At 39.1% G+C, this 144179-nt stretch overlaps 2 protein-coding genes across 3 annotated transcripts in view; one reads left to right on the top strand and one right to left on the bottom strand.

Moving 5' to 3' along the window:
- Positions 1-22914, top strand: part of LOC113119500 (dysbindin) — a 47106-nt gene extending 24192 nt beyond the window's left edge. The window contains exons 2-4 of one of the 2 annotated variants that reach the window (XM_026289031.1): positions 17880-18032; positions 21247-21381; positions 22145-22914. In XM_026289031.1, the coding sequence (XP_026144816.1) occupies positions 17880-18032; positions 21247-21381; positions 22145-22434 (578 nt within the window). In that variant the 3' untranslated portion in view covers positions 22435-22914. Of the gene's footprint in view, positions 1-17879; positions 18033-21237; positions 21382-22144 lie in introns of both variants that reach the window. The other variant, XM_026289030.1, reaches the window with a different exon arrangement.
- A 2948-nt stretch (positions 22915-25862) lies between these two features.
- Positions 25863-132280, bottom strand: LOC113119499 (protein Jumonji). Its single transcript, XM_026289029.1, has 18 exons — positions 131860-132280; positions 73793-73928; positions 68512-68635; positions 51880-52049; positions 42694-42861; positions 39981-40180; positions 34950-36198; positions 33312-33826; positions 31125-31217; positions 30725-30843; positions 30564-30634; positions 30353-30467; positions 29258-29363; positions 28999-29181; positions 28785-28915; positions 28444-28627; positions 27034-27141; positions 25863-26548 (listed from the first exon to the last, which is right to left on the bottom strand). The coding sequence occupies exons 1-18, from the start codon at positions 131902-131904 to the stop codon at positions 26357-26359; spliced, it is 3909 nt and encodes a 1302-aa protein (XP_026144814.1). The 5' UTR covers positions 131905-132280; the 3' UTR covers positions 25863-26356.
- Positions 132281-144179: the final 11899 nt, after the last annotated feature.

Below are 144179 nucleotides of genomic sequence, written 5' to 3'. Positions count from 1 at the left end.
GAGTGCGTATTTTTGAAAAAAGCCTAAAGGATGCAGCCCTGGGCCGCAATCCAGCATTACCGAGACACTTGCTACCAACTTGCCCATTTACCCCTACATGCCAAGACATATCCCCCTCCTGCCCCTAGTGAGGAAAGACATTGCCTGAACAAACATCACACATCGTCTACCACGCCAAATGTATCAGGTCCAGCAGAGATACTAATGGACTCATATTTCACAAAGCAGCAAATATAAGTGAATTAAGCAAAAAACTAAAACAATACAAAGACACACTTAGAGCAAAAAAGCAGCACCATCTGACCAAAAGTTCCCAAGAAACGGAGCATTCAATAAATCATAATCAGTTCCGGGATATGTGGAATAATCTGAGCACATCAAAACCACAATACCTACCAATACAAGATGAAAACATTTGGACAAAACATTTTTAAATCGTATATAAAGAAATCCCACCAAATCAAAATCCACTTGACTTCCCAATTGCATATAAAGAATTGACAAACACACTCAAAAGCCAAAAATGTAAGAAATCTTGTGGTCCTGAGCTTCAGACAGCTGTGCGCAAATGATTCAACACTTTACTTAGTTCAGGCTGCTTTCCTGACATCTGGAGCCGTGGACTCATTACCCCCATTCACAAGAGTGGAGACAAATTCGACCCTATTCTTTTCAGAGGCATTTGTGTGAGCAGTACTCTAGGGAAGTTATTTAGCAGTATTTTAAACCATAGAATGGGAAAAAAGTATTCGATTATATTTGGCACAATGGACTATATTATAAGCTTTTCCAAAGTGGTTTATGGGGTAACATTTTTGACATTATAAAATCATGTATTCAAACAACATGTGCAATCCGAACTGGCAACAAACATACAGAATTCTTCACCCCCCCAAAAAGTGAAGTGCAGCGTCCAGAGGTCAACTCTCTGAATTAGCGGTCCAGCAGCACCTGGACCTGCAGGACTGGGCCCTGGCAGTAAACCTTGAAAAGACCAACATTATGTTCTTTCAGAAAAAGCCCAGATGTCAGGAACACAGATACCAGTTCAGTCTAAGCAGCACTGCCCTAGAACATGCTATTCAGTACAATAAGTTTTGAGACATACTAACCTAACCTAAATTACAATTGTATTGAACTCTGAAATCAAATCATGAATTGGAAGATTATCTTCAGAGTGTCAGAGACACAAAGCAGAGACTGTTCCTGACCGAGTACAGGATAAACCAATAAATTTGGTTTGATATTTTGTCTAGAAGCAATGGTTTTAGTTTTAAAACACCCTGATGGATTTGTTTCTTACAAACATGCTGCTTTTCAGTTCACAAGATGTTGATTGGTGGACTGAAGTGGTGTTGATTACTTGTGGATTATTGTGGGGGGTTTGATTCTGACGGCACCCATACACTACAGAGGATCCATTGGTGAGTAAGTGGCATAATGCTGTATTTCTCAAAATCTGTTTTAATTCAATTTTAATTAAATTTTCAGCAAATTTTCATTTTTGGGTGAACTATTCCTTATATACTGTAATGTTTACTACTCAAAATTGATATTAAGCCCAAAAGTACTACCAAATAATTTGATATGTTTTCATAAATGAAAGAGATTTCCTGAAAAGCGTTGATCGGATGTGTGGTATGAGTCACACCGACACCCACTGCTGCTCAGTGAAAACCCAATGGCATCAAAAGTGTAATATTCTGATAATGACATTAAGCTGTCAATCAATCACGTGCATTAGAGTCAGCCAGCAGAGCTCATAATCCTCCTCCCACCGCCAAATGGGAAAAATCAGAGGTGTCAGCTCTGGGCAGACCTATACGATTAGAACGTACCAACTGAACGACGGGGTGGTTTTCTTAATACACGCCAGTGAGGTATGTGTGCAGTAGAATTCTATGTGTAGTGCACTAACCAAATGTATTCCCATACATAATGTTGGACAAAAACTTCACTCTATTGTGCTTATAGGTGTGACAAAATAGTTTCTTAGAAATATTATGAATTTAATGATATTTTGAGAATAAGTGAACGAATAAGATAAACAAAATGATGTTGGTTTATTATTTACAAACACCTGAGACTTTCATTAGAAGTGTGAATTATTTCTTTAATATGGTCTGTTCCTTTCTCTGAATTTATTTCCCCAGTGTTGACAATTTCAGCACAACACTGCTGTGAAAAGTGGAGACATATAGTTTTAATAATTCTCTTTTTGTCTTGCAGTTTTAGTGAATCTGTTCATTAAAGTCATCTCTCTCTGGTACAGCGTGTTTCAGTCAGCTTCTGGAAGTAAAATACCATTAAAGTTCTTCATATTGAAAAGAAAAAGTTTAAAGTAGGCAAACTTCATTACCCATAATACTTGAAATATCTTGTGGGTTTTCTCCAATAAAAGAAAAAACAACCACTGTTGACCTCTCATATCATAATCACACCGACATATTTGTTTAGAACTGTTTTTTGACTGTTATCTCTTGTAAACGGTCTTTGATCTCTGCATATTTCTCTCCTGATTCAGACTAAATGACTTTCCACTAGAGAAAGCAATATTATAATATTGAGAATATTGTATCTTAAAGATCGATTTCTTATAAACACACAACTTTTCACTTTACAAGATGTTAACTGATGGACTGGAGTGATGTGGATTACTTGTGGATTATTGTGATGTTTTTAACAGCTGTTTGGACTCACTCTGACCCATTCGGCACCCATCCACTGCCAAGAATCCATTAGCGAGCAAGTGACATAATGCTAAATTTTTCTAAATCTGTTACTACGAAGAAACAAACTCATATATATCTTGGATGGCCTGAGGGTGAGTACATTTTCAGCAAATTCCCCACATGCTTTCCAAGATAACTGCACCCTTTCCAAGCTTCCAACATTAAATACCTACTACATCATGTTACTCTGCTGAAGAGAAGCCAGCTAAAGCGGTTCAAAGCTCAAGCCAGAGATCTTCATGTGAGCGTCCAGTGTGCAGCAGAGATGCTGTGCTGTTGTAATGAGCTCATGAGGATATGATGAAGTGGGCGAGCGCAGGGGCAGCTCATGGCTGCTGTGTTTTGTTGTTTGCTCGTTGCTTGGCTACCTGTTGAACATCACGCCGTTTCATTGCCTGTGCCTCCCTCCCACTCAAACTTACAGAATACTCTTCAACAGCCTTGAAAGCAGGTGAATGAAAAACATCATCTAAAGTCATGGCAACAGATGCACCTGCAGGAGCTGCTGCAGCATAATGCTGTTACAAGTCAATTAGTATTTCTGGAGATTTCAACTCAATTTGTGGTGAACAATGTGTCCTTTTACTTACAGGAGCAGTCTTACACTTTTTATTTTCACTGGTGTTATATACTTGATACATCATTTGATTTGTCTTGTACTCACAGGCTGTGCTTCTAAAGGTCCACAGTAAATGGGGTCAGAGTTGAAACTGCTTGAATACTGAGTGCTGCTGTAGCTCAGAACATCAGGGAATCACGGGAAAGGACCTTTAATCAGTATTCCAAGTATGAAACAAGTAAAGCTCAATTAGGGAGCACTTGGGATAATGTTGATCATCGAAAAAAAAAATTGTGTTTAGGCTTTTCCTTTTCTTCAAAAATGCAAAAGGCTGGGTTACAGTGAGTAACTTAAAAAAATGGAAGTGAACGGGGCAGATAGAAAACAGAAGTGAATGTTAAATAGACAGTTTAGCCACAGGACATAAACAATATGCATGTTAACATTAATTGAGCATGGGGAAAATTGTAATCATGACAATGTCACAGGTTACTATCTAGAATATCAGTTAATTCTCAAGCACTTGTTCGTTAAACTGAACATCCAGTCAGAGATCTCACTCAAACGCCCTGATGCACATTCAACATGCTGGATCAGGCAAACTGCCACCGATGTGTGGAACACCCCCAAAAAGAACTAGCCTGAAAGAAACTCTGTGACACCCCAACATACTATATATACACTCACCTAAAGGATTATTAGGAACACCATACTAATACTGTGTTTGACCCCCTTTCGCCTTCGGAACTGCCTTAATTCTATGTGGCATTGATTCAACAAGGTGCTGAAAGAATTCTTTAGAAATGTTGGCCCGTATTGATAGGATAGCATCTTGCAGTTGATGGAGATTTGTGGGATGCACATCCAGGGCACGAAGCTCCCGTTCCACCACATCCCAAAGATGCTCAATTGGGTTGAGATCTGGTGACTGTGGGGGCCATTTTAGTACAGTGAACTCATTGTCATGTTCCTGTGCATTATCCTGCTGGAAGTAGCCATCAGAGGATGGGTTCATGGTGGTCATAAAGGGATGGACAAGGTCAGAAACGATGCTCAGGTAGGTCGTGGCATTTAAACGATGCCCAATTAGCACTAAGGGACCTAATGTGTGTGAAGAAAACACCCCCCACAACATTACACCACCACCAGCCTGCACAGTGGTAACAAGGCATGATGGATCCGTGTTCTCATTCTGTTTACGCCAAATTCTGACTCTACCATCTGAATGTCTCAACAAAAATCAAGACTCATCAGACCAGGCAACATTTTTCCAGTCTTCAACTGTCCAATTTTGGTGAGCTCGTGCAAATTGTAGTCTCTTTTTCCTATTGTAGTGGAGATGAGTGGTACCCGGTGGGGTCTTCTGCTGTTGTAGCCCATCCTCCTCAAGGTTGTGCGTGTTGTGGCTGCACAAATGCTTTGCTGCATACCTCGGTTGTAACGAGTGGTTATTTCAGTCAAAGTTGCTCTTCTATCAGCTTAAATCAGTCGGCCAATTCTCCTCTGACCTCTAGCATCAACAAGGCATTTTCGCCCACAGAACTGCCACATACTGGATGTTTTAACCTTTTCACACCATTCTTTGTAAACCCTAGAAATGGTTGTGTGTGAAAAGCCCAGCAACTGTGCAGATTGTGAAATACTCAGACCGGCCCGTCTGGCACCAACAACCATGCCACGCTCAAAATTGTTTAAATCACCTTTCTTTCCCATTCTGACGTTCAGTTTGGAGTTCAGGAGATTGTCTTGACCAGGACCACAACCCTAAATGCATTGAAGCAACTGCCATGTGATTGGTTGATTAGATAATTGTATTAATGAGAAATTGAACAGGTGTGAGTGTATATAATTTTTTTTTTTTTTTCACAAGGGTCACATTTCTGCTTTAAATCCTCCAAAATCAACCCCATTTACATCTATTGTACTGTAAGCACTTTACAATAATCTCAAAGCTTTATTTCAAAGAAAAGGATGGAAATTTAAAGTGTACTTTTTTTTTGTGGCACAAATGCTCTCGATTGAGCTTAAGTTGTATTGAACCCTGAATATTCCTCTAATGGTTGTGTTCTTATCACTTGGTAGTTTGAAAGCAGTGCTTACAGTAGGAGGCCTGCTGATGAGAAGTGTAACAGCCCGTAATTCTGAGGGTAGGAAAGCTGTCATCCTAAATGCAAGTAAAGGATTTTTGTTCTCTTCCTTTTCCTCCCAAGCAGCCTGATACCCACTGGCTTTGGGGCGGGCATCATGGACCCATTACACATTAAGACATAACATGCTCACAGCTCGTATCTCTTTGACAGAAAAGTGAGGTAATAGTCTTAGGCAGTCCTTTGATCCTGGGCGGAGGCGTTTGCAGCTGTTCAGCATGGATAATGCATTCTCTCAGAATGGCACATTAAATAACACTGATTGAAGCTCTGGGCTGTTACATTTTTATACCCCTGACTGGGGTGGGATGTGAATTTTTTTTCTTTTTTTCTGTTAGTTAAGATGTCATATGATGATTTCATCATGCAGTTTTTTATGCCTACTAAAGCATAAAAGATGACAAGTGCACTTGGTTGAGTAATATAATCGATCAGATTCATACTGATTAATGGTTTGATTGATTGCCTGATGAGAATTTACTGATTGACAGGCCACATGAATTATATATTATGACTGAACTAGCAACTGACACTACTATATTTATTAATTGATATTAACCTGAATTCATAAATGCAGTAAATATTGTTTTATTTTTAGTTGAGATATTTAATACATGCATTTATTGTTAAGAAACTGAACGTCATTAAAAATAGAATGATTGAAAAAATTATAGATAGAAGGATAAATAAATATATAGAATGACAAAGTGATAAAACAATTGAACTACTGAACAATAGATAGATAGATAGATAGATAGATAGACTGTCCCATCCCCCCCCCCCCCCAGTGGCAGCTGCACAGAATGTTACCTCTAAAAATAATAATTTTCATTAATATAATTAATCCGACAGTCCGATATAATAATGCAGTTGAAGAAAACGGTTCACCGGTTCTTTTGCGCTCGACATGATGGCGTCATTGGCGATGATTGCCCTTGATTCAAGCCTTCGGTTTACCTGGGTTCATAAAATTAGCATAGAATCACTTCAGAATCAATCACCAAAAGAATCAGTTCAGACGCTCTGTGTGTCGGTCTGCTTCACGCTGAATCACACATGCGCAGTATCATCAGCTCCTCGGTTCACGAATCGGACGCGTCTGACAGAAACGGTTCTTGATTCGTGAACGAGTCATTATCTGGCTCGTCTCGGTGTTCATCTTCAGTTCTCTCTTCACAGCAGTTCAGTCAGTGTACTGTTTGAGTAAATGAATTACTCCGGGATATTTGTTTGTTTGAACTCCGACGGAGTGTCAGCCACATTAAAACGTCATGAGTCACGTGGTGTCGTAATTCCGGTACAAGCATCGTCACAGTGTGTGATACAATAGTGATTTGAAAACTGTGTCGGAGCATCTGAGCTGCGGTATCAATTTTCTGATAACTATCATTCACGCAGAGGTGGGTAGAGTACCCAAAAACTTTACTCAAGTAAAAGTAATTCTAGAAATATTTACTCAAGTAAAAGTAAAAGTACTAGTCTTGAATAGTTACTTGAGTAAGAGTAAAAGAGTATCGGATAAAAAATCTACTCAAGTAGTTAGTTACTAGTTACTTTGGGTCATATATACGGAGTCTTTTTTTATATAGATATATAGACAAAAAATGTATGTAATGTATGTGTGTGTGTATAAATGTATATATTTCATCAGCCTTTAATCCAATTTATGTAATTTATTATAAAACCCTGTCTGTTTATTTAAGTAACAAATATAGGTATCATGCCATAACATATTTTTAATACGACTGACTTTATTTTAAATGTGAATTTAACATTGAAAGTTAATGTGATATAAATATTGCTACTAATCTTTCATTGTTCAGAAAGAGAGTAAATAACATTTACATTATTAAACATAATTTTCACTGACAGTCTAGATTTCATTCACTCTCAGAAACTACCATTAAAATCACTGAAACTGTTAACACTGTGAAATCAATATCTTAATTATAGATTCGTACACACATCTGCACTTTGTTGTTTCTGACGAGAGAATTCGGCAGAAAGAGTTATTCAGTAAGTGAGCGAGTGAAGGAAGCACCGGCATTTCAGCGATGACTCATCGAAACACCTCTGATTGGCCATTGCATTCAAAAGCTCAACAGAACCGTGTGTGATTGGTTAATGCGCAGCGCTGTAAAAACGCGTCTGTCTCTGGCTCAGCGCCAGCAAGCGATCACAGATCTGAATTTAGCAGCTGATGATATGACTTGCTGAACGTACTCGCACTGGTGTGATTGTATTAAAATTAATAAAATCTTAATCGGCTATTCTTTGTCTTTTGGAAGCTGACTACAGCGTATTGTGCGCATAGCAGGGGCGTCGCTAGGCCCTTTTTAGGGGGGCTTCAGCCCCCCTAAACTTATGCCCAGCCCCCCTAAAAAATTATTTGATTAATTAATTAGTGATCGCTTCAGTCCCCTTTAAAAACTCATTTGAAACGGTGGCAAGCTGCATCAAGTTCCGGCTCCTCCCCTTATCTGAGTCTGCATGGATTCAGCGCGTTTTTCAATCCACAGGGGCGCCGAGCAGAGCGAACATCAGAGAGTACAAGGTGTGTGTGTGTGTGTGCGTGTGCGCGTGTGTGTGTGCGTGCGTGTGGTGTGTGTGTTCTCGCATCCAATACCAGTACGTCTTCGCTGCTTTCACTTTCAGCCTTTATCACAGTGTGACAGATGTTTTTTCTTCCAACAAAAATGAAGCGATTAACACCCATGAAAACATACTTTAGAAAACGATCATGATTTATTTTAATTTACTTTTTGAAATTGAAAACATATTATTGTGTATTTCGGCATTATTACATTATGCAGCCATGCAAAATAAATTATTAACGACACACATCATTGTCTGAAAGTACTAAATGGCACAGAGAGAGAAACATCATGTGGAGTTATTTTGTTTTCTATTATTAAACATAATTTTGTATTAAGTAATAATTAATCATTAGTGTATCATGATACATATATTAGAGTAAGAGTAAAGGGATCTGTGATTTTTTTTTTTTTTTTTAAGTAATTGATTTATAGAAGTGGCAAATTGATAATGATGTTATTTTTAATAAATATAAATAAATATAGAACAGATTAAACATATTGCCAATAGACAATTACATTAATACATGTTTTGTCTATATTCTTAATGAATATTAGCTGGTTAGTTAAATGATTTGAAATGAAATAAATGTTCAGGGGCTGACTTGATGTATAACCAACCGTATTGTTGATTATAAAGGCTAAAAAGCTAAAAATTAATAATAATAATAATAATAAAAATAAAATATAATAATTTATATTTCATTGTAGATGGATATACAACATTTTTTTTTTGTTGTGCGGGAGTAGGTCTGCAAATGAGCAACAGTCAGGTGAGAATAGAACAGACAGCCTCACACACACACACACACAATACCACTGTGTTCCCAAGATTCATTGCAGTCATTGAACCCTTATGTTGTTTTAATTTTCTGCCAATTTCCACGTACATTTCATAAGAAAAAGCAGTGGTATCATCAAAGGATAAACATGAATGTCCTAATACTGAATCAGGAAGTCTTTATTGTAAAAAAAATTAAAATAAAAAAAAAATATCTACATTCCCAATTCAAACTTTTCCAGTGACTGGTCACATCTAAAAAACTGTATTAGTTTTTTTTACAGTGTTATATATGGCTCAGTCAGTACTCCTACTCCCATATATGAAATACAGGGAATACAATGGAATAGTGGATTGCAATAAGGTTAGTAGTATACAACCCTACCCTAATAGTAAAATAATATTTTTGAATCATACCCTTATTGGGGGCTGAGCCCCCCTAAAATCAAAATCTTAGAATCGCCCCTGGCGCATAGCAGAGAGGCTGACTGGACAAAGGCAGCTGTCTCTTAAAGACCTTTATGAGGCCAGAGTCAGGAAGAGGGCGGCTAAAATTGCTGCTGATCAGTCCCATCCAGCAAGTGACATTTTTAGGTTGCTTCCTTCAGGAAGAAGGTACAGAGCAGTGAGGACAAGGACCTCACGCCATCTTAATAGTTTTTTTCCAAGAGCCATTTCCCTTATGAATAGCTGATCTTGCACTATTTTTGGACTATTTTATTATTTGATGGATTGTTTTAGGCATGCTTTTGCAGCTATACGCATATATGTTTGTGTGTTGAGTTTGTGTGTTACTGATGGCCATATCAAATTCCTGTGTATCTGCTGATGCATTTGGCGAATAAAGTGCTTCTTATCTTATCTTATCTTATCTTATCTTAGACAGCACACGCGTTCATCTAATAAGGATCTCCATCGCAAGCAAATAATAGCCTTTGCAGATTAGCTTTCAATTCAGTGCAGTTCCATAGCCCCGTTTTTCAACGCTGCTAATATTCTTAAACGTTACAACTCTGAGTGAACCGCTTCAGAGCTCAGCGCGTGCAGCATGGAACTGAACGACTCAATCAAACTGATTCATGAACCAATTCACTCGTTTGCCAATTGGTTTGATCAAGCCTTTGAACAGAGTTGACTCAAAAGAATGAATCATTCGCGAATGGGCATCGCTCGTTGTCCAGAGAAAAGTGGACGGCGCGTTTGGAATAAACTGAAGCATTTATTGCATTAAGATAAAGTAACGAGAGGGGCGTCGCCCACAGTAACGAAGTAAAAGTACAGATTTTTCCCAAAAAATGTACTCAAGTAAGAGTATAAAGTACCCATCTTTAAATATACTCCGAAAAGTATTCGTTACCCCGAAAAATTACTCAAGTAAATGTAACGAAGTAAATGTAACTCGTTACTACCCACCTCTGCATTCACGTCGTTATAGTTGCGCTGCCTCTACTGCCGCGACTACTGAAAAACTTCCGCTCCTCTGCTATCAACAAGAGCAACGTCTGTACTTCTTCAACAGACAACTTTTTGGTTGTTAAAAAAGCTCATTCAAAACAGTTGCGTTCGATCCATGGCTGGCTGTGCTGATTTAAATCTAGCGGTTCTGTTGTGTTTATGTCTCAAGTTCAGTGATGCAGGTCGTGACGATTCTCTCAGGCCAATCCGTGATCAGCAGAGTTTAGACGTTACATTTTGGTAATGGTACGGTTCACTTGGAACCTCAACTGAGGTGGTACTACCAAAAAAAAAAAAAAAAAAACCTTCCGGGTACAGTTCCCATTGGAAAACCCCCCAAAAGTAAACCTTACCGAGCCGTAACGTTCCATAACATGCAGTGGAAAAGCACCATTAGTGTACAGTTATTGTGTTTTTGTGTTCTTTACGGGAGGTCAAGCTCTTTCTCCAAACACATGCTGAGGATTCTTGAAGTGAATTAAAACGACCGGTTTATCATCACTAGTTAGTAGAAGAGAGAATGCAGCCTGTGGACTTCCTTCCATGTGTGTCTGTGTCCAATAAACCATGTATTTTTGTAGGCCTCTCATTGGTGAAGATCTCCCTCTCTTGCTGTGAGAAAGGGAAAAAAATTAGGCTACTAAGACTCACTGCTGACTCCAAATGAAATGTGCTTTATTGATGTTTGAAAGAATCCAATCACGATACTTGTGCAAACTGGGCAGACGCAGACAGGAAATCAGTACCATGCTGCAACTCTTCAATCAAACTCTCTCTGCATAGCCTTCATTTATTAAACATCTTCTATCTGTGTCTGGAACCATTAGGAATGACAAGACTAACACTGACAGTGAACTCCAGTTTAACACGCTGAACACCTTTACACAAGCAAATAAATTCAGCTTTTGTCTTATTATTTTTAATCATTTACTCTGACACCCATTTACAATCAATTAGTGTCATTCACACCATTAACCATGAAAGGTCACTATAGGACAAAAACATACAAATACTCCAAAACATTTGGTCCCAATGTACAGTATTGTTCAAAATAATAGCAGTACAATGTGACTAACCAGAATAATCAAGGTTTTTAGTATTTTTTTATTGCTACGTGGCAAACAAGTTACCAGTAGGTTCAGTAGATTGTCAGAAAACAAACAAGACCCAGCATTCATGATATGCACGCTCTTAAGGCTGTGCAATTGGGCAATTAGTTGAAAGGGGTGTGTTCAAAAAAATAGCAGTGTCTACCTTTGACTGTACAAACTCAAAACTATTTTGTACAAAAAAAATTTTTTTCTGGAATTTAGCAATCCTGTGAATCACTAAACTAATATTTAGTATGACCACAGTTTTTTAAAACTGCTTGACATCTGTGTGGCATGGAGTCAACCAACTTGTGGCACCTCTCAGCTGTTATTCCACTCCATGATTCTTTAACAACATTCCACAATTCATTCACATGTCTTGGTTTTGCTTCAGAAACAGCATTTTTGATATCACCCCACAAGTTCTCAATTGGATTAAGGTCTGGAGATTGGGCTGGCCACTCCATAACATTAATTTTGTTGGTTTGGAACCAAGACTTTGCCCGTTTACTAGTGTGTTTTGGGTCATTGTCTTGTTGAAACAACCATTTCAAGGGCATGTCCTCTTCAGCATAGGGCAACATGACCTCTTCAAGTATTTTAACATATGCAAACTGATCCATGATCCCTGGTATGCGATAAATAGGCCCAACACCATAGTAGGAGAAACATGCCCATATCATGATGCTTGCACCTCCATGCTTCACTGTCTTCACTGTGTACTGTGGCTTGAATTCAGAGTTTGGGGGTCGTCTCACAAACTGCCTGTGGCCCTTGGACCCAAAAAGAACAATTTTACTCTCATCAGTCCACAAAATGTTCCTCCATTTCTCTTTAGGCCAGTTGATGTGTTCTTTGGCAAATTGTAACCTCTTCTGCACATGCCTTTTTTTTAACAGAGGGACTTTGCGGGGGATTCTTGAAAGTAGATTAGCTTCACACAGACGTCTTCTAACTGTCACAGTACTTACAGGTAACTCCAGACTGTCTTTGATCATCCTGGAGGTGATCATTGGCTGAGCCTTTGCCATTCTGGTTATTCTTCTATCCATTTTGATGGTTGTCTTCCATTTTCTTCCACGTCTCTCTGGTTTTGCTCTCCATTTTAAGGTATTGGAGATCATTTTAGCTGAACAGCCTATCATTTTTTGCACCTCTTTATAGGTTTTCCCCTCTCTAATCAACTTTTTAATCAAAGTACGCTGTTCTTCTGAACAATGTCTTGAACGACCCATTTTCCTCAGCTTTCAAATGCATGTTCAACAAGTTTTGGCTTCATCCTTAAATAGGGGCCACCTGATTCACACCTGTTTCTTCACAAAATTGATGACCTCAGTGATTGAATGCCACACTGCTATTTTTTTGAACACACCCCTTTCAACTAATTCAACTAATTGCCCAATTGCACAGCCTTAAGAGCGTGCATATCATGAATGCTGGGTCTCATTTGTTTTCTGAGAATCTACTGAACCTACTGGTAACTTGTTTGCCACGTAGCAATAAAAAAATATACGAAAAACCTTGATTATTCTGGTTAGTCACATTGTACTGCTATTATTTTGAACAATACTGTACATAATCTTAACACATTACTGTGATGGCGACAAACATAACGTTTTGTTGTAATGTGAAATTTATTATTAAGAGAGTGTTTAAATATTATTATTTTTTAAATATTATTATTATAACCAACATATTTATAGATACATGTGTATTATGTATATTTATTTAATATATAATAATGTAAAAACTTATTTAATTACATTTATTAATTTCTCAATTATATAAGTAAATATCACTTAGTCTTGAAAATAAAGAAAACTCTTTGAATGAGAAGGTGTGTCATATATATATATATATATATATATATATATATATATATATATATATATATATATATATATATTTAAAGCAAAAATTACATACCGAGATATCATTACCTTGAAAATTACTCATATCATGATAAGATTTTGGTCTTATCACTCAATGCTAAGCTGAACTAACCTTGCTTTGTCATAAAGTCAAATTATTAGATATTTTAAGAGACATGTTGACTTAAGAGACATAATGAGGGTCACATTGCTTTGATTTCAAATATCAGTATGCAGTGACGCTTTGTTTTTATGAAACTTTATATTATGCCAAACAACTTAAGGTTTTCTTGATTATGATATCAGGACAATTATATTACCAGGCCATTATTGACTTAATGGAATAAAATAAATAAATAATTATAATAATTTTAATGTATTTACTATGCAATTACATTTGTCACTTTTAAATAGTAGCCATTAAACCCTATAATCATCCCTGGTTTTGCATTGTGTTATGAATTACATTACATTCTGCAGTATCAGGCCTAAAGCTAAACCCTCGTATAATTGTATTCATTTGCAATTAAAATGTCATTATCATAGTTAGCAGTCTGATCCTTCATAGTAGGTGTGCTGCTTTAATCTCTCTCGTGAACAGACACGCTTTCCCTCTCGTCCTGCCTTAGTGTCAATCCTAACCACTTCACACTTAAAACCCCTCACGTAGCATACAAAATAGCTTGCAATCTCATGACAAGATGTTACGGAGCTCTGAATGAGGCCAAATTAGATGGAGCACGGCACAGTATGAGATGCAGGTGTCTCCACACAAAGACCGAGACGTGAACTACTGCTGGTGTGTATGAGTCTTTACAACAGCCCATATGGCAAACCAAGCACATCGTCTTCCACTCAATAGTGCTCACTCCACTCGCAGCACGCGTCTCTGTTGTTTCTACGGCCCTACAATCTGTCATTGCAATTACTCACAAATGAAGCCATTACAAGAACACAAACCAAGATAGATGGAGTGTGTAGTGGTATTCTGTGGGCAATCATTCATGCGCTCATTCAGGAATGACGCAGTCAATAAGTAGATCCAATTAATCGGCATTAAATCACACAGCCAGATGACTGCCATCCGAATGATGACTATTAAGCTCTCCATCTCTGGGGATCATCTCATTATGTTCTTCAGGTCACCACCTGCTCTCATGACTGCATCTCAACTCTAGGACTTTTAGCAAAATTCATATATATATATATATATACATATATATATAAAGTTAAAGAGAGTACATGTGCATGACTGCTTCTTAATTCACTTAAAGTCTTTTACAAAGAGCACTTTGTAATCATTACAAAGAAGTAAATGTATAAATTACGTTAATAAATAGTTTTAATAGTCTTGTCATGCTTTAATGTAGACTTATGTAAAGTCGTTCGTTATCATTTTAAATGTAGTGTGTTATTTGATATTGAATTTAATTTATTATGTACTTAATTGCAACTAAATTATAAATGTAGTTATAAAAGTACATTTTAAAAGTTGCTGAATTTGAGTTTATGTTCCACAGAAACTGAAAGCCATGGGTTTGGTACAACATGAGGTTGATTCAATCATGAGAGCATTTTCATTTTTTGGATGAACGAACCCGTTGTGTTGACTTCATCTGTTTGCACGATTCGTTCTTCCAAAGTGGAAGTTAGAACTGGAACAACAAAAATATCCTGTGTATTCAAAGTTGGGAACACTGTGGATGTGAGCAGATGGGAGTTTTTAAACAGGATCCAAAAGCTCTTGAATTCTGCAGACTCTTCAGTGGAAAATGAAAGGCCAGTTCACACCAAGAATGATAACTATAACAATAACCATAACCATAATGTTTTAAAAATCACTGTAGAGTGCAACCATAAAGATAATGACAGGGAAATTATATCATGGGGATCGCTTTCATAGTGGTTATGTTGTTACATCTTACTATACACAGAGCTCTAATGTGCGTTGTGTGGATATTATGCAGCTAATGTAGTTAAAGTTATTGGTGTGAATGGGCTTTAGGACAATAATTCAATGAGATGTCTCTGTCCAATACTGAAACTGTCCATGTGCTACAGTTTAAGAATTGGAAGCAAGTTTTTGCTAACATTTCTTTAACTGATCCTTGAGTCCACTAGAAAAGCTGTTCTTGAACAATAGGCCGGGGCCCACCAGGGAGCCTCAGCAAACTTCTAAGGGGTCACACAAAACTTAAAATAATAAATAATAAAACACAATAAATATTGTATATTTTTTTCGGAAGTAATGGAAACATAAATGTGTTATTACTTGTTAATACTTGCACTATTGTCAGCTACCTTTGTTGCAATGTAATGGTGACAGTTCAAAAAATGAAAAAAAAAATGGAAAATGCAACTTCAAGGTTATTTTTTATTTTATTTTTTATAGTTTCCATGACATTAACTCAATAAGTATCAAATATATCTTAATGTCCTATTTTGGATTTAGGTTCTTAACAAACATTGTGAAGGCATACATGTTCTTTTTCCAGAGATATGGATTTTTCAAACGTCAAATTTAAAAAGCAAAAACCAAAATGTGGGTGACTTTGCATTCAGCTGATACTTTTTTCTTTTAAAGATGACTAACTGAAAAACAAATTATGTTGAAACTAGAACAGTATCTTGTATAAAAGTTGCAGTATTCTCTAGGCCTCTAGAGCAGGGTGACCATATGAGCCGTTTTCCCAAGACGCGTCCTTGCTAGGATTTCTATATTGCCTAAAACATCCAAAGTAGTTTGACCAATAACATGCAGGTGTTACATAATCAACCAATCATGGCGTGTGAGAAGGTGAGATCTACAGAGAACGATCAAAGCAATGCAAATACACGTACATGTTAGGTGTTTGTTCGTTCATTCAACTCGAAGCATCGCTTATGAATTTCATACAATGATCGATCTGCACAGCACAAACAGCCAAAATCTGGATATTTTAGGCAATATATAGAAATCCTGGCAAGGACGCGTCCTGGGAAAATGGCTCATATGGTCACCCTGCTCTAGAAGACTTTATTTCTTAACTCAAAATTCTCTAGTTCTCTTAAAGACTCAGTGTTCTTTGAGAAAGTGAGGAGGTTCAGTCTCAGATCAGTGAATCTGGACGACAGCAGCAAAGACAGAAGCTCCTATCATGAGAAATAACAGTCTGAAGGAGAACTGGACTTCTTACACAAGCTGAACTGTGTTTCTGAGCAGTGATTTCTTAGAGGAAATTCTCTAAGAGCATAATCAATCTTGCAGGCTAAGAACAGAATATTACATGTCTCTATTCCTCGCTGTCATGCAGAGACCCTTCTATTGCTCTTAGTCATAACCACATTACAACATCCACACAAACACACATGCTTATGCACAGAGCATCATTAAATTAACTGTAATAAGCCATTATATAATAATAACTTGCATTAGAGTGACAGAATGAATATATATATATAATTATTACGAAATGGAAAGAAAAGGAACATTATTCATTTTGTAGACATGCTAAACAGTTAATTTAGTATGAAGTACAGTATATAGATGTTATAGATTAAGAAAAATAGAGGAAAGTTAGATTCAAGTCTATTCAAAAGTTTATTGGAGTGTGTGTGTGTGTGTGTGTTGTGAGCAGGCCTTTGGTCAAAGAGTGAAATGAAAGGCAAATGAATAGAAGACATGCGTGCACTGGAGCACAACTCTTTGATGAAAGACCAGAGACCAGAGCTGCTTCCCTCAGGACAACCACAGCCATTAATTAATCCACACACACACACACACACAGAGAGAGAGAGACACAGACACACATACACACACAAAAATGAATATGAGCATACTTGCTTTTATCTACAATCAAGTTACTGATGCAACACACACTCACACTCAGGTCTCTGTAGCACAATAAAGGAGCTGTACTTTTCCACATTCACTTCAGCCCACAGAAGGGGAAAAACAGACAGAAAACAACGGGACATGAGAAATGTAGACAGGATAAGAGAGATACAGTATGCAGACACCTGGAATGCCTGGAATCTGGAAAATAAGGGATAGACAGAGCCCTCACCTTCCCACAAACACTAAACAAGCACGGTCATTTGTTATTACTGGATATGTGGTTGATTCTTAGAGGATGTGTGCAGGACTAAAGGTAGCCTACCACATCTACAACAATTATCAAGCTAAAAGTCAAAAAATAATATTTAAATAAACACTTTACACAATGACCACTAAATTGCCATATTTAATTATTTTTTTAAATCAAGTTAAAAGCAATTAAATATAGCAAAACACACACACGTTACTTTTTAAGGTCAATTAGCTTTCTACTGCATGCTAAATTGACAAACATCTTTTAGCATGGCAATTTACAATCTCTCTTATTGATGACTTTTTTTATTTACATTTATTACCGTTTTTTTGCTATTAAATGTGTATTCAGCAGTTCTTTAGCTAGCATTAGCATCTCTGTTCAGCATGACACAGATATTAGTGCATTTTAGAGAGCTGTCTATACAGTTAATTCATACTCTTACCTGTCCAACACAAATAAAGCATCTTGTCATCACAACAGATTTTCTAGATATAAACTAGCATTTCAAAAGACTTGCATACAACATACAACCATAAAAAGTTTCTTATCACCAATTTCTTTGTCCTCCAATCACAGCGGAGCTGGAGCATGGTCAGAGAGTACCGGAGGCAGATCCTGTCCCGCCGCAGGTAAAGCTAAAGGACAGGCAAAAGTTTTTTGAGGAGGCTTTTCAGCAGGACATGGAGCACTACCTGTCCACGGGATACCTACAGATCGCAGAGAGAAGAGGTGAGCTATGCCCATTCCCTCGGCTCAAAGCTGGATCAGATCAAAATATGCCAGACACAGTAACACACACAGAAACTATTTTTCCAAAAAGTAAATATGCTGTAACAAGTGTGAATAATTTAACAAACCTTTTTAAATACTTGAGTATGTCTGTTAAGATGGACTGGTACAAAAACACTCCGTAGTCTTTATTAAAAATAAGAGTGTCGGGTCCGCAGCACTCAAGATATTGCACTGGGGATGCTATTCCCAGTCCTGAAGCAGATAAACTGATTTTTGCTTTCATCTTCCAACTGGTCAATTTTGTACAATAGCTCAGGGGACACATAGTGCATGGGAATGTACGAAAGGGCAGCTGAAGAGAGTTGTGGTCCTGCAAGTCCAATGGGCAATGCTGATCCAGTGGTAGATAAACTACACTAAAACAGCAAATGGAAGAGTAGTGAGGGAGAGCAAATGCTGCCTTCACATGCTATCTGAATTCTAGACAAAAATTGGACATAAACGGCTTTAGAGATACCTTATATGTCCAATTTCTGACTAATAAACTCATATTTAAGACAATTTTAAGTAGAACATGAAGGCAGCATTAGATCAGCCAGTGTGTCATTACGAGGGCGGGGCTACCAGTAAAAACTCTTTTCAAGTAACCTTAATGTTACACTATGTCAAAATTAAAACTGACAGCATTGGAGCATTGGAGTATCTCCAACTGTACACGGCAAATCTCAATAATCAGTAAAATGACACGCATTTGATGTCAAACACACCTTTTAAGAAGGCAGGGCTAAGATTTACCATTGAATTATAAAGAAACCAAAGGTTAACAATTTGGTCAATAAGTAAGAGGGGCCATTAACAGCCATTGGGTCATAAAGAAAGCGGGGTTAAGATCAGTCAATGGGTCATTAAGAAAAGAGAGGGTTTAAGATCAGCCAATGGCTCACAGGACACAAGGCTAAAATCAGCCAGTTGACCATAAAGAAGGTGGGACCAAGATCAGCCATAGGGTCATTGGGAGGGTGGGGTTAGGATCACCGAGTGGGTCATAAAGAAAGAATGGTTATGATCAACTATTGGATCATTAAAAATGTGGGGTTAGGATCAGACAGTGGATTATAAAGTAGTGGGGCTAAAATCAGCCAATTGGTTATCAGGAAACCACTATTAAGATCAGCCAGTGTGTCCTTAAGAAGATATGGAATTAGACCAGCCACTGGGTCATAAATAAAGCAGGGTTAAGATCAGTCAATGTGTCATAAAGAAGGTAGGCTTATGGTTAGGATCAGCTAGTGGGTCATTAAAGGAATCATCAGATGTCCATTTTTTTCCGCAAGTTGAAGTGATTCTTTAGGGTCTTATTGAAAAGTTCATAACATATTTTTGCTAAAATTTCTCAATGGTAGTGTAAATCAACACCATTACTTCCGTGTCAAAAACAGCTCTGTTCACATAGGCCTGTTTTGGTCCATGTCCCTTTAAATGCTAATGAGCTCCTCTCTTCAGTGGGCTGATGAGCCCATCTCTGAGAGACTGTAAACTTCAGCTGTATTTAGCTGAGGAACTTGCTAACTAGCGTGTTATTAGGAAAGGCAAAAAAAAAGAAAAAATGAATGAATCCCTAGGTGAAGCTGGATCACAAATGATGTGCGCACACATAGAGGCATTAAGGTAGATTGGGGGGTGCATTCCCTTCAAAAACAAATGTAATCCACTGCATCTTCAGCGCTTCAGATGTTGTAAGTAAATGACAACTGCTATGTTCACTATTACATCCAACAACATAAGACATTCTTGTTTACACCTGCTCCAGCATCGAAACATCGAACTGATGACAGTTCAACTCAGGGCGGGTCTGTGATAAAACGCCAGTGTCAATCAATAGCCGTGGGAAGGGCTTTGTCACTCTGCAAAGAATTTTAGAACAGCCTGCTCTGAGAAAGTTATCATTATTATAAAAAGAAAAGAAAAAAGCACTGGGTACATTTTTATCATTAAAAAGTCACCTTTAAAGAGTTCACCCAAAATGAAAGTTGTGTCATTAATTACTCACCCTCATGTCGTTCCAAACCCATAAGACCTTTGATTATCTTCGGAACACAATTGAGATATTTTTTGAGAAATCTGAGGGCTCTCAGACCCTGCATAGACAGCAATAAAACTGAAATGTTCCCAGGTCCAGAAACGTAGCAAGGATACTTTTTGTGCGCAAAGAAAACAGAACTAACTTAATTTAACAATTCTTCTCGCCGAGTTACCATCTTGCACCATTTTTGAGAGTACCACAGTGCATGCTCATGCGTTCTCTGCTGATCAGTGTTGTTTAGGTTCAGGAGATAGCGTGCGCTTGCATGGTCATTATTTTTGGTTTCTTTGCACACAAAAAGTATTTTTATAACTTAACAAAATTAAAGTCAAGCCACTGATGTCACATAGATTGTTTTATCTATGTCCTTGCTATGTTTCTGGACCTGGGAACATTTCAGTCACGTTGCTGTCTATGGGAGGGTCAGAAAGCTCTCAGATTTAATAAAAAAGATAAGTGAAGATAAGTGAAGGTCTAATGGGTTTTGAACAACATGAAGGTGAGTAATTAATGACAATTTTCATTTTGGGGTGAACTATCCATAAAAGAAAGCAAGGTTAGGATCAGCTAGTGGGTCATTACTGTTACGTACAATCAAATTTTGTTGTAAGTGTGTTTTGTGTCTTTTCTATTAAAGCATACACACAGACTCTGAGTGTATGAGTGTGCAGTTGTGTTTTTGTCTCAATACTGTAAAGGGGAGCTAACATGTCTCTCTCTTTGCTGTCCACCTCCCTGTGCCGCTGGGCTCTTACACGACCTTGAGGTACGCAGTTCACCGCTCTGCTTACTGATGTCACGCTCACACACGCACATGTGACGGGCATGCCTCACGCCGCAATCTGTGTTTGTGAAGCATGCGCTAATGACATCACAGAGTCAACGCAACTGCAAGGTGACGAATCCAGGACATACTGTAGCTCAGTACATCAAATGAGATCTGACGCAACCAAATGTGCTCTTCTATTTGGCAAGAGCTGACTCAAGAACTCGCACAAAGGGCGAGATGCTAACTCCATGCATTAAACGTTCATCCTGGACTCAAATCCTTGACACATCTTAGCGATTGAAGTGCGAGGTTGCAGGAAGTGATGCGATCGTTCTTCCTTTGGTTCACAGAGACAATAGGAAGCATGTCGTCAATGGAGGTGAACGTGGACATGCTGGAGCAAATGGACCTGATGGACATGTCTGACCATGAGGCACTGGACGTCTTTCTCAACTCTGGGGGCGAGGACAACAGTGTGGCTTCCCCGATGCTGGGTATACATACAGACAGTGACATTTCCCAACCATCAATCAATATTTGTACTGTTACTGCTCTATCGTTATGTCATTTTTAAGTGGAGCCTGACTGATTTCCTTAGATCTAAACCACTCTTAGCTAATGACGAAAGTGGCTCCCTGGTACTGCGTCCCTTCTTATGTTTAAAGAACACTTGAGCTTCAGTAATGCTGCCATTAAATTAGTGCTGACATTTACTGCCACCGTCAGCAGAACACGCTGAGATGATGTCTGATAGCATCCAGAGAAGAACAAACAGGTTTTACAATTATCCCTAATTACATTGAGCTGCACTGAAAGCCAAGTTCTCTGGATTATACAGGCAACATCAGGACACTGGACGTACTTTTGTAAAATCAAGAGCACTGTCTCACTGTCTACAGTATACATAATCAGCTACCGTACTAACAAAAACAGCATAACCTCATTTAAAATGCAATCTGATAGTGATATTCATTACATTTCACAATTACGAGTTCGACAATGAATGCATAGACTATAGAACTCTTTTTGCAGAAAAATGCAAAGATATGCAGTGTATTTCCATAAAAGTACAGATTTAAAACATACCGTCTGCCATCTTGGATACATTTCTCTGAAGTTTTAAAGTTGCAGTGAACAAAAGTAGCTTCCATGTTGTGATGCACAGATCTCCAGTAACCCAAATGTTGTCTGAGCAGTACCTTACTTTTGAAGATAAATTGCCGTTCTCAATCCCTTTTCTGCACGGTTCTCTCTCAGGTCCTGACGTGGAGTCGTTCACCTCTGAGATCTCTCTTCAGGTGCCCACACAGGCCGACTTGAGACACAAGCTGGCGTCGCTGTCCTCCACCTGCACGGACTCAGCCAGCCAGGACACGGAGGCGGGGGAAGAAGAGGAGGAAGATGATCATGATGAGAGGGGACCAGCAGCCATCCCCGACTCTCCGCTTGTCCAGCCGGATCAGGAAGAGCTGGAGGAGAGTGCCACGTTAACCGAAAGAGAACGAAACCAGGCGATCAAGAACTGTGGGAGCAGCAGCTCATCCTAAAAAAAAAAAAAAAAACAGAGGATGAACGACAGACTGTTAAAAGAAAAGTGATGCAGATAGAAGTGTGCTATGCACTCGCGTCCAAAGGAAGAGTGTGTGCACTGGTGTTCAATGAAACCCTTTTGGTTTTATAAAGAAATTCTGTGTGGTGTGCTGTGTAATGTGAAGCCCGATCCTGTGCCTGCCCTCCAGATCAATAAATATCTTTTCTTCTGTTGGACGTTCACTGCATACAGCTGATCGGCTGTTTGCCCCTCTGTGCCACTGATCTCAGTTACAGTGTTATAAAATATGTCATTATCTATATTATATTCTTTCCACTCTACAACTAGTTTGATCGGTTTCACATCTTTTGGAGTATTTCCAGCTTTAGATTACAAATGTACAAAAATGTATTCAAAAGGGATGTTGATGTCGTGAGCTACACGTCTGTCTCTGTATGTATAAAGTCAATACTGCTTTAGAGGCTTTTTGGTTCAACAGAGTGACTTTGATTATTATGATGAAAACACCACAATTTAGGCTCTGGGCCAAGCTTCGATACGTTTCATTTCCAGCCTGTTTCTACACCAGGGAAAAGCACGTGGAGATGCAGGAGCTGAATTAAAATGCTAAATTCACCATTCAAACAGTCAGACGTAGCAGATCACTGGTAAAATACGATTAAAAATATATCATTCACATCTGCAAAGTGGTCTAACTGGTCTAGCACAAGGATTTTACACCAAGGGGTCCACAGGGAGTCTGTAGATTGACTGTTGTGGTTATTGTAATAACTATTACTACTACAGTACTACTAATAGTTGAATAAAAACGGATTAATAATGTTTTTTTAGAACAAAAATTACTATTATTAAATGCTAATAAAATTACAGTTTTAAAGACGTTTTTACATTTAAATATTTTTATTTTTATTATTTTGATTACTATAGTATTACTACAAGCACTATTATAATAATTATAATAAAAATAGTAAATCAAGATTGATTATAGGTACTATTTTTTAGAGCAAAATCTATTGTTACTATAAACTTATACAATTAGACAGTTAACAAGATTAAAGACAGTTTAAAGTATTTTGTTTAATGTAGCATTATTTCAACAATCACTATTAAATAATAATAATAAATGTAATAATTATTGTTATTACACTGCTAGTAGTTTTAAATGCTAACTAAATAACTGAATGAAGTTTAGTTAAAAAGTATCATTTTTATAACATTATTATGTATGAAATTAAATTTATGATTTCAAGAATTTTAATTATATCAGATTATTAACATTATTACTACAACCACTGTTAATCCTATTACAAATAAGAGTGTAAAACTAGAACAAAAATATAAAAAGACAATTCTTAAGGACATAAGTATTTTTCTATTATTACATTATTAAGTGTTATTTCAAATGTATATTTAACTGTGAGTATCCTGTAACTCATTAATAACATTAATAAAATTAAGTTACATGCATTTTATACTATTAAATGCATTTTATTAAGTTATACCAAAGCCATCTGAGAGTGTGGGGATCCATGTGTGAGAAAAGATTCGCTTGTTCAACACATTCCTCTTTAAACCAATATAAAGTTCAGTGACAAAGAGCACAGACTGACAGGGAACCGTCCATGAGTTTTTATTAAACCTTAAGTACAAATTGAAAAAGTAAAAAACAAAACCAAAATAAAACAATATAACCAACATGAAACCTTTCCTCGTGAGAGGAAGAGCTGAGATGCAGTGCTAATAAATTAACTCGCCTGACCTTGAGCAAATCTCTCATCTTGTAGAAAAAGGAACAAAAACAACAACATTTCTGAATAAAATACATCGTAAGGCCATAAAAACTTGACAAAAGCTGTTTTTTGTTGAAAACACCCGACTTGGTTTTCATTAAATACTCCTAAAACAGTTCAGTCTTCTGTTAAGGACAACCAAAAAACTGGATTATAGTTTTTTTTTTTTCCTTGACAGTCTCCACTGGCAAGCTCAGTGCAACATGAGTAGCTACTACAATGTTGAATTTTCAGTAATGAAAATGTAAAAACCTTTTTTTTTTCTTTTTTTTGAAAGTATTTTCCCTTTTCTTTAAAAAAGTAAACCTAAAAAACAAAACTAGGGGGAAACCGCGACTCCATATCTTAGTCCTCAGTGATGTAAGCAGCACTTAAAATGTTATACACATTACCAGAGCAACCCTTTACGCATCAAACTCCCACAGCTGAAGAAACTGAAATGTAAGGCTTTTCTTCATCTGGCATCATCCATCAATCTATCTGTCCTTTACTTCTGTCACTCCAACAAAGGCTCAAGTATTAAAGACATTTACAGGATTATGTACAAAAAGGTGATTTTCTTACGTTTCTTTAAATCAATGATACTTCTGCAAAAAGGAAAAGACAGAACAAAAAGAAACAATAAAGAAAAAAAATAATAAAGAAACTGTATTTCACATTTTACACCCTTTGAATAGTGGCTCTAAATTGAGAAAGAACAAAAGAGAAAATGAAAAGTCAAAAACACAAAATATAATAATTACAATAATATTATAGATTAATTAATGTTAACTGTTACAGATGAAGCTAAGTCTGGAAGAATGGAATGTTGACACGATTGCACATCTAGAAGCGGAAGAAGTCTCCGGGCTCTTCCGTCCTGTGGGATAAGAAGCTAGCGAACAGCACTTCTTTCTTATTACCTTTTTTGTATTGATATACAGTAAAAAAACAAAAAACAAAAAAACAAAAATGAAAACAAAAACAACAGCACCAAAATAAAGATCTCCCCGCTAAACATCAGGCACAGGTATCGCTCGTAAGCATCAGCGTGGGAGGAACCCCTCTCACTGACGGGACAGGACCCGCTCATTCAATCCTTAACACCCACTTCCTCAAGTACAGCCCGACCTGCTGCCAAGGAAACCAGCGTTCCCCGAATCCACAGAGGAAAGTGTGAGATAAAAACCAGTCGAAATAAAAACACACAGTATTTCCTCTTTAAAAAAAAACAAAAACAGATATTAAAACAAGCTAAATTTCAAGTGTTTACTGTCTTTAGAGCTGCGTCTTCCGCAGAGGAGCTGGCTGCATGTCGACTAAATGAATTCAATTCAAAACAAATGTGATGTCACCAAACGAAACAAAACAAAAATTAAACATCCAAGCAAAACTAAAAGGATAAAAAAAAAAAAAAAAGATCAAAACAAAACTAAAAGGATAAAAAAAAAAAAAAAAACATCCAAAGAAAAATAAAAGGATAAAAAAAAACATCAAAACAAAACTAAAAAGATTAAAAAAAAAAAAAATCTAAACAAAACTAAAAGTATAAAAAAAACAAAAACAAAAACAAACATCAAAACAAAACTAAAAGGGAAAAAAAGAAACAAAAAACACAACAAACTAAAAGCAAAAACAAAACAAAAAGCAACGCAAACACCAAGATGAATAAAAAAACAAACACCAAATAAAACACCAAAACAAAAAAACTAAAACAAAGTATACACCAAAAACAATGAAACAATGAAAAAATAATGAAAAAACATTCTCGGGCAGCTCCATCAAGCACCAACATTCAAAGGAAAGGGGTTTGGAAAAATGAGGAGAGAAGCACCCATTTGTCCCAAGGTTCACAGTTCAGGAGGAGCGTGTGTGTGTGTGTGTGTGCAGTCAATGGGGCCGAAGACGAGGAGGAAGAGGGTCCAGGCAGAAAGGATGACATCATACTCCCACCTGTCAGTGAAATGCACACCTGGGACCATGTCTCTTAATGCTATCAAACATCTGGTGAATACAAACTAGAGCGCTAGTGCAAAAAAGGCAGCCTGCTTTCAACACAGGAAACTCTGCCCTGCTATGTGGGTGATAAGACACAAACGATATAAAAAGAGGGAGAAGAAATCGATTGGGTGACGTAGGCGTCGCTCCTCATGAGACGGCGGCGGCGGCACTTTTGGACAGGTGGGTCGGCAGGTGGGTCAGGGACAGCTCCACAGCAGATCTCTTGCGGGGGCCGCGCTTGGTGGGAGGTTTGGTGGGACTGGAGCCATTACAGCCGTCTGCTGCGCCTCTCACCAGGGCTTTACCACACACCTGATTCACCAAACTGTTGATCTGCTCCTGAGGGACCAGACCGAGACAAAGACAGGGAGAGACCGTCGTCAAAAAGAATTCAGCTTTACAATCACAGGAATAAATTACATTTTAAAATATATTTAAATGAGTCATTTTAAATATGTTACAGAGAATCAACTTCATCTTTGTTTTTTTTTTGCACATGTCCCAAAAAAACATGCAATTTGCTTAAATTAATAACAAATTAATATCTGGTGAGACACAAACTGTTCAGATGTGAACTTATGGTTTTGAGGAAGAAAAGAAAAACAAAAAAACTCTCACTTGAGAATTGAGCGAACACAAATTTGTCAAAAACTGCAGTACAACACTGAATCCACAGAAACTCATTTGTATGTGGAAATGTTTATCCCTCTGCCAAAACACAATACTTTCTGAAGGAACAGAAACAGTCCATTTAGGAGGGTTGCTGAAGCTGATAGCGTCTCAACAGCTCCCCCTGCAGGCATGTTCCCGGTCACATGTCTTACCTCATCATAGCGGTACATCATCTTGAGGCCGCGGCAGCTTTTGTGTTTCTCCACGTAGTGCAGCGCACACTCCAGACAGAAGACCACATTTTCATTCTCCTGCACCACCTGCAGCATTAACAACAGCCATCAGCTCAATCAAGATCAGAACTCAGTTTCAACCCTTTCCTTTTTACAGTGATGACTGAATGTGGATTATCAGCACTGGAGGTAAAATCACATCTGTGAGTCAACTGTAGAACTGTTCAGTTATATTGAGATGGCAACAAAAGATTATACAACACACACCGACAAAACTACAATGAAAACCAGTGTTGTACAGTACAGAACAAAGCGCATTACAGAGCACTGCAATATAGATTAAACTAGTCAATCCAGTAAATACTGTAGACTTTATTGTGATTTGTAGTATAGTGCAGTAGTGTATACATCAGTGATTTTTAACCTTGTCGACTGAGATAACACTCAAAGGGGCATTCAAGACATTTCTAATACTTCTATTATAAATCACAAAGCTACACATTTTAGTTTAGGGAACACTATTCACTATTAACTAGTTTCTTATTAGCATGCATATTCCTAGCATAAGGGCCGTCTTTTTCAGTGCCTACAAAGCACATATTAATGCTGCATGACTATATTAGACCCTTTACATAAACTACTACAAACAACTACCTTACATGCTTAATGTTGCTTATTATGAGCAGTAATTAGGAGTTTATTGAGGGAAAACTCTTGGTTAATCATCAATGTGTTCCCTAATCCAAAGTGTTACCAAACTGTTCTATTTATAGAAAGCAGGAGTAGAAACATTGAAATATTCATATAAATTTGCAATATTAAATAAATATTTAAATATTATAAAAAAAATTATCATTTGTTTAATTAATTAATTTTAATTATTTGAAATATGATTAAAGATATTAAATATTAACATAATAAACCTCCTTAATTCCAAAAGTCTTAATTCTCCTCTTTAGGGTTAAAACAAAAACTTTTGTACTCATTTGAGATTATGCTTTCATTTTATTTCCTTGACTTTTCTTGGTCTTTAAAATCCCCTCATTCCCTGGATAATGTGATTCTTAAATAAAAATTACAAAATAAAATAAAATAATAATAATAATAAATAGTTTCACCTTTATATTGGTAGAGAACAGCTATTACAGACTATACACAGTACTTTAATATTAATATTAGTACAGTATATACTGTACTGCCCACTAAAGTGTAGTCTAGTTTTTACACTGTGCCCCAATAATCATACTATCTATCCTAAATAATGAAATGAATAAGTGCTTCCCATAATAACAGCATGGTTTCGATGCCTAACATGGGCTAATTTGGGAGTTTTTATTATGTATACTATATTGAGATCTACAGTAGAGTGTAACCTGAGCTGAATCTCACCATAGATAAGTAGCAGAGGTGCTGGCACGTTTGGCAGCGTCTCTCGGACGACTCCAGCGCCAGCCACTTGCGGGGTTTCTTCCTGGTGTCTGCGGGTGACTGGTTGTTGTCGTGCGTGCAGTAGCGTGCGGAGGAGAGCAGCCCGGCTTCATACAGATCCTGCCTTTGCTTCATCTCTATGTTCCTGTAGGACAGGGATATTCAATTCCAGTTAGAGGACCAAGAGGTCCGGTTTTTAGATTTCCAGACCGACCTCAACCCCAGAACAGTTCTATAAAAAAATAGAATTAAAAACACTTGATCAGTTAGGCCAAACCTCAGCGTGGCTTTCCAGCGCTCACCTGAGATCTTTGAGAAGATTAGAGATTGTACTGAGCACAAGTCTGTTTTCTCGTTTGGCCTCGGCTGTGGCGATCTGGTAGAGCAGCTTCTCCATAGAGAAGGGTTTTGCTATGTGCCTGTATTTCAGGTCCTGGAAGAGAAGAGCAAAGATGTAGAGCGTCTTCTAAACGTCTTTAGTTCAAACGGGCGGATGTGGAAATGGGAGAGCCTCACTTTAGCAGCCTCGTAGCCCAGGTTCATCCACTGTGGTGTGGCGAAGTGCACGGTTTCAGACACACTGTAGCCGCAGCACACCCTGGACACGAACGCACCGGGGAAGATCACCACAAACTGCCCGCTCTGCTGGACCGTACGGTGGACCTTGATCCCCTCACGACAAAGCACCTCTGGAGAAATCTGGAGAAATGCGGAGACATGCAATGTGAAACGAGTGCACAGAGAGGAGATGCGAGTTTTGTTTACAATATCTCACCATAACGTTCTTCTCCAGCATTTCCAGTCCCGGCGTGCCGTTGGCTTGTAGCAGTGTGTGCACCACTTTATCAAGCTTTGCCTTTTCCTCAGCAGGAATAGAATACCTGTAATGGGACGGGCACAGTTTCCTGTCAGTGTCAGTGTTTGGTTGACAAAAGACTACAGCGCTGTCTGCCAGCTAAACCAGCTTTGTTGCCATGGAAACAGGCCTTGGCTTTATTATGATGAGTCATGCACACAAAAACACAAACAAACAAACAAACAGCTGATTCTGGCGTGAGTGGAATACACACTGTAAGTGTCTGCGTGTTTTACAGAGTAATGCGCCCTCTAGAGGAGCTGATCTGCACAACACAGCTGAGTTACCAAGATATACAATTTTAGAACGAAATGAAAATTAGCAAACACAATAAAAATAATTTTTGGTAAAAAAAATTAAAAAATACAATTAAATAAATAATAAATAAATACATAAATAAATTTGCTTTGGCAACTAATTGAAATGTTCAAGTTGAATTACTAAATTTACTAAAACTGATAAAAATGTCAAAATCACCAGAAAATGACAAACTTTGTTCAAATGAAAACATAAAATAGAAAAATAAAAACTATATATTTTTTATAATATTAAAATTAGACAATGTATCTAAAACTAAATAATAAAGATTCACTGAAGAAGACAAATATTGTAGTGCTTTGTTAAAGAAAACAATCGTTGTTTGTTAAATGTTTGGACCTGATAATTACAACAAATATTTTATTATGTAAAACAGCAACTTCAATAACACACTGTATCAGCAATATTTATATTTTTATGAAATAATATATACACAATTATATATATACACATAAAACTTTATAATGCAAATGATCAATAGTTTAATTAAACGTGTCTAATAAACATTTAATTATTATTTGAAGGTTTTTTTTTATTAGTATTTTTTAGTCTCGGCCAAACAAATTATAAATAAATACTTTGAATTAATTTAATGTTGTTACATACATCATTTAACACCCCACCGCTGGTTTATGGGGCAAATGTTCAATTCAATTATTTTTATTCATTTCTAGACAGTACCTCAGAATAACTTACCAAATGCAATCAGCACCAGTGTGTAAGTAGTCAATGTATGGAAGGCGGTTTTGGTCTTGTGACCAGCATGAGGTAGAAAAGACCATGCCGATGTTCAGCCAGGGAACAGTCACCCCTGTGAGAGAGAACGAGAGAAAGCCGGTGATGACTTATTCAACAAAGGAGCTTTACATGATGTCCTTCCTGCTACTGACAACAATAGTAGACTCACCAGGCACAGCACCAAGATGGCGCAGAATGGATCCAGAGTTATTGGGAAGGACAGTGAGGTTCCATCCATGCCTGCAGCGACAGAGAGAAATACATTTTTATAAGCGGTTGTACATCTTCCCACAATGCCTTTAATTCAACTCAAATGAAAGCAGCTCTTACTTGGAAAAGGGTTCGGACTTGCCCACAGGGAAGCCGCTTCCATGTGTGTTTGTGTCCACTTTCCCATAATGCACTGCTACGTGGCAGTCCCTCTGCTCCACTATCCGCCAATAATCTTGCTATATAAAGAAGAGCAGGACAGATGGAGATGAAGAGAAATGGCAGGAAATATGACAGGATGCAAGGATACAACTGTCATGGGATACGCTTATAAAATATGCAACATGGAAAGTACATGCTATTTAAAGAGAATTTGTCATGGAGCAGATGTGATTATACTTTTTTTTTTTTTTTTTTAGCAGCAGTGACCAGGGTTGACATTTCACACCAGTAATATAGTAGTATACTGCACTGTACATAATTACATCTGTCTAAAATACAGGAAGTGGTTTGTGTGTACCTCGACTTCAGCAGCCCCAGGCTCTTTATTGAAGCACATCATCATTGTATTTCTTGCTATTCTGTAAAAGGTGGTCAAAGATACCGATCTCCCCTGGAAAAAAAACAACAACAAAACAATAAACAGTAAGAAAAATAGCAAAATAATCTGTGGAATAATCTGTTTGTTTGTTTGTTTGGCGGCCATCTAGGAATTGGCTCCAGGCAGCTTTCAAAAACAAGAATTTTATAACATCGGTCAAATTACAATGAAGTTCTGTTAAATGGGGCTTCTTCTGCTTATATTAAAGCTGCGGTAGGGAACTTTTGACGCTCTAGCGGTTAATAAACAGAACTGCTTGCGCCTTGCGGAAGAACATCGTAGCCGGAACTACTTCTCTCTGTTTATGTCTATGAAGAATCACAAAGGTACTGGGTTACTCCGCCGCGGTACCCCCGAAGCAATCTAAAATAGTCCGAATATAAACACTTATTATAGGTGCACCCTAGTGATTTAGGACAAGCCAAAAGCACTGTTTGGAAAATGGATTCATGGTGTACTTGCTTATTATATAAATTTTTCTACATTTTGAACACAAACATAGTTACCGCAGCTCTGATTGGTTATTTTTACCGGGAGCGGATGACTTTCTGCAAATGGCAATAGGACCACTGGGAGGAGCCAGAGGAGCTTGATTTTTTTTTACAGATTATCTGTCTCATATTCTACTGTCAGGACATAATGACAGGTTTAACAAATATGTAAAAAATATTTTTTTACAAAAGTTACCTACTGCAGCTTTAAGGTTAAAACTTGAGGTCATAGACATGCTTTTCTTTTTTTTTAAAGACTAGTTACTTCCTTTCCGTTCCATGGACAACTATCAAGTTAAGTGTTTTGGTTTTTCCCTTTCATTGTTCCACACACAGTCTCTTCTGAAGCACCACAGCACAACCGTGGAAAAGCACTCACACTCTTAACCGCAGGACAGCACTGATAACTATAGACAGAGACAATTGCCAGGTACCGCACCGGAGATGAGCAAAGTGCAGTGTGTGTGAGAGCTGAGCTGTGACCTATATTCAGAAACCATTCTGTGAAGAGGCCCACTCTCACCGTCCCGCCCAGCGGAGAGTGTTACCTCTGACAACAACACACACACAGACAGACGGGGTGCTATAAGAGTCAGCGGGGTAGTTTTATAGGGCTCGTGGGGCAGACGGAGTCACCTTACATAGACTAAAGCTAAGACCTCAGACTCACGTACACAAGGAGCTGAGGGCCTGGGAACAAGCCCTCTCACGCAACAGCCACCATCACCGATACCCACTCACCCACAGTCACAGTTCTCTCTTTCCTTTAACAAACACAAGAACCACACAAACTCTGCCCTATATCTCTTTTTACATTGGTAATCTACTTTCTACTACAGCATGCTAACCAAAACGAAACCTTCCCATGTCTGAATTCAAACACTGTTTATGGGCAGCAGACAGGATGTGTGAAAAGTGCTCTTCACTTGAACCACACACACACACACACACACAAAAGTATTTTAATTTCTAAATCAGCCTCATGCTAGCATGACAAGCTAATAACGCTAATAAACATAGCATGAAAAGTCTCTGTGCACGAGAAAAATCACAACTTTGGCCAAAACGCGATATCAAAGCACCATAATTTAGCTTCAGGTCGGGAGCACGCTTATGATGTCTTACTGTGTTTGAGTTATAGAGTTCGTAACAGATCTATGGCATTTTGTACCTTTAAATCTGTCTGAGGAACAAAATAAGACTCATACTGGCAGCTTAGCAAGTCGTAGCTCTGAAACGAAGCTCAAATCTGTGATGCAGAGCACGGCATAGAGACGCATCCATCAACCGCTGTAGAGCCAACCGCAGCAGCATTAAAACCCAAAATGCATCACATATTAAGCTTTCTTCCTTTCTTCCCCAGCACCGTACAGATGAACACAGTCATCACGCTTGATATTCTGGCAACTCCTCTGGCAGCTCAGCGGCGAGCCCTCTATGCTCGCTCTAAACACTTCATTACCTAAGAAATGGCACATCTGCCAGTCTGACTGGGTGAATACAGTGAATGAAACAAGTTTGACACATAATACTGCCAATTCAGAAAGTAAACACAATAGCGTTAGCATGCTGAATAGATTTAGGATTGCCGTTCTCAAAGCAGGAGGTGCTTTACCTTGTATATACATTTGTGCTGGTCACTGAGAACACCTTCATCTTCTGCCTCCTCATGTGCCTCATCACTGTCCACTTTTTCCCCTTTCTTTTCCCGAGCAAACAGTCTGCGGCGGCCGGCCTGCCGCTGGGTGTCTTGCTCTTTGTTGTGATTGCGGAAGCCATTGCGGTGGTTGAGGCCGGTGAGCCCATTCTTGGGTTCGTAACGGGGAAGAACCAGAGACCGCTGGCCGTTATCCAAGTGGCCCTCCAGGGGTCCCCGCTTGCGTTCCAGAGCTTCCTTTTCTGCCAGCACCTCCTGCTCCAGTCGCCGGTGCTCCTCTGGAGACAGCAGGTCATAAGAGAGCAGGTACTGGAGGTAGGCCTCCTGGAGCTTGGCCAGACGGTCCTGTGCTGATTTGGGAATGCGAAGCAGGTCGGCCAACCGGCTCCATTTTTTCAGGTCCATCACCTGCTGCATTCCACCCATGTCGCAGACCAGCTCGGAAAAACGAGCCAGATCTACTTCACAGCCACCTGAAGGGGCAACAATGAGAGGGAAGAGATGATTGTGAATGTTAAATGCACCGCACATTAGGAAAGTAAATTAACAGTTTTTGAACAAGTCAACTAAAGCACTGCAACTATGACACACTGCACCATCTGCTGCTAAATGAGTACTGACAGCTCCAGTATTCAAATTCATTACATTTCACAGCTCATTCATTCTCTAAATATGTTAGCGGAGAAAAGGCGTGGCATCTTTATTTGCCTTTTGAAAAATAACGAAACATAAAGACTGGAGAAATTAAGATACTTTAAGGAACCGAGAGAGAGAGAGAGAGAGCGCCAACAAAGGTCATTGAGCAGGAGTTTAAAAGTCTCGAAGGAATTATTGAAGCATTTCGGCAGCATTCTAACAGGCTCAATAAACATTTATTTCAACCGTATAGTCTGACCGGGCCCTCAAAGAGCACACAGGATTCTGAAGTGAAGCAATGGTGCAGGACTGCTTTAAAACCTTGTAAACATGTAACTCTGCTGGACAAGCTCTGGGGCAATGGGCGATTGTTTTAACATATGGTTTCCCAACTCCTGGCAGACAAGAGACTTGACAACATATGTTGAGAATGGACCATGAGGCTGCTCACTGGTCAGTTTACATGAAAATGGTTAAGAATAATGTTGACAGGATGATATGTAATTACAGTTTACTTACACATGCACAGGGCAACACAACTACAGTTATTGCTTGATAAGTGGGTTACACAAGACCAGAAATGGGCAACGGTGCTCCTGCAGGGCCATTGTTTTAGTGTCAACCATATGAAGCCCACACCAGCCTAAAATGTATTCTTAGAATTATCTTGATTCGATTTTTCAGGTAGGTTTGATTGAGTTGGAGCTAAAATCTCTAGCGTATTGACCACTCCAGAAACAAAGTTTCTTATCACTGCACTAGCCCCATAACAGGGCTTCTCAAATCCAACCCTGAAGGGTCAAAGCCCTGCAGAGTTTAGCACCAATCCTAATGAAAAATACTTGAGCAAGCCAATCAAAGTCTTAAGAGTTATTAGAAAATTACAGGTAGTGGACCTCAAGGCACTCTGCCATATACCAACAAAAGCTTTTGTAATCATAAAGTTTTAAGTGGTCTCACCTATAAGCGGTGGCTCGTCCATTGAGATGCCCTGAGATTTGAGGTGCTTCTTAATGCAGGCCAGTTTCTGAACATTGGGGCCCCAGCGCCGACCCAGCTTGTGGATGCGCTGAACCTGTGTCACAAAACGCATATCGTCGTTGAGTTTGCATTCTGGCCTCCAGTCAGGAGGAGGCAACACTCTGCACAGTCCAGAGGACTCGGCCCGTTCCCGAACTGAGTCGAGGTACACCAAAGGGTCCTGAAACTCCCTGGTGGTGGGCTTGAAAACGGGCACCTCCCCCAAGGCTGCACACCCGGCCCTTCTCCTCTCCCGTTCCCTGTCTCTCTCCAGCCGTGGTGGAGGCGTGTGTGTGGGTTCTGCTGGTTTAAAGGATTTGCTGGCTGAGGTAGTGGATGTGGTCCGGTTGAGGGCGGGGTTAGTTTGGGCCCTCTGCTGTGCTTGTCTGATGAACATCATTTTGCCAGCAGAGGCACGTTTGGGCCGCAGACGTGCTGGCTCAGGGGTAGCGGGGTTCTGGGGCATGGCTGGGGAGGCGGGAGCAGCAGGGGGCGACGGAGGAGGGGCAGGACCCATTTTCTGAGCAGGGGAGGCGGCCATTTCAGTGATACTGTGTGCAATAGTGATGGTGTTGGGGGGCTTGAACTGACCCAGGGCCTTCTTGCTGCGAGTTTCCAGTGGGCTAGTCTGCAGTTTAGCTTTCTTAACCTCAGTGACAGGTGGCTTAGTTTTAACCTCGTCACTCTCAGTTCCAGCTCCGATGATCGTAATGGCATCACTTCTGCGTTTAGAGTTACGCAGTCCCTGCCGGACTTGCCGGACATCTTCCTTCTCTTCCCTGGCACTGTGGCGTCCATTAAGCCTGCCATTAGGCCGGCCCCCGTTAGTCATCTTATGCACCCCGTTCGATAATAGCACCTGTTTGCGGGTTTTTGCATTGATACTTTGGGATTTTCCTGAGTGAGAGAGCTGTGGCCGGCCACGGCCGCTGCTGGCTGGATGATGAGAATGATGGTGGTGGTTGTTGCTGTAAGCATGGAGGCCAGCAGAAGCAGCATGCTTGCCATGGTTGAGTTTGGCTTTCTTAACCAGTTCTCGTTTTGCTTTGGTGTAGGTGATGTGGCCCTTGGTCTCGGTGGCTGTGTACTTCACAGTTTTGGATGGCAGATGGAAGTCTTTTGACTTTTTGGCACTGGACGTATGCCTGCCGACTGATGATGCTCGTGTGAGTCCATTTACTTTCGTGACCTAAAGTGAACAGAAGATATCATCATGTTACATAAAGTGGATCAAATGCAACTTACTAAGGAACTGGGAGAATTCTCAAATAGTCCCTTCAATCTCGACTCCAAAAAAAACCAAATCTTTCTTGTGTGTATTTGCATACAGAGTCAGTCACAGTGCATGTTTCGGCTCACACAATAACACAGACCACAACAGAGCTCCAAAAACCCCAAACCAGAAAAAACTGCAGGGAAGAAAGAGAGAGTGGAAGTGTACCAGATAGAGAGAAAAAAAAAATAATTTATTCAGTGCCAACAGCTGCGAAACTATCCTTAGAAGTAAAGTTTAATCATAAAACCCCATTCAAGTACCAATTCATAGTTGGCACAGTATATGAAAGTTCTTCAAATTTGTCTTTAATGCACCAAATAAAAGGAGCTGTGCTTTCAGCTGATCTGAGGCCCCCAATATTCTTCACAACAGAGCAGATGCAGCTTGGGTTACGCCCGGCCTCTCATTGTTTTACAGCCGCCATGGGAATTAGACTATGCCAGGCTACAAACATAGTCAGCCTCGACTTCTCTCTTCACATTGTTTTCTTTGGCTCTGTTTTTCTGGCAAGGCAGAAAGGATTTGATTTCCTATGTGTGTGTTCTCACAGCGCCAAGAAAAGAAGAGGGTTTTAGTGGGCCAAAACTCCAGGTGAAATAAACACGATGTGCTTCCTGACATCAGAGGACTCTTATTGGACTCACTTTTGGCCTAAAGTCCTTGATAAGCTTTTAATCAAAACAATGCAATAGCACATGAATGGTGTACTCAAGGTACGCAAAATTTTCTTTTTGGTGAATAGTATATAATGGTATAAATGGCCTCCAACAATGACAGTAGCCCTATTCAGCCCTATATGGTGCAACTCATTTCAGCTAAAGAAAAAGTTAAGAGCTAAGAAAAACTGATGATAAAAGTTGATGGTCTGATACAAATTAAATTTGTATCTCTTCCATAACATGGAAACATGTACTGCAGGAATGATGTTTTAGTTCCTAGTAAAGTTACTGCTATCTAATTACATTTTTACTCACATTTAAATCACACATTTAAAAATGCAGCTTTTGTCAAAATGTGGAATTTCCTACCTGATAGAAATGAATGCTGAATGTTCTGATGAATTCATGCTCTGTGAATAGGCCTTTTGCACATGTTGTGCCACACCCTCTCACATCCTTCCCACTTTATTTCTCTCTTTAAAGTCTCTGAACGCATTTATATAACAGTGTCCAGACTGTGGTGATCTTTGGGCCAGAGGTTCGCTGACAGACAAACGAGGAGATTGCTGAGGGTTTTTGAAGTAAGACATCGGCTGTATTGTATTCCTATCAGGTGCAGCCAAACAACAAAGAGAGGCTATTAAAAGATAAGGGGGACTGAAATGTGACCTCCTTCATCAATCGCTTCCCCTTGTCGGTGCTTAAAAAAAAAAGGGAGGGAGAGGGGGAGAATATAAAAGAAAGCGACAGACTCCAGCCCCAGAGGCATGCATGATGAATGCTCTCTGCAGGTAGAGTAAGTAAATGTAGCATGATGTCAGCCATGTCTATGTAGCCCCCCGTCATCACACCCGCCCCATTTTGAAATAACACGTCAGTGGTCTACGGCACGCCCCATCCCATCTGCCGGGCTCTGAGAGCACGGAATGCAATTGTAATGATAATACCACTCAGCATTACGTGCCGGATGCTGAGTAGAGCTCGCGCGGCGACTGCGCTGCAGAAATCCCATGTCTGGCTCGGTGTAATGAGCGCCGTGACCACTAGAGGGCTCACTGATCCCAGAACACTGCCTGAGGGTGCAGACGAGCCCTGCCGCACGATGCCAGCTATTATTTAGACTGCCTGAAAAGGTGGAAGCGATAGAGAGAAACCGCGTAGGCGAGAGAACACAGGTCACTGGACCGTCCCCAGTGGGCAACCTCTTGAAACCAGAGCAGGCTGGAGGAAACGAGGAAGGAAGCAAGGAAAGAGAATGGAAGGAAGGATGGAATAGTTAAAGGCCGGTTGGCCAAAGCCGTGCGATTAAATTGGCTTAACAGCCAGGAACAAAAACAAGAGAACACACACAGACAGAGGCCAGGCCAGCTCTCTGAAGTGGATCTTGGTCACACGTGAGCATGAGGGAGGACAGATGACATCATGTGTTGCTATAGGCCAGCTGCAGCATAGCAAAAGATTTAACGGAGAACATCTGCAGAGCTGCAGCCCACACCACACACACACACACACACAGGCACACAGGCACGCACACACACACACACACACACACACACACACACACACACACTTCTACCTATGTGTTAAAAAAATGCTCTATAACTGTCTCTCTCAATTTGAATGTCAATTTAACTCATATTAACAGTGTAAATAATAATAGCTATAAAGAAAAAACAAAGGAATTAAAAAAACATTTAAATATGTAAGTTTGCTTCCTTTTTATGCTTACTGTATATATATATTTTATATGAATTTTTGGTTGGGAGAATGGGGGTTCAATCTACTTCTCTTTGGAAACAAACACAGCCAAGTACCCACCCATTAAAAGAACAAAAACACTTTAAGACAAAGCCAAAATATCAAAAAGACTCATTAATAACTGCCATGGATACAATGAAACAAATAAATAGACCTTAACTCGGGAGAACAATTAACATCGAGTCCAATAATAATGCTGCTGAAACTGATCCTGCACCTGCTGTGAGCAGCATGAGATCGCTCTTCTTCCCAGATCAAGTTATTCTACGCAGACGCTCATAAAAAATTAATTAAATGAAAGTCCAATTAAACAATGAAGTATAAACCCTTTTTCAGCTCGTGTGCCATGGGTCGTGCTCATGCCAGAGCTCTTGAACACATGAACACCCTTCAGAAAATTAGCTTTTATAGAGAGAGAGAGAGAGAGAGAGAGAGAGAGAGGGAGAGAGGGAGAGAGGGAGAGAGAGAGAGGGAGGGAGGGAGAGACAGAGAGAGAGAGAGAGAGAGAGTCAACAAAGGGTCAACAGCTGTCTAATAGATTCTCAGTGTTTTGTGGATTATGCTGCATCTATCTGTGCTGTTTATTGTTTTAAGTATAGCAGATGAGTGGTAATGTGTTTACATGTGTCAGCATAATAACAGGCTTTATCTGACTCGAGGGTTTAATGTTAGGTCAGTCATTGTGGTTAAACTGTCGAACCGCCACTTACAGGTGCCACTGCTTCATGCTGATTCATCAGCAGTTCTCAAGCTAAGGACACACTTCTCATTTTGTATTAAAAAAAAGTCTTGTACAAGAAGATTTTTATAATTTCTACAAGAACACTCAAAAAATCTTCTTTTTTTATTTCACACAAAGAAGAAACTTATAGAGGCTTGGAATGGGGGTGAATAATTAGATATTCATTTCTGAGAGAACTACACACACACACACACACACACACACCCTCTACAATCTACATCCTGAAGGCTGAGAATCTCAAGATATGTGTCAATGGCATAAAAAAGACAGAAGAGAGAAACTGAGAGGCTGATGAGTTGAGGTGATCCGTCTCTCCCTGCTCTGAGGTTCATTGTTCACTTAATGAATCAGTTTTGTGGCACTCAAAGACGACAGGCTCGTTAGTACCGGAGATGGTGGTGGTCTGATTGTCTGGAAGCCGCATCGGGATGGATGTCCCCTCCTAACTATCAGATCCAGTATAATTCTCAGTGTGCAAACTGACTCCTAAATGATCCCATCCCTGCTCATACGGACACAGAGATGAAGACTTGTACCTGCTTGCGGAGTTCCTCTGCGGCTCGTCTGTAGTTGTGGCCGTTGGTGTTGTGGCTCTTGGCCGTGGCTGCAGTGTGCTTGTGGGAGATCTCACCAGACGCGTCACACTCCTCATTACAATCTTTCCCCACAGACGACTCTCTGCCTCTGGATCTGGGAGCGAGCTCTTTGTCCTTGTGTACCTTCAGGCCATTCAGCACTGAAGAAAGATCAAAACAAAACAAAAAACAGTTATTAAATCAAAAAAAAAAAAAAAAAAGTATTAATTGTAAAGACAAATCAAAATACTGCATTGCATTTTCTTGTCAATTACATTTTGCATTAAAATCTTGCATCCTATATATATATAGTATGTTTCAAAACATATTTTTTATAATCCTATTTGCAATGGATTTTTAGTGTGGAAACATAGCGTGCTTCGGTATGATATTGTGCACGATCCACAGTACCAAACAAGTTTATGACTGTTTTTGAAAGCAGTGTCAAAACAGTTTTGACAAGACTGCTCTGCCTTACTTCATACTTACAGTACATACCTCACTGTAGCCAGTACACTGTTTCCTCGTATCTAGAGTCATGCAAACTTGGCATAGCCTTTGGCTCAAGTTGGTTCTAGCTACCACTCTAAATGTGCATAATGAGATGCATCATGAGCTTTAGTTTACTGGTCCATCATAACAAAATGACATATGAGAGAGGTGCTGTGTTTATGATATGCTTACTACTGCTGCACTATATAGTACAGTATGTATGCTGCACACTGTTTGTACTGCAGTATCCCATGATGCAATGCACGTTCTATTTCTAGTTTAAGGGATGAACCAGATGGATGGCAAAAATATGGGCATGATAAAGCAAAATAACCAGTTAGCTCATGTGTTGATAAAGTAGCATACTACTGTCGTTCACATTTATCACCGATGCAATGCTTCCCTTTTGTTTCACGTAACATCAAATAGTATAAAACACCAAAAAATGAGAGCTCAGACAGACTATATATTATAGAAGTATAAAAACAACAAAACAAAATGCAGAAAAAAACAAACTAAATTAAAACAAACACTCCCTTTCATCTGTGAGTTTGCTTTTAGCTTTCTCTACAGATAGCGCATTTTTGGACAGGGTAGTCTTTCTGTTATCAGGCCCTCTGGACGGCTCTAATTAACACACATTTAAACTGCTCTCTGTATTTATGACTGCTCACTTTCATTTTACAGTGTTTAAATATCAACAGGCAGCAGAGCGTGTCAGCAAGGGGGAAACAGACGGGCTTTCGCGCTGTAAGGCTTGCGCTTTGGAACTGCTACCGACAGCTGAACTCAATAAAAGGTGTTTAATTTAGAAATGTAAACACGCCTCTGGGTTACTGAGGTTCAGCGAATGAAAGCCGAGCACTGTGGTTTCTCTGGCTCTGAGAGACACTCGGAGAGTGAAAGACTGGAGCGTTGCCTGTGCTCCATATTAAAGTGTCACATCTGACATGGGCCAGCTCAGACAACGGGCTGCGTCCAGGCACGGGATAGGCTGAGGATAGACACGAGAGAGAGAGAGAGAGAGAGAGAGAGAGAGAAGTGTGCCAGGGCTTTCCTGAGACTGGGACTGTGTGCATTTCACAAATCCAACCAGCTGAGGTAGTTGGTAGTCTACATAGATAAACCTCAAGTAAGGAACAAGAAGCAAATTCCTGAACCTGGGCCAATCTGGAGCCATCAAGATCAATTTAAGGTGACTTATTGCCGGCTGAGAAATTAAACTGAGCTTATTTATTCAAAGCTGAGCGAACAAGAACAGGCAAGTAGACAAGACAATCCAGGTGCACCAATGACATACTACTGTCCATGTAAGATGATTTAATGCATGCTGATCTTGATTTCTCATACTATGTGTAAGAATGTAGTATACATAACTATACTTCTGGATGCTTCAAAAAAACAAACAAAGAAAAAAACTACACTAATGTGTGTATTTGTAAGTTTAAATAGTTCCCCGCTTGTCGTTCTGATTGCTGCTGAAGACACTTTAACACACTCTATTAAACAGGCGCTTGGCTTTCTATTATCTGCTGACAGACTATGTTTGTTTGAAACTATCACGTTTCATTAACACACACTTTCCTGCAATACCTTCCTGGCCCTCTTTAAACTCACACGGCATCTACTGAGAGTCTCAACCAAGAGCTCAAACTGTCATATAAGGCTGTTCCCTTCCTTTGTTAGGGGGGTGTGTGTAGCGTACAGCGACGTGTTGCCTGCCGTTACTCGGCACAGCTGGGAGCTGAATGCATAAACACCTTGTTACCGCCTTTCCTACTAAAGTGATAATTGGATTGGAAAGATGGAAGCGTCACGTCCCACTCCAACACAACATTCCCATCTCCACACAGGAGTCCTCTCTCTCTCTACACATGTACAGCTCGCAGAAGATATTTAGACTATATTTCAAAATTCTGGGGTCGGTAGGATTTTTTTTTTTTTTTTGATGTTTCTAAAAAAATCTTGCATGAACACAAAGGCAGTATTTACTTTATCAAAACGTTTTGCTTAGAGGTCTCTAAAATTAAGATAACAATAATGGGACTATAAATGTAACTTGTGATAATATTGCATGCTTTTACAAGAAAAAATACTAATGCAATTATAAACTATAATATAAAAACAACTGCACAAACTCTAAATGTGGCTTCATTTTTTCTTTTTTGCTCTTTGTTCTTACCGAAGCCGTTAATCTTGCTGGACAGTTTGCCCTTCTTGGGTGTAGACTGGCATGACGTAGATGCCACACTGGGTGGTTTCTCTTCCTCAATTTCATCTTCATCCTCCAGATCCTCCTCATCCTGAGAGCAGCCGAAGTAGGCCATGTTACTGGGTAAGGCCGGCGAGCCTGAGAGGGGACAGAGAGAGAGACAGAATGTGTTTAAGGAAGCTACAGGCCCAGTGCATTTACTGAGAAGTGGCCAGAGAAAATGGGATAAACCGGCTCGACTCTGTAATCTCAGTTTCTATTGCAACCGTAATCCTCTCAAAATCAGCTGCTGCTCTGGATGAGATTAGAGACTGTGGCAGCCGTGGGAAGCCTGAGTACATTACACTCCTCTGTTTCTGTGTGTGCTGAGTGGAGATTTGGAGCCGCCAGTGACTGTGTCTAACTGATGTTTCTCTTTAAGAGAAACTATGTTTTAAAGCACACCAGCTGATAACCAGCACCATACTGTGAGATTACAGACCCAAGTGAGGAGGACCATAATAAAGCACTGCTCCTGGATCAGGCAAAGCTCGAAAGCTGAAAAGTTTGGTGTAATGCACATGGTGGATGAACAAATATTGATATGAAACGTTTTACCAACGGACTTGTGAAACAAAACCAAACCAAACCAATATATATATATATATATATTCAAACGAAAGCAAACCAAAAAAAAACAAAAACAAACTAAAACCAAAGAAAAAAACTGTAAAGTTCTGTGCGACTTGCAAAACAAATGCAACTGATCTTGTCTAACTGAAGTATATTTGTGACCTTGGACCACAAAACCTGTCATAAGGGTCATTTTTCTTCAAAACTGAGATTTCATCACATGAAATAAATAAGCTTTCCATTGATCTATGGTTTGTTGGGATATGACAATATCTGGTCGAGGGTGCAAAACAAAAAAATAAGCTGAAAAATTCAGTGCAATACACATGGTGGATGAGCAAATACTACTACTGCTGCTAATAATAATCCCATAAACATGTTTGACGAACAACGAAAAAAAAAAAAACACAAACAAACCCAAAACCAAATTAAACATACAACAAAACAAATTAAACAAAAAACAAAAACAACAAAAAGTGCAATAAACATGGTAGATAAACAAATAACCCAAAACCAAATCAAATTAAATCCCCCCCCAAAAACAAACAACCAAACAAACCAAAACCAAATCTAACTATCCATGATCTAAACACAATTTTAATTCATTAAATATATTTATTTGTTTTTATAATTAATTATAGAATTATTAATAATGTATTAACCATGATACCAGTGTGTTTTGTTATTTTATTGTACCACATTTTCAGCCTTCCCCTCTTCCTGAGTGTCTTCCTCAGTCACACATCACATTACCTGGTCTTATCAATATTCAATATTAATATATCAACATCAGTATTTCTCTTCCGAACAGCACAGGTGATGTATGTCAAATGCCTGTTGTCCATTAGCTGGCCCTCCAGCTCTATCAGCGCTTAAACCTGCACTACTGCACGTCTGCGACTCGGCCGCACCACACCGGGCAACAATTATGATTATTATCTAGAGCTGTTCTCCAGCCTCATGAATGAAACATGAGTGTGTCGGCCACGGCCCTGCGAATGTGCTCTCATTAGCTCTCTATTAACGTGAAGCTGCACTGGTGATGTCACCGCATACATGCAGCATCTGACACGCCACATTAATGCTTATGGTCTGTGTGACCACGGTTATAATAGCAATGGAGACAGGTTGACTGTTTGGAGAACAAATGAAATGACTGAATGAAGTAGAAACATCACGAGGTGCTGTTAAATGGATTGCAGTAAAAGGGACAAGAGAAAGCTGCGTCACTGGTGAAGCGGTCTTGTTATTGTTCACTAAAATTGTAACCCTTTATTATATGGTTTCATTGGTTAACAATTAACTACATTAGTCAACACGAACAAACAATGAAAAATACATCTAAATCATTTATAATTATTGTTAATATTTTAGCATTTACATCAGATAATACATTACTGAGATAAAGAATTGTATATGTTAAATAGTTAATTTACTATTATTTATATTGCCATTTAATTATTTGGTACAGTTTATTTTAAGGTGTCCTTGTTACACGTTACATGTACTTACTATTATAATAACAATAAATGATGCATAATTACATGAAAGTAAGTACATTTAGTTAATTAATATTAATCAGTACTTAAATGTATAATTACACTGTAACAAGAACACCCTAACTAACAAGAACAAGAACACCTTAATTAACATGAATTAACAGCGGACAGTTGTATTTTTTATTAACTGACATTAACAAAGATGAATAATCACCGTAAAAATGCATTGGGCATTGTTTATTAATATCAATTAATGCACCAACTAAGGTTAACTAATGGGACTTTACAGTAAAATTGTAACCACATTAAAATAAAATTATTAAAATTGCTTTTATTATTTGAAATGAAATAAACATTTGATGAAAAGCTTAAACTTAAAAAAAAAAAAGAAAGAAAAAAAGGGGAAAAATAAATAAATTTTGCCTGGAAAACTAACTGAAATAAATATGTTACCCAAAATACCAAATCTAAAGTACAAATAAAAATAAATATTACATCAAATTCAACTAATGCAAATGTAATATATATATATATATATATATATATATATATAAAAGAAAAAAGAAAACTAATATAAAAAATTAAAAGTAAAATATAAAAATAAAAGTTAATACAGAATACTATTCCAATACAGAGTATATCAGACCTAATACATTATTAATAACTATATAAAGATAACACTAATATAACATTCCTTCAAACTGGTGAGACTTGCCACATTTTTTTATGTATTATACTAATTATGAACACACTGGTACGTAGTGCAAACCGTTTTACCGTTTACTGCACTTTGTTATTCTCATTATTTGCCTATAGCAGCTAATGAACCAGAAGTATCGCACACTGACAGAAAATGGCTCACATTCCACGTCAAAAAATAAGGTGGATAAATCAGCCTACAGGACTATAGTTTTGAAACAAAGCCACATTGATGGTTACTTAATGTGGCAGAAGACAAACAAATACGACAGGGTCAACTTTCAGGCTTCGCTAGTTCGGTCACAAACAAGTCCAAACAAACAAAACAGGCACCTGAAGTTATTAAGAAAATGGCTGCAATTATCATTATCTCACACACCCATAATGTGGGAGTAAAAGGTCAAAAGGCCAATAGCTCACAGACTGAAGGGTCATCCAGGGTCATATATGGGGGTGGGAACCACTGGGGTTCCACCATTTTTTTCCTACCTTTATATGCTCTGCAAAACAGGAAACTAGTGACGGTATAATCTTTTTCTATAAGAGTTTCATGTTCCCCCGAATGAGTCCCTGCTTCAGGCTTTCCCCACAATGAGACTTACTGAGTGCCCCAGGGAATTCTGGGTAGGGAGTAGCCCAACTACAGCTCCCTCACTGGCGTCAGGGGTGCACAAACCAGATTTTTGATAGCAATCATGCATCGTCTGTCATGCCTTCTCCCCTCAGCTTCATTCTCCAGAGCCAAATCTAAATCTGTCATCTCCCAGAGAGAAAGAAAATAAAAAACAGACCTTTCCCAATCCCCAATTATGTGTGCTCTCATATTCACAGGCTGACACAGATCATAATTAAAGATGAAGGCATCCATTACAATAGTCCTTTTTAATTCAAGCACAGACGTAATGACAACTGAAGTGTTCTACTCTTGATGCTCTTCTTTTGTCCTGTTTCATAAAGCCAAAGAGATTCAAACTGAAGCTCAAGAAGAACCAATCAAAATCTATCTGAGAAGCAGCCCTTGCTCTGATTGGACGTCTGGTTGCCGTGCGGAATGTTTTGATCAGACACATGGTTGAAGGGAGCGAGGAAGCTTCCCTAAAGAGATAGTTCACCCACAAATAAAAACTCAGCCTCATGTCATTCCTGTATGACTTTTTCTTCCTTGGAACAAAAGTTGAGAGCTTTGAAAAACTTTCCCGCTCTTTTCCACAGGCTACAATTAAAACATAATAAAGTGAGAAATAAGTGTGCTTAACTGTACTGTGTACTTGTAATGTACTTAAAACATATAAATAAAAAAGAACTTGCATATAATACAGATGAAACAAAAGGCCACTTAAAGAGACACATTAACATTTAAGCACACTTTTAAAAGTGTGATTAAAATAATAATAATACATTTTAATTAATTAATTGTTTTTAAGCTTTAAAGTACACTTAAACTGATGTTTACTAACATAGTATAGCACATGCAAATTACTTGATTCAAATTGTGTTATAAAATTTTTCTTTCAATATGTGTGCATACACACACATACACACACACCCATATATACAGGTTTGAAACGGCATAAGGTTGAGTCAATTATGAGAAAAACTTGTATTTTTAGGTGATTCACATTCCCCTAATTAATATAAGTATGTGTCTCCCAGGTTGAGATCTTGACCCAGGGGTGTCAGGGCTCCTGTCAGGTTAACAGGTTTTCCAGCAGGTCAAGGTATGTGGCAGTTGAGAGAAGGGATGTTAGACAGTTAACAGCCCCCATGCTTCACACTACAATATATCCTCTATGTGATGGCATATGGCAGTATGGAGTGCACTAGAGAGCGGCGAGTGAGAAGAATAAGAGGGGACATTAAAAACATTGTCTCTGGGCTGCGGCGGCAGCAAGAATGCGTGGGGATTATGGATTATATCTCCTCTAATTTACATTCCTGAATGTCTGCAAATCCATTAACCCAGTTTGCCCTATGCTTGAGGAGTCGCCGGGAGAATTTAATCAGCCTGCTGCCCCACCACCAAGCCGCACACGTCAGCGCGCTTAATTGAATTTAAATCAGCTATCTTTGTTCTTTCATAGCGCACGGCACCGCTACAACAGCTTCACGCCGACACACGTGGCTGTGGTTTGAATGCGGCTGCTGTGGCCTGAGAGACGTAAATAAGTCTTTAGGACAGTCAATGATATCCAAGAGACAATGGAATTGAACTAAATGCTCATGAGGACATTCAAAGGCACATAAAAATACAGTTACAACTGCCTGTTATGCAACATGGGCAATAGAGAATGTTATTCATTTACCCATATCGCCTCACCTACTCGAGTTCACATCATGAGGAGTGCATGTGCCAGGGTTTCAGCATGTTTAAGGAAACAATTTAATAATACTTTATAATAGGGATGGGCGATATATCGCATGCGATTGTCACGTGCATTTCATCAGGAAAGCCAGTTTCTGCTAAATCATCATCACCTGCTTTCAATTGGAGCGCCGTTTAATAGACAGAACCATATATCACTCACAAGCTAACATAATATCGCATTCATTATTGAAGACGATTAATCTGCGATAATGAACATGATATTGCGTAGCTTGTTAGTGATCTACTGTTCTGTCTATTAAATGGCGCTCCAATTATAAGCAGGTGATGGCGATTTAGCGGTAATCAGGGAACCGGCTTTACTGATGAAATGCGCCTGCGATATATCGCCCATCCCTACTTTATAATAGTAGTTATACATACATTTTAAATAAAAATAAAAGAAATAATGGAATATGGAATAAAAATATATTTAATAAATATGTATGTGTGCCAGTATACAAATCCATATTGATGGGAAGTAATCAGTGGAGGAGAATTACATTAAGAAATGTCTTCTTATTTTATTAAGACCTAAAAAGTAATTTTTAAGGCCATTAAGGCTACTAATGTTAAGACGTTATATACTATTAAAGATACTGAGATAAAGATGTCTAGATTGTTTTAAATCTTTTTGTTTTTGTAGTATAACTCACAAAGACTGCACGAACACACACACACACACACACACACACACGGAACTGCTTTGTCCATGCTTTAAACACTCATCGGGATTTAAAGTGGCATGTAGCATAAATACAGAAACGGCTTACGTCAGGGTATAATTCCTGCATTGTGTCTGCAGTGCATTACTTTACATTGCATCAGAAGACACAATCTGGGTGTAAAAAACAACAACAACAACAAAAACATTTTAAAAACACTCCTAATTATGCTATTGATATCTCAAAAGACAGAACCCCAAAGATTACGTCTGTTGAAGACAATAAAAACTTTTCTTTTGAAGAAACCGTCAGAGATTTTACAACCTCGCATGAATCACAGCCTGCACTCTATTCCGCAGTCGCACACGGCTGTCCGGTTAAATACTTTCTCTGTGTCAGATAAGAGCTGCGTTTTGCTGGCAGTCAGCCATAACTGAGCTATTGTAGGACTGCCCATTTGACCCTGGCTATATTTACCCAGAATCCATTGATCTGTATTCACCCATCCTCTCTACCTCCACCCCTGTGAAAGATCAACACTGTCTGCTCGTGACCGCCTCTCCTGATGCCTCGAACAGACATGCCAAAGTAAAGAGCCCTCTGGAAGATATTGAATGTCAGGGATTCTTTGAAGGATAAACCGACACATGGCACGATGACAACTCTCTACTTCTCATAATACCAGTGTGTTGTAATGCCATTTGGTCAACTTTACGCTCCACACACACGACGGCTACATCCACACGAAGCCAGAGCTCTCTTTTGTCCCCTCTCGTCTCAAGAAATATCTGCGTCAAGACGAAAACACAAAACGATGTAGTATACATGCCAGACCGGTGTGTGGCGCTGTAATTCTGCCACAGAAAAACACTAAAAATGGAGAAGAAGACTTGGACTATGTGCATAAATCTTGCGCGTTATACAAACGAACATGTAACAATACATTTATTAATCAGTGTTAATGTTAGTTAATAAAAGACAATCGTTCAGTGTTTGTTCATGTTTTTGTTGCTGTTATGCGACGTAATATGTGTCTGATTAGGGGCGAGATGTGAGCTGATGACATCATCGTTTCAGAAAATGTACGCATTCGCTGTACATATGAAAACGCAAGACCGGTGGTTTCAGATTTATCCACTCTGGGACCCGGTTTTAAAAAATATCGGATTCACTCTCCCAAAACACAGGATCCGTGTGGACGAAACAACTATACGATACAAAATTTATGTGTATACAGCTAAACGCGTCTCTATGTGGATAGTGCCTTATATGCACACTGGCCTCAGAAGGGAGTAACATCTATAAATAATACCGCTATGAGGGTGGTGTATGGTTAGTGAGGTGCAGCCCATCGTCTAATTGCCGCTGTGGAAAAAACAGCTAGGAGAGTTATTGAGAGTTGAAGCTGATACGTAATACCCTCGACGTGTGGCTTTGGCCTCTCCCTGACCTCACACACCAGGCCAAGTCAAGTTAAGGCCAAGTCAGAGAAGCCCTGAGCTGACCCGATCACGTACACGCATCTGATACAACCAGTTAATGTTTCATACGGTACCGTCACTCACACAGTCAACATGATAAAGACTACTTTTATAGAAAGCAGTGGCTATAAATTGTGGCTAATGGACATCTTGTTTTTGGAAAGCATGTTACAGGAGATTTCTGGGCTGCTATTCTGAAATCCTGTGGAGGAAGGAAAGTTTATACTGAAATGAGTCAGTCTAAACTGTCTCCCGCAAGGTTTAAGTATTATGTTGTAAAAACTCCGGCCAACGAATAAATTCAAGGTCCAGCAAGCTTTCGTTTTCAGGTTTTTGAACGGTACTAACGGAACACTCTGCTTCCACTTTTCCGACCTTTTACACATCTCAGGACGTGCATGAAATGGGATAGAAAGCTTTCTGTTTTGACCATTAAGTTGAAAAACTGCAAGCTACACTTATGATCCTAGTAAATGAATTTAAAGAGTCAAATAAAGCTTAATGTACAATAAAAAAGGGCCTCACATTAACTTTACAGAGAGCTAACTAAAAGCACACAACTGAAATATATTGAAAATCTTGCTTTTTTTGTCCTTCTTTGGGAGGTAAATCCACAGAATGCGATTGTGGTAAATGTCTAGAACCAATTTGCATTCATTACTCAATTTAAAGGGACACAGGTAAAAGTGTTTTCACTTCATAAAATCTCAATATACTGTCAAGAGCCACTTTGTATTGCCTGATATGCTTTGATATTTTTTTCTACTCTCAAAGTGACAGTAGCCATTGAGGACCATTGTTTTGGCTTAAATTTTTCCTCACAGCTCTACTGAAGAAAAACGTCCACTACATTTGGATGACCTAAGAGTGAGTAAAATACACAAATTTTATCTCAGTTAAATTCTTGTGGTTTCCTATCATTAGCTGGCAATATGGCTCCATTCTACCCTGAAGATTATAGTTTTACCTGTTCTGTGGTTAAATATTTGAGCTTCACTCTATAGAAACACTGTGTACTGACCTTGGAACTACGAGGCACCCATAAATCCCCTGTGAAAGCCATACCCTGGTTCACGAGAGGTGGGTGTGTTTGTTGAAGTGTGTGTCCGTGACACTTCAGGCAGATAACACCTCCATTATTCAACATGAAACGGCTGGTGTGATACCTCATAACTTTGAAAGTCAATGTTTGTGCAGCAAGTGCACTGGTGTTCAGGTGCCATGAAGGCCTCCTACACCTCTGCCATGACGCCGGACACGGGTGCTACGGTTCAGATCACTTACCTGGACACCAGGTGAGCAGGACAGAGGTGTCGGGCCAAGGCTGTATGACATGTTATTACAAAGATAAAAATGAGATTTGTTGAAAAAAAAACAAAAGCTGAAGCTCACAAAGTGACAAAAAATGAAATAAAATACAAATGTGCACAACAAAATGACAGCCTAAAAAATAATTCCTGAATATTTTCCAATTAGTTGTGCAGTAAACTTGCCAAATTAATTGGCATGTTGCTGGACACCCTATAATGATGGTAGTATTTACAATTTACTGCTAAATGTAGTGGCAATCACACCTTTATAGCACACTTAGATGCCCACAATGACTGCGGTGTGCCGTGTGAATCTCCAACTTTGTATTATTTTGTAAAACTGTGCAATTTCTAAGGAAGCATCGTAGTCGGTACATATCGAGTTGCTATGTTAGGAGAGATGGCTAAAATTGTCTTGAAAAAAGAGCAAAAAATGAATACACCATTCAAACCAAGTAAATTTAAAAACCAAAATAAAACCGTGGTAAAAAAATATGGATGGCAAGATGCTGAAAAATGAAGCAATACCTCGAAGGCATATGAATGTGAGGAAGTCTTCTGTCTTGGGCTTGCGTCTGGAGAGGAACGTGATATGTGTGAGCGGCGTGGGCAGAGAGGGGTCGGCCAGCTTCACCGGCGTGGTGCTGGGAGAGTTAGGTTGAGACTGAGCAAACTTCCTCTGTGCATGCAGTCTGGGCCTAAGAGAGAAAGAAACAGAATGGAAACGATAGATTTTAAATACACTTGCGTTCTATCATACAATGGAGAGTTTATGGACACATTAGAAAAACTTTTCTTCTGAAAATCCCCACTTGGCACTAGGACTCGGATAACGCTGCCCAGAGCAATAACTTCATCTTAACGCATTTGCTCTTGTGATGGTAAAACTCCACTCGGGGCTTTGCTGCTGCCATGACTAATTCAGTCGATCTGGAACCCATTCAAACACGTTTTTAGTCTGATTAGCACACAAAAGCTGCTACTTTAGATAGTTATCCAAATGTTGATAACTGGGTTAAGGACTGGAACAATATAGGATACAAATTCAAAGGTATCCACACATGTTTAGGCTTCCTGAACTTCAGAAATATGGTGAAAATGGGTGAAATATGGAAAAATGTTAAGATTTTACGGTTGGCTTTTTTTTTTAATCTTTCATTAAAAACTAACAGTTTACAAGTAGGGACACAGCTATAAAACCGGAATATTTTTGTAATTAACCCCTTCTTGTCTGTCAGCCTGTTACCACCATGGAATAAACGAATAAAGGTAATTTCTGACATTTTATCTCACAATTCTAAAATTCTCTCACAATTCAGAGAAAATAAGAGAATTATGAGATCTCAAGTAAGAATATTATGATTTCTGAGTCAGAATTGTGAGATGTCCCAATAGAATTGTTATATCTCACAATTCTATGTATAATACATTTCACAATTCTAACTTTATGATAATTAGCATCTTATAATCTCATAATTTTGACACTTTTTTCCGTCACAATTGTGATATTAGGAGGAAATGGGTGCCCATATTCAGAATGTAGTAGTAACATTAAAGTAAATAATTTAACAGTTTTTTAAGTTCAGTTAGTGATCATGTTATAATTCTAATAAAATAGTGAAAATCGACTGAAGTTTGTGTTACGGACACTGTAGTGATCACCTCTGTGCTATTTTTGTCACAGATCTCAAGAATCAGTTCAGTCAGTCTTCGTTGAGTAAGTGACTTGGCAAAACGACACTAACGGACACTTGCGAGATTGTCGTCTAACTCTTCCTCTGAATGCTGATTCACGTCCAGGCTGTGAAATGTAATTAAGTTCTCCATTACGCTCTGTGAAGACTTCAGCAGAAGCTGATGACTGATAAATAGTACTAAGGATAAATCAAACTGCCAACTTTCAAGGCCTCTCGCACTCACTCATCCAGCTTCTCTAACTCACTGACTCCACATTTCAGTTCAGCTCTCCCTGTGAAACAGCACAGAACACTAAAAACAGTGGAAAGTCGTACGTCTCAATTCCTCCTCCACCCTCCACATGCTGCCAGAGGAGGCACGCGTGCATGCACTTTCCATTTCAGCTGCATTTCATCATTTTACCCACATGCACTCCCCTCAGTCCACGTCTGATGTTTGCTGCCAAATTTGTTCTCCCCACACAGAATTAAAGAAAATACGGGGGACGGCTAAAAGACAAACATCATTCACTCCTGTACAAATTAATCTCATTCAATCAGAGGACCGTGCCTGAGATAGCTTGCCAAGCCCCGGCAGCTTTGACGAATCCACAACGGCATCGCTAATCAATTCTCACCAGCGCTGTGTTCGGCAGACAGATTGTTTCTCTCTTTTTTCTTTTCTAGTCTCTCATGGCTGTGACTGATGGCACTGTCACTATGCCACAAAACAGAAGAAACTCTGCAACTTCTGTTTATGTCTATTTGGCATCAGTTGAAAATAGATATCCTGATTAACCTGAAATCTTACTGAAGCATTTCTGAAAAATACAAGTCTATATGTACTTTTTAAGACAGCCCTTTTGAAAATCAAAAGTCCCAAAGGCAAGGAAATCAAGCAATGAATAAAACAAAATCAAATTGTGATGGTGAAACTGAGGGTCTGCCAATTAAATTTGCTGAAGTCTGGAAGTGGACAGAAAGGAGGAGAAAAGTCAGACTGAAAGCCTCATAGAGTTGGATATAAACAAGAAAATACAATGAACTCTAGTTTATTTACAGGGAGAGAAAAAATTTAAGTGTACACAAGATTAAAACACACCATGTGTTGTGTTTCAAAAAGATGCATAACCCCTCTCTAAACCGGCTTCATCTGTTCAAATGGGGTCTGCAGCTCCACACCCAAACACTGACTTTAATTAATGGAGATTACACAGGCAAAAATCATAACATTGGAGATCGCTGGAGGACTAGATGACAGCTGAGTGAGATTTCAGCCAACAAAGCATAAAAAAACTAGACTAAAAAAATGTTGCTGCTAGATATTCAACAAAGCACTTACACAAGTTGGCCAACTGCCCCATTACTTATTGATTCCTAAAGTGATCCAGGCAGAGGTGTAACCTCATTTAGATTGGTCCAGAAGAGAATTTGTACTCTGCAGGAGAAATAAAGAAAACAATCTTCTTCTTTTTTTTATTCTCGCAATGGTTGTCATAAGAAACCTAAATATGTTTAGGAGCTGAAAGCTGCAGCTTTAGAAGTATTAATGTGAGTAAACACCAGAGTAATTCTGATGCAGCTTTGCAAAACAAAAACACAAAAAGAAAAATGAAGGATGTCATGGTTCATCGAGTCAGTCTAGACTGCTCTGAATCTCAGAAAAGGCCTGCTTTTATTGGACAATTTATCCTATCTGTTCCTCATTACAGGGTATTAATGGCCAACTGTTTAGCATGCAAGTATCTAGTGACAGAGATAGAGATGCATGCTGGGATAGCTGACATGAGCATAATACCTACACACTATACAGAGGGCATATTGCAATGTCTATTAACAAATCTACACAGTTTAAAAACAGACCTAACATGAAAAGCTCAAACAGATGAGGGAGAAACACAATACAGTTAGTCTATGCAGGAATTCCTGGAAATTTTCCTGGGATATTGTTTGGATCATGCAAATATGCAAGTTCTTTGAAAAGAGAACGGTAATGATAACATCTGATGACTCTGATACTCTTAAAACGATACACATTGATAGATTACTTAAATGATCGCTCTGCTCCAAAATCTAGTGAGTTCCCTAGACAGCTTTTAAAGGCATTGTGAGCATTCAACATAAAAAAGGTTGTTCCAAAATGCTTGTTCCATTGTTCCAAGCAATGCTATTCTGCTTTCCAAGATATGAAATTTTGCCAAATTTGTAAGACAGAATCACATGCATCTTTTGAAAGACAATCACAGAATGAATTGCACTGAGCTCAATAAAAACAAAATTAGATATTTCTTTAAATACTGAAAACTCTTGACAAAAATAGAGGCATCCCATTAAATTTGACTATTGTAGATTGTTCAAATTTTGCACCTTATGAAGGTACGTGATGTTTATGATTTTGCCTTAGAAGGTAGCTGCCTAAGTAGACAGTAGACAGCACATGAACTTGTTGGTTTTAGAGAGTTTCAGTGTTTTCAAGCTCTACATATTTTCCCAGGAATATCTGCAGGAGTTGTGGCTGTCCCCAATTATAACGTGTCTGTGCAAATTCATGATGCGCTTCAAATAAAGCCAGCCTCCAAATGAACAGTTTCAATTTCAAGACTCTCCTGTCAACCAGGAAACAATGATATATTGAGCCTTCTGTATTTCTCAGAGAGAGGCAGTCTGTAAATTGCAACATGAGTGATGGAGGGTGGAGATGGGATCTAACCACATCCTCCAGACAGGATGGGTAAAGAGAGCCATGAGAAAGACTGATCTGGGCATTCCGGTTCCTCTGGTCTTACCCTTCCTCAGCGGGCGAGAGACACTGCAACACAATAGCCCCATGGAGCTTCCCAGCCTGTGCGGTCCTTAATGGGACAGATATGGGTTCTCTTACAATGCTAGTCTTTTAACAAGAGGCTCATGCATAATTTACAGCTGATAAAAACCACAACGGGGTAAGGTCACTCCAGGAACTAGGGCTCTGATCCTATTACCATTTAGCTCATGGTGAAAACCCATGATGAAGAGTTGTGACCGAGGTCTAAAGGGTAATGGAAGGGTAAGGAAGTTTAAAGGGTAATGGAAGGGTAAGGAAGTTTAAAGGGTAATGGGTGCATTTCTGTTAATCCCTCTTACTATTTAAACAGAAATGACTAGAAGACATCCAGGAATTTCAATATATCCGCCTCCAGTGTCAAAGTGCCATCCACCAGTGCCAATCCAGTTCTAGCTTCAATGCATCTTTCCCTCTAAATTCTTCCAGTGTGAACCAGTGCTTTAAACGGGCAGGCTAATAGACTTGAACATGTAACACCGAGATCAAAATCATGCTGCATTTCCAACCTCGGGCCAGAAGCTCTGCTGCGATTCACTAAAACCTGCCCTTTACCTTTGCCCCAACAGCACACAGCACACCAAAGCACTGCGAAAGCAATCCAAAAGAGTAAAGAGGGGTCCAGTTTCCAGTTGCTCCCGCAGCACCCCGAGGCCACACATTAAGCAGTCCACGCAGTGCCAAATCATCCTGAACAAGCCTAAACACACTATCAACTATGGCGGACATTGCATTGCCCTTGATGTTCATGGCTTTATGAAACTACATTGGCATTCAAAAACGGAGAATCCAACGTGTTCGTGTTTATCTGCTATTTCTAATATGGTGGTCAAAAGCTTCCCCCCCAACCCTGCCCCCAGCCCCTGACTCAACTGGTTCTTCCTTCTAGCCTAGCAATGTTTTGGTGCTACAAACCACTTATCCTGGTTCGAAGCTGGTGCTTTGGGAGTCGAAAGACAAAGAACGGGGTTGAAACTAGGCTCTGGCTCTGAAACAGCACTTGAAGTGCCTTGGTGGAAAAGGGGTACTGGAGACTCGCTATCCTAGAGAGTTGACCTCCAATCCTAATCAAACACACCTGAATCAGCTAACCAATGTCTCGTGGAAGTCTTGAAGTAGGCTGGAATTAAACTTTGCAGGACAGTGGGTCTCCAGGAGCAGGGTTGAAGACCTAAGGTCTACGGTTTTGGTCCTCAAGTTTTTATTGCATCTGCATTCAAATGATGCCTCCAGCATCAAAGTACAGTATCTGCCTCCAGCTTCTCTCCTCCCCCTGTGTGTAAGGGTGTGCTTAAAATACAGGTACAACGATGAGGTCAGAGTAAAGCAGACCTCCTGTAGATCAGCCCCTCTGTGGAAAAGAGCCAGACAGAAGTGAAGTGAAAAAGTGAATGGGCAGTCAAGTGTAACAATAAAAAGGGTGAAAAAAGGTGAGGGGCAAGCACCTGCTGGAAGGCACGGAGGGAAGGATTAAGGCAGGATGGTCTAAAGGTCTTATATCGTGGTGACATGCACAAACACACATGGTTACTGGTTTACATTGCATGCAATTACATAAAGCATCTTAATGCTTAATTATTTGCATGTTGAGAAGATGTGCCAAGTGTCCTCCACTTGATCTGCCTCCAATCACAGGAGGCAGTCCCAAATTCCAACATGAAGCTGTCCCATCTGCATCAACAGGAGAACATTAAACACAAGCCTCATTCTGAGTGGCCAGTTGAGTTCTCTGATCTCCGTTGGTGTAATGTGATCTCTCTCCACAGTCCTGAATGCACAGCATGATGATAAAGTAAAACAGGTACTGCATGCACTCTGTGATTCCGGTATGTTCAACCGTTTTTAAGTCTGAAGCATATCTAGAAGAATACCAAATCGTGACGAACAGGAGGAGTTGGAAGGCTTCCACAAACAAAAGCACATTGGCGGCACCAGGGGTAGAAAGGACAACCCCTCCGGTGTCAGCACCTTCCCCCTAGATCCCGGAGCATCAAAGCATTCCACAGCGGCTGGAGTCACTCCTTATCTCAACAGCAGGCTCTGGCTCTCTCCGGATCAGATGAGTGGAGCAGGGGAGAAGCTCACAGGGAGGGAGAAAGAGATGAATGATTGCAGGAGGGAGATGGAAGGAGCCATGAAGAGAGGGCAGGCACTGATAGACCCCGGGGGCAGAGATGTTTGAGTTTTGATGGGGAAGAGAGGGGAGGAGTGGTTTATAAAGCTCTTTGTGTGCAACACTGATTCATTGGGCCTGTTTCGGTCATGTGCATGTATTAACATGGAGGCAACTTTAAGATAACAGAATGACAGCACAGCCCTCATGGATCTAACAAGGTGATCTAAAGAAAAAAGAATGAACTGGATAACACAGTAAATAAAGGTGTACTTTGATGCGTTGGAATGATAATTCAGACTTCCAATACATAGAAAGGCATTTTAACCAAAACTTGGGCCTCATTTTAAGCCTAACTCAATTGACAAACGCTATAATCTTTAGATATTCTGAAAGCAACCAGACCATGATGTGACCAGATTGTGATGTCGATTAGGCATTCATAATGCTCAGCATATGCCATACTGCTTTGTGCTGTTTTTGTTATATGCCATCTATTTGACTTGCATTTTTTAGAGCGAAACAAGCTCTGTGGATTGACTGTGATTGCAAGCATAGTTAACTTAGAATCTAATCATTCAAATCTGCCCAGTACACATCCCATCATCATTAAACCCTTCTTCCGTCATGTCCAGCTGCTCTGTGGTATATATGTTTCAAAAATATATATTTGGAGACACACACAAACATACAAAAAAAGCCCATAAAAAAAAAATCTAACCACACAGAAAGTGTAAATACTTGCAAGCCTCTTATGCACAGAGCGCTGGATCTGAATGTGGTAATTCAATCAATCTGCTTGGTGAAAATCTATATAAAAAGGAATGGCCCTTTTTCAGTCAAACATCTTTCATTCTCTCGCTGACTTGCTGTTTTTTAGTACAAATGCTAACTCCCTTTCTCTTTTTCGCTCTCTGCTAAAGCTAAACAGCTCCAGATGGGCCACATGGTCCTGATAAACTCTCCCAGCAGCCTCTGCCAGTGCGGAGCAGCTGGCTCTGAGAGCACGGTGAGGAGCCAACGGCACATGTGCCGAGCAGCCCACGGCAGCCAAGAGAGCGCGGGGGGATCCCTGATTCTGGGTCATCCATGAGTCCGCGTTAATAAACAGTGCTGAAATGATAATCGCTACAAAACGATGACAACACAGAACCGCAAAGCATGGGTTGGGTTAGACGGTCAATAAAAACAGGGTAAATATTTGTGAATGAATTGTTATTTTCCATTATCTCTTTGTAATGATTGAGTAGAGTCAATTTGCAAAGCATTTCTAAATCACTCATCTGCAACAGTTTTATCTGAAAGCGGAAAACACTTGTGTTATATTGCATTGATAAAAACGTATTTCTTAATTACTTAAAGGAGAATATGCAATGCTATTCACTAGATTTTTATATGAGTGATGATTTTTTATCTGTTTAGTAAAATAAGCCATCTAAATTAACTGATTCACTGAAATTAAACCAGTTATGGTAAATATTATAATAAAAGTTCTGCATTTATTTATTTTTATTTAAAAAAAAATATTTTTTAAAGGTTTCTTTTACTCACCAAGGCTGCATTCATTTGATCAAATATACTGTAAAACACTAATATTGTAAAATATTACCATCCAAATATCATCCAGTTTTCTATTTAAATATATTTTAAAATGCAATGTATTCTTGTGATGGTAAAGCTGAATTTTCTGCATCATTACTCCGATCTTCAGTGTCACATCAGTGATCCTTCAGAAATCATTCAAATATGAAACATTTAGAAACATTTAGGCCTACACTAAATGTAATTTCAAAGTCTTTCCAGTCATTTTTGATCAATTAAACACATCCTTGCTGAAAAAGTATTAATTTAGTCTTTGAAATATCATGCTGACCCCAACTTTTGAAGGGTAGTGTAAATTTTTATTAGGTCTAAAATATTTCCACTGTTATTCCTCTGAATGAAAACAGAGATCCGAGACACTGAGGCTAGTGAAAGATACTCTATGACCCTGAGTTTGAGAATATGAGTGTGATTCTGACATCCTTCCCAGAGGAGCGCTCTATATCAGACCTGCAGAATAAACTTTGGACCTGCAAACACACTCCAGCTAAATTCTTATTGCTTTTCTGCCTCAAGTTCTCCAAGTAATACCATGAATGATGGTTTGGTATTGGATCGAACTTTAACCTTGTACCCAACCACTCCGTCTTCAAATATCAGCTCATTAGTCAGGTGAGCCTGAAGACGTGGGATCACAGAGGTCACGAGGAGAAAAATACAAACCTGACCCCTCAGCACTCACCTACAAATGCCACCGTTCATCAAAAAAATTCATTGCATTAACATGCACCTCAGGAGAATAACAATATGGATTTTTGCAACACAAAACTCTTAGCATCTAAACACACTAGAGATTCAATAATAAAGGTAGACATCTTTAAGCCATCATGTTTTAGCTTAAGTGCACTGCATCACCACTAAACATCCAACCACTAAAAGCCTGATATCAGCTCTTCTCTCAGCACCACAATCACTTTACATTCATTTCTAAGATCACAGGGCTGGCAGTAAGAAACTTAAAGCAGCAATAAGCTGTGCTAAATTCTTCCCATTACTGCTCTCAGAAACTCCCAGACATGAGACAAACAAATGCTTTCTGATTGCCTGTTTTTAATTTTTTTTTAATTTTTTTTTTTTAGCTTTAGTCCAAAAAAAAAAAAAAAAAAAGAAAAGAAAAAAATTTATATATTAAATATATAAACACAGAATTTCTTAAAACATGTTCCAGGTGCTAGATTATTATAGTTAACCAAAACCATAAAGAATAACATACATATAGAATACATAAAGAATAACATACATACATATCTATCTATCTCTATATCTATATCTATATCTATATATATCTATATCTATCTATATATATATATATATAGTTAACCAAAACCATAAAGAATAACATATATATATAGATAGTATTTCATATTTTATAGTATATATATATATATATATATATATATATATATATATATATATATATATATATATATATATATATATATATATATAGTATTTCAGCTAGCTGCCAAAGCAACATTTGTAATTTTAATTTACTTTAACTTGTACCAAATGTACTAAATGTACTTAAATACTAAAACTGAAAAAAAAGGATGAAAAAAAAAACTATATAAGCATATAAATAAATAGGCTAAATAATGACAAAAATAACAACACTGCTAAAATTGAAATGAAAACACAGTGCAATGAATTCCCTAGGCCCACAGTATATATGTTATGAACAATTACTGTGCACACTTCAATCAGAAATTAAATATATAATTTTATATTCATACAATCATAATTTCTTCTGTTCTACCTTAAATGTGTATTTTTTGGTTTCAGGAGTATCTGTTCCGCTCTAAACGTCACAGCACAGAAATGAAACTGAATGGAAACAATGTTTCACACTGATTTGTCTGGACGCATGCAGAGGCCAAATCAAATTTGAGTCAACATCATATTTCAGACTCTGAATAAAAGAGAGCAGAACTAGACCAATAACAGTAATGCATTCTGTCATTTAAACCTAGCTAAGTGTAATAACAGAAACTAAGCAATAAACTGTTTTCTATTTACAAGCCTGTTTTAGAGCTCCTGAGCTTTAAATGTGATCGTGAGTGTGTTTTCATGACTTACGGGGCTTTGGGAGGTATTTATAACTGAAGCAGTGCTCGCATTCACACTGGGAGGTGTTACTATAAAGTTCCTGCACGATGACGGCTTTCCAGAACTGCTGCTGGAAAGGACACAAGTCTGCATACTTAATGCAGTCGCTAATGATTTTATTAAAGGCAACTGAAAGCGTTCTGTTACGTAATGGAAAGCGTGAGCTGCTGAGACTGTGGAAGGGGGAGAGAACAAGAGAGACAGAGATACCAGCACTCCTATAAAATCCCTGCCTAAATCCCATGTACCCACTTAAGATGTCTGTCACTCTTTATACAGGGCTGCAACTTAACCCAGCTGGTGTGGTTTAACAATAGAGCAGACGTGCTGCGCTCAGACAGGTGGTCTAGACTGGCACCGAGCCAGACGCTGAGGGCCCACGTCACCCTCCCCTCGGTTTTAACACATCCGTCTGCTGCTCATGCGTGATGTAACACTGATGCCCCCCAACGCTGTCAGTCACTGCTGGGCTTCATCATTGAGCACTGCTAAAACTCCTTACGTCAACAAGACGGAGAGAATATGGGGAGCTTTTCATACAGAATCAGATTTCTGCTGGATCATCTCTAGTGTTGATCATGACTACTGGTGTGAAGGCTGATCCTGCTTTTTTCTCGCCTCGAGTCAACCGCAGTGCTTTTGGTGCTATTTAAAGTGATAGTTGGAGTGAAAATCCACTCATCCTCATGACTTTTCAAACCTGTATGACTTTCATTCTTGTTAGGATTATAAAGAAGAGATTTTGACACAGAAGTGGGGTTGGGTTGTTCATACAATGGAAATCAATGGTTTGCGCCAAAACTGTTTGGTTTCCAGCATTCTTCAAAATATATTCGTTTTTATTTCTACAGAAAGACCAATTTGGAACGACATGAGGGTGAATAAATAATCACAGTTGTCATTTTTGAGTGGACTGATCCTTTAACTGATTTGACCCCACAACTCTCACAAACTGGGTAGACTAGTTCTTCATAGCTCATCATAGCAGCCTGGCACCTTGTTATCATGACTTTGTTTTACAGTACACTGACAAGAACCTGTGCAACATGAATCCTGGAAACTGCATGAAGCCAGCCAATCAGATTGAGCCTTTCAGTTTCAAAAAGCCCTTGCTGTGTTTGTTGTCAATACTCATCATATGGTCCGTGAAGAGTGAGACCGTCATCTCTAACCTGCTGCCAGACCACTGAGAGGAATCACAAATGTTTTTTTTTTTGTGTGGAATTCTGGATTATGCTGATAACTAAGTTTTGTACGATACCAAGGACTCAAACACTACTTCCTCTGAGGTAATGCTGCAGAAACACACACTCACATAACCTACACAACCATTAAACATGTCAGGAACATTTCTTATTTTCTGAAAGAAATGAGAACTTTAATTCAGCAAGGATGCATTCAATTGATCAAAAGTGAGAGTAAAGACATGTATGATGTCACAAAGATTTCTATTTCAAATAAATACAGTTCTTTCAAACCTCTAATAAAATAATCCTGAAGAAAAAGTATCAGCAAAGGTTTTTAATACTGATCAGATATGTTCATTGAGCAGCAAATCAGCAAATTAGATTGATTTATGATGGATCATGTGACACTGAAGACTGGAAAAGAGCAACACAGATATTCTGTTAACATTTCTTTTTAAACATATTTTTGTGTTCCAATTTTTTTTTGTAATAACATGAGGGTGAGTAAATTACTAAATTAGAATTTTTGAATAAACTATCCCTTTAAAAGCAGTGTTCAAAACTCAGAGGTATTGCCAAAATAAACCCCAAGCACAGCTAATAGAGCATGGCTTCCATTCAACACTGCTTCTCTCAACAGGCAAAACGGTTTTAGAGCCAATCAAAAGACAGGAATCTGAGCAACCGCAAAAGCATATAAAGAAACACATACATGCCAAGGTGAATTCATCTCACTTAAACCATCAGTGACATTAAAATGACAAGCCCTAACACAATTGGGAACAACAGCTGAGATTATGGCCCGCTGCTCCTACTTATCCAGCCTCAGCCAATCGGCAGCCACCACTGTCTCCTGTGCAAATACCTCAGCCCGAGTCCTCAAACACAGGACATTCCTGCCCTGTGAATCAGCTGGAGTTTGGAGCCAAACGGCCTACCTGAGAGCCGTCTTCTCACGCTATACCTCTCGATTCATCTCGGTGTAAGCTCTGAAAACACGAGTCACACTCCAATCACGTTTAATCCCCTCGCCTGACGCAGATATCGATCTGTCGTACCATTAGAGTGGATTGTGTAGTATGTAGCGCAACCAGCGGGTTTAGAGGAAAATCAATATGGCTATTATAGAGCCATATGTAGTGAAGGCATGATCGGTCATATCTGCATGAACAGGGTGCATTTTAAAGAGGATGGGAGAGAAAAAAAGAGACAAAGTAGCATGCAGTGTGTATCCTCACTACCAATCACCAAAGTACAGTATACAACCCAAATCACTGCTCATTAAATTAAATACGACTTTCATCAATACGGTTTGAACGTTGAGTGTTGTGTTATGACACTGGATCTGGGTGCAATGTGCTGCCATGGGTATGGCTGTAGTTTAATGTCTATAGAGTTGCACTGGTGAGCACTGACATGAATAGTGTGAAAAGGCCTTAAGAAACACACTAGAAATTATTCCCAACACACCGAGACCATAGAAATGGTGTAAAGGCAGCACTGGCCCGACACAAAAGAGTAATTTGGCAGCGTCTGCACAGCCACTAGACATACAATTGGAACGATCTTCTCTTTAAGAAGGGTTCTCAAACAAGTAAACACAAATACACGCTAAAAAGACGAGCCTCTTCAGCGCCTGCCACGTTTGGTGCCCGCTTGTCTCCTCTAACCGATGTCTAGGCGACTGCGATTTTAATCGAGGGATGGGAAGTTGCCACTCTGACACTTGGCAGAACTTGGAGGCCTCTCAATCGCTCAATCCTGGGAATGCAAACAGCAGTGGTCTCCCAAACGGCTTTCAACATCCCTCCCCCTGCAACCTGGCCAGCCCCTGCACCTGTGCCTCTGTCTGTGTCTCCTCCCTTTCGTTCGTTCTCTCTCTCTTGCTTTTTTGGTGGGGGTGGTTATTGTAGGCCAGGTGTGAGAGACATTGGCACTGCCTCAATCAGACTCCTTGTTGTCGTCTTATGTGGGCAGCAGATGCCTAAAAAGTTGCCCAGCTTGTACACACACGCAAGCACACAAACTCCCAACACATGCAAGAGTCCAACCCAGCGCCAAATGTCGGGTAGTTCACTCAAAAAGTACATTCTTTCATCATTTAGTCACCCTCATGTTGTTAAAAAAACAACAACAACAAAAAAAAACATATGACAAGACCTTCCTCTGTGGAACTCAAAAGACGGCACTGGAGCATTTAAGAAAAATAAATAAATAAATAAATTTTATATATATATATATATATATAGTCAATTAAAATAAAATTTACAAAAAAAATGAAAGCTCCACAAAACCATCAGTCATAATGGTTTATAAAATGCTGGAACTACATTATACATTATTATAATAATATTATACAAGTATATTATTCCATGCATTCCGGAGTCATACATTAAATTTGTATAAGAAACATTTATTCAATTAAAATGTGTCCTAGCTCTTCTCAGTTCATGGGTGAAATAATGATGTATGTGTGTTAACAAATCAGTATTTTGAGTTAGAATTATTCATTCATTCATTATTTTTTTTATTCAACTCACCGATTCAATGATCTAACAAACAATACCTTGATTAATGTCTCACAGGAAGAGAGGAGTACACTGTAAAAAAAAAAAGGTAAATGGCCAACAAACCTTTGTCTGTAAAACCTTTAGTGAAAATTTGTGTAAAATTGTTCACCAGTCATTTACCCTTTTTTTTCTTTTTCTTTTACGGTGTATGAGTGAACAACAATTTTAACTTCTTTGATCCCCACAGAAATCTGTCATTAGACTTCAGATGATTTTGAATTATATAGACCAACCTCAGTGCGTCCTTTTTGAAGCTTCAAAGTCAAATTAGATTAGATTTAAAAAAAAGTACCACAAAATGATTCTTATGTTTCTTAAAAGACATAAGTCAAACAGGTTCAGAAAAACATGAGGGTGAGCACATGACAGAACCGTTATTTTTGAGTAAACTATTCCTTTAAGAGGCTGCTCCTGCGTGCAGGCAGAGCAAAGCCCTCAATGGCCCACAATGCTTTACCGTTTACACTGCATCTGCTTCTCTCTACGCTTTGTGCTTGCTTAACTCTCTGCACTGTCTGTCTCGCCTCTTTTTAGCCTCCCACTCGCTCCACGTAAAGCTGTTTTAATAATGATGTCTCCAGGACAGCGCTCTGATTAACCATTATAACAGGGTATTAAGTGACAGGTAAACCAGCAGCAGGTGCTTTCTGCCCACACACAGTCCGTCTCTCTCGATCTCCCATAGGTGCTTGCAGCTTGACAGACAGAACCGCAGACAGAAGGTCTCTGTGAAGGTTTCTTTCAGGAGGGGGTTGAAACGGACATCTGCTGGGGTCTGGCCGCTGTGGTGTGGAAGCGGTGCGTTGTGTGGCGTCCGGTGGGCGCTGGGCAGCGTCGTCTTTGAAGTGGCGTCTGCACTCAGAGCTGTTTTGTTCCCTTGAAGCCGGTGGTGGGATTAATTCAGACTCTCCAGAGGAAGAAAAGCATCTTCAGTGGGCCTACGCAACTGTTTGTCAAGGGGTTTATGGCACGCCATGAAAGTTGTGCCATTAAACACTGGGCTTGATGAATAGATCTTCCATAATGCTAATGCCACCCATCTATGTGAATGTGTGATTGAGCCTTGAATGTGGCCATACACTCAGATCAAAGTCAAATCCTGTCTGAAAGGAGATGGGCGACTTAAAAATGAGTAACACGACAAAGAGCTCCGAATCATAATGCCAAGTGCAACATAAAAGGGAGTTAGAATGAGGTAAACACTTAGACAGCTGCTGTGTGGGACAAATACATCATTTTTTATATCTTTTATCAATATTTTTCAGCACTGAATTAATTGCTTTTACTGCTGAAAATCTGACATATTTGCCATATTTTATTTCACTGCGCTCTCTGCAATGCATTCTGGGACTGAATTGGCTTCAAACTATAGCTCTGATATTGTGCCAAACTCTGGCCAAATTAACGCATAATATTCTCAAAAGACTTTAATAAATTCACAAATTGGACATGGCTGCATCTCTTGAGTTCAAGTTCTTAAAGGGGTCATATGATGAGATTTCAAATGTTCCTTTCTCTTTGGAGTGTTACAAGTTCTTGGTGCATGAAGAAGATCTGTAAAGTTACAAAGACTGAAGTCTCCAATCCAAAGAGATATTCTCTATCAAAGTTAAAACTGCCACGCCCCCCTAAAACAGCTCATTCAAACACGCCCCCACGTCTACGTCACTATGTGGAAATATTTGCATAATGCTGCCCAAATGTACACACAAAGAAAGACGACGAGGTTTCAGTAACCACAGTTAGTGTTGAAACAGTTGTGTCAGAGAGATGCTGTGTGTATCTAGACGAAAGCAAAAGCGCTTTATTTGGTCTTCTGGAAGTAGATTAGCAATTAGAAATCTTTAGATTACTTACAAGATTACTTACAACAGAACAGCAACGCATTTTATAGATGACCGTTTCGTGAACCTAGGAGAGGAGGTCATTCTGACTTTGCTACAACAATCTGGTGCTTTTGAAACATCTACTGTATGTTTTGTTATTACTGTAAATTCTATAGAATTTTCAAATGCAGAGTTTTGCACGTTGTGTGTGTGTGTGAAAGAGAGAGAGAGAGAGAGAGAGAGAGAGAGAGAGAGAGAGACGGTCACACAGTGGAGTCAGCTCTTAACCGTCTGTGGTTTGTCTACTGCAAAAACATATGAGCCTAATCACTGTCTGTCACATGACTCTGTTACCCTTTCGGGCTTGAACTGATGGTAAAACTAAGGACATTATTATGTCTTTACATTTATTTTGAAAGATGAAGCTCACGATTACGGAAAGGGGCCAATGACAATGCACTGGGTCAGCTGACCAATCAGAGCAGACTTTTATGATGTTTTTTTTATAATTTTTGAAGCTTGAAATCTTCAATTCTCATTCACTGTAAATTTAGGGAAAAGAACGACCAGTATATTATCGTCAATTTCTCCTTTTGTGTTCCACAGAAGATATAGGCCAAAGGATGATCTAGTGACGACAACGATTTCATTTTGGCTGATGAAAAATATGAATCAACAGAGAGAACCAAAAGTGTATTAAAAGCTCTGTGTGGCCGAGGAAATTAGCAGCTTATGATTTTTCTACTGAAAAAGACCCGTCACTTGTTTTTCTCACCATTTTCCGGGCAGCTTCTGTCTTAAAAACATTTCAAATAAAAAAAGCTTGTCAATTATGTTTCTTCTCCAAGCAGCTTGCATCCTCTCTCTCTCTCTCTCTCTCTCTCTCTCTTCAGAGCTTTTCCAAATCACAGATTAATTCATAATTAGAAATGTTTAAGCGTGTCTTAAAGTGACTAATTAAAAATGACCATGACAGCAATTCATTTCAAAGAATTAGCACTTGTTATAAGGTCCTCCGACTCCTTTTAATGATGTCATTTTCTGCTAAATAAAGCTGGAAATAGATACAAAAGAGGAAATTAAAAACATGAAGGCTGACATCTTCTGTATGTGAATACCGCACTATATAATGGCATCTGTTTTCATACTCTCTCTTTTTCAGCTGTGTTTAAAAGTGCAGTCTCAGCTCGAGTTACCCGCCAGGGATCCAACCAACTCTTTAACACTGACCCCTGAGAGAGTGAGAGCGGGTCACTCACCTCTTTTTGGCGGGGCAGTCCTCTGAATACTCGCTGCTTCCATCTGTGCTCTGAGAGCAAGACCCGTTCTCTTTACGTCCTCCCTTAGACACACATCCATTCAGCTGCCCGTTTGACAAGGAAGCTGTAGAGAGAGACAGAAACAGCAAAAACATGAGCCTCAGTAACAACCTCCAGATGCAGCATGTCAAGTAATCAAATTTAAGATGAAATATCATCACCACAGTGGGGTTTTGCTTTGATAATGCAATGCAGAACTGAAATGGAGTACAAGCAAATGGAAAAAGAGAGATGGTGTACTTTAGAGTCCAACCGAAAGATGCAAGCTGAAAAATGATGACTTCTACAGAACACTCAGCATAAGGTGCTGTAGGTTGTTGGTAGACTTTTAATGTTTTGATGCAAATTACAAATACATTAAAAAGTTGAAACTGAAACATTGCTGTCCATAGAACCATTCACAATGGCACCAAAACAATTAATCAAGAAAGTTTTGAATTATCTTTTGATTTAAGCAGAATTTATATGGTTGAAAGTCAACATAAGACTTTGAAATTGTGCCATCAGCAGTGTTTGAGTTGTGCTGATTCAAGTATGCAAATACGAAGCAGTTCATCATTACATAAGCAATGAAGGAGAAAGTTAAAATGATCTGCAATCTCTATATAATAAATAATAGATTAATATTATTGCCATTATAATATCCTATTATAAAATTTATTTCACGTTGTTGTTGTTTTGGTGATTATCCCTTTTTTATTTTTTAAGTTACATTTGATGTAATACAATAAATAACATTTATAACTGAAAACTAGGTCTCCACCAATCTTCATCTGGCAAAGAAACACTTTTTAAATAATATTTAAGCTTCCCTATTATGTCTGCAATTTACATTGTTGGATAATGGACATTTAAAGGATGCGATTATCACAAATAAGTGACCAAAAATAGGAAAATAAATACATATTTAGCACTAAAAGTAAGATGAGTGGAAACATTATTTAAGACAAGAAAGGAAGTAATACAATGTGTGAAGAGCTTTGGATGTTAACATTAAAGCATCTGGGATTATAGAGTTAAATATATATATTTTTTTGCTCAGCTGATTTTATTTCTGTGTTTAGTAACATTTTTTAAGCGAATATCCAGAATCATCAAACATTCCCATAGCTGGACCTCAAATCTCCAACCGGCCATAAAAACAGCTGGAGAAGAAAGAAACTACAATAAAGCTGCTTTCCAACACATACATGAAAAGCTGTAAAAATGCTTCTCTCTCATATACAGACCAATATGTCTGGACTTCAAAGCATCCATGTGAAGTCCTAAGAGGTCTATTCTCTCATGCCACAAAACATCGTCTTTGAGAAAATTGGGACTGTTTAACTCCAAACAGAAAAGCAGCAAAACAACATCTCCTATATTCAAAATGACTCCTCAAGTGCAAGAGCAAACAAGCTCGCGAGCCGCTGCCTTCATCAAGACACGGGAAGCCAAAACCCAAAAGAGCCGGCCAAGCCAAGCCGACGTGGGTGGAGAGGGATCAGATGTAAACAGCTTAACGCGGGCTGCTCGCTTCCCGCGCTGTGTTTTACATATGTTGGTCTCACTTGAGTGGCTGTGTGAAAGACAGTCGGAGTCTAGCAGAGCCAAACGTCCTGTCTCCTGCTCTCTCTACAGGCCGGGAGAGTGTGTGACGGTTTATCAACCGGCTGTCCTTCAGGGCCTCTAATCATATTAATGCGTGTTTAACTAAGCCCATCGCCTCGCTGTGTTCACCTCCTGGTTTCCACAGAGAGCAGCATGGCACAGGAGCATTGTGCTGTTATGTTGTGCAACCCTTTAGTTCATTTTTAATATGACAAAATCCAGTATAGGAGTGTCCGGTCACATATCAGATGCTCATAAGCATAACTGTATCAACACAAAAGAGTTATAACATAAATTGCTTGTCACTAGAAACCTGCAAATTTATGCCATGGTTAGGAGCCATTGTGCTGCCCATTGACTTGGCCTCGTCCTTATCTGGACTGAGGACTAAAAAAAAAAAAAACAAACAAAAAAAAAAAACATTTGGGGTCAACTGATGTGTGTTGTTCAGGGCCAATGGCAACTATTACAGATCAAGTAGACTGATAACTGATATTTTAAACTTTTGAACTATACATAAATATCATATATATATATATATATATATATATATATATATATATATATATATATATATATATATATATATATATATATATATCATATATGTCTAGTGCAAAAAATAAAATTAATCTGGAAAAAAAAGAAAGAATAAGAGCTCTGAAAAAATATATATTCTTTAAATTATTTTATTGGCATATCGGTTTTGAAAATGACTGATACAGATAGCACAAAAACTACACAGCTTTTATCATAAAACTAAGAATTCAAATATCATCTTAAAAAATATTACTGGGAAGGACTATAATTGATAATTATATGCATTTAAGTAGTTTGCTATGAAATTGGTCATGCGAATTACAACTACTTGACAAATACTGCAAGTGGGCTCTGGTGCAAAACTAAATTTACTAAAGTGTTGCACCAGAGCCCTTATAATAAGTGTAATAAGTGTGTGTCTGGCCTGTGGTGGCAGATGCAGTTGGAGTTGATTTTTGGCCAAAATAGGCTGTTTGTGTCCTCTTAACGCTGCCACAAAATGGACGCCTGTGCCACATTGTTTGGAACACAAAAGCTAAAACATGTCCCCTGATGGTCCCCTTTTGTCTGCTCTGCCAGCTGAGCTGGGAAACGATGGGCTTCAGGAGCAGAGCAGCCAAGTAGTGATCTACATTCACATGGAGGTCGGTTCCTTCAGACATCTGAAGACCCTCCATTACTCATGGATCTGTGCATTGAATATATTAAGATTATGAAATTATTAGATTATGAAAAAAAAAAATAATAATAATTAAACAAACACACACACAAAAAACAAATACATAAAAAACAGTTAAACAAAGAACTAGAGAATTAGCTTAGAATTAGCATTAGAGAAAGAACAACACAGAGTTCCCAGAAAAAGCATTATATAAATGTAACAAATTATTATTATTATTATTACTTGTTGACAACTCTCTTTGGGCAAAGCACTTAACAAGAAACGGGGGAATCCTGGATGATGCCCCAGAACGCCCACCACACACCAGCTAACTGGTGGAGAGGAGACCGAGTGATCAAGCCATTCAGTGTATGGGGATGATAAGGAGGCCATGATGGTCCGAGGCCAATGGAGAAATTTGGCCAGGATGCCGGGGTTACACCCCTAGTCTGGGATTTTTAATGACCCCAGAGAGTCAGGACCTCGGTTTAACGTCTCATCTGAAGGATGTCATAATCAGAGTGGTTTAGCAAGGAGGAAAAAAAAAATGCTGACACACTGAAAAGCAAGATGATAAACAAAAAAGTGCATCTGATGCAATAGTACATCGATAAAAAATAAAAATAAGAAAGCAAATGCAGATCCATACCCTGTGCCATTTTTTTTTGTTAACTGACTTCTTGTGAGCAGTTAAAATCATCCAGACTTACTAATGTACGTAAGGAACCTTAATCTGACGCTGATCTTTTTGTGTCAAAACGCTACATTTGCGTCTGTGGAGCATTTGCATCTTTGAACAAAGTCTTCACGCATCACCCTTCGTTAAACACTCTGCGTTCAAAGGGATTAGCATTACCCCGAGGTAACAATGCAACGTAACACATACAACAACAAGAAAATAAGATTAAGGGCTGTTGTGATAAGAGCTTATTATCAGTTTAAGAGTTTATTCAAAGAGTGTGTATCTAGCCCCCTGCCATATTTTCAACAGAAACCCCTTTGGCTCGAGTCTCTCTGAATGTTTACATGCGGAGCGAGGTGTTTGGGTTTAAACTCCTGCTGTTTTATAGTCACTGGGACGAGATAACCGTCCACATGGCAGCTACCATGAATAATAAACTTTGTTCAGAGTAGCTGAGATATTTGTTTGCAAACAAAATAAGGTTGCGAAAGACAGCAGGCCCCGTCTAATATGCTGTTCGAGGACATCAATCAGTTAGCAGACGAAACACTGACAAATGTTTGAAAAATATCGAAAAGTCTTTCAAAAATATTTACATTAGACAACAAACCCTGTTGTTAAAATAAGATGTGAGCTAGGATCTTAAAAGTGACATCAAACAAAATTTGCAACTATTGCACCTTTGATCTCAAATATTTGTGAAACAAGACACTTAGGGAGAAAGTAATTTGTTTTTTTAATTCCTTATGGCATAGTAAGTGGACAATTTCTCACAGTTGTTTTGTTCACATCAATTAAATTATTCTAAGTAAAGAGAAATGGCCTGTTACTCCTGACATAAGCCATCAACTGGTGAAAGGCAATAGTGTCTCACTTCTGTTTTATTTCTTTTATTTTTCATTCTTTTTCCCAATTGAGTGATAAAAAGGGTAAGCCCACTTCAAGAGAAGGCTTTCCCCCTCGTCTCTGTCTGGCTGTGCAGACTTGTACTTATGAGGCCTGTTCTTTGTTCCCTGTAGAGTCTCAGAGCTCTTTTTAGTGAAAGCTCTGTCTTTCTGAGGCCCGTGTGAAGTGAAGTCCCAGAGTGCCGAGCTGCAGCGTCAGACACACAGCTACCAGACGACTTCCAAAGCTCTGAAGTAACCTGGATCATATGGCACTTTTATACATAAACTCACTGGAAGCCTCCATAGGAGTTTCCTTTGACCAAAAAAATAAATAAAATGTAGATCAAACCAAACTATCTTTGTACTGTACTCAAACAGAAAGTGCTTAATCAAATCTGGCTTCATTCATATGATTCAAATCATTAATAAAGAGATTTTAATATCAAATGGGTGACCATACATTCTGTTTTTTTGGGATTTCTAAATGTTTCTGTCTAAAATGTAAAGGTTTGGCTTTGTTTTGCTCTCTCCTCTTCATACATTATATGTATATTTTCTGTATTGCTTTGATTGTTCTCTGTACATCCCTCCTTATAAGGCATGCCACAATTGGTCAATTTTGCTCGATGCCTGCATGCTCCTTTTCATTCATTATCTTTTATCCAGTATGAAAACAATAGGAAAACAAAGCCAAACCTAGTTTGAAATCCTGGCCAGGACACGTCCAGGAAAGAGTGGAAGGATGTATGGTCACCCTATATAAAAGTGCTGGTATCAGAACTAAACAAAAACAAGCCTGTGTACAAGCGATTTGATGATTAGTGAAGAAAAGACTGGAACAACTTTAAAAGTGTGTCTTACCATTAGGCCCTTTTCCTGCATTGCCCAGGTCATCACAGAGCTGGCGCTTCTGAGCGCTCTTGAACTCCTTCAGCGAGAGATAGAGCACCTTCCGCACCACCCGCTCCTCCGACCAGGGCATCCCATCATTATCATCCTGTAAAGAGACAGAAGATCAGCACTATAGCAGACACCGCGTCAGCACTCAACACACTGACAAACATCAATGCAGCTGCTTGAGTAAATAAATAAAATCGATCTACAGCACTTTCCGCGAAAATCACACTTTTATGCACACAAAAACACTCCCCTGCCAAATATCAAACGGTGTTATTGTGATGGTTCATGATGACTTCATTTTCCCTCTTCTTTATGATCAGTGATTTGTTTGATCTTGGACCATTTCGAAATCTGCATCATCTTTTAGAGAGATTTTAAGAATGGAACAAAGACGAGTACTTCCTTTCCAAAAATTACAGTTTCCTTTCCAGACAACAATCCTTGATAACAATTCTCAATCTATCTATAGATTAATTGTCCACGCAGGTCTCACACAGGCCAGATTCTCACAGGCGTGCTATAAATAACAAAAGCGTGCAGTAGGAGTTTTGCTATTTTTATTCACTAAAAGGTTTGCTTGTAGATCTTCAAAAAAATCTAAGTATTATTTAATATACCATATTTAATAAACAGCAGCAGTGTTATAAGCAAAAAAACTTAATTTTACTTTAAATATGAAAAAAAGAGAGAAGAGAAGATAAGAATAAACATGTTTAAATACAGCGAGTGCATAAGTTTTATCAGTAGAATTCATCTGTATCTAAGGTGAAAGGCACTAATGGTAGCAAATAACCAAATACGGTGACATTCAAAGAGTCAGTGAAAATGTTATTTCCCACACAGACAATAACGGCTTCCTCTCTCTCAGAGCGCTCGCCTCGAGAGGGGAAATATAGACATTCCCGTGCCTTGGAGGTGGGGGAGTTGTGTTACAGTTACTGTACTGATGGAGAAGCACGTCAGACAGCTACAGAAAAAAAAGAAAACAATTGTAATGAAGGAGTCATGGTGCAGAATGCTATATGATAAAAATAAATAAATAACACAATCGGTTCTTGGATAAGTTACTAAACTACATAATGGAGAAAGATCTCTGTGTGTGATTTTTAAATGCATGAGAAAAATAGACCTCCAAAAGAAACTGGTGCCACTTTTAAATGTTCTGCAAATAAGTGGCCTTTGCCTGGGCAAAACTTGCAGTTTGTTTTCATGCTGATTCGAAGCCTTTGAGAAGGACCAAAGGCACATCTCTACATGTTTGCTACACATGGTGTTTTTAGGCCTAAATTTAAGATTTATGCATTTGAATTGCCTACAAATTTCCCAACCATTTTAAATCACAGTTTTAACAAACAACTAAACTTAAAGTGATGCATATTTGTCAGCCAAAGATAAAGCAAACAGGTAAGAAATGGACACATTTCTGTAACAGTACTAATAAACTGAATGTGATTTAAATACACAATAAATAAAAGTTTGTATTTTTCATGAATATATCTAATTGGTTTCAATTTCATACATTTTAACTCAGTGAAAATTGCTTGTTACACAGCTAGCCGTATTTGAACAATGTTAATGTTATTTACTGAAAAATGTAATCGTTTTTACAATGAATAGATTTATATTGATTCTACGCCACATGTCTTTAAATACAATCATATTCTCTTTGACCACTCGATGTTATCGTTGTGTGTTTTGTATTTCTTGTAGTTTTATTTATTACAGCATTTTGGTCATCCTCTACTTTTTATAAATAAGTATTGTATTGTATTGTAATTTGAGTGACTATTTAAATAAATAGATGCAAATACTAAAACTATTCCATTATTTATTTATTTTTTTGCGATGTTTCATTTATGTATGATGTATGCAACACATACAATTTAGAATTATATGTTTAAATTAGGGATGCACTGAATCCAGATTTTTGGGAATCCGAAACCGAATACCGAATCCTACTCGCATCCTTATTCCATTAACACAGTAAAACACATTCATGGAGTAAACAATGTCCACAGCAATGTATTTTTCATTTTATTTTAACTGTAAAAAAAAAGAAAAAAAAAGATTAGGCAACATTATGCCAGGATGACAAGTGACGCTTATCTCCACGTCAGCACCCAATGTGACTGGCTAGCTCTGTATTGCTACGGTATAAATCGTCCCAGCCACTCAAGATTCCTGAACAGTTTAGTTTAGAGCGAATTGTCGGGCCATGTTCCTCCTCATGTAAACACCTTCACGCAATCAATGGCCGTGTGACGTCGACCAGCAAGCCTAGGGTTCGGTTCGGTGAAAAAAAAAAACTTAAGGTTCGGCCAAAACCAAACCCCGTCAAAAAGCCCAGTATTCGGCCGAATCCTGGATTCAGTGCATCCCTAGTTTAAATAAAATTGTATAATCCAAATGGATGAAACATTAGACCTAAATATTGTTTTTTGAGTTCCTTTTTCATTTATTTGTGACACATGATCGCCTTTTCACACATATCAACTCAATGAACTGCAAGGTTCAATTCTTAACACTAAGTTACTAAAACAGAACCATTTTTCCACAAGCACCACTAACAGTTAGTAATATTTACTGCACTACATATGACTTTTGCCAATTTAATGGATTTGAGACCCAAAACTGGACAAATCTGGAGGAAAGGCCCAATTAGAAGTGTCATGTTTGCATGTTGGCATTGTTTCCTGTGGGGTTAAGCAGAAGGCGGAGCTTAGGGAAACAAAAGGCATGGGAGTGTGTGCGTGTGCAAGTTCCTGTGCGGGGGCTGACACTGACAGGTGAACATCAGATCTCCCAGCAGACATGTCAACAAACACACACACACACCTCGAGACTGCTCTACGCACTGATGCGCTGCAGAAGGCTGACAGCAGCTGATTGGGCGTGTGGTGTGTGAAACCACCAGAGCACCTCGTTAGAGACACACACACACACACCTGCAGACGTGCACGCACACACAGACAGACAGAGCACGGCTCAAAATAGCCTGCATGCAAAGCCGCAGCTCAACCACAGCGTTGTTCTCAAAGACACCAGAATTAGCAAGTGATACAAAGTGTCAGTTTTAAGAATTAACTACATATTATTGCTCTAACGTGCCGGGCTAAGGTTTTATGCCAAGAGACAGCAATAATATTAGCGTGCGAGTGCGCGTAGAACGCTCTGCACAGACGGTGAGGTGGGCTGAAGCGCTCAGAGGCGTGATGCTGTCACTGGATCCCAGGAGCACAATCCAGCAGGCTGCCGGGTAGGCAGCAATTACCCCGTGCTCGCTATCACCTCGCGGTCTGGCACCAAGCCAGTGCTGCTCTTTGAATAGAGCATTACTCCTTGCAGCCTCCTGAAAAAAAAAAACTATTTTCTCAACTCTGTGAGCCAACCACGAACGCTTTGCCTTCAAGTTTGTTTTCTTTTTTCCTTTCCACCCTCCTCTCCGTCCCCACTTCCCATAAAGCCTGGCAAGCCGCCACAGTTATTTCCTTCTCGCACTACATATTGCATTCCAGCTCGGAAAAAAAAAATGCTGAGCTGGATACTGCCGTTAACAGAGCTGTAAGAGTGCAGCACGGCTCACTAGACTGCAATGAAAACAACGATCAGAGCAATGGAACAATCATATTACCGCCCCCAACATTTAAACGAATGCCAAGTCACACAGGATTCTGCGCAAGTACAGATATTCAGTGTTAGCTTGTGTTTCGTAGTGTCCATGGATGTGCGACTTGACAAGGCTTGCAGGAGTCAGTGTGGCAGCTAAATGCACAGCTGTGATAGCTGAACACATTGCAAACAACCTATTCACTTTTTTTCCCAGCTGAGAGTCAACTTATAAACATGCAGATCTTGGAACAGACTCTTCTCTGAGGTAATCAAACCATGTGGCTACATATTTAAGACTAATTTTACACTTAGGGCCCTATTTTAACAATCTAAGTGTATGGTCTGAGGTGCACAGCGCATACACTCTGGGCATGTCCGCATGCATTTTTGCAAGTTTAACGATGGGAAAATTGTTTGCACACCCGGCGCATGGTTTAAACGGGTTGTCCCTATTCTCTTAATGAGTAATGTTTTTTTTTTTTTAGGCGTGACGTGCAATAAACCAATCAGAGTCTCATCTACCATCCCCTTAAAAAGGCAGTTGCGCTCGCGCCTTGGCCGGTTTCGCTATTTACATGGCGGAATGTAATATTTCATTTTTAAAAATGATTGTGTGCTGCTGCGCATCCATGTGTGTGTAATAAGCAAAGTGTACACACGTTGTGCACCCACCTATAGTCGCATATATTACTAATGCGCTCTTTAAATAACAATAACGCCAGACTTTAGACCAGGTTTGAGTTGGTTTATAGTGCATTCTATTGCAACATTTCCACCAAAATTACATGGAACAATTGTACCAGGAACTTTTTTCCCCAGGAACTATTTCCCCCCAGACCTGTTGCTTTCTGTATTTCCTCCGCGGTCTAAAGTACCGTGAAGATTAGGTAAACAGTCTGGTGATGTAGGTCTGTGCACATTTCTAAATATAAAGTACGCAAATGTCAGACTTGCATCCTCAGTAGTTCGGACTTTATAAGTTCGACTCAGGAATGTGAAGTTCCAGCGGTGGAAGCGCTGCTTATTTTCAGTTCCTCAAAATAGCAACGCGCCAACAATTGAACACACCTATTCTTTAGACCAGCACGCCCCTGAGTGCACAAATGGGCACAAATGCATTTGCTATTTAAACAACACGGCGCAGGACGGGAAAATTAGAACTGTGCCAGGATGAAACTAGCAAAAACACTTGTGCTGTGTATGATAGGGCCCTTAGCCTTAAAGTCAGTTTAGCATTTAGGAATGCTAAAAACAATTAGATTAATTGATATTAACACATTTAGTTTGGATTCATAATTAAAATGAAAATCATAACAGGATACAAGGGATATGTGAACCATGTCTACTTAAGCTAACATGTCAAAATAAGTATGTCTGTAAGTAAATATAAAACAAGTTTGTGTCACATTGTTAGCATAGCTGCAGTGGCCACTTTGCATCAGCAAACAATGTTTTCTACTTGTTTTAATCAACCAGTCATCTTCTGTCTTGTCTGAACAACAGTTTCAAGAGAATCTTGCTGAGCAAGTAATCCGAAGTTTAATTAAACTGTCAACATGTTTATAGCTGGCTAACTGAACAACATATCTGATTCAACAGGATTTGAAGGTCACTCCATTGCACACGGGGTTGTCACAGTGAGGCAACAAAGCAATGCTTGTTAAAATATACCTGACACTCTAGTTTAATCACTTATAACTTCTACAGAGAAATTGCATATAAACTGGACAATGATGAAGCATTCTGGTGCACATGTTAAGTGTCTGTTCACGCATGCTATCAAAATAAGTATAAAATAAGGAAGTGTTTTTGGTTTAAAACTGAAGTACACTGGACTTAAAAATCATATAAGAATCATATCATCAAGAAGCTAATCTGCCCATAACATGCACAAAAACACACACAAACTTGTCAAACGAAATTTGTCACAAAGACAAGCATCAGAAAGCTGCTTCTGGCAGTAAGCATGACAATGACAGGCTCATTCATATACTGGCAGAGTTGGTTGGCAGCACCGGTACTCAGATGTGACGAGACACCGAGAGCTGGCACAAGCTAAGAGACGCACATACGAACACTCACCCTGCCTCCCAAAACTCCCTCTGCTCCATCCCGAAGGGGCTTGGAGCCTCGTTAATGAGCACCAGGAGCACATGGGTGTGTGACAGAGCAAGGAGAAGTGTCTCTCATTCACACACACTCATGCATACACACACCCATCACATAGATGGCCCAAGTGGGACTTGGGGCTCCTAGCATACTTAAAGCGTTCCGATGAGGGCATACGCAATGAAGATGCAAGATCTCCACCACTCCACAAGACAACAGGCATGTGCCATTTCTAGCAACGTTTATTTATTTTTTTAAGTTTAAAAAAATGAACAGAGGCTAAATTGAACACAGAGCATCTGTCTGTAACCACCATTGAACATGCATTTCCTGTATAGCCTGAGAAACTTCCCTTTTTATTGAAATCTTTTTTGCAAACATCCCCTCCAGACAGCTTGCTCAGTGGCATTAGCAACCATGAGAGCGACTGAATCTTGCATCACAGGCACACACCGCAATGGATGAAGCAAGGGTCTGTTGACCTCTAATGACCGACTTGTGAAGCAGAATAGTTTTAACTAATATTTTCCCTTGCAGTTAATGGTAACAATCAAACAAGCATGCATACACTAGTTTCCCCTCATACAACAACTTAAAATTTCGTGCAAAATTGTTGACTCTAAAAATGGCATGTGGTGCAACCATTATGTATCAACTAGAGATGTTCCGATACCCTTTTTCTCTTCCCGATACCGATTCCGATACCTGGGCTCAGGGTATCGGCCGATACCGAGTACTGATCCGATACCTGGGTGTGTATCTGTATATACAGCTGTATATACTACTAGCCCTGTGTAAATTGCTAGAATTCTTTTTATGGTGTGCTTCAGACAGATCCCTCAATAAAACATGAACAAATACATGGTGAACTACTGTATTTATTACAGTATTTTTATTATCTAACATGAATTTGACAGTATTATTTATTTTCATATGCAAAAAAGAACTTCAAATGCAGCCAAAAATCTAACACCGCAAACTAAAAAAGGTATTTAAGTTTTACAATATAACTGTATAAAAAAACTGCAACAAATAAGTCTAGGAATATAAAAAAAGATCTATTAATCAGATAATCTCTTTACAACAAAACAAGTAAAAAACAAGCAACCATCTAGGCATAATTATTATTATTATAGAGACGTATTATTATTACTGTAGGCTACAACAGTAGCTTTATATATTGTCAATTTACTCATGTAAACCAAACATTTATTTTAATGGGCTGCCATGAAGATCTTTGAGTGTCTGTGTTTATGATATGACAGTATTCTCAAATGAAACGGTAAATTCTCATGAAGTGACGGTTTATGCGTTCGTGTCCTCATGACACACAGCAGAGACTACAAAACAGCGAGCTCTCGCGCATCTGTGCCAGTCACCCACAGAGATGTAGATTTTGCGGGAGTAATATTTAAATAGTATTTTGCAGTTTAATATTCACAGACACTAGTATATATTCGGCTACTGTCTGGAGCCCTGCGCTTTGACTTACACGGAAGCGACTGAACGCAGCTGCCGGTACTGAATATACTTGAGAGTCTGTAACTACCGGTACTACAGAGACATACTGCTAACCACTGATCTATAATATAGAAGCGGCTTCACTGTCTTTTGGCAGTTTAGAATGTGATGAGTGATCCAGTCATATATAGATCAGGGCTGCTAACGCGTTTTCATTTCTTCTTCGCTGCTCTAAACAGGGGTTGCTTGTGGCAACACAGCACAACTTCCTGTGTTTTCAATGCATTTTGAGCAGCGAAGAAGAACCGTGCAGCGGTTAGGCAAAGCTTGCGGTCATAACTAGGTATTTTTTAAGAAAATGGTATCGGATCGGTATATGGGTTCATGTACTCGCCGATGCCGATGCCAGAATTTGTTGTGGTATCGGAGATATTTCCGATACTAGTATCGGAATCGGAACAACTCTAGTATCAACCATCCAGAGTGTAGCCATTACCCAATAACTCCTGAAATCTGAACCTCTACCAAGGTTTCAGATTCTCAGATCATGAAGAGAATGTATATCATACCGACACTGGAAGGTTGCGTGAACAAACAAAAGAAAAATTCCTTTATCTGCATGTTGGAAGTTCATACTATACGCTTGTATTGCCAGATGAATACATTATAACAGTGGATTCATTAGCAGACAGGCAGTCCATACTCTCGCGAGAGGCTCTTTTAAAAGAGCACTGGAAGCCTGTTCATATGAGCAATGCTAAATATAGCCACACAGTTCTGGATCACATCAACAAAGAATGTAGGCCACGTGCCAACAGCGATCTTTCGCTTAACATCAAAAATTTGTTATAACATGAATTCCTCGAAAAAGACAAAGCAATAGAGCAGGAAAACAAGGCTAGAAGAGATGGTCTACAAGAGCAACAAATATTAAAGTGCTTCTTCCTCTCTCTACACATGTCCTCCAGATGCTGGAGGAAGAAAGGAAACAAGCAGACACAGCGGTATTTGCCCGAGATTTGGGTCAGCACTGCAGAGCATAGATCTATGTTCACTCGGTCTGCCGTAAGCTGACTAAAGGTGATTGGTTGGAAAGCACAACTGACTGGCTAGAGTCAGTCGTGACAAGAAAGTGCTTTAATTTTGTTTGCTAGGAGCAAAAGCCATGAATGGGATGACAGAGAGAGGTTATCCGGAGCAGGAGGCCAACAGAAGCACCCTATTACACCCTTTACCTCAGTGCATTGGAATGTACCTAAGGGTCCTGTGGGTCAGTCCTTTTAAAAAAGTTTTACTCTCTTTCCTGTACTCTGACTTTAACCCCTTTTCAAGTGACAATGGCAAAATCCCACTTCAATGACTGGGTGCACTGGAACCAAGAGTTGCTTAGCTGGAGCGTGATCCTTGGGAAACAATTTATAACCTTGCATTCCTTGCTCAGAGTTATGCATCCAAAGCATCCAGAATATATTACTCCTTCGAAAGCTCATCAATGGAGAAAGACGCTTTTAGAAACATCTTTCAGTACAAGTCAGCAACAGTACTAAGTAGTAAGGGGGTAATGTAGGTCCAACAACTGCTCGAATTTAAAGATCCCTGATTCCATGAAAGTCATTCTGTCCTGTAGGTATGCTTGCAGTGACAGCACACAGTGACAATAAGCATGTCTGTGTCAAGACAGAAACACGGTTATCAGTTCCTCTCTGCTTCACTGATCAGCTCGGCACTGGCGCGGTGCCGCGGGCAGCCCGCAGATAGACGGCACAACCAAGCTCGACATGCTTGAGTGACAAATTGCCATTACCAATCAGTGGCATCAAGTGCAAAACAACAGCCAAAATGTAATAGATTTATAAGAGAACAGTGCATTTCGTTTTTACAGAAATAAATAAATGCCAGACTGAATTGCTTGTTATAGAAGAGAGCTGGCCACCTTCAGTGCTACAGATGGCCCAATAAAAATAGGCTTTGACAACAAAACCTCTATACGCTATGGCCCTGGACTAAGGCCCAATAGTTACTTCTGCTAGCGAGCAAGAGATAAAAGCTGGCCAGGCTTTTGCTGATGAATCAACACAACAGATCTGTACCACAGCGGCCTCTCAAAAGGCAGACAGAACTGCAAGAGAGATAATGTGAGAGGAAAACAAGAAATACGGTCAGAGAGATACAGCATCTAGATTGCAGCTTGAGATGATGATTAGTCATATCAGTACATCAAAGATCGTACAGGCCAAGGGTGCCCAATCCTGCTCCGAAAGGGCTTCCTTCCCAAAGAGTTTAGTTCCAAACTTAATTAAACACACCTGAAATTATTCATTCATTTGTCCATAAATACAAATTTGGAAGAACATTAAAGCAAGTAAATAATGACTTTTTTTTTTTTTTTTTTTTTTTTATAAATGACTAGCTTGGGCCCAACCCAAACTACATTTAAAAGCTTACCTAGACATATAAAAAAGGGTTTAGATCAATCTAACTCCTTGTAGTGGTTCATGGAATCTCTTAACAGCCTAGGAGATACTGAATGAAGGATATTAATGCTGAGTAAATCTAACCAAACGCTCTCCTTCAATCTGAGTCTGAGCAGGTCTGATATCAGTCCCAGCCTGCAGGAGACCACACACCTACAGAAGCATCTAGCTGCCCTTTAAACACATACAATGAGGACCATGTGTTTAAAGGGATAACTCCATACAGTCTTAAGCAATCAGGGCTGACCCAAATTAAACCATCCTGCAGAAACAGGAAGGAGAGCTCTGAATCAGCTTGGAGAGCATGTGGTCCTCTCAAATCAAATCGTTCTGTGACTCCCTGACCTGGACATGAGTGATCATTTGTTTGATGAAGGCATTTTTGTATCTGAGGTAAAATTGAATTTAGCACAGTGGCCTTGTGAACAAGCTCCTCAAATGTGATGTCATGTAATTTGGCCAAGAAAATTCAAGACCATAAGTCCACTCTCTTAATGCAAACCAGCTACTCAGAAAAGAAGGTAATTACAAGGATGAGGACAAATGAGTTTTCCACGCAGGCAAGTACAAATGGCTCCAAAGTTTCCCAAAATAGTGGAAGAACCCAAACCAGGTTAACTTAATCTAAAAAATAGCTTTGTCTTTGAAGATACCAACCACACTGCAGTTTCTTTTTTCTACCTATCCCACAAAATCTACATTTTGGGCAGCATTAGAGCAGAACTTCCCTGCTAAACCTTGCCACAAAGCAAATGGGCAAATGTGGATCCAATCTGATATGTTTGATAGGCCCCCCCTCAAATTTTTGTGAGGCCATTTTTGGGAAAACGCATTTAAAATATATCAAACTTTATTTTAACATGTAATTAAGCCAAAAAATATTATTATCCAGTTAATCAAACCATCACATTTTGGGGAAGTGTAGCACTTGTGAGATTGATGTCTGTGGATTTCAGTATGTGCTGATTTAGTTTTGTGCTTATGTAATCATAAACCACAAAGCATTAAAGAGCTGATCACATGTGTTTAAAGTGAGCAGAATACCACACACACACAGATAGAGGAGCATGAGTGTGTGAGCACTCTGGACAGAGGAAGCAGCGTGGGACTTGGAGGAAACCCCACACATTAAACACGGCAAAGCATGAGAGATCTCAGAGCTCACAGTCTTACTGGATCAATACACTCGACACCAGCAGAATGAGTGGAGATTATAATGTAGCATTCAAGACATACAACAGCAAAATATAACACATAGTACACGTTTCCATACTAGGGATGGGCATTCGATTAAATTTTCTTAGTCGATCGTCGGGAGAATTAACGATCGACTATCGATTAATCATTAATATTTTTATAATATAATTAATTATTTAATTTTTATAATAAAAAAATGCAATGAATACAAAAATACAGCGTGTTTTTCCTCGGTGAGACCTTTATTACAAGATCAACTTGTGGCAGACAGTTAAACTACGTTCAGATAAACCGAACATATATCCGCGTGCATATGCAGTGCTCTAAAGCAGCGGAACCTGCAGCTGCTAGCAGGCGTTCTTAACGCTTTCGAGTCGATTAACGCATATATGCGTTTTGAGTCTGAATAAAGTGCTTCATTCTTTTTTCTGAGGAAATCCATTTCTCAAATCATCAACCACATCACATCTTTTTGGGGTGAATTATGTCTTAGTCCTCTCATCGCGAAGCAAACAGTAAAATAAAATAAAAACTTGAAGAACAGTCTCGCTGCCTTTTCTTCTGTGTGGTTGTATTCAAGCCGCGCGCTTCAGTTTGAATCTGAATAGCGCGTTCAGCGCGGGGGCGTGGTCACATTAAATATAATGAAGGAAGATATGAAAAACAGACATTGCGTTGTTTTCATATGGATTACTTTATCTCAGAATATTTGTTTTTCGGAAGCACTTGTTGTTGTTGAGTATTCACGGAGTTACGGTTCATTTTAATGAAATGTTTGTACATGACGATCAGCGGAGACAAAGACTGTAGACAGCGCACCTTGTTTGTTATCTTTATTTTATAAGTGCACAAAGGTTTTTTGTTATTATGTCTGTATCCAAAAAAACTAGACCCTTTACAGATTCGATTGATGTATTGCTCTTATCTGTACGATTAAAACAGAGTGTAATTTATCAGGGGTTATCAGGAGAAAATGACTCAAAACGCATATATGCGTTAATCGACTCGAAAGGGTTAAAGCCTCATGAAAATTTGCCGGGATGCATAGGTACATCATTTCAGTCGTGGCCGTGTTGTACTTAAACACGGCATCGCAATGTTTGCAGTTAACTAGTTCGCTTTTTAAATCAAAATGGTCCCACGCCACACTTCGCCGTGACATCATGATTATTCTTTGAAATCAAAACGGAAGATCACAGATAACCGAGTAGGGTGTCAAATATTGCCCCATGGTGGTAAAATATTTAATTGCTGCCACACAGTGAAATTCATTTAATTGCTTGAAGACTCGGACTACGCAACGCAACCTGCATTAGATAAAAAAAAATGCTTTAGATTAATCGATAACAAATTAACATGATCGAGGAAAATCTTAACGATCAATTATCGATCGTCGATTAATCATGCCCATCCCTATTCCATACGACATTAATATACGGTTTCTACAAGCGTTCATGTATTCACTATCAACACTACAGTGGATAGTGTCAATCAAAAGATAATCTAATGACATGTTCATTTACTTTTAAGCAAATGTAGCCATTTTTGCTAAAACTGCTGAGGTTCTATCAGTCATGTCAAGGCAAGACTTAGCGAGAAGAGCCAATTATCCAAGTACGGCCAAGTAATACAAACACACACACATGCATAGTTGTGTCCTCGTGTGGTCACCGGAAGGGGGTTAAAGTCTGTCTGACTCTGTGTGTGTGCACGCGTGCGTGTGAGAGATGACATTTGTGGAGAAAATGCCCTGTGGAGTTGGTGTAGAGATCAGCCTTATGAAACTGGAGAGTTCCTGCCGGCTCTGTGTGAAGTCTTAATGTGGCTCTGCTAAACACATTTACAGCAACACACAGCAACCAAACACTCCCAGACCCCCACCTCTCCGCCCCTTTAACACCCTTTTTTCCTTAATCTATAAAATCTGTCCTTCACATTCTGCCTTTCTTTCTTTTGATGAGAGATCGTCTAATGGATCTGACAGGTCGCCCCACAGCCTGCGCAAGCCTTTAATAAATAAACGCAGAGATTTCTCCACTGCCGCGGCAGTTGGAAAGGAACAAAGCTGAAATCAAAGAGTGTAATCAGCACGGAGGGATTTTAGAGGAAATGCAACTCTTGTTTCTCCTGGGTGGCACAGGAAGATGTATACAAGCCCACAACAGCCATGCCACCCACCCTAACACAAACACACGCAGATGGAAGGAGAACAGATTTTTCAAGTGTGTGAACTGGTTTGTGCTGAAGGCGGGGCTTCATTGACTGACAAAAGCAATATGGAAGCAAACGTTTAGCTGAAATCTAAAAATAAGAGAAAATAAATGAAGAACAAAACTATTTTGCAGGAACACTTGGGAAAACAGGAAAAAATTAAACAAAAAACAAAGGTTTTGGTAAATGTCTCATAAAAAAGCAAAAAAAAAACAAAACAAAAAAAAAAAACACAAAAGAAACAAAAAACAAAAACAAAAAGCAAGACAAAACGAGACACAATTAAACAAAAAGCAAAGGTTTTGTAAAATGCCTCCTAAAAAAGCAAACAAAAAAACAAAAACGCACACAAAAGAAAACAAAACACAAAAAAACAAAACAAGACAAAACAAAAACAAAAAGCAAGACAAAACGAGACACAATTAAACAAAAAACAAAGGTTTTGTAAAATGCCTCCTAAAAAGCAGAAAGTACAAACAGAACAAAAACAAAAACACACACAAAAAACAAAACGGCAAAACAAAGAAAGACAAAACGAGTCAATACAAAACACAAAACATCAAATGAAACCAAATGTAAAGTAGTTGCTGGTTTCTGGCTGGTCCAATAGATAATGGACCTGGTATAGCATCTGGGTCATGCTAGGTAAAGCAGCTGCATCACCTTGAACCACAAAAGATTCCAAGAACAGGTTTGATCTTGCAACATCTCAGCTTCCAGAGCTGTCAACTATAATCTCCCTTCATGTATCCTAGAAAGCCTTGCTCAGTTTGGGCCTCAAAAGATCACGTGCAGAACTAGCGGAAGCTCTTAATGCTCAAACACACACACACAGACTTGAGTTTCTCTGAGTCATATGAAAGAGTTTAAGCAGGCGGCAAAGGGTTTGGGGAAGCTGTGCAAGGGAAAACATTGCTAACATCAGGGTAACTACAGAGAATAAGTGCAGGACAGCGTATGTCAGGCTAAGTGTGGCCATCAAATGGCACGCAGAGCAGAGGATGTTCAGCTTAAGTGGGTGATGAGGAGATTGAGTGCTACCGCTTCAACGAGAGCTTAAAGTTGTTTGAGATCTTTGCACACATACAAGATACTGAAATATGAAAAATTAGGGACTAAGAATTATTGGGTATCTAAGAATTATTCCCCAGAGAATATGGAGTAGTTTCACTACAGCAGACACGTGTTGTTTTCTCACATCTACAAGTGACGTGATGTTAAGGGATTTACTCTAAAATCATTACTTAACATGAAAGATGTGCCATGAATGCAAACACAGAAACAAATTTACTGTGCATGCTGTGCCTATGTCACACCAATCTCTGCGTGGTCAATTGGTCTGAGGCTCTGAGGTTGCTGAATGCATCAAGGTAGGGAGAATTATTATTTATTTTTTTACAAATATAAAAAAATATTTTTGACATTATTAAACATACACACTACCATTCAAAATAAGTCTCTTTTACACTCTAAATTCCTTTAAAACGCGAGTGTCCTGCTCAAATCAACATGTCTTACATGCACTTCTCCGTGGCCCTGACCTCTGCTTCTCTCAGCATCTCCATCCAATCCCTCATTTGCTTTTGTGACTCTGGTGTAATTGACCAAAGTTAGCTTGTTACCTCAGTACCAGCGCCTGCCAACTGGAGAAGTGCCAGAAGCTCTCTGTGTGTGTGTGTGTGTGTGTGTGTGTGTGAGGACGTGAGGGGACAGTAAAGCAGGTTTCGGCTGACACTGGCCAAATCTGACTCAGACAGTCAGAAGCAGAAAAAAAACAATGTCTCTGCTTAAACATCTCAATCCCATTTACAGAGTCATAACAGAAGAACTGGACCTTTATTTCGGGCTATAAACCACAGCCATAAAGAGCATGAAATATGCTCATAAACTCATAACCACTGCAAATCTACTGAATTATCTGCCGATTCTCACAGTGCAGCACTAAAATACTGTGGGATTCACTTTTTAACATGAACGACAACTTAAGACAACTGTAAAAGATCGCTTTCTGTCAACGAGAATCAGTAAAAGCCAAGAATAAGCCACTACAAACCAACAATACTCTCAAGATGTCTGGTAACTCTAGCTGAAGCCCAAAATTAACTTTATGCCAGTCAAGAATTAACTGAGAAAATGTGCTTCATTTTAAAAAGCATTTTGCACTATTTTTAGGCAAGTGGAGTTTATTAAAAAATATATACTTTTGACAGTTTTATACATATCTAAAGATGTTTTTTTTTTCTCTTCTATACTTGTGACAAAGCAAAGGTCACTGTATTAGCCAGTGCTGTCACTGTTAACAAACTGAAGCTAGTTTTCCTCAACTGAAATAAAGCTGAAATCAAAACACTAGATGGCAAACCCTAAACATTTAATTACGGTTTTAAAAAAAAACATAAAATATAAAAAAATATTTTATTTTATTTTATTTCATTTCATTTTGTTTTGTATTTGCTACTTAATTTGGTATTTTATTTATTTTTATATATTTTATTTCATTCCTGATATTAATTATTAGGTATTTCACTTATAGAGTTAATAGACTTTTTCTTGGTGATGCTATTGGCACAGAAATTACACAATTTAATACTATTTATTGCATGTATACCATGTGTAAATGTGTATATTTTACCAAATATCTAGTTAATGTTAGTGAGTTAATTCATCGCCTACTCTGGCAAATTCAGTAAAAAATTAATTAGACTGATGCAAGCATGTTTTCATTGATCTCATTGCAAAAAAAAAAAAAAAAAAAAACCTTAAGTAAAGCAGTTTTCTTTGCTGTGGTGCTGACATCGGCCTCCGCAGGTCACAATGTGCCAGCAGCCAATTCTGAGTCAAAACGTACACTTCAGGGACAGGATTGGAAACAATTTTCAACAAAGTTATCTGATAAAAAGACCAGAATCTGAGAAAGAAAACTCAGTTTTGCCTCCATTAACCCTTAGCATTTAGACTGAAGATGTTTTCCCCTCCCCTTTAAAACTACTTAAGTAAGCCATTTGTTTTGGGGTGAAATTTAAGAAAGACATTTTGAAATGAGGAGAGAAAAGAGCCACAGACAGACAGAGCGAGGACAATGTGTGCGCTGTCTGGGGCTGAGAGGATTGCGATCGCGGCGCGGCGTGCGAGAATTAGCTCCTCTACTCACAGCTGCTGTCAATATTTTCCAAAGCATTGGCAAGAAAGCAGCAACTGCAGCACTGAGAGAGCTAGCTAACACCATGGTGTCGCTCAGTGAGGGTTTTATGGCACCACGTCCTGGGATGCCCTTCTGAGGTTGGCATGATCTCGTCAGATTTTTTTCTCTAAGACACACAGAGGTGTTTATACCAGGCCTCACTCCTGACTCATGCGCTGGGAGACAAATTGGACAGCTGGAGGCTGAATGCTGAGAGACGGCACATTATGAACTCATGAGACTGCACTTTATCAGACTGACACAAACCATCTGAGAGATCGTCCTCAAAAACATGATCTCATGTGATCTTAAAGGAGAATGGGCCTAGACCTGTGGAAAACCGGCTAAAAACCAGTGATGGGAATAACGGCGTTATAAATAACGGCGTTACTAACGGCATTACTTTTTCCAGTAACGAGTAATCTAATTGATTACTCTTCTCATCTTAATAACGCCGTTACCGTTACTGCCAAAAAATGCGGCGCGTTACTATAACTGATGATGAAGCTGTTTTTTTTTTTCATCTGACCAACTAGATCTCTGAGCGAGAGGCAAATACTTTTTTTTACTGTTCTTCCTTGGTTAGTGGGCAGAGCACGAGACAAGCGCATAAATGCTGACGATTGGCTGAGGTAGAGTAAAATTTCACTGTAAGCTAATCAGAGGTAGAGTTGGGCGGGTTTTCGAAAGCACGCATAGTAGTGATGGGAATTCGGCTCTTTTGACTCAGCTCACTGAAAAGAGCCGGCTCTTTGGCTCACAAACGGCTCTTTAAATGACTTTGACTATAATATTTCAATTTTTATTACATAATTATTTAATTTCTATAGGCTAAATTTGAAAAAATAGAGTTGGCTCTTCAGATATGCGAGCCAGCTCCCGAAGTTCAACTAAAAAAGCCGGCTCTGGCTTATTCGCGAATCGCGAACGACTCATCAAAAGCTCATTCGCGAACGAGTCGATCCATCATCACTAACGCTCATTCGCGAACGACCCATCATCGGACAGGACAGGACACACAACGAACAACACAAGCCAGTCAGTCAACGAGAGACAGGTATGGCGACGAGCCCAAATAATCCAAAAGTAGCCTTCTCTAAATGGAAGTATATACATTACTTTTTCCTTCAAGAAATTAAAGAAACAATAAAAGGAAATATCAAAAGTTCCCAAAAATCTATCGTGTTATTTGCATTGATCCACTATATAAACATAATATCTACATACATGCCATTTGATTGGAGGCTAGTCTCACTTTGTCCCACAGCAACTTTTTTTTTTAGATGTGTGTACAATGTTTCATGTTTCTGTTAATAATGTATTATATTAAGTGTCCATTTCATTATAATATTCAGATTTATCATAAATAATTGAACATGCACATGTATTTTAAGTTCCTTTAAAGAGGGGTAGAGGTGGGGTCACGTTTGAGCATTTAAAATTTAATTTTACTTGAAAGTAACGCAATAGTTACTTTCTTAAGTAACTAGTTACTTTAAAAATTTGTAACTGAGTTACTAATTTAGTTACTTTTTGGAAGAAGTAACTAGTAACTGTAACTAATTACTTTTTAAAAGTAACTTGCCCAACACTGCTAAAAACACAGAAGCAAAATGCATTTCGCACAACAGCATTGTAACATTTATCGAAGTCAACCTGAATATTCAGCTGGAACAATATAGATTTCGATTTACTTAATTTACCAAGATTTGAATCTTTCGGGAATAATAATTAGGCTGTCGATATTACTGGTCAAATTTACTTTTAACCACACAGCCTTAGAAATGTCAGGAAAAAATACAAATTCTAATGCTTTTAAAATCAAATTATATAGCAGATAAATATAGCCATGTCATTTGACTTCATCTAGATTTAGATTACAATTATGCACACACACACTACAAACTACAATTCACATTAAGACTTAATATTTCATATCACAATTTAAATGTAATACATAATTACTAATATCTATTTGTGCATGTTTTGGGAAACATTTTAGGGAATAACAATGGGGTTCAATTTGATTCAACTGTGGAAGAATCTTCAGAGAGAGAAAAAAACACAACAGCTTGATGTTGTTTTTGCACACAAGAATATAAAAAAGGACCTCAAATAGGGTCACAAACAGCACCGGGTCTATTTGCTCAACCATAAACATTAAAGATGCGCTAAGAAGTCCAGCCCAGCCCTAGAGAAACATTATGCCAACCGTCCAGCCCTCTCTCCGAACAGACACTTCCTCTCTTTCTCTCTCTCTCTCCTCCATTTTCCCTCTCACTCCACCTCTAACAAGCTTCATAAATATACATCAGCTCTGTTATTTGGACACCTTGGCAGAGCGAGTGGTGCTTTAACTGTCAGGGAGTAACAAGCGCTCCCTTCAGGAGCGTTTCCCCGCTTCATTACCTACATGCCTGGCACGCCGCATCACACCGGGCCACATGTCAATCACAAGACAAAGAAGAGGGCAAGTCGGCCCGCCGTCTGAGGCACCTAAAGCACCCTTCAGTTTATGGAGGAAACATTACACCTTCGAGACATGCAGCAAACATACAGGAAACAAGGAGAAATGTGTGCAATATATCGGTAAGACTGATGCGAAACAGCAATATATAAACTATACAAGAGTAGAAATGTGTCAGTCATTAGAAAATCAGCTACTTTTACATGGTGCAATTTAAATCATAAATAAAATAATACCTAAAAATTATAGATAATAATCAATTATGCTAAACTAATGTTGAAATAAATATATATTAATGCAAAAATAAACAAAAATCTAATGAAAATAAATCCCATTCATTTGAAAATTATCTTTGTAACTAAAGTATCAATGCTGTTATACGGTTACAATATATACATGACAACACAAAAGGTAGATAAAATGTAAGAAATATATATTTTAATATTACTTTCAATATAAAATACACATGATATTCAGGCATTTTATCAGTCATCGTCACCCATCCTGCTCTGCACCATGAAAAATTCATACTGGTTTAACAGCAACACTGACACTGTTGTCAGTATGCCAGGCAAATAACGGTTATTATCCTGCAATAAACACACGATGAACACCTTACGCAAATATTACCTCACTGACATGTTAATTACTTGATTAGCCGTACCAATAATTAGCTCAGGAACATCTACTCTCCATGCCCTCTATTTTTAAATGCAAATGAGTCTGCTTTATGAGGTCGTGACAGCTGCCACAGAAGAGTTTTACAGCACAAGAGTCTAGTGTCGTTGAATAACTGGCTCAGAAAGCAGTGGGTTAAACGGTTATGATCCGAGTCATAGATATCTGAGATCAACTGACCTTTCCTGTTCCCTTTAGTTAACCTGTGAGAGTGCGTTATTGAATCCACCATGCGCACACACATACACACACACACTCCATAACCACATGTACATCCTCCATTCTGTCCTTTACGAGTGATGTAATTAAATTCTCTGCTGCCCCATCAACCCAGCGCAGGTCAGACGGCAGAAGCGCCAGCCAGATCCCGTAGAGTTCCTGTGCGCCGCGCGCTCTCTCTCTCTCACACACACACACACACACACACGTGAAGCATTTCCTGAAACACATGCTAGCAGCTTCTATTATTCACCCTGGATACATGTGGGCCAGCATTAATTGAGAACAACAGAGGTTGAGGTAAACATATGTCGACCACTACAACACACACACACACACACACACACAAACCATCAGCAAATGGACAACAATCTTTCTTAATAAAAACTATCTGAAGGCTGAAGGGAGACTGAATACGGATTAAAACCAGTCTTGAATATCTCAGCTGTTAGCACACATGCTCTTTAAAGAGGTCATATTATGTGATTTAATTTTTTTTCCTTTCTCTTTGGACTGTTACAAGTTCTTGGTGCATAAAAAAGATCTGTAAAGTTGCAAAGACTAAAGTCTCAAATTAGTGTTGCTTTCGTCAACTAAAACTATGATTAAATATCATCGTCAACGAACCTTTATCACGTGACAAAAACGAGGGGTGACGCAACGTAAATGCTGGTCATGTGACAATGACTATAATTAAACTTACAAAGCAATATTGTTGAATAAAAACAAGACTAAATGTGGTTTACAAAATAAAAACTATGCTAAAATGTCTCTTCATTTCTGTTGACCAAAACAAGATGAAACAAAATGTTATTACATTATTTTGTCTCGTTTAGTCGTGTTATTATTATTTAGCAGTATTTCTGTTTCCTGTGTCTCACTTCACGGGCTGCATCAGGTCGCACTGTGCAGACGCAGGCAACGTCACTTCCTCAAGCCCCACTTGCGGCACTATTTAGAAGACCACAACAAACAAAAGTAAGCCGGCAGCCATATCACCCTGGAGCCCAAGACCGGTTTCCCACTGAAGCTAAGCAGGGCTGAGCCTGGTCAGTACATGTATGGGAGACCTCCTGAGAAAACTAGGCTGCTGCTGGAAGAGGTGCTAGTGAGGCCAGCAGGGGGTGCTCACCCTGTGGTCTGTGTGGGTCCTAGCCCCCCAGTGTAGTGATGGGGACACTATACTGTCAACAAGCACCGTCCTTCGGATGAGACGTTAAACAGAGGTCCTAACTCTCTGTGGTGATTAAAAATCCCAGGATGACTTTCGAAAAGAGTAGAAGTGTGACCTCGGCATCCTGGCTAAATTCGCCCATTGGCCTCTGACCATCATGGCCTCCTAACAATCCCCATATCTGCTGATTGGCTTCATCACTCTGTCTCCTCTCCACCAGTAAGCTGGTGTGTGGTGGGCGTTCTGGCACAATATGGCTGCCGTTGCATCATCCAGGTGGATGCTGCACACTGGTGGTGGATGAGGAGATACCCCCTGACTATGTAAGCGCTTTGAGTGCCTAGAAAAGCGCTATATAAATTTAAGGAATTATTATTATTATTATTTATACTTTAGCCTGGATCCTCTGACTGTGAGCGCACTTTCCCAAATGGAAAAGGCTTTTATACATGTCGCATTCACTGATGCACTATTCTTTGAAACAACAGGGGAGCGACAAGGAGTAGCTGTCCTCTAAAACCGTCGGGAATCAGCGGTGAGAAGTCATTTGCCAGTATGGCCAGTACAAGTCTTGTGATGAATGAGTTGATGAAATAATAATTTCAAACACAAGACAACTGTAAGCAAATAGTGTATAATTAATATATAAATGAATTACTATTATATTTCATACAATAAAAATAAAAAGTACTTCAAATAAAAAGCCTTGGACAATCAATGCAAACTTAAAAAAAAAAAAAAAAAAAAAAAAAAAAAAGAAGTTTTCCCATCAAAAAGCACCTGATGGAGTTTGAACTTCACATTAAACTACTTCTGTTTCACACAAATGCCGGCACAGACGTGTATGTTCGGCTAGAATTGCCCTGAACTCATGCATGTTCGGATAAGGAGCTATGCTGAAAGAAAAAAAAAAAATGTCCACACAGTGAAGTCAGCTCTTAACCGTCTTGTGGCTTGTGTACTGCAAACACATACGAACTTCATCACTGTGTCTGTCACGCAACTCTGTTACTCTTTTGGGCTTGAACTGATGGTAAAACTAAGCACATTATTAAAATTTACATTTATTTTGAAAGATGAAGCTCATGATTATGAAAAGGGGCATTACATTTCCAAATAGTGCTGGTGGTGTTCGCCCAATCACAATGCACTGGGTCAGTTGACCAATCAGAGCAGACTGCGCTTGTCAGAAGTAGGGACTTTGTAGAAAACAACGTGTTTGAGAGATACGGGGCATAGAGGACCTACAATAATGAACAGTATTTGAACATTAAAGCATGTCAACATATTCTGTTACACCAAATAACTATCTTTAAAAAGGATCATATGACTCATTTAATACTGAGCTGTGGTGCTCATGTAGCAAGAACAGTGAAAGTGAATAAAGCTTGCAACATTTTCCTGTTTCCCCTCTTTTCTCATAATTTTCTGTTGTCACTCTCACTGCCCTGGTGATATGTGATGGAAAAACAAATATTGACAGATTTAAATAAAAACTAAAACAAAACAAAGTAAAATAAATACAAATACAAACAGAATACAGAACAAAGTCAAACCAGCAAACAAAACCAAAACAAATACAAACACACAAAAACAAAACAAAACCAAACCAAAGACCAACAAAACCAAAACGCACACAAGTAAACAAAACAAAAGACTAACAAACCAAACCAAAAACAAACACGTACTAAGCAAAGTACTACCATATATTATTTAAACTAATCAGTTACAAATACAGATCCATACAGCTTAAGGCAACTTTACAATTCACATACAATATAACTTTTACAAATAAGTTGTGGCCAACTAGTGATTTCATGACTATTAATAAAGCTGATATCACACATACCAGACAGGAACAAGCCAAAAAACATTACTGACCCGAATATAAAAGAGGCCCAATATGACTGAATGGAGAAAATATTTTTACGAGAGAAATACGAACATAAAAAGTCTTGTACTGGGTGAGAAAGGGCATGTTGCGGCAAGCTGAGTGCTTCATATTGCTGCTGTGGCCATTTTATTATTACAAACCAAAGAGATGGCTTTATTCTCTATGACATAACAACCCAATTTCAGTCCTGTAGAAAATGAAATCTACCTCTCTCTAGTATTGTGGCTTTTCCGCTCATCTATTAAATTGTCGAAGTAAGCGGGTAGTTACAAGAAACGTCATAACATATTCACAGCATGCCATGGGCTGCGAGATATGACTCTATGTGGAGAAGCACACGGGGAGGTGGTTTTAAAGAATGTGTGTGGAAAGGACAGCGAAAGGATGGTCCCTGCTGAGTGTGAAGTCTGACACACGTCCGGTAGTTACAGTAATGCTAGAGTCTGTTAACTCAATTAACTTGATAAAATGTTATTTGCATTTATCTAGGGATATGATTTCAGAAGGATCATGTGACACTAAAGACTGGAATAATGATGAATATTTTTTTTTTTTACTTTTACAGCATGTGCATTCTATCACTGGGTGTTTCCTGTTCATTCATTCACTGGAAACCTTTTAAATTATCTGTACATTTACTTCAGCAAATGTGCGTTGCAAACAAAGCATGACTAAGCAGAGAGGAAGTAGCAGTCACGCTCGTGTTGGGGTGTCCATGCGTGGGTGTGAGGGGTCAGGGCAGCCAGGTGGTCCTGGTGTTAGAGGTCACGCCCACCAGACAGCTTGCGGCGAATGGCTAAGCTCCAGTGCTCAAAGAGCCTGTCAATCAAGATTGATTATGAGGAGTGGATGAATTAGCCCCTCCCCTCCAGGCTGATTTCACCCCCCACGGCCCTCTCTTCATCCCCCGCTAAAGAAAAGAGACTTTGCATGACAAAGTGGTGTGGATTTCATGAAGAAAGAAAGAAAAGAAAGAAAAAAAATGAAATAAAGAATCCCTTTGGAGTCACACAACCCCCATGCATCTCAAAAGGATGGACTTGGGGAATAAAGAGAGGTTCGGAAAGGTTACCCCTCTCTGCCCTTTAATCTATAGAGTTCCCCCGCAACATTTCTCCAACATATTACATGGTCGCATTCAGCCTTCGAAATGTCAGAAAAAGTCACAGCGCTGCTTCCCTATAATCATGATGGGATTGTATTTGTTGAAGTAACGTGAAGAAGAGCCAACGGTCTCAGCAGAGGGTGCGATAACCAGCACTGCAGGTGTTAACTTGAACAAAGTTTTTGGGGAGGGGGAATCAGCACCTTTAGAGAAACAACTACAGTGAGAAAAATGTGGTGCAAATGTGTGATTAGCATGATGCGTGTGCAGACACACACACACACACACACAGGCATGTTGCTTGGCCCTCACTCTACTACTGAACCAATTACAGTAACACTGAGTTTGAATTGTGGTGAAGCCCCCTGACAAGAGCGATTATGCTCACCTTGTTTTGAAAAAAAGGTGCTTAATTAATACCAGCATGCAAAGGAAGGCCAAGCCATACCGAGAGAAATTCAGGTTTTACTGAAGAACAAGAACATTTTGCTGCCAAAATGTGTTCTTAATTATAAAAAGAGTACTACGTCAGAAATATACTTGATTGTTAAATAAATGCAATGTTTTTGAACACTTAACTGCATTGAATGTCTTTTGTTTAAAATGAATATGCACTTATGATGAAGTTGCAATTCAGTACGTTTAAAATCTTACGTTTAAATGTAATATCGAATAACACACTAAAGTTCAAATTTACAAATCAACTAATATGCGTTGCTATTTTGGTCAACACATTCAAATGGAAGAAAAAGGACAAAATATTTAAACTTTAAAAAGTTCTTTCAAGTCAAACCTTTGAGTGGACATTATTACAAAGTGCTCCTTTCAAACAATATGAAACAGTGTAATCTGTTAAGACTGCTTAAATGTCCTTTTATTTCATTAACATTCTCTCAAATGGTTTAATATCTGAAGTACTTCTAATATTTGAAGTATATCATTTCAAATACGTAAATTTTTTGAATTACACTACAAGTTCACATTTAATACCATTAGGTGCATTTTGTCTCCACAAGAAAAGCAATACCTCTTCTCAGTGAATGAGATCTGAGGTATTCAGGTCTGTGTGCTGAATTTGAGTATGAATCATAGTAAAAGCAATGCTTGCCTTAGCAAACACTGCTAATTCAAGAGGTTTACTTATTTTGGACAGAGCCTTTATTCAGTGCATCGATAAATGAACAGAACAGTGATGCCAGGTTCTGGTGGTTATGAATGACTGGCGGTCAAAACCCTGACTTCCTCTGTCTGAGGTTCTTTTGGAGAAAAGCCCTACCAAACAACATCCTTTCCAACAAGTGCCGGAAAGAACCGGTGAACACAAACTAGAGTGATTTGGTCGACAATGACCAGAATGACCAGAGCTCATCATTCATTTTATTTTTATCTATTGTCCCCCTCCCCATCTCCTTCCTTAAGGGTGTAAGAGGAGACTCTTTCAGTGTCATTCTAGCTCGTGTGACCTCTGACCCCTCTTATCTGGAGCTGAATGTTGAGTGATGATCGGTTGTGACTGGTCACAGTTTCCTAAAAAAAGGTCCAAAAATTTGCTTTAAATTTGATTTACAATTGAAAAGCTCTTTCTCAAAGACGCTCTCTGTGCATCCCCTTCTCTCAGTTGCACACTGGCATTATTCCACAGTAGAGGCTGTTGGCAGCAGGGCAAAGCCAGTGTGCTTTCCACTCGCTCGCAGGTGTCGCGCACGGCTGCCATCTTTTTCACGACGGGGAGGACTGAAAGCCTGCAGTGTTTAAGAGTTCAAAAGGAAAGCGAGGCCATCAATATCTGGACTAGAGTCACACAACCACATCACTTCTTGGTTTTGAATCTTTTCAGCCAATGAGAATGTTTATTTTAAAGAGCGGGCTAATTGACATAGCAATTGTAAATCAATTATTTTGAAAGAACAAATGCTATACCTCATCTAAACCAAAAGTTAACGGTATTGAATAGAGAAATCTTCTACAAAAAAGTGAATTTATTATTTTTTTTCTCAATGCATGCACACCATAACCAAAAACACATTTTTAAAAAAAGCACACTATATAAAGAAGCAACCTGAGCCATTTCTGATTTAACCCATTAAAAAAGGTCTAAATGTATTAGATTAATTCAGTGACTTTAAGTAATAAAAAATAATATAAAACCTAGTGAATTTAGATTTTCAGGTTACTATTTTTCCCAAAGCCAAAAGAGAAATCTCTTTCTGTTCGTGCACTTGGCAAGACCGAAACAATTGGACCCTGCAGAGCTGACAGGACTTCAAAGCGCTGAGCCGCGTGCTCCATTCTGATGCGTGTTTGCGCAGCTGCGGATTCCTCGGCTTTAAACTTAAACCAGTGGAAAAGATATTTCTCTAACAGCAGGATCCAAACAGAAACTATACCTGGTCAAAACACATCAGGTATCTAGGTGACTGAGAAGAGACCAAAAAACAGGAATGTCAAGAAGACTAGTATCTAGTAGCAAGTAGACATTCTCTGAAGAACTGAACCATAATAAGTGCGTGCAAAGAACCTCTGAGTCATTTCCTGATACCTACATTTGTGAAAGTTTGAGTGAGCAGAGTTGATCTGGCATGGGACAGACCATCAGAAAATATGGAAGTGTGCAAACAACCTGCCAAACCAGCCCAGCCCCAGGCACAGGCTTAATGTTAAGGGAAACTGGGAAAGTGTGCGGTATGCAAAATAAATACCTAGTAAAGGAAGTAAAATAAAAGAACAACAGTCTCAAACATGTTTTTTGGATAGATAGTCCTGCCTCAAACTCATATCAGTTAAGCTCAAAAAAATAAATAAAAAGAGCAATACACATTTTTGTAGAATTGATCTATGAATGGAGAGATAAGAGTTGTTGCACCAAACTTATTTATAATATAAGATTATAAACACACTGGTTTGCGGTCTAAATTTTTACCGTTTACTTCACTTTATTCAAAATGATTTGAAAGTATCACATTTACACTGTCCCACATATCTCAGTACCTACAACTGAATGATTATTTAAAGTTTTCCAATTATTCGAATATACATTTCAACTTGAATTGTAGCATTTATTCCATCTGCCATTAGTGTTCTTGGCACTTGAAACAATAACGAATAAAAACAAAGGTTATGCAACAGTACTACCACTTTATCTTGTCAAACCGGTATGGCCTAATGATGTAGCAAAACTGCTCTTCGTCATTACACGTAGGTGCGTCACTGTGAACCATGAACGAATGTAGCACGCGGTTGAAGTACATTGCCATTCCTATTAAATTCACACGTTAGCCTCTGGAACGCCTCGGCGTGACGTGACACGTTGATTCCTGAGCGCAGTTAAAGCCAAACGTTGTGGATGATGCCAGCACCTGTCAGCTGAAATCTACTCCCTGCGTGCTGGGTACATGAGGGCCCATACAACCCTCTCAGTAGTGGAGTCTAATTTAGAAATAAAAAGACCGGCAAAATCAGCCTATAGATGATTTACATCTCTGTGAGTTAGGATAGATTTGGTCGCTTGTTTTAGATAAAATGCAATGTTTGTACTAGGGCTGCACGATGTGTCGTTTAAGCATCGATATCGCGATGTACGAATCCATGATAGTCACATCGCAGGATGTGTGATGTAGGCTATCGTAGTTGATCCGTTATTCATTAACTGTGTGGGCCAGAGAGCGCGCACATGGGAGAGAGCGAGAGAGAGAGAGAGAGAGAGCGCGAGCGCGCGATGCGTGGCGCAAGCGTCTCAGCTGCGTGCTGTGTCCGTTTTTAATTCGGCTACTATGTTAACAGGTTAGAGCTTGCAGACTGACTGCGTGAGACGCCCGTCTAAAAATCTAAAAATTAGATTTCATATCGCAATATATATCACAGAAAAATAAAATATCGCAATGTAATTTTTTCCCAATATCGTGCAGCCCTAATTTGTACCATATCTGGCAAATCACAGCCAGTAGCATTCATGAGGTGGAGCCATATTATTGTTCTATATTTAAACCCTGTCTTTTAAAATTGGTTCATGATTTATTCCTGCCTATAAAATAATTTCCTCTTCTGCAACCAAACTTCACAATAGCTTCCCTTTGTTCGCTAACGGAGCTCCCATTAGTTACAAGCACATACTTTTAGTACAGCATAAAAATTAAAATAAAAGCCCTGGGGGAAAATTGTATACCAGGCTATATATACATAAAATCCTGATTTGTGCATTCAGTTCTAAAAAAATAAAATAAATGGCAGAAATATGACAAGCATTCATTACCCCTCGAGACGGCAAAGCCGAGTCCTGCTGGTACCTTGTCAATTTCCATTACAGAAAGATTAGCAGTTAGACAGCTGGTGCCACCCCTACTCAAGTACAAAAAGAGCCTCTGTTTACGACTGAAGAGAAAACGCTGCCATCCACAGACATTATTCACAGAGAATCTGTGTTAGAGGGAATAGTTTGAAGAGCATCTTAGTGCTTACACTCCAGAGTGCTGCAATGATGGTGTATTTTTGTAGGCCAACCTGCAAGTTAGCAGTACCCTGGTCTCGTCAACGAAAACCCAATTGGAAAGACCCAATGTTTTAACCCTTTTGGATTATTGTAGAAAATAAGCTTTGTGACCAACAGACTTTTATGACTATTACAAAAGAAAACTTTTCCTCTGAGAATCGTGTGCAGGAGCATGATTAGAAACACAATGAGGCTGTAAAAGCAACTGCTGAGTAGAGGAGTTTAGCTCTACAGTCCCATTTAGCCACTTGTTATGTAGAGGTATTTGTGATTTATTGCATGTCGTAAAATAAAACATGAAAATATCTTGAGCCTGTGTTAACCACAGACCTAAATTTCAGCCATCTAATCAAAAACCCGTTCAAAAAAAAAAAAAAAACACTGACTTCATGGCAATTGAGCTGGAAGCACTAAAGTTTAGCCTACAAAAACACATCATCCATGCAGCACTCTTTTAACTGTTGTTTTTCTAAAAACCAAACAGTGGTAGCAAGGGGTTAATGAGGTGAAAATGACATACAAATATAAACAAATTCTACGTAGGATTGAAATATCTTTGAAGACGTCAAACCACTACTAGTTTTTAATGGTTCAGTCACACTCCCGATTAAACCGCGGCCTAACCATAAACTAGCACTAACAAGCCTAGAAACTCTATGGTTTTGAATATATGCATGCTCCACTGTGCCAGACATCATCCCGCGGGGGTCACATGGGATACTCGACTCCCAGGTTTCCTGTCCACAATTAAGCCAGCCAATACTGTGGCCGGCGCCTGCCAGGACTGTAGACACTCCCACTCTCTCTGTCCTGCCAGTGTTTTACAGAGTGCCGTTCTGCTGATGGTGCACTGGGGTGAGGGGAGGCTGCTTTAGAAAAACAGCCATCCATTCAGCCCGGCCAGGAGACAAGGTCTAATGAGTTTACAGAGACCAGGAGAAAACACACATAACTCAGCATACACACCTCCCCTGGACATGCAGGGAAAGACAGCCGGGCAGGGATGGGATGGAAGGATTGGGCTGGTGAAACCGGCCTGCTGCTTTCTGACATGGCACGTTTGACCACAGTGTTATAAGTGTCTGTTCAAACTGAAAGAGATGGATAGACAAAAGGTTAAAGATGAGGTTATCCATCCTCCTGGTGAAATAGAGGAACTTGGCTTCTCGAGAAGGACTGGTGAAATATTGAATCAGATCGAGGTCATCAAGCCACATCCTCTCTAGTACATATCAGTTCACGCGAAAAATATTTCTCATTCTCAAAATGCTCTACTCTTCATCTTCATTTCCAAATGAGGATCATTTGCATGTTGGACCTGAAAGTGCTCCAAATAAATGACACATCATTCAAATCCAAATTGTAAAGTGGTTTATTCAACTGAAGAAATAATCCAATATGAGGGAAAGATGGTCTATTCTGAAAATAAGAACATAAGACCATAAATACTTTAAAACCTTTCAAAAAATATGAATTTACACTACTGTTCAAAAGTGTAGAGTCTGCAAGAAATTATTTTTTTTTATTTAAACAAAATGTTTCTATGTTTCTAAGAAAAATGATCATGGTTTATGCAAAAACATTATGCTTCTTGAGCAGCAAATTAGCATATTAGAATGATTTCTGGAGGATCATGTGACACTGAAGACTAGAAGTAGGCAGCTAGAAATGTTCAATTGTAATGATATATTTCATAATAACACAATTTGTACTGTATTTTTGTTCAAATGCAGCCTTGGTGAACATAAGAGACTTCCAAAAACATTAAGAAAATCATATAGACTGGTTTTATACATTAAAGCCACAATAGGGTCAATTATCAATATATTGCATTATACAGTTAGATCAATAACTAAATTATGTATTAGTCATTAACAATTCCATTTTCACTGTCTGTCTGGTCTAAACTGAAACGAGCACTTGTTGATGCGAGTCAGATAATAACAGACATGATCCTAAGCTAGAAATGGAGAGTTAACATAGGGAGAGAGAAAGCAGATATGGAGAGCAAAGTGCTTTTTTAGCCCTCCTTAGCCCATAAAGCTGTAGTGTGGCTTAGAAGACTTCGTATAAAGAGCAAAAGATGTAAAGGAGTTATTTGGAGCTGCGCAGAGATTCTTCTGAACCTTTCGAGTTCCACAGGAAAAAGAAAACAGCATTAGGATTTAAAAACTATAGGTTAGTAGTAACTGATCACAAGATTTACAGAGAAAGAGAGAGAGAGAGCGAGAGAAAGGTGGCCTTGAAATAAGTCAATACTTTATTAAGGTGAGAATGCAGAAAATCTAGAGAGAAAACCATGAGACGCAGCGAAGAAAAAAGCTGAGGTGAGAGAAAAATGCTTAGAATTCAGGAAGAACCATAAGTCATAGGGAAAACATTAAACCGCTAGAGTGGAGACAATACAAGATAATAAATGAGAAAATAAAAAGGACAGGGAGAAGGAGGTCAGGCTAGAACGCATCTTCTCTGGTACACAGAGTCACTGTAGCCTAATCAAAGCCTCTTAAAATAGCTGCACTGTTACTCTGCAGAGCACCTGGCAACCTTTTCCCCGCAAAATCACTGCTTCGGCATGCTGGCCTGTGCTATAGCTGGGCATAGCTGATCAATGACGCTGATACAGGAACAGAATTAAAGTCTGTCCCTTAAGCCAGGAAGGTCACCGCAAATAATCTGGCATCGATTATTTTTTATATCCCAGCTGAGCTGGCGGGAACAGTAGTGCTAATGTCACCTGATTAAGGTGCGCAGACACGTCCCATTCTGTCTCGTGCCACTCGATACTCGATCATCTCGAATCAACAACAGCCACATCTCATACGAACTTCTACACATGACCTGAGGTGCAAGATAGTGAGAGAACACATGAGACTGAGAAAGAAAGCGATATAAAGTGGATTAAATGTGTAAATGATTGGATGTTCTGCTAATGCTAATGTAAAAGCAGAAGGGGTTTGGGGTTTATGTCAGAGAATACTGTTAATTTAATGATTTCAAAAAAGGTGATGATTTGCGAGTCTATGCTAATGCCATAACTGCATACGAGTAATACAAAAAAAAAAAGTGAATAAGTCTAAAACGGTTCATGATAAAAAAGACCCGTGAAGCATTAGCAACAGTTAGCTTCAGTTTCTCTTATTGCAGACTTTGCTAAAAATGAACATAACAGATAGTAAAGCACTGATTTCACAGAATGCTTCAGTGTGTTTTATATCATTAAAGGAGACACACAAAATTAAAAACACATTATTATAAAACTATGAAAAGTCACGCACTAATTTTCTTTTGCTCAATTTGTCATCAGTGTCTCACAAGACAGGCATCAGAGAAAATCTTCAGAATACAAACAGGATCACACAAACCTGCTGAAACTCAATCCACCCCTTCTAAACTGCCAACAATCTCACAGAAACAAAACCAGTTAAAAAAAAACGCCATTAAGATAAAAGAAAGCCTGTAATTATGTTCTCTGCTTCTGTTTGGAAACTCTGCTTTGATTTCACACAAAGATATGGGCAGGGTGTGTTCCCAATGACACACACACACACATTAAAAGGCAGTCTGGCATGAGGTTGCCAGGATGTGTACATACAGACATGCAAAGAGAGTGTGTATGTGAGACCTTCCAGGCAAGCCGAAACAAGCAGCAGTGTTCCTGATGCACAGCCAGACGAAATGAGGCTACATCAGAATATCGGCAGTATAGTAAATTATGATCTGATACCTCAGATTATATGTGCTGGCACAGACCACTTCCGCTCTTACTGACCTACATTACACAAACACACACTCTCAGTGTCTCTCACACAAACATACCTGAAGACACCCATTAAATTCACCAAATTCTGCCAATCAGCCATGAAATATTAACCATTCCATCCGTGCGTTGGGCTAAAAACCCTCCTCAACTCCATTTCACTCATGAATGGTTGAAGAATAGGCCATGCCATTGTTCTCAGACCAGCCTCAGCCCTAATCTAAACCAATGACAGACACAGACTCTAAACCAGCCCTTAGAAAAAATATCTAGCTCTATCAGTAAAACACAGATGCTCTAGAAGCCTCAATCCAGTGAGTGTCTAATGGAGGGAGAGAAGTTCTCGGAGGAGTGAGCAATGGCCCAATCCATTAGATCCACTCACCCTTAACAAACACACTCACACGGGCCTTATAAAAGACAGAATTTCTGTGCATACACACTTAGAAGAATTACTTGTATGGTAAAGGGTGACAGCTGTAGCTATTAATGTATTTGTATAACCGGTTAATGTCACTTAGTTCATGTTGTCCCAGTTTACAATGATGTCCATCCTCACAGATCTCATCAGTTTGAACTCCTCAAGGTCACTTTATGGTAATTCGAGGGTAATCCTCTATCTCAAATGCACAGACACATGAATGACACCTGGACATCAATATTCCAATGATATTAAGAGTAGCCGATTCAAAGAGGGGTGCAGGCACAATTAAACTTAGTGCAAGTTGTTCTTTTTGTCTTCTGTCAAAATCCCCCTCATCTGCAGACATTCAGAAGAAGAAGTAGTGAGGTTTGAGGGAACGGTTAACCACACACAGAAATAATGTGCAGAACTCTTAAAACATCTCAGTTCTCACCACTCTCTCACGTTACAATGACTTTTGTGGTCTTTGGCTGGAGCTGACAGAAAGGGCCATGGAAGAAATAAAAAACATGACAGTAGAACGAAGGAGAACAAGGAAGATAATGGAGAACCGCAAGATAAAGGAGAAGGAGAAAGAGCATGAATGTATAAAGTAGAACAATGGTTACTGAAGAAGAATAGATGAGAACTTAGAATATTGGCGATCGGAGAATAAAGGAGAACAATGTTTAATAAGGAATGAATGGGAGAGAGAAGGAAAGAGAGGGTAAGAATCAGTTCCTGTTACTAAAATAGTAGAGCATGTCACTGGAAATGCCAAGGTCATATATTCCATTCCCAAGCAAAGCAAGAACTGATAAGACATATGCATTTAGATAAAGCATTTGCCAAATGCATGAATGTAGAATTAGGGAGAATTTTGGACAATGCCAACCAGAACTTGTCCATACCCTTATACAGTACTTGCTCTCCACTATCAAGTGCCAGTTTAAACATTTCTAAGCTTGCCAATTTCCAGAAAACATCCAAAGCTGCTTTTCTCATGGAGGAAGTATCTTGGAAAAGTTCCTGTCCTCAGACAGTTTGGCTGAAGATGCACAGGATGCACATTTTAAAATACACCTGAGCTCAAATAATCCTCTGTTCACTTTTCACTGAACCCAAGCCCACCGGTTAACCCACAGCTCTGCCTTACTGCACCGCTACTGTGTGAAGCTGGCATGTTGAAAGCACTGTGTGGGCTTAAATATACATTCACTCATCACAGGGGGCTTTTTCCTGTGTGGTGGGTAAATAAATGACTGATTAAGTGGAACGCAGTCTCCAGGTGGCCATGGGTAGATTGAATCTGTTCACTCAGTCATTAAAGATGCACATGACCAGTATGGTGCTGGCATGACACAGTTCCTCATTCAAGATTTACCAGGCTTTTGTCCAATTGGTCCCACTGTCTGACTGGGCTCCTCAGTCCTTTTCCAAACTCTATAATTCTGTCCACCAAAATGTCTTTGTCTCAGTCATCCTTACTCAAGTTCCACCACAACCTCGGACCAAGCCACCCAGGGATGGTGTACGGGAGGTCTACTCGGTTGCTTCGTGCAGACTTCCCCTTATAAACAAGTGGAGACACTAACAGTAATGAAGTCATAGCCTCAAACCCTGAACCACATCACACAAAGTCATTTCTAAGCTACTACTGAGTCATCACTGTAGCGGACGTGAAAAAAACACTTTTTGTGATGAGTCAAGGAACAGTAGCGAAAGTTTAGTGTCTGAATGCACAGGAACACATCCTCCAGTTGATTTCATAGAAATAAATAAGAAGGTCCAACATCTGTAAAAGCATATTCACCCTTTTGCTAACAAGTACAGACATAAGACACTGACTGAGCAGGTACTTTGTTTGAGAAACATCTATAATTTCAAAAAAGCAAAGTCATGACTCACAACCGGTAATTGTCACCCATATTGCACATGCAACTAAAGAACTGTCAATCAGGAAATATTTTTGCCCCATCTCAAATGGAGCATTGTGTGGACACTTTATGATTAAGAAGGATGCTTATAAGCCCCCCCATGTGGCTCCAATGAACCCTCGATAAATCTTCACAATGGAGATCTACCCAACAGGCCTTGCAACATTACGTCAGCAGAAAGGACAGCAGCAAGGACTGAGGGTGACCATTTAGGATAAGTCCTTTTATGACTATCAGCTTGATTGCATCCTGTTGTGGAGACTGTTCACACGTGAAAAACTGTATAAAATTTACGTCATAGTTCTCCATTACAGTATAACTGACAACCAGATTTTGTCAAGTAATTTCAAACAAGTGAAGCCATTTCCAACCTCAGAATCAAGTCTCTGAGTGATTCAACAAATCGTTGCAAAAGACTACTAAGATACGTCCATTACACTAAATAGCATGTGTGCATCCTCTTTAGTTCCTATGATCGTCCACTCAAGAAGAACATTTATGAGATTTCATAAAGTCTTTACCATTGGCTTGCATCCACACCACGCACAACTCCTGAAGAGTGGAGTTTGACCACTCATCCAACTCTAACTTCCCTAAATCCCCCATTGCCATCTCAACAAACATCTCTCCCTTCCTGTCCCCACCAGACCTCCAGTCCCTGTTTTTGTCTCGTTTGGTTCTTCTTAGAGATGTTCCGATACCCTTTTTCTCTTCCCGATACCGATTCCGATACCTGGGCTCAGGGTATCGGCCGATACCGAGTACTGATCCGATACCTGGGTGTATATCTGTATATACAGCTGTATATACTACTAGCCCTGTGTAAATTGCTAGAATTTTTTTATGGTGTGCTTCAGACAGATCCCTCAATAAAACATGAACAAATACATGGTGAACTACTGTATTTATTACAGTATTTTTATTATCTAACATGAATTTGACAGTATTATTTATTTTCTTATGCAAAAAAGAACTTCAAATGCAGCCAAAAATCTAACACCGCAAACTAAAAAAGGTATTTAAGTTTTACAATATAACTCTATAAAAAAACTGCAACAAATAAGTCTAGGAATATAAAAAAAGATCTATTAATCAGATAATCTCTAACAAGTAAAAAACAAGCAACCATCTAGGCATAATTATTATTATTATAGAGATGTATTATTATTACTGTAGGCTACAACAGTAGCTTTATATATTGTCAATTTACTCATGTAAACCAAACATTTATTTTAATGGGCTGCCATGAAGATCTTTGAGTGTCTGTGTTTATGATATGACAGTATTCTCAAATGAAACGGTAAATTCTCATGAAGTGACGGTTTATGCGTTCGTGTCCTCATGACACACAGCAGAGACTACAAAACAGCGAGCTCTCGCGCATCTGTGCCAGTCACCCACAGAGATGTAGATTTTGCGGGAGTAATATTTAAATAGTATTTTGCAGTTTAATATTCACAGACACTAGTATATATTCGGCTACTGTCTGGAGCCCTGCGTTTTGACTTACACGGAAGCGACTGAACGCAGTTGCCGGTACTGAATATACTCGAGAGTCTGTAACTACCGGTACTACAGAGACATACTGCTAACCACTGATCTATAATATAGTAGCGGCTTCACTGTCTTTTGGCAGTTTAGAATGTGATGAGTGATCCAGTCATATATAGATAAGGGCTGCTAACGCGTTTTCATTTCTTCTTCGCTGCTCTAAACAGGGGTTGCTTGTGGCAACACAGCACAACTTCCTGTGTTTTCAATGCATTTTGAGCAGCGAAGAAGAACCGTGCAGCGGTTAGGCAAAGCTTGCGGTCATAACTAGGTCTTTTTTAAGAAAATGGTATCGGATCGGTATATGGGTTCATGTACTCGCCGATGCCGATGCCAGAATTTGTTGTGGTATCGGAGATATTTCCGATACTAGTATCGGAATCGGAACAACTCTAGTTCTTCTGGCAATATGTTGATTGGGACGACTCATGTTTAAAGGTCCTGGCAGGTTGCTAGCCAGGTCTAAGCAAAACAGAAAAGTAGAATACTCACAAAAGCATTCGTAGTTGGAACCGGACTCCAAATACTGGCCTTATCTCTAAGCAGCCAAAAACGTGTCAGTAAAGGTGCTGATCGGAATCTGTTAACAGGGAATGCTGATTATGAATCGCTTTACAGAACTTTATCCTTCTAGGTTTAAAGATTCCATGCCTACAGAAAGGTGTATTCTCGTGGTCAAAGAATGCACCAGTGATAAACTGAAGCCTCAGGTAAAAAAGACATTTCATTTAGGCTATTCATCCACCACACATGCCTTTTCTGCACACAAACCTTTCAGACATAAACATTAAACTCAAGTCTCACTATCAAGACAGGCTATTAAGTCGTCTGTAATTAGGTTAAGTAATTCTCTCTCTCTCTCTCCCTCTCTCTCCTTACAATATGTGCCAATAAGGGGGCTCAAGGAAGATATTTTTAAAATCATTTAAGAGGTCAAAGATAGAATCCCAAGAAATTCTTGAGGTTACCCTGACACACTCTAAACTCATTCCAGACATTCCTAAAGCCAGACGTAGCTTTTGAACACTGACTAGCATCAAATACCTTTAAAAGGAACACTGAACAATTTGTGACCAGCTCAGTAAACTGACAACAACACTGGAGGTGCGATAAGAGTCGGTCGAACAAATAACTCCATCACTGTAGTGTCTTGAATAGATTGATTATTTTTTCACAAGCTCTTCTCTCACACTATCCCTCCCTCACACATGTACATTAAAACACATCTCACACCACCAGACAGTCTTCTGTGTTGAGGTAAACTGAGCACGAGAGCTCTATTACCCTACTAAATAAAGTAACAGGAGCCGGCTTTCCTCCACTGCTGCTGAGGGTCAGCTGAACCTGCCTATAAGCCAATATGACATCAAAATGTATCCAGTTTACTTTAATGCACATTTCCTTATTTCTGCAAATAATTAATTGCACCTCCACTGAAATAACTTTTGTTTTCAGCTGATGTCACCAAGTCTGTTCACATTTAACTGTTATCAGACATGGCAAGAGTTTATAGAGAAGTTGTATGTTATCATTAACACTTCTTTTGCACAGTAAAGGGTTGAACCATAGTTCCGTCTCTTCAAATACCAATTTTCACAATGGGATGGGATACCATATGTTACAGAGCAGTAACCAAGTGTACAGACCTGGACCAAACATCTGTTATTTTGAGAACATTCATTGATATCTGCCACTGTCTTACAGGAACCAGAGGACACAGTCTGGGATTTCAGATGTCCAGATATGCTGGTCACATGGTTGGCTTGCACACACAGCTCTCAGAGAAGTATTTATAGTACTCCCTAGCTGTTCCCCTGATGTGCCAAAGCCTCAAAGTCCCAACCCTCGAACAGTTTTTTTTTTCTCACTACTGTCAACAAAAGCTTGCTGTAAAGATTCTAACAAGTCACAACCCGTGGCTCAATTTTAAGGGCTCAAGCATAAGAAGATGCAAGGGTCTTAGTCTAGTGCATGAGGAGAAAAGTCCTGTAATGCACCAGACCACCGGAATGGCGAAACAGCCCAGCATTCTCACCAAAGACACTGCACTATTCAGCAGGCCAAGCCGGGGGAGGAACGGATAACACGTATCAGCCAGCCTTCCCATCCAAATCTCTCCCTCCTTCAGCGGGAGGAACTACTGAGTTCTCTGCTGGGAACCGAGCCTACAGTGTTCCCATTGTAAGAGCCAGTCACCCACACATGATTGAGGGAGAAACTTGACACAAATGCTCCCATTCTGCAAGGACGTTAAAAGAAAAGAATGATGGGGATGTGGGGGGTAGACGGATGCGGCGTCACCACTGGCTGAACCTCTGAAGCATGAGTGGGAGGGAGCTGGCCAAGGTACGAGGGGGATTGTGGGAAAAGAGAGTGGCGTTTAAGGCAGCAAGGGGACGATAACCAACATCCTTTACAACAGCTGGATTTGGAAGAACATGATAGCATTACTTCTGATCATCCCAGAGTCGGAGGGTTCTAACAGAAAACTACAGATGAGAATGCAAAACACTATATCATAAAGATTTTTTACCCCAAAAGGCATCCTATTCTAAATGTAATGACTCAAACGAGAAGGTTAAAAAAGCCTTAGCACAAAACCAAAAGTTTACCCAACCTTGGTCGGAAACTGCGTTACGCACGCTGAGATTCATTTAGATATTTCCCCCAACGTGGGCCTCCTAGAAAATCAATGAAACGCCAGGAAGCGGTGCTGATTATATTCCGCGATTCAGCTGGGTGCAAGAGCCTTTCATCATGTTTACTCCTACTCACTTCCACCTAAACACGTGTAACTGTACTTTTTAATCAGCTAATACACAGCGGCAATGACAGCTTCCGTGAGAGGTTTTGAAACTTCACATACCACCCACAATCATCCATGGTGAAAAGTAACAGTGACCAAATTGTTTTTTTTTTTTTTTTTTTTACAAAATCTGAGTAAAAATGCTTTAAAAACACCCAGTAAGCCTTACAGTTGGCATGGTGCCAATTTCTAACATCTTATGCTAACACATTCAATTCCTGCCATTTAATTTTATACATGAACAGAAACTCATTATATGGTTCAACGAAACTGTGATTCACTGAAGACACACATACTACAATGAAGACGCCTGAATCCTGGTGTATGTGATGCGAAAATGAGTTTTGTTTTGGTCATCAAAAACAAAATGGAAACTCGTATTTCTGAGCTTCAGCTTACTCAACACAAAACTGACTTCTGCACAACTCTGCACAACTGTGACCTGCATATATTTACAATCCGTACACGTCAAATTGAAACTGATCTCAGAACAGACAACACTCACTTCCTGGTAAATGCCACTGGCAGGGAAGCACAGAGGGAAACCCCATTTCCTTAGTGTAGCTAACAGAACGCTAACTTTAAATATGAGTACCCTTCACTCCACATACGCTCACCACCTGAGGTGAGGTACAGTACAAATTTACAATGAACCACAGACTAATTTTGCCAAGTCAACCATAACAGAGCTGATTAAAAGCCATCTTTTTACAGAATATCCTCTTTTCTGGAGTACTGTAGGGGGTGTAAATGGGCTAGCATGCATTTCAGTGAAGGTTAGGTGATCTGATTAACATTTGAAACAAGCTCAGAACCGTGAATCAGTGATAACAATGAAGTAAGGCACAATAACATTTCAATACAACAAAGAGGGGGGAGGGTTCTGCAGAAAGCACTAGGTGTTTCTCCCAAATTACAGACAAATCGCAGCTACTAACGCCGTGCTGAATTTAAATAACCAGGTTAAGCAGAGATTTAATTCAGGTGCAGGTGACTCAGACACTTTCGCTGAGAGGAGACGGTTACTGTAACAGAGAAGCCATTTGAAAACAGAGGGAGGGGGAAAACACAGATCATCAATGCTCAGAATTTATCATCACCCACTCTCTCCTTTTAACAGTATAATGTGGGGTCGTGACAGCGAATAGAGAAAAATCAGAATAAGATTAGCTATTAACACTTGACAACTACTAAGAAATGACTTCAGAATTGTGGTGTAGCTACATTTGCATATTTTCTGCTAAAAACATGAGTGACCCTTGCTTTTATTTCACATGATGCCAAGTGGTTACTAAGATATTATAGGTGGTGACAAAAGGAGGAGGTTACTTCAATCAGATCAAAAGATCTTACCTTCAAGTCTCTAGATATGACACTGGTCCCTCCTTCAATAGGTAAATATGTGTCTGGAATTTTTTCTATGTAAGCAAATTGTAACGACAAGCTTTGTGTATGTGTAAAAGTGTCACTCACTTACTCTCTACACACACGGAGCCTTTGATTTGGGAGCATTTATTTATTATAGTTTTTATTGAAATCAAATGAAGTGAATGAACAGTGTTTATGGCTGTTTAAAGAAATGTTTAACAATGGCAGATGGTTTGGCTTGGGGGAGAAGTGCTGAGTGTCAAAAGAAAAAAAAAAGACAATGCAAGAAAGCTAAATTGATTTTTAAGTCGCTAACAGTGAGGCCAACAAACAGGCAATTTTGCAAAATGAGAATTGGCAGGAATTTCAAAGTTTGCTGCGGCATTCAGCTCAACGAAAATAAGACGCTGAATATGGCACAGCATCAAAGATTCTTGACTGACTTGTCAAATAAGGAACAGTACATGCTAAGAGGGAGATTTATTTTAATTATAAAAATTAAGGCCTCTGGGCCTTGGAATGAACACCTGTGCATTAAACAATTATTGCATAAACAAACATACTGACATTCCACTCAGAATATACAGAATACTGCCAATTATTTTTAAAGTGCTCCCATCTGGCTAATAAACATTTCAAACAGCCGCATTGTGGTCACTTGTCCATTCATCATCTCTAAAATGTGAGTATTGTTCTTAATTCATCTAATGATGTAATAAAACGGACCTAAAAAACAAACACACAGCTGACATTGTTCCTAGATCATTAGCCATATTAGAAATGGAAAGTCAAGTCAAGTGCATTTTCGATGTGGGATAAAATATGTTCAATAGGACACTCTGATTCTTTGCATACTTTGCATTGTATACATAAAAATGGTAGCATTTTTAAGACCGCCCCTGTGTGCAAATGCCACAGCTTCTTAGCAGCTGGCTAAAGGCAGGACAATGTCACCCCCCCCCCCAAGAGTCCCATTAGACCCAGGGACGTGCAGTGTACCCATCAAAAGTACTTTGTTCTCCTACCGTAGTGCCAGCCAATCAGAGGCCCTAGAGAGACAGCAAGCGACCACAGACTTGGCCAGGCATCTTCATAGTTCTGCCTACCACTCTCCCCCTCCCACACCCTAACAACAGCAGCATGCTGCTCGCTTTCACAGCCATTCATTTGCTCACTCGCACACACACTCTCTCTCTCTCACTGCTGTGCGAGTAGTTAACTCTTTCCCTGCGCAGGAGACACAGTGACTCGTCTTCTTAACCTCTCTGAGCTTTATGTTTACACACAGGAGGTAACCAGCCATGTGGCGACAAAAAAATTTACACACGGGAGACAGAAGGACTCCGAATAAATGGCTTCAGATGCACACACTCAAATAACACACACGCTCACCGCAGCCTCCTGGCCGTCTGGCTAATGTAGCAGCAGCCGTGGGAGGTCAGGCTGGTTTATGCATGAAGAAAAACACGTTCTCGTGCTTGGTTAACAAATGAACAAGCGCTGAATCTTTTCTCATGACCCTTAAGACACTTGAATGATCAAAAGGAGTTTGAAAGTTCTATATGTCATAGAAGTGACCGGTCATCCAACAACCAAGTAGTTGATTAGTGAGGTCAACTAGTCAACCTAGTTTCTTTTCCCCCTCAACACACAAATTGATTGTTTTTGATACTGAAAAATCTCAGAAAATTGAATTTACTAATTGAATCTCCTTTAAATAAATGTCAGTTTGAAAATAATTGAGTACCTCAAGACCCCTGCTGCCTTTTCCCTTCTGTGGCATATCTAGCCAGTTTTAAATCTTATATTAACGGCATCCTATCGGAGTCAAATGAAGCCTGGACCTGCCTAATTGTACTGGTTGTAGTGGACTAGTCATTCAGACAACCCACTGACCAGTCAGTTTTGAGAATAGGTCTTTTTGCATATCCCTAGTAAATGAACAGAGATCTGAAAATGGAAAAATATTACTTCCACGGTGTTGGACATGAGCTGATGTATCATAGGTTTGGGTGGAGTGATGGGTCTGTCGTCATGACTGTTATCGCTTCAGGCTCTGTATTCTCCTTCCACTATTTCGCTTTCTCTTGGTGAGCTGCAACAAAGAAGCCCCCCGCGCCCCCTATGAGCAGGGGAGAGGTGTTAACAGCAGCCTGACAGGAAGAGAGCCTTCAGAGGCCATCTTAAATTCAGCTCTGACTACAGGCAACAACTATCTGCATCCATGTACACAAATCATTTCTTCATAACGTGGATCCTTGTACTTGAATTCAACCCGGCACATCCTTAATACAAACTCTTCCCCACACCTTTTGTTTTTTCTTTTGCTCAGGAAACGGTTTATGGCATAGCTGTGCATCAGTGCTTCTGGTTTTTTCGGAGGGACCTTGAATGGGTCTCTCAGAGCATGACCTTACAGTCCTGTTAGGAGTAAGAAGAAGAAAAAAATCACTTAGGCCAAGAAACGCATTTTGGTTTTCCTGTTTGGAGAAATTAAAGAAAAACTGGTGTGGCATTTTGTGGCCTTAATAGTTAGACATGCTAATGTTTCCTTTAAGAAAAACTACAATTATGCCATCAGCAGTGGTTGAAGCATGTGCACCAATGCATTTAGCCACAGTGCTCCATGGAAGTTCAAATCCAGCTTGCAACATCTCCTGATCCTGTTCTCCTCTCGCCATTTTCTTTCCTACTCTCACTGTTCCTAAAGAAAAAAAGTGTCAGAAGCCCAAATAATATTCTCAAGCATAAATAAAATACACCACAAGGACACAAGTTCAAAAGTACTATCAAAATCCAGGTACTTTCTAACCCATTAACAAAATCTGTCCTGGGAATTGATTTCTTGTCCTTACCAATGACACCTGCCAACTGATAACGTTCAATGTCCATGATGTTAACCACGGTAGTTTCCATCATAACAGGTACAGCTGATATGAACTGGACGTCAGCCGTTAGAACGCCAGCATGATTGAAGCTCTCGTGTTACAGGATGTCTCTAGACAGTCATGCACGGTTGACCTGACAGTTAAGCTGCCCCACCTCTGCCAATGCAGATACCGCCACGTAAACCCACCAGATTGCCTCACAACAGTGAAAAAAAGCAGGATTGGTCCACACATATTGCTTCTTAATTTAGCATTACAACTTCCGTTGTTGGAGAAGTCATGGGAAAACACCAAGAATTAGTGCAACCTGTCCAATCTTTCCCTGACAGACGAAAAACAAGCAGGCTTTGAAAGTGTGCCAGTCATCTCCCAGAAGAACCTGTCAAGTAAAAACCTCAAAACCTCCACACTCTATTTTCTTCTGCTATAGGCCTCAATTTATCCATCAGTAAAAATACACTGAATGACAACTTTATGACTTTTCTTCCAAATAGAGCTTCAGTGTGTCATCATTACTGTATTGATCTGGTCTCCAGACAAAGCAACAGCACATGGACACAGTATATGAGCAGGAATCCACTCAACTAGTCAAACTTCAAATCTGTGGAAAATGTTCAAAATAATAATCAGCAGGTATAGGTGAAAATACACTTCTATCATTGCTCATACTTGGGTTTGGAGACTTCTATGCCTTAAACTTTAGTGCATAACACATTTTGAACCATTAGTGCCTCAGAAATGAATGTTACCTCAAGTTGTGCTACTTGAGACCAGATGATATTTCGATTGATGAAATAACTCAAGGAATCACATGACTAAAGGAATTGCATTACCTATAATGAAACTGGTCTGACTCTCCTTGATGTCATCGCAAACCTATATTTCGTCTGTGAAAGAAAATTTTTTTTTCAAACTGCATTCCTCCATTGGCGTGCAGGTTTGAGATGACAAGAAGGTGATCAAATGATGCTTTACTCCTGCATGGTAAACACCCACAAAAAGGTCAACTAGCTCAAAGGTAGCTGCCCACCACTTTTCCACTAACTGTGATAACGTGAACGCTCAGCACAAATATGATTTGCGCTTTTCAGGCACTTCGTCAAGCATGAAAGATTCAGCCATTGTGACCATTGTGTCACCACAGTGCCTGGTTGATTTACGGTCTTTTCCCTGTGAGAGGGCTTGACGGTTTACACACTGCACACGTTACACAACATCAAGGGAGCTGCTCGCGAAAACAGACACTGCAGACGTGAGCCAACTCCAGCGTTCATACTGAAAACAGGCGGAGAGAGATGACCAGTTGCGCAGAGACAACATTATTACATTACATCATATTACAGTGCATTAGTTGGAGGAAGAGGACAATCTGGCAGGATAATACACAGCCAGAAAGAGTTAGTCTGAAAACTGATCCCAGGTTTGGAAGGGCTGCTCCTCTACAGGATTTCAGTGCCACTGCTCCGCGGCTGACAAACCACTAGCGATTAGCTGGCCTGCTATTAGCTGACCACCTTTATTTTAAGGATTGTAAAAAGCATCTGTACAATAAAAAATAAACCACAGACAGGCAGGTTTTTTGGGGGGGGGATGTTTCTTAAAATAAAATAATAATTGCATTTATAAGGGGGGGGGGCTCAAGTCATTGCTTTGCTAGTATCACAAGTCGACCATTTAGCTTGCAAATCTAAGCTAAAGAGAAAAGAGAAAAGCTTTTATTTCAGATGGTTTGCTTGTCTTAACTGGTTTAATCAGGTGTATCTGATTTACAGGACATAACAAAACAGCTAAAACCAGCATAACCCGGTTTTAACTGGTTTGTCTGATTTATAGGACACCCCTGCTAAAACCAGCCCAAGATGGTTTGCTGGTCTTAACTTGTTCAAGCTGGTTTTAATATGATTGGCTAAGATGCCCAAAAATCCTAAAGATCTGCCAACAAACTAGCTAATCTTAAACTGTTTCTTCAGCAGGGATTAAGAAATGTAATACCATAATTCAGACCACTTACACAAAAAAGTGATTTAGCGTTTCTAAAAAGGCACTGAACATAGTACCCTAAAAAATATCTCATCCAGAGTAGCAGCTTGGGGGTCCTAGATGGACTTGATTCAATGGTCAGACCGAATGGTTCCTGACAAAAGCCCCAAAATCTGAAAGCCAACATATGCAAGATACTTAGTGGAGAACGTTTTATTTTGCTTATTAGTAGTAGTAGTGGTAGTATTAAATGTATTTTCCCCCGATTTTATTGTCATTACTATAGGAAAGCAATAAGCCATTCAAGGCGATTCATTACAATGATTTTACCACAGTAAAGCACCATGTTTGCCTAACAATACCCTGGTAACATCACTGTTAATGCACAGCCCCTGGTGGTTAACTGCTTTAATAAGCATGATAAAACACGTACAATCAGGATTGCGAGTCAGTGCTGCAGAGCTGGATTTTTTAGTGCAGAGTCTGTCAAAGAATAATAAGGTCAGATATGGGAGTTCAACGGGTGTTCACCTTCTCAATCTTTTTTCGCAAGATGGAGGGGAAGTGACAGATTGGCGGCAGCTTGAGGTTCGAGGGGTTAACGGGGGCTCAGAAGGCAGGCAGAGAGTAAGGCGAACTGACAGTGAGATAAGATTACCAGTTACTCCAGTGCTGAAGGATGCAACCACAGCAGAAAGTGACAGTTGACAAGAGCAGAGCGGCCGGGTGACCACAGACCGGCACTGCGCAAGACCTGCTGTCTCTACACCACACCGAAATAGAAATAGAGTAGCATGCAAAAAAATACAAAAATACTCATTCATCCATCTCAAGTTTAGCATTTCCCAAACTTCAGTGTCACAGAAAACAATACAATATATAATACAGTGTTCCAGAAACATTTTGTTCCAAAGAAAGTTCCAAAGAACAAAAAAAAAATATTTTGCTACATGATAAATGTCACTGGTACTCTGATAAATTGCATTGTGTCCTTGCTGAATAAAAGTATTAACATTAACACTTTCACATACACCAACCCCAAACTTTTCACACTACAGCAAACATGTGAAGTCAAATGGCCAGATGTCATTTAAAACCAGACAAAACCATAAAAACGACATATTTACAAAGAGAGGAGTAAAAAATGAGTAAAATGGCTATAATAAATCAGTTGAAATTGTGACTGGTTACTGTGAGCCTGTTTTGAACATGTGTGTGCCATTAAGGCGAGTTAAATTAATGGAAAAGTGTGAAACTATATTCTACACATTAGCCATTAATTATCACACCGCAGAGCAAAAAATCCATACAGGTCTGAGAGGAAAATAGATCATAATGTGCAAGCCTCCCATTAGCACACACACACCCATGTTACAGCCAAACAAAGCATCCGCTGTTGTCCTCCTACCAAACCAGCTTTTTTTTTTAGGCCCGATTAGGCTGTGGGTGTCTCAGACAGGCAGCCAGGTGTTAGAAGCTCGCTCAGGGCGTTTTTCGGATCAAAAAAATCTAAACCCATTCTCACAAGCAGGTCACTGCCCAAATCGCAGCAATTAAGAAATGATTTTCACCTCATGGATTGCCGTTACTTTCTCACAGATGATTCCCTTCCCAGCCTGTCAGCAGGGAGGCACTGGAAAGGGCAGCTAACGCAAGAAAAAGGAAAAAAAAGAATAAAGTAAAAAAACAAAAAAAACAAACGGTGAGCAGGAAAGTAGGCTAGTAGAGCATTCAGGGTATGTGAAGAATTATTACGCGTGATATGAAAGAAAGCTTCCTGACAGGTTGGAGGGAAAAAAAGCACTAAATAAATTCAAAGTTCTCTTGCATTGTGTGAATATATGATTCATGGCATGGAGGGGGAGATTTCACGTTCCTTGGTCTTCAGTAAAATGCAAAAACAAAACTATGAAAACTGAGCATTTACATCCCTCATTTTCAATTCTAACACAAATAGCTACTGACTTGAAATTTTCAAAAGGCAAAAACATGGTGATTTCCCACATCGGTGCATGAATGAGGAGGCATAAAAACAGTCGATCTTTTTCTCCTCGCCTGTCACTGAGACTTTCCACAGGAAGAAGCCAGCGGAGAATCTCTGGCCCTCAACTGACACTAAATACGAGACTATGACTAATTTGACGCTTCAGCGAAATATTTGCAAGAAATTGTGACAACCGTTCATTCCAGCTAAATTCCAGCAGTCGAAATAAACGGCTGACTAAATCTGTAAATTCTGCCTTGTGTGTGTACATTTAAACACGTTTACTGGAAACACGATGCTGTCACTCAATATTACTGCATTTACAGTGTCAGGAGTGGCATACTTTTATAAACGTTTGCTCATAAATCTGTCAGTGCATCTGCGAGCCAACTTCACCTCGGCTCCTGCCAGTCCGCCTGAGTTTATTTAACGGGGTTAACTTTCCTAAAATTACTGTTTTGGGTTGAGGTTCATCTAATACAACCAATTTCTCTTTTTGGCATGATTTGCGCAGTCATTTTTTTTTGATAACCTTAAAAACATTTAAACAAACAAAACCGTAATACTTTAGTAAAGCGACCAATTCTCACTATTAACCAGTTGCTTATTGGCATGCATATTACTAGCATATTGGCTATTTATTAGTGCTTATAAAGCAGATATTCCACATGACCATATTCTGCATCCATAATCCTACACAATACTTAACAACTACCTTATTAACTATCAGACAATAAAAAGGAGTTTGTGAACTTTCCATTAAAGGGGGGGGGGGGTGAAATGCTCGTTTTCACTCAATATCCTGTTAATCTTGAGTACCTATAGAGTAGTATTGCATCCTTCATAACTCCATAAAAATCTTTAGTTTTATTATATTCATAAGAGAAAGATAGTCTGTACCGATTTTTCCCGGAAAAACACGACCGGCTGGAGGCGTGACGTGTGGGCGGAGCTAAAGAACCACGAGCGCGAGTAGGCTTTTGCGTTGAGAGCATTTGGAAGCTGTGACATTAACTTGAGGAAAAAAACATCCAAAACAAACCATGGCTAACAGTCAGATTCAGCGTATATTTATGATCCAGAATCAGATCCAGAGACTGAAATTGAACAAGAGCAGCATCAGCAACAGCGTCTCTATGTGGTATGTACTGAAACTGTATATATTTGCTTAGCGGTTTTGGAAAATGACTAAGTTCCACTTTGTCCTCTTTTTTTTTTTTTTAAGCTGTACATGTGGAAAGTGCAGTTTGATGACAACATCGCATGTTGTTTACTTGATGTGCTTACGCGCCGATAGCTAAGTTAATAACACAGAGATATTTGAAGCAGTTTTACTCACCGCATGCGGTTCCAGCACACGATCGTGACCCTTTTCCGTTGGGACTGCATTATCCTTAAGAAATGAACCATGTGCAAATCCGGCATCAAACTGGGCCTTGTTTGTAAAACAAGCATCTTCGAAATGCAGGGAACAAACACAAACACTTGCACAACTCCGTTGATGCTCTGTAAAAATAAACTCCATCCACTGCTCCCTTAATGCTGTTTCTCTTTTGGTAATCTGTGCAGGGTTGTCTTGCCTTGGCAACCAAAAACACACTCCTTTTGTGACATTTCGCGACGCTCTCGCTCTGATCATTGAACGTCTGTTGTGCTCTCAGTGCTCTGCTATACGGCAGCGCGCGCTCTTCTGGGAGAAGTGCCCTTAGGATCCATATAAGGAAATTCAGCTCCATCTAACGTCACACAGAGCCATACTCGAAAAAAACTTTCAGAAACTTGTGACAAACCGGAAGGAGTAGTTTTGGAACAGAAATTTTTTAACTTTGTCCATGTTTAGCATGGGAATCAAACTCTTTAACAGTGTAAAAAACTCAGTATGCATGAAATAGCATTTCACCCCCCCTTTAAGTTTGGGTTTTTGCCCCTCTCAAAAACTGTTATTCATATTCTGATTGAAGCAGCAATGGCCTTCAGGTACAGAGTCCGACATGTGCGTGCAAATCCAATGAGAGCACCGCTGATTCTAGTAGCGCTCTCAGAGACCAGCAGAGCATCCGAGAGATGATAAAAATGGGATGGTAGGAAGAGCGAAGGCGCTTGCAGCTCACGTCTGCCAGCAGACAAACAACTAACAGACGCTGCCATTAACCACGAGTTTGGACTAAAGCATCACTTATCAGCAGCAGAATCAATATCAGCCCAGCCTCACTGTTGAGTACCTGCATAAAAACAGATGGCATTATGCACACTAGCATTTAGCGTTAACATGCACGTGTGCATTTGTGTGCAAATGGGCTTCATTAAAGCAAACCTCAGTCATTCTGGTCAGTGGAGCTCCTGGGCTTTTCTGGCAATGAACATTTTGCTTCGTTCACATGGTGCAAAAAAAAAAAAAAAACACACTTGTGGATTTGTTGAGAATATCTGATTCATGAGTGAGCAGTTAAGAAGCTTGTTCGGTCTCCCCCGGAGCAGCCAGAGCTCATTATGAGCTCTCAGCGTCCGCCGAGCACCACTATTTTCAGACACTCAAGTGGCAAAAAAAAAAAAAAACGGCAGAGAGACGCTGTGTTCTGGCAACAGAGTAGTTACTATGGAAACATAGTGGCTAGGCCCCTCTGATGGCATAGTGCATGTATGATCAATGATCTTTTTTCTTTTCTTTTTCAAGACACTGTTTTTTAGTCACTATGGAGATGTTAAATTATACTTTCCTTGTATTTACTTCTAAAGTGATTGTTTGTTTGGTGTTAATTAATTTGAAACTTCTTTCTTGAATTAACAGTGAGTAGCTCATTTAGAGAAGCTCATTTCCAACCTGACAATAATTGTGAGGATTGGGAAAGTTGCTTGTAAATGCTATAATGTTGCATACAGCCGCTTGCCGAGAGGACTGGGACCGATGGCTTTGATGAGCTTATTGTGGTGTAAAAAGTGATTTAAATTCAGATCACTTTACAGAGCTAACAGCACCATTAGTCACCACGGCCGAAACTCTATCTGGAACTGGATTTAATTATATTATCTGGATCCTGTCAGATTTGTCCTTGACTGTCAAAAGGTTTTGTGGGTTAAACAAGAGACTGTCATTTAATCCATGGACAGGTTTGCCTTTCAGCGACTAAAATGGAGTTAGACACCGGAGATGATCCTTGCCATGAGGGTCAGCTTATGTTTAAAGGCAATGTAGGTGCTACCATACATAAAGAAATAAAACCGGAAAAAGGTGATTATGTGTTTCTTTGAAACATCCACCACTACATTCATTCAAAAGGAACATGCAATTTGAAAAAATCTGTAGTATATAGCAAAAAAATAAATAAACAAATCAAAGAAGCACACATGTAAATTAGGATTCAAGCCATTTTTCATTTGCCATAAAAACAAAAATAATAAAAAACAAAAACAAAAAAAAAACAAAGAAATTTAAGTTTACAAATGTTAAATTGTTTCCTAAATTAGTACTTTGTCAGAAAGAGAGAAAAAACGTGTATCCTTAAGGGTCAATTTTGTACCATATATACCCCTAAAAGATGCATTTGAGCAGCTTAGAGTTGCTATTTGTACTACTATGAATGTTTGTACACCCTAAAGATACATTTCTTGCACATTTTGTCTGAAAGTGTAAGGATAATAATTTTAGTATCCTAAAACAGGATTGGAAAAAATGGTGAAACTGGTAAATAGTTTGCAGTTTATTTGCAATTATAGCCTATTTGTTTTTCAATTAACAAGAATATGACAATATATATGCAAAAGGCTATTTTCAATAGTCACTCCCAAATTTATTTTTGGCAAAAAGCACATTTTTATTGTAATGTTGTGTGACTAGCATTCATCAGTACTGACACTTAGTGTAATCAAGATGCTATTTATTGCCATTTACACTTGGCTACAAACATTATCTACACTATTTACTCGGTGTAAATAGTATCTATCTTCTACACAGTTTAAATAATTACCGTTCAGTATAAAACCAGAGCACCCATATCAAAAAGAGTACAACTTCAATCACAATCCGTTTTCTGTAATTTCCTGTGATCCGTACCATTAGCAAGCCATATATAGCTCAGTCACACTGATGTGGAGATGAGGAGGATGAATTCACAGACGTAAAACTTTGGCTGCAGGAGAGCATTTCCAAAGTTTCCTTTGCCACTATTGAAAAAGCAACCAAAAGAAACCACCAGGCTGAACATCAAGCAGCATCAAGCACGGCGGTCTGGCAATCCAGACAGGCCACAAAACAAATGATTAATGCGTAATACAGAGCTGAACGCACACAGTGTAAATAGTTCAGCAGTGGTTTCCACTGTACTGGTGTCTACACAACAATACAAGAAGATACTCTGCCGAACAACACCTCAGATGAACAGATCTGATAGCCCTTGGTCTAAAATAGTAGCACTGTGCAGAATAAGGCATACTCTCTGTCATGACAAGTCAAACATTACACGACTGCATGTCTTGCTAGGGTCCTCGACGCTAAACAAAATGACTAACCCCAGTGTCAGGCCTCCGAGAGGCCCCACTGGCCTCTCCTCAAGCAGCTGAACTCGCACAAAAGCAGCCACATGGCTCCCAGTGGCACGCATCTCGCCGGCTAATGAGAGACGCAGCACTGAATTACAAATGTTCTGGCAGGAGGGTTAGCGTACCCAAAGACACTTCCATTACATCGCTCTAAGGGGGAGTTCTTCCATCTAAAAGCGCTCTCACTCGCTTTCGCTTACACTCACACATACATACGAAAACCACAGAGGCTGATCTTTAAAAGCCTGAAATGATTACGGTATAAGCCACTTCCTCATTACAGTAAATGTTTTCAATATGGCTGCTTTCACAACACACTGTCGATTCCAGTCTGCACCTGATCAGCGCATTCGGAACATATCGGATAATATACTGCAATTACAAAGACTAATGGCACAATGATTCATACAAGCAGACAGAGAAAAAGACAAAAACACCTCTAGAGAACAGAACGGTCTGTCAGCATCATGGAGGGGAACACAGTTGTGAAAGGGAAGTACCCTGCCAAGGGTTCTGCCTGTTGCTGCCACATCTTGGACACATGTCAGCATTCATGACAACATCAGTGAGGTTACCCTGCCTTGAGCCAAGTGCAAGCAAGACAGAACACAAAGGAACCGAGAAAGCGTGTCTGGAAATACAACTTCAAAGGGGAACAAATCATTGTACGTCCTCAAAGTACCAATTCTGGCATTACCCAGGTATAAGGATCTAATACAAATGACCAACACTAAAGAATACTGGTCCTCTGAACCCGAGGAACTCACTTTTACAATTTCCTCTATGGCAAGAGATATTCAACACTTCAGGTACACCTTTGGTCAGATGGAAAAATGGTGGATACAATTGTACAGTAATCCCAGTTTAACTTCTGCTCTACAAAAATATCTAGTTCTACCCCCTAGAGGTCCAGAACTAGACCAAACCCCAATCCTGAAATCTAGACACAGTCCAAATTGAGTGGTTTACTGCAGCATTAAAGAAAACACTTTGTAACAAATGTTCTCTTATGGTGAAAAAACCCACTTTAGCAGATTCCAGCAAATGTTCTGAAATTGTGCTGACCTGTGGTGAAGGTCATTATTACCTTTACGGTGAAGTCCCATGTACTACTGTAAAGAAGTGTTTGTCAAAATATAGTTATTTCAATAGGAATTAAATTGTCTAAGATTTCCCCATGCAGATTTTGCAATGCTTTCAATTTGAATATAGATTCACTATGTTGACTAGCAAAAAGCTGTTTGACAGCAAGTTCTGTGTGAGGTTTGCTTCATACATCGCTACACTATTGACAATAGTTTGACACTATTGTGACTGCACTTTCAGTAACGGCAGGCGTACACAATGAGATGTTTGCCATCGTAGGAGCTTGCAAGTGTTTCTTTTCCCATTGGGAGAAATTGCGTGGAAATTGTTGTTGCTCTTATGGTCGCAGCTCACATCATGTTGGAGAAATCATGCACTTCCCGAGCTACCGATATTTCTAAGATATGTTTAAAAAATTTTAACTAGTGTGTAGGCTCTCCTCTATTGTCGATCATACACAATCACCTCACATAGGCTAGATCTACATATATGATTAACTCTACTACTAGGCAACCCTTATATCATACACATGCACGGTTGGTTGTTTAGTTTTTTTAACGAATGATTGTGCTGTTTTTTGGCTGTTCATCAAATCATTTGCACAATTATCTTTTTGTTGTTTTTATTTTTCTATACAAAGCTATAACCATTGAAACCTCTATGTTTTGCATGCTAATCTATGTCGCCGTACAGTAATGCCATTTAACAACTGACTTGGCAAGATTATCACTGATTCGCAACAAGTACAATGGCTCACGACTTCCCAAGTGTCCGAACTCACACAGTGTACGCCCACCTTAACCTGAAAACTGACAGCTGCCTTGTATGAGACCTCATGCCAAGGCCCGAAAGTAGACCAACACATCACATTTTTGACCCGAAACAATACATCAAGTCAGGAGAGATGGACCGAAGCCACGTTGGTGCGGCTGTTAGAGTTCTGCTGATAGAGTCTTCCATCAACATCTAAGCCTCTCCAGTTCGTGATTTACACCATCCACCACCACAACTCGCTCAACCACATTGAACGAGAAAGACTCCATCTAATACTTTGCCCCCTTATCTCATCATAATACAAAGTACAGGACAGAGAAATGAAAGGCAGGGAGGGAGAACATTCTTTCTGAGCACGTACCACTTATCAAGAACTGCTGCATCGGTTTTTATGTAAGCAGAGCAAATTTCGTGTATTACGTGGGCACATCCGCATACGTAACCACCAGTGCATGTTTGCTAATGTGGGCGTGAGTCCTGTGCAAGCAGACACACATTGACCAAGGAGCTCGACACTTGCAAAGGCTGGATCACATATGATTGTAAAGGTCGATAAGCAAAAGGTCACATTGCATAATGCACCAAGCCAGTGACACAACCGTCATAAAGGAGAAAGGCAACACTTATCCGTTACTGCACCAGGCCAGATTCTCATAAATATGTCGTGAGATGAAACATTGTATCAGAGGACTATGGCAAGAATATTTCCATGTGAAAATGTTAAAGAATATATACAGAATTAATAAACAACCACTAATGCCAGCTTTGCCCAAGTGACCTGGCATTTCAGAGCAAAAGATTTGCGCAGTCGCTGCTGAAATGTAGTTTTGTAAAACGTTTTGAAATGACTCACATCTGTCAACAATGTAAAGAAAATGCAACCCTAAAGAACTGCATACACACATTTACATAAACAAATGCACATTGATGTGCATCATAATTACAATTTTTAAAAAATCCCAAACCATCAACTAATCATACAGCTAATTAACAAACATTAATAATAGGTAGGAGTTTGTTTATTCATTCTCCTAGTATGCAAAGACAGTTATAAACAGGACCATAACAGAATCAATTACAGAAACTCTACATTCAGATTCTGGACAAATTTTAATTGAGCAACAGAACATTCTAGGATATTAAGAGAATGATGTTTCTAGAAGAACTAGACTAACAAAGTCTTTTAAAACAGCTGGCCTTTTGGGGTATGATCCATGAATTCTGCCGTGTCAGAATGTGTGTGTGGGGGGGGGGGGGAGGCATTTGCATTTAGAAACACAAGGTAAAATGAAGCGCAATGGTGCTAGCGGCAGGCGCTCAAACACAAACATAAAATCTGTCACACGCACACACGCAGAGCCTCGCAGCTTTCTCCTCACAAATGGACGAGGTGCCCGCATTTACATTGCAAAGCTGGAGAACTCGGAGCGGGGGAAGGGGTCAGAGGGAGGGCTCGGTGAGCCTTGGCCCTGGTCTTTATTTTTGTTTCCAGCTTTTTTGTCCACCACACACTGCAGTGGATTTTTCAACTTGGCCCTCATCAGTTGTACGCCTGATGAAACAAACACTGACAGCTTCTTTACATTTGTAAAGGCCCCTACAGCAGCTGTGCTTATCTCACCACACGTCTATGAATCAGGGCCCGACCCCAGCTGGGCCTGCAGAGAGAGAGAGAGAGGGATAGGGAGAACGAGAGAGGAAGAATAGCCATGGGTAACCCCCCGTTCCCCCTGCACCATGTGCCATGTTCACTTCAACAGAACAAGAACACAAACGCGAGCTCCGGCTGCATTCATTAGCCAAAGTCCGGAATCAAAACCGGCGTTAACTCTTCACTCTAAAAACAGCCCTCAAAAATAATTATACAGAAAAGTTGCTTCGGAGAGTGTCAGGTTGAGAGAAGCCATTAAAGGAGCTCGACTGAAAGCAGAAGTGCCTTCATGCTCCCCTTCTGCTTTTCACACACGTCTATCAATCAGGGACGGTCTAATTGCATTTCCTTGTTTGCTCTTATTAACGTCTATTATCATATTTTTTTTCTCCCTCTCTCGTATTCCACTAAATGAATTTTAATAATATTCACAGCACATGTGAAGGAAAATGGGGTGATAAAAAAAATCAAAACAAAAAATCCCTTGCACTCATGTTCCAGGGGATATGGTTAAGCCAGGCATGTATAATTGTTTTACGCTAATTAAGGGGAGGCTAAATCCAAGGGGCCAAGAGTTGTGCAGGCCCCGGGGAAAGATCCTTCAGGTTGTTTTTGTTATTTGCCTGACCAGATTTTAGCACAGCTGCCAACTCTGCACAGATGTGACATAAACAGCCATGTTCTGAACGGTTCAGGTCCGTTCCACACGCACAACACAGAGGATCATGACCCTAACCATACTAACATGTGGTCAGTAGGAGATGGAGCAGATCCCCATCAGACATGTAACCATATACAGATCAAATGAACACTAAATGTTATTCTATTAACGGATCACATTTTAAAAGGGGGAAAAAGACCTAAACAAATATACAGTATTTGTATACCTTTTTTAATGAATTTACACTTTGTACAAATCACTAATAATTACATAAATGGAAACAACAAAATATAGAATAACTCAATTGTAGAACAAAGCATATGCAGAAATGTGTCCTGTTTGTTATTATTTCACATATTATTCACATCTGAAACATTTCTAGGTCTTAATTACAACGGGCTTCCTGTACACATTTTCTTTTATTATTATTCAAATAGGCCTAAATAATATTGACCATAAACCAGGGAACCAATATTCAATCACCTGGATTTCTCTAATGCATCCAAAGCTTATCCTGACAATCTTTTGACAAGTTTATTATTATTATTATTTTTAGGAAGGTGTTTTAAACTGATAGTAGTATAATGGTTTTTAACTGAATCATTCTTCTAAGGTCACCACGTGGTGTGATGGATTGCTTTTGTCAACACTTTCATTTCCTTTGTCAATCAACAAAAGTAATTGCGTCACACTTTTGTGGGCTGCTGTAACAATATGAGACGTTGCATGAACTGTTGACAAAAGTACACAAAGTCTGACAATTTCCATCACCTTTATGAAAAGCGATAAGTTGTCATGGAGCTGGAGCTTTACCGATAATGTGCGTGGAAACTGCCCCCATGGTGCGTCATCCTAACCCTATAGCCTCCCCATGTTTGTTTCACTCCTTTTGACCTGTTGCTGAGCTAAAAATATCACCAAAACATACACGTAAAGTGGAAAATTAACGGCACGGGGAATAATATGTAGCTAGTTCACGCGGCAGAAAAAAATTGGTTGCACGAGCTAACCCTTTTTACGCGCCGGCGGGAATTTATTTCTCGAAACTGGCTTGGTTTGACAGGAAAATAAAGTAAGGACAGTAGCAATGAAAGCTGTAAGAACAGTACCGCAAACTACGACAAAAGAAACTCCTCTTCAACTACAGGTAAAACGTCTGGAAAACTCTGGTTAAGAGTCAGTCAGTTCTTTGAAGGTTAACTGATACGAGGTTTGCTCTGCTGTCTCTGAGGAGACTCGGGCTTTTGTTATGGTAGTCTTGCTTAATTCCGCTCATGAGGAGAGTAAAATCACCAGCCAGAAAGTTCAAGCCCTATGTAGTCCCCAGTTCACCAATATACCACGACAAGTTCGCCGGTTCACCAACACATCGTCCTGGATAGACGGTAAAATGGTCGCTTTCCTTTAAACGCGAACCTCTGCAATGCGACTGGATATATTCCACTATAAACGACATCCCATGCGCTTAATCTAATCAGTTGTGTAATATTACGACCGGTTAACATTCAAGGTTTCAGTCTGTTTAAACAATAAAACGTGCAGAAACTCTCCGAGAAAACGCAAACAGAGAGCGAGAGAGAGAGAAAGAGTTTCACCAAGAGTAGGCTAAATATACACAATACTGGCTGCTGCACAAGCTTGTGTTTTAAAACCGGGTATTGTACTTAAAATTGTACAGACTGTGAGGACAACCCTCTCTTCTGAATCTTAAATAAATTTACTTTACATCTGTCGCCAATTTGGAGCCTTATCAGTCGTCAAGGGCAGAGGAAATGCTTTCCTTACACTGTTACTTTGAAACATTAAAGAGCCCATTGCTTACACTCGAAGAAGAACGAGTTATATCCGAGGTAAACAAATCAAAGACGCCAGGGGATTTGGGATAGTTGCATTTATGACCCATATTGCTGCAGAAACCAGCTCGGGGAAACGTATCCCGGGATAAAAGAGGGCGATATGGTTGTCCTCGCGGCTTTGAGACGGAAAGCAATGAAGAGCAAACAAAGCCATTCTGATCACAATTACGTTTTAACGCTGGAGTTTGAGTAGCCTACTGACAAAAACCCAAAACAAAACACGTCCAGGTTTACAAACGAGTTGTGTAAAGTAACATCTGTTGTGCTAAACGTACGCGTTCCCAATGAGCACACCAGGGCAAAAGCGAGGAAAATCTACGTTTGAGCAACTACAGAGAACATCATTTAAAATACATTTAAGTCCTGCGAACACAGTACGATACATCTGCGCCTTGTTTTCAAATCCAGATTAAACCCAACAAGAACCATCCGTGATCAAAGTTTACGCATTTAACATCGACACAAGCGCGAGACAATCGAACAAACTTAAGGGCAGCCGCATACAAAACGATCAATACTTACATATTTCTTCTGAATTATATTCCTCTTAGGTCTTTCCTTGCTCATTCTGCAATCCAAAATGATTTATTGTTAAGGAGAGAATCGCCACATTAATTTTCTTCCTGCTTCTCTTCTTTTCCCGGAGCAAAGCGATTTAAATCCCCTTGTAGTTTGCTTGGCTGTGCAGAATTCCCTCTTCGATCGCGGACGATTCCTGGCAGAATCGTGCAATTACCGATAATCCCAAAATCAGGGATCCACCGCCAAGGGTAAAGGGCAAAATAAACAATCACATCGGCATACCATAGTTAAAACCATTCGCCACAATAACTTCCATCAGTGATGTTCATCCCGGTGCTGTCGAAGTCCGTTCCCCCTATGTTTCCTCTTAGTTTAGCGTTCCCGCTACGCAAACAGCGTACAGAGCACGCGCGTGTGCTCGTTCCACTTGTTCCCTCACACTGTTTCCGCTCATCTGTTTTGATCTTATAATATTTACTATATATTTAGACATTGATCACAGTATCGATCTGAAGGTTTTGGAGGCTTCGCCGACTGCGCTGTATATGGATGAAGTATTCATTCAAATAATTGTACAATGTATTTCTATCTCTATCAAGTATATTTTTTTTGGTTCTGCTTCTCAATCTCAGGTTAAAATAGTTTCTTGGTATTATATATAGTGGTGTATATATATATATATATATATATATATATATATATATATATATATATATATATATATATATATATATATATATATATGTATGTATGTATATGTGTGTGTGTGTGTGTGTGTGTGTCCACAAACACACACACATATATAAATATATATATCCAATTTACACACACACACAGAGAGAGAGAGAGAGAGAGAGAGAGAGAGAGAGAGAGAGAGAGAGAGAGATGGATGGTATAATATACAATACATAGGCCTTTTATGCTTTTGAGGATATGTGGTACTTTACCTATTTACTCTACACCACTAGCTTGCATATATATATATATATATATATATATATATATATATATATATATATATAGCTTAAATTATCAAATTTATCAAATCAAATCTTTTCTCATAGGGAGGACACTGCAATGGGCCTCTTGTCAAATCTATTAATCTTTATTTTTATAGTGCTTCATGCAATATGCAATTGTGACAAAGTAACTTTCCAAACAGGCAAACTGTGTGTTTTATCTTACCTGATCTCTATGGTTTCCATTGTCAATCTCCCTTGTTGTCTCTTTCATTAAGTTCATGCAAAGACAATTATAGTTAATATTGAATCTATGTGGCAAGATTGAGGTGTGCGAACTGACCTGTGTGTGCATGTTTGTAAATGCTTGCTTTTGGCTACCAAATATCTCAGTCCGGTAGTTCCCAGCAATCTTGGCTGTAAATATGAATAGCTTATAATGAAAAAAACAAATTAATTTATTCATATTAATATTATTGTTGTTATTTTTATTTTCCATATTTGTTTCTAATATTGTTCTTTTGGCACTACTGTTATTTTTATATACAAACTTGTGTGTGTGTATATATATATATATATATATATATATATATATATATATATATATATATATATATATATATATATATATATATTGTACATTTATTTGTAATTTCATACACATTCACCTCAGTCGGCAAATGCTTCTAAGCCTTCAGATCGATCCTGTGATCAACATCTAAATATATAGTAAATATATAATAAATATTATAAGATTTATGGGGGAACAGTGGAGCGAGCACACGGGCGTGCTCTGTACGCTGTTTGCGTAGCAGGAATGCTAAACTAAGGGGAAACAGACACAACACCGGTTCTTTAAAACATGTAGGTTCATTCAAGTGAAGATGTAAATGTTCTGTGGAGAGTTACATCTTGTTTTGAAAAGGCATATCAGAGGATAGAATAAAAGAAAAAGAAAAGGGGTTGGTGGTCCCTTTTGGCTGGAGCTAGCAGACGGTGAGTAAACTCTCCATCACCACGGGCTCATCTGAACACAAGGTGAAGCTTCTTTCTTTAAACAGCCTATCACACAGGGTTGCCAGGTCCCAGAAAATGTCCCGGCCCAAAGCTTACTGAAAACCTGCCCAAAAGGCATGAAAACTAGCCCAATTTTTGCTCTGGCCAATCATAGCTGACAGCAGCTTTATTTCATTAATGCCCTTTAAAATAAACATTGTGATTTTATTTATTCTATGTTTTGAATCTTAGCAAGACTTGTTTATATGTAGTATATGTTGCACATTTGAAATTATTTAATCTGTATTTTAGCTGTATTTTAGCTTTCTTTCATTTTAGTTTCCAGCATTTTTCATAATACAATTATTTTGGCACTTTTTCATAATAAAACTTAAAATATTGTTTACTTCAGTTTTAGTTATTTAATTAGGCTTACATCAAGTTCAATTAAAATTCGAAATATATTTATTTTGCAATTAACAGAAACAAAATGTTTTGTATTTTATTTTATTTCAGTTCATGTTTATTTCATGTAAATAATGGAAATATTTTTACACTTTTAGTTTCAGTTTTAGTTTTAAATAACTCCTGTTTGGAGCCTGTCTAGTAAGTACACATACTTTAAGAGCATTGGTTTAAACAATTTGAGTGGTTCTTGGTCAAAGACCCCAAAAAATACATAAACTCTTGTAGTACGCATTAGACCTATGGTATATTTCACTAGCACACTTCTGGTAATTCGACAAAAGTGAAATGAATCTCTAGAAATGAGTCACGATCATGATCTTGAAACAATGACAGGAATCTGAGAGGATTGCGTAAATGATTCACAAAAACAAGTTTGTCACACAAAACGGATTATTCACATTTTTCGTCATCATGGGTGATGTTGGAATAACCCTTACATGGGAACAAAAACAACAGATGAACAAAAACTTGGCATTTATCTAAGAAGTACCATTTACCATTTACTGTCGGTGTGTGCATGATCCAAGATGTTAGCCGGCCACTCAGCTGCTTCCTAAATATGTGTATATTACAAGTGTTTGTGTGTTTAGGTGCATAGATGCCTTTAGTTTGTGATAACAGGTCTAAGAGCTTGTGTTTAACCAGTAGTAGTAATAGACCAGTTTAGGAATCATCTAAGATCTCATTTTTAATTATTACTTGTAGTGTAATTATAAAATCAGTGTTGCCTTAAAGTGTTGTGGATGGAACATGTCTGTGTTGGTTTAGCATTACCAACCGTCCATATACTAGTAATATGAGAACTGTGATTAATTCTGTAGATTTGTTGTACAAACCCTGATGATCAAAGTCTCAACTTGGCCATGAATTGCATGAACAGGGATCATTGTGGATCAATACATAAAAGATGAATAATTAAATGTCAGGTATCATGTATCACATTGCATCATTTAGCCTTCCAAATTCAAATGGAGCACATTTAATGGTCTTGGCAGCACACCGGAATGTTTGATCCATAATAAATTGTAGGGGGAACATAATTACATGAGTAGTTATGTTAATTTTTATTTGGAAGTGACACCAGATACAGGGAGAGAAAACAGACAGAGGAAAAGTGAAACATAAGCACTTCCTGTTCTTGCAGCAGTTGCAGTTCTGCCAATGCACGTTTTTTTGATAAGTCTTGATAAGTTCCTAACTCTACAGGATTTTATAAAAGATTTGAGATATTAACCTAACAAAGAGTATGGCCACACTTTGCCTTCAGAACAGCTTCAGGAACTCTGGTTTACTCTGCAAGACGCTCTTGGGAAATGTAAGTGTTTTTTATCTGTTGTGACTGGGTTGGGATTTGACTCCTGATGTTTTTCTTCTTGTTTTTTATTTTTTTATTTTAGTTTATTTTTTATTTTATTTTTTATGTGCAGTGTTTAACTTGGGTTTGGGTCTGTTGTCATTCTGACAGGTGGTGACATCATGAGGAAAGAGTTTTTTACTGCATCACTTTAAAGAGCCATCAGTCATCCTGGACTTCACATGGCATTCGGCCATGATAATGGAGATTCCAAATAGGGAACTAGTATATTGTTTCACATCAAAAAACATAAATAAAAAATGTCATCGCTAGTTATTGCATGGGAGTTCTACACATAGCTGTAAACAAGTGCCATTCTGCTGTAGTTACCCCTCCAACACATCTTCCAATGTGTTCAACAGTTGGCAACAGTTGGCAACAGGTTTGAAATAACTCATCATTTTGCATAAATGTACCTACCGGATTGCCTTAAAAGCTGATACTCGCTGCCAGCTGTCAATCAACTTGCATTTAGTTACTCCAAAGGTAAAATCCCTCATGGTGAGGTATTTTATTCTTTTGTGTAATCGTGCATCATATGAGCATTCTTTACAAATTTAATTAGCTGTTTGTTATTGATTGTGTTCATTGTGGTGTCATATGAAGAGTTAGTTTAGAAATGCCTTTCATGCATTTCGGTATGTCTCTAGTTTGAGGAACATGTTAATATGCTGTAAGCTCAGAACATAGAAAAGGAAATATCCAATACAACCACAATGGGGACAACTGACATGTGGGGGAAATAAATCAAATTGGTTCAGTATTTGCAGAAGACCAGTCTCAAATGCCCTTGGGGTAACTGTCAACATTAAAATTTACATAAAAAGCAAAAATTTGTGATGATAATTGTAATGACTTGGTTATGAAATATAAACACATTTTTTGAAATCTCAGTTGTTTTCTGGCCAGTAAAGAGGGCTGTTAATTAAAAGGCATGAAAGATAACATTAGACTTCTAAACTGAGTATTGGCCCAGTCAGCTGTGATATCTTCATTTTTATTCTCATGGGAATGTATTTGAGTGGGAGGATTTTATATGGCTGTCTTTTAGAAAGAACTCTGTTATGGCTTGGGTAAACCATTAAAATGTTTCAAGAAAACACTTACTTCAAAGTAATCCTTTCTTTTTTAAATCCCTTAACCCTAAGGCACATTTGTTAACAGCAAAGATAGAGTATAATTCCTACTACATAGCATGTTCAAGAATCAAATATACTCTGAAAATGTAAAAAGAAACATGAAATTATATTGACTGAATTATTTTTAAGCCGTGCAGAAAATTCCTTGTTTTCCGCCCACCGCCTTTGTCACAGCAGAGAGAAGAGTTGTTTTCAAGGAACACCAAGTCATTTTCTCCCCTTTTGTTGCTTGTAGTTTGCTGTGGTCTCTAGGGCTGCCCAGACTCTGTTGTGAGTGACATTTAAACCCAACTGAATCAATGAGACAGACTGCTTTGGGCCTCCCGGGTACCGCTGCGACAGAAACAGCCACACGCGCACACACATAGTCACACCCAGAGGAGTTTACTACCAGCGTTCTGGTTGCAGTACGTTGCTCCTTCACTACTTAGTTTTTTTGTCTTATCAAAAGTTGCCACCGTGACACTGCACAGACCTGGTAATCCAAAGTTTAAGAGTGGTGTTACTGTGTGTGTTCAAGGTGGCTATAGCCACGGGGCTCAGTGAAGGACAAGCCAGCCATTGATTAAAGCTTTCACTCTTGATAGAACTAATTGTGCGGTGAGGCTGAGCAGACTGGCTAATTCAGGTTGATGTTCGCTGACCGGGAGCAGGGTGAATTACAGTGACTGAATCAAGATTGATTTATGAGCTAAGCATAAAATCTATATTCATGTTAAAAGATTAAATTGAAATAAATTGCGGCATAAATCAGGCTCTCCTTGAAGCACAACTTTTTCGTAGGGAAATATGTTATCAGTATCGGTGGCTGTCTGTAATTAGACAATGCATTTTAATTTAGAAAAATGTCACATTGCGAGGCAAACTGTTGTTTTGAGATACATGTTCAATGTTTAGGTTCAAGAACGATAAGGCTTCCTGTGAATGCAGTTCAACTTCCGTAGACTGCAATTAGAGGTTAAACCTGATATGGGAGGGGGTGTTTGTTACTATTTAAAGTAACCTTCCCACAGAAATGCAAAAACAAGTTTTTGAGTTTTTCTAGTGTGTAAGAAGGTCAAAGTTGCAAGGATGCAGTGCTGAGACTGAACTCTCTTGCTTCTTTGCGAGAGAGTTGTGTTGCCCCTCCCTCTTTTCCCAGCCCCTACAGAGGCCAGTCAAGATCACAAACATGCTGGGTTTTTACAACTCAGCCCCCCAGCACAGGGGATTCAGTCGCAGTGTATGATAATTGGACACCTTAAGTAAGAAAATCCCCTCTGGAAATATACTCACCTTGGATAATTGCATCAGGCAAATGAAATGTAAACATTTGCTATTGTGAGCTAAGGTTGAACTGCAAAAACAACAAAATGTAGAGCAGGATGTGAGACATGCAATATAACATGCACTCATACAGCCATGCTGTTATATTTATCAGAAAAATCGGGCTTGTTATGGTTGCTTTAATCATTCGCAAAAGTTTATTTACCAAGCACATTATTGGTGGGACTTGGGAAACATAAATCACCATTATCTACATATATAGCTAATGTGCAGGATCGTTTTGATGTTTAAACATTAAAAAATGGAAGGAGTGGCAGTCACATCTCTAATGTTAGATCCTCTGGGAAAACACAGCTTGCAGTCTCCTAGAAACAGTTGATCACACCTTTTATGAAGACAATCACTTGTGACTCAGCTAACATTCTGTAAATTTTCTGAATAATTGCGTAACTAGACAAATAACGGAGGGGCCATTGTCTAAAGACATAAACACCATGTCCTTACTAGGCACAATGTAGAAAATTTCTAATATTGACAAGTAATGTATCTGTACATGTTAAAAGTGTAAATGCAACATGATGCAGCAATCACAGGCAGTCTAGTATAGTATATTTAATGTTTAATAAATGTAATAAGGGCATAGGTTCTACTATGTAACTATTAGGAAGGGATAGCCAGAGCAATGCTGCAGTTACAAAAGCAATTAAGTGACAAAATGTCATGTAGTGGTTTGGATAGTAAGAACCTAAAATCTGAGATTGTGGTCTGCATGGAATGAAAATAAACCTTATTGATTTTGTAAAGTAATGTTATTGATTTATTTTATAAATGTATAATCAAAACATAACTCAGATAAAACATCTTGTAAAAACCAAAAAAACGTCTCTCAGCTGGACTTGCCAATCATACAGTCTGCTTAAAAGGATAGTTCACCCAAAAAAAAAAAGACTCAAACTCATCCTCAAGCCATCCTAGCTGCATATAGCTTTCTTCTTTCAGACAAATACAATCAGAGTTATATATAAAAATGTCCTGGCTCTTCCAAGCTTTGTAATGGCAGTGAATGGTGGTCTTGAAGCAAATAAAGTGCGTAATCGACACAGTTCCTTGAGGTTAGTAAAGGCCTTCTGAAGAGAAGTGATGCATTTGTGTAAGACAAATGTTCATATTTAAAACTTTGGAAATGTAATCACTATCTTCCACTAACTGTCGTACGCACATTCATAAAAGCTTACGCTACATCTATGTTACCCGGCCAAAGCGCCACTCTCTCATGAGTGTGCGTACAACAATTAGCAGAAGCAAGACATTACAGTTTATAAAGTTTTATATACAGATTTTTTTTTTTTTTTTTTTTTTTTTTCCTGAACACAGAATACCTTTATTATCTCCCAGGAGCTGAGTGTAGCACTTTTTATATATGGATGGACTATGTTTTGATTCAATATCTCGACCACCATTCAATGCCATTATAAAGCTTGGACAAGCCATGAATTTGTTTTATATAAATCCAATAGCATTTTTCTGGAAAAAAAAGAAAGTCATATACACCTTGATGACTTGAGGGTAATTAAATCAGGAGGTAATTTTCATTTTTGGGTGAACTATAACTTTAAACCCTCCCATTCACAATTGACTCATAGCTCCACAAAGCTTGCGTTCATTTTAAAGTGCCAAGCCCACATGTCAAAATCCAGTCAACAACTGATTCACAGACCTGATGCCAAGTCACTGCCCTACTTTTTTCTTTCTTTTTTGATACTCTTGGATGTAAGTTAAAATACAGAAAAAAGACATGTTGCTAGTTCCCTTCCATCAGGACTTAACATGTGGTCATCGTGATTTTGCCAGGTAAGACATAATGTTCCTGGATCAACCTCTTTTGAAGATCCTGGATCAGCATTATCGTCTAAAAATATTGACTTAACCCAATCCCTAAACCTACTCATAATTTACTCCTAAAATCAGTGGGAAATAATAGCTCATTAACAAGGGTTTAGAAGCACCTAACCCTGATTGTAAGCCTAAAACAGATATTTCCTTTAAAGTTATATATCAATTCTGATTGGTTGATTGGAAGGTTGTTCCAGGAACATGTTGTACTTGGTGAAACACGCTCACCCTTAACATGGAAGAGATGCATTTATTTCTTTATGGCTTTCTTTCTCTTGAAATGTAACTTTTTGCCTCATTTTGCCAGAAGCAGGTTAATTGAGTAAAATTTTAGTTCAATTCTAGGCCCTGTTAGGACAATCTGTTTGGTACAAGAATGAAGTTTTAATACCACTCTAGCATCTGCGACCTTATAACTTTAGCCACTCAACTTAACAGTAGCCCCACCAAATTATCTCTGCCAGATTAATGAACAGATTCCACCCAGTAATGGGACCGGGTGTGTGTCATGAGGCATTTTGAGCCTGTAAAAGTGACTCATCTGGGTCAGATTGTCCTACAGGTGGGTGTTTGAGTGAATGGACCCCTCAGCTCTCCCAATCTGAGCCTGAGTCCTTTCATGGCCCTGGACACCTGCATCAGGCACAAAGGCCAGCTTGAGCTTTTGTTGGAGTTACAGGAGAGAGAGAGAGTAAGAGAGAGAGGGAAAAGGAGAGAGAAGACGGGGGTTGGGGTATTTCTGACCTCAGCCACAAAGAAACAAAGTAACACAAATGGGCCATGGGCAGGCAACAGCTGGAGAGAAGAGTGATGGACACCAGTGTGGGTGGTCTGAGAGAAAAAGAGAGAGGGGTAAAGGGAAGACTAATGACTAGAACAGCCGAGAAAACCTTAAAGTACAGCACCTGATGAAACTTTTTATAGGCTTCAAGTGTAAGAAAGTATAACAAAATCACAGTACAAATTGTACATTGGGTACACCATCGGGTCAATATAGGCCACTTTCTATTTGTGCATTCTGTTATAGGTTAATCTTTTGTATGCAGATGTACCCAGTTAAAAAAGCTGTTGATTTGATGGTTGAATACTTTCACACCATCTTAATATGGAGAGACAACTACAAGTAAGCGAGTTGTAGGTGGTATAAACACTGCTGTGCTATCAAAACATTGCTCTGTTTGTTTGAGTATTCCTTCCAACCCAAGAAAGCAACACTGACTCAACCAATGTCATAACTTTATGACAAGGCAATTTGTTTTCCTGACCACTGGCAGACTGATCAAGTTTTCGGAATAGCAATAGGCTAAAAGCCAATCAGCAAACGAATAGCAACATGCTGAAATTAAGAATTTGTTCCCATGTTAATTTAAACTAAGTACAATGAGGGAACAAATGTATAAATTTGGTCCACAGTTACTAACACATGAAGAAAAATAAAATGGCAATTAGTTGTAATGTTAATTACACTATATTTTACACTAAATTTAACATTTAGCCATTTGAAGATTGGATCCAAAGGTTTGACTGGAGAGCAAGGTAAGACGTGTGCTTCACTCTTTCTGTAAGGGACATTTAAAAAGACGTTTGAATTCAACTGTTGCCTTCAAGCATCAAGAGCAGTCATGTTAATTAATCCTCCAGGATTATTAATGGTGGGTCAATCGAGTGCATCCTTTGCGAAGAATAGTTTATAACCCACCAGCAGAATAGGGGCATTGACACACAGGCCAATCCTTCCTGTGTTTCTTTTACATAGCGCTTATCTGAACAGCACAGTTTGCATAAGAAAAAAAGTAATTCTTGTGGGAGGTCCTTTTCATTTGCATATCCTCGGGCCCTTGTAATTTAGCTACATATGTCCTTCTTCTAGTAAGCCGTTTTCCCCCATTCTTTCCTTCACTACAGTAAGAGTGTTTTTTTTTTTTTGGTACATGCTCTGTTTGTCTCGTCCACGGCTGGACCAGCCTGATTTACAATTGAAAGAAACTGATTGTACTTGAACTAAATGAATAAGCACAGGGTTGCTTTGAAGAGAGGACAGTGGAGAGGAGAGGTGTTTTTTTATTTATTTATTTTATGTCCGTCTGAAGCTTGTCAGTGTTGAGTGCCATTGGATTTGGGAATCTCAGATCTTATAGTTACTGTCATAAGCATTCACTGAGCAAAATGGTGGAATCTGCACCTTAGGTGTTGGCCGTGGCTGCCTGAAAACTTCACATTGTCCACATTTATTAAAACTTGACTTTTATGAGCATCTGTTCTAGGCCAGTGCCACTCTTAATGGTTCTGTTAAAATAATGTATGTTAATTGAATCAACTATCATATTTTAAACTGATTTCTGTGGTACCTTTTCCATAAATGATTAGGGTAAGTCTGCAAAAAATTTCTGGAATGGATTTAAATATTGTAAAATGTTAAATGGAATTTAAAATGAGAAGCAATTTATAATTTCAGAAAATGAATGTTTTATGTTTACACAAATACTCTGGTTGTCTGTCATTTGTTGGACAAACGGATGATTCTGGACCAAATACTATTAATTAATCCAGTTTAGTTTAATTTGGTTGGGATTCATAATCAAAGAAGTGTTTTGATAGAGTCACAGTGTTTACACTTTTCGGGGGAAATAGTTATTAATAACTTGCATTAATGAACTCAGTTTGACCAACATGTTTTAAAATAAATAATTACATAATACAATTTTCATCCAAACTACCCATTCAATATTTATAAAAGACACTTCAATTCAACAGAGGTCACAGTCATCGCATCTAAATTTCTGGCTCTCTGTAACACTTCCTATCAGTTACAAGTGGAACGTGAGGTTTATTTGCCTGTCAAATGCAGTTTTGACGTATACCATCAATCCTCATGAGCTCATGAGTGTATGTTCAGAGATATCGCTTTGTCCTTTGCTCCAAAGCATTTCCATGTTTTCACAGCAGATTCTAATTCAAGCTCATTAAAGCACATATCAGCCAACATTTATCAGGATTTATCTTTGTCACACCACCCCAAAGAGAGAAGATGGCACTGAATACAAATTACCATCTTACTTTCTACTCACAGCCAGCAAGGAAGTGATGCTCCAGATGCTAAATGAGACTGCAGTAAACTAAAAGGTTAACAAGAGCCATTTTATAAAGTGCTTTCTCATTTTTTCTGCCACAAAAGCCCATAAACATACTCAACAACAAACTGTGATTATGATGATATTAATTATCATTACTTTCAATTAGAAATGTGGCGAGCAGACCCATTCGTTCCGAGGCAGTGCTCCCTGCAGAGAAGAAGGGTCTGCGGAGCGTCATTAGGAATGGCGTGATTGGCGCTCTACCTCGCCTCACGCCCATTTACAACTAATCAGCATCTCAAGTCCATTACTGCCAGCAGCACTAAATAAAAACTCAGGAGTCTAGCAGAGCACTGCTCAACATGGGGGTGTAAAATGTATGTGTGTGTGGAATTGGTATGAATAAAGGGACAGTTGTATTGAAAATGTAATTTAAATTATTCACTCGCCTTCATTGATTTATACGTGTATGTTGTTGTTTTTTTGTGGACTGAAAATTAAATCTCCAAAATGACCAAATTAAAAAAGCAAAAGTAAAAAGTCTGTGTGATTCATGCATTATTCTGAGAATTATGAAGCGAGTGCTAGAAACAAGTGCAGTTTCTTAGCTATGCTGGGGCCTGAAACCTGACTGGCTTCACAAAAACCACAATAAATTCATTGTGTGTTTGCACACACTTGGCAAATAAAGCTGATTCTGAAATTTTTCATAGAGATCATTTGTTTTTGCAGGAAGGAGCACAATTGAGCAGACACAACTTTTTCTAAAAATGTTTATATAAATGGAAGATTTGAAATGGTTATGAAATTTGCCAGTTCATTAGGACCTAGTTGTGGTTTCTTAAATAAGAGGCTTAATTACCACCTGCTTGAATGGTTTTGGGACGTGACTTAAAGATAATGTGGAGTTAATAATATTGAGATGCAGTTCTTCTGCTACAGGTAACAACTTGGTGATGTTTTGCTTGACTCCAAAATAGTTTTTTAGGTCAGTTAAGCCCTAATGCATCATTTGTATTATCTATGTGAATGTTAAAATCTCAGACGATTAGCACTTTATCAATGGTAGTCAAAAGGTCTGAGAGGAGATCTGTGTACAGCCCTGATTGTCTATACACAGTAGTATCCATATGTATAGTATATCTGTATATCTGACAGTGTAACATTAAGC

Source organism: Carassius auratus, chromosome 19, assembly GCF_003368295.1.
Source record: "Carassius auratus strain Wakin chromosome 19, ASM336829v1, whole genome shotgun sequence".
NCBI classification, from domain to species: domain Eukaryota; kingdom Metazoa; phylum Chordata; class Actinopteri; order Cypriniformes; family Cyprinidae; genus Carassius; species Carassius auratus.
Note: the sequence above shows the minus strand (reverse complement) of the source record. Positions and strands in the feature narration are given on the sequence as shown.

Excerpts from the sequence above, each read along its gene's own strand:
- LOC113119499 (XM_026289029.1), bottom strand. The coding sequence starts at position 131,904 with ATGAGCAAGGAAAGACCTAAGAGGAATATAATTCAGAAGAAATAT. Across the intron at positions 33,827-34,949 it reads GGACGAGCCACCGCTTATAG|GTGGCTGTGAAGTAGATCTG; the intron begins GTGAGACCACTT and ends TTGCCCCTTCAG. Across the intron at positions 26,549-27,033 it reads TGATGTACCGCTATGATGAG|GAGCAGATCAACAGTTTGGT; the intron begins GTAAGACATGTG and ends CTGGTCCCTCAG.